Source organism: Dunckerocampus dactyliophorus, chromosome 6, assembly GCF_027744805.1.
Source record: "Dunckerocampus dactyliophorus isolate RoL2022-P2 chromosome 6, RoL_Ddac_1.1, whole genome shotgun sequence".
Taxonomy (NCBI): domain Eukaryota; kingdom Metazoa; phylum Chordata; class Actinopteri; order Syngnathiformes; family Syngnathidae; genus Dunckerocampus; species Dunckerocampus dactyliophorus.
This window is the reverse complement of record NC_072824.1, coordinates 2,528,765-2,661,169: the sequence shown is the minus strand read 5'-3', so window position 1 is coordinate 2,661,169 and position 132,405 is coordinate 2,528,765. Positions and strand designations below refer to the sequence as shown.

Sequence of the window (132,405 nt, the reverse complement as noted above, 5' to 3'; positions counted from 1 at the left end):
AGTAGCATTGCAAAGCCGAGATGCAGTTTTTTCCTAGAGACATATCTAACTCATGAGCATGCTTTACAACATATCAAAGTTGCATTGTGGCCCTTGCTGGAAAAAGTTTGGACAGCCCTGAAGGAGACCAAGGAAAACATCAGCAGATGAGAGATGTGGAAAGAAAGAGCCTCAAACAACTGCTAGTGGCATCAGCAACAACCTGCAGAGGGCAGGGGTGAAGGTATCACCATCTACTCTTCATGAGCAAAAGTACCATGGCTACACCGGCCGATGCAAACCACTCATTAGCGAGAAGACCAGGAAGGTCAGGCTGACCGTCTCTCAGATTCACAATTGCTTGTTTTTCCACCCATCGACGGAGCTCTGTGTTTCATGTTGTTTTCACCTCTAAATGCATCAGAAAGTGAGATTCCAATGTATGCTTGTATAAAAAGTGCTTTATGTATTCATTCAGCATGCACTACAGTTGTTGGGCTTCAACTACACATTGACATGCGTGTTAGCTGCCAAAGCGTCTTTTTTTTTTTTTTACCCGACAGCTGCAGCCGACTGATACCACACCAGGCCCAAGATCCCAATGGTGCACGCTTCACCACAAACGGCGCGGTGAGGGAAATGGTGAAGCAACAAACAGCTCTTACCTGGCTCGTCTCAGCTGCGTGCTACAGAGGACGGAGGTGCTGGACGGCCGCAAGAGGGCCTGGCATCCTCATCCTTGGCACGCACACACGCACGTTCCAGCAAAGGTCAGTGATGAAACAGATTGGATGGAGATGACAGCGAGCATCTGGTTTACCTGGAGATAATAATCCACCTTATGCTGGCCTGTGGTACACACACACACACACTCTCAATCCAAACCACCGTGCACTACCACACTCCCATCATCAATTCCGCCTCATATTTCATGAACGGGGCCCAAAAGCACTATTTCTCGCTATAAAATCTGCTCTAACTTCTTACTTGAGGTAGAGAAGTGAATGAGGTATCAAATTAAAGTTCAAGTCACAAATGTAAACATTTTGCCACATTGCTATGTACAATTGTGCACCATTTTTCATCTGTTTATTCCGTTTCTTATTATTTTTATTACTGTATTCTGCCCCATGTTTTGTCCGCTAACTCCTCCATTTCTCAAGCAATTCAAACCAATCCAACATTCAGGACAATGTGGCTATTCAGACTTTTCAAAATACAGTGTCTCCTCCTTTATCGCGGGAGGGTAGGTTCCCAACATAGCCCGCAATAAGTGACATCCGCAAAGTAGCCAACTTCATTTTTAATTTTTTTACAATGATTAGATATGTTTTAATACTGTAAATGCCCTCAACATACACTTTTATCAGACATTTTCTCACATTTCTCTCCTGTTTCAACACTCTCACAAAAGTTCAAACCTTCGTTTGAATTTTAATGCTGAACCTACAGGTCGGAAGCAAGGAATGATGAAGTCACTCACTTGTATTTCACTCCACTGATCGTGCCTCCGTTGTACTGTAGCGTTTTTGTGTCCTGTTAAAACATATTGCTGCAGACAAACTAATTAATTTACAAGCAAGCAAGCAAGCTAGCCAGCAATGACACAGGAGACACGGCAGGGCAGCATGAAGGAGATTCATTGACAGTGGTCTACAGCCAATCAGAACGCAGAAAGCAAAGGGCGGTGCACACAGACATGAAAGGGAAGCGAGAGACACTCAGCTTCCCACGTTGCAATTTTTCTTCAAGGGCAAGGCTCGGCCTCTAACAGTTCATACTAAAAAAATGTAAAAATAAAAAAAAGCACAAAAAAAATTCGCGAAACAGGGAATCCGCGAAAGGTGAACCGCAATAGAGGAAGGGAACGCTGTATTCCCACATTTAGTGTAATTTCATATGTTCTGTGGACAATGTTCCCATTGAAAATGAATTCATTTGGCAACACCTCCTACAATCACCCCCATTCCGCTGAGTCTACAGAGGTGATGTAGGTAGAGTCCTTGGTTCCAATCTCACGGGTTGCCGGTTCAATTCCAGTGTAGGCCTTCATTAAGCTGTATAAAACTACATTATGTCAGACTGCAGTCACTGTCCTCCCATCGCCACCCCTGTAGACTAATCAGGCGATGGTCGAACTGAGGAGTAGGAGAGAGTAAATTCTGACTGATGACCCATTGGTTTATACTCGGGATGCTCAGATCTGGGTTTTAGCATCAGGGTCATTGGATAAATGCTGGACTTTGTCCCACCAATCGGACGCTCAGCGTCTCTGGGGGCCTGTGGGGCGGCCTCTGCAGGATGACTGGATGATCCGTCTGAGGCGGAATCCCTCTTTGATTGACAGTGAAATGAGCAAATCAGCCATCTTGAAGTATAAACCTCCACCAGAGCATTTTCATTCAATCATTCTGAACTGATCTGGAGACTTTACCGATCCCCAGCGACTGTTTTTGTCACACAGTATCCTCACACAGCAGCTCCAGTTGCCAGCAAGCTGCACATCATGGCAGATCCTACAATTTACGTAAAAATAAATAAACACATTTATGATGTAGGCCGGACAAAAATAAGCTTCCTCTCTTTGAATGACCAGCAGTCGCCACTGGCTTGTGGGCACCATGCATGTCGGCGCCCCCTGGGCTGGGGAACCATAAAACTTAAACGAAAACATATTTGACTTACTTTTTCAAACTCACTGGTGAATCTTAGAGGATCAGGCACCTTCATCAAGGAGAATTTGGACGCAAGAGCAGCTTGATGCTAGAATCCAACCACTTTTTGGGATTTCCGCCTTAGACGTCTGACTGCCCCGCACACACGGGCGAGTGCCCGGCGTTTTGGCTACATTAGCCGCCGTGCGACCGATGATCACATCGCGAGCCTCGAAAACTCACCACACCCTGCCAAGTGCCCGCCCCCACAAACTAAAGCTTTTTAATGCGTTTTTTTGTTGCGTGTTTTGCATGGTGCAAAATGTATCTCACTCTCACAGCGACAGGTAAGTCCCACATGGCAGACGTGCTTGTTTTGGCTTTGTGAAGGGAAAGTGGGCAGGAGACGGTCGCTATAGGCTGGATGCTGCAATGGGGGCGAATGTGATCAGCTTGCCAGTTCAATTCCTGTGTAACTGTACACATTTCCACGGCATTTCAGTCCAGCTTCGGCTCTTCATCTGTCAAACAAGTCCAACATTCCTTCTAAATTTCAACTTTCACACATTTTCAGAGCACTTCAGCTTTTCAGCGACATGTTACATGATGCCCTTATTTGGATTATGCCCTCTATCTTTCCATTTTTGCTGGGTATTTTGCAGAAAGGATAGGGTGCGTGTACTTCACACTCAAACAATGATGTTTTTTTATTTGCTATCTGCCATTCAAATGGAAAAATGGAAGCTTTGTTGTATTTAATGTTGCGTTTATTAAAATGTAAAGACCATCCCAGCACTTGGTGGCATTTAAAGAAAGTTGGGATATTTGAAATACACAATAAGGACGGATTGTTCTGATGTAATACTTCTACTGTACATCATGTTGGAACACGTGTGATACTATTTCCTTGTGTTCCATATACCCACAGACTGTGTTTGCATATGAAAGAATGTATATTGTATCATTGTTCACTTGCTATTTGTGGGCCAAAGCTGTAAAAAATATACATTTTGTAGAGAAAAATGAATATATTGGTGTCTATTGAAGAGGCAAAACAAAATGCAACATTCAATGAGAATGTGTGCGTAATGTAACAAATTTGCAGTATACTATCTGCGTGCAATGCAAGCACACCTGATGCACCGATGAAAGCAGGTCCCGCCTCCACACAATAAATTACCGTACTTGCTCAATGTCAATTTCACACGTGTCCCGAGTCTCCCGTGGCTTAGCGGTGCAGGAAACGCGCGTCCATGTGTAGGCTGTTCGTGTGAAATTTGTTGGCATGCGCGCTCAGTTCTTCTTCTTGACCCCCGGGTTTCGGTTGTTGAACAGGCTGAGTCCCGACCTTCCGTTTCCATTGTTGACTCCACTGACTGTGACTCCGGGCTGCTGGAGCACTTTGTCCAGTGTGGTCTTCTTAATGGCTGCTGGAGAGATGCGCTCCTGATCGGCCAGAGACTGCAGCTCCCTAAGGAGGAAGATGAGGCTCGTGGTGGGACATCTTCGATATTATATCGTAGCGCTTAGGCGCTAATGGTTATCAGCAAACAAAGAATTACATGTTGGATATCATGCGACGAATATCGGATAATCCGGTTTACATACGCAATTACTTCTTACTTAGGAATTCACGAGATCTCGTGGAAGCTCTCGTACCGGATGAGATTTAGGATTAGTTAAAAACATTCCAAGCTCATTATGACACAAGAATGCAACATTTGAAACATGTGCATGAATCTGCAAGGTTAATATGTAAGACAGGAACCCTTTAAATTAGGATGTCCCGATCCGATCTTCAGGATCGGGATTGGCTGCTGAATTGCTGTATTTTGAAGATCGAATAACATCGGCTTCCGCCACAAGATTGGGCCGATCCGGTTGCCGTATAACGTTCATAATTCTGCGCCACACTCCAACAAGGTAGGTGCGGTAATGCGGCTCAAAGCTGGTTGCCACTCGACTCCCGCCACACGTAAAAAAAGAAAAGGGAACACCACCGTGCAGAAATGTCAGCGGTGTACCGCGGCGAAGTTAGCTTCACGTTGGACATTGGATATTCGGCTCCGTAGCTACAGCGGTAGTTCCCCTCACTGTGCTCGGACTGCTGTGTCATGGTGCGGGGAGCTCGCACGGGAAGTGCTGCTGTAACCGCTGGTTGTGTACCGTCAATAAATTACTACTGTGTTGAAGAGAGCTTATTTTATATTGTAAATCACACCACAAACAAACCACTGGTTGTTTGTGGTTGTGGGTTGGGCATCGTTGGAATCGTTGGAATTTCAGCAATTCCGGTTCTGATTCTGATTCCTCGATTCGATTCCGTTCTCAATTCTTTTCAAAAAGTAGGGTCATAGAAGTTTGCATGGTTTAAATGAGGGCGCTAACCAAAGTTCTTGGATGAAATGTCTGAATGTGTCCATGATTTTTATGAATGACTTTACTAGGAATTTCTCACAGGGCTATTCTTAACCAGTATATAAATATCAAAGCATTGAACTTGAACATAGATGTTTACAAGTCTCTACATACAGTAGGAGTACATGTTGATAAGACATTTTTATTTTTGAAAATCCTGTTTATGTGATGCAGAATAGATGTGTATTTTAACCTTGTTACTGAGTTCCTACTAACCTGCATGCAAAATGTCAAACAAGTATGGAGTAAGAATGGAGTTACACTCCACGCAACGTCTGGTCAACTTCCTGGCTAAGGCTCGTGTTAACGTCAGGTAAAGTACATATATTTGAGTTGGCCACCGTATTGGTGGCCGTGGTGGTGGTATCAAGTGTCATTTGTTTGCTGCTGCAATGCTGCCATAATATGGACGTGATGTATTGTTTTGCTTACCTGACTGGTTGTACGAAGTCCGGCGTAGTGCATAAAAAACGGGGCACTCTGTCCACAGTGAATCCAGGGGTATTTAATCCTGTTAGTGGTGCTCGCTCCTTTGCATGATATGATGGCGTTGCAAATGTTTCACGGTCATTTTTTAGCAGAATTTGAGCCAAACTTTCCAGCGCCGTTGCACCCTGTCCATGGCTGAAGCAGACAAACACAAACGTTTCCTACCGCCTCTTCTTCGTGGGTGTTCACCGGCTACTTCTTGGTTGGTGTTATGCAGCTGTTTTTTTGCTGCTCGGCGGCCTGAGCGATCACCGAACAAAATGTAATCGGAAGAATTGGAACGCAAGTCCTGGTTCCCATCGATGCCCAACCCTATCTATAACCATGTCAAATGATTAGTCCTACCCTAGATGTATTTTGCGCGCCCATTTTTTCCAAATTGATCTTTTATTGGATGAGAGAGGTTTGTTACAAAGGCCAAATAATATTACTGGTCATACTGGTTGCATCATTTTGAATGCTTTGAAGAGCTATTTTCATAACAAATTCACGTTTGTAACAAAAACCCATTATAAAAAAAACAAAACAAACAGGATCGGTACCGGATCCGATCGAAACCGGATCGGAACGGCGAGACTATAACAAAAAAATAATTGGATCGGAAGCCAAAAAAAAAGTGGATCGGCACATTCCTACCTTTAAGTGGGAATGCCAGGACTTGGTGGACTTGAACAGGTTGGACTGTACTGAAGGCTCCATCTTATTTTGTTTGTTTACAATGAATGCCTATAAAAGCGTTGCATTAACAGAAAAACTCCTAATAACCTGTAAAGAACTAATGGCTTTTTTTTTTGCATTAAGAGCCAAAATTTGTCACTTTTTTTCACGTTATATGTTAAAAGTGTAGTGTGTTTTTTTTCTGGGATGAAGAAAAGGAGTGTTTATATTCATAGCCTAAACTGTGCATGAGCCAGCGTGTATACAGTCGAATTATGAAATCTGTTGCGGTTATAGTAGACTTCTGTCAAATGGAACTGCTTTGCAATTGCAGGTCCGTGCGTCGTCTTACCTCGTCCTGATACAAGAGGCCTCCACAGCATTGATGAGAAGGCTGCGGAAGCCCCCGCTCTCCATGACGTGAAGGGCATGAATGGTGGCGCCCCCTGGTGAGCACACGTTGTCCTTCAGCTGGCCGGGGTGCTGCTCCGAGTCCAGCAGCATCTTAGCGGCTCCCTGCAGAAGAGAAGGAGGAGTGGCGTCAAGCACGAAGCATGAAGGGAAACGCAGATGGGTCACTCTCCTGAAAGGGGTACCAAAAGCGTGACATAGCGAGCAAATAACGCAAGTTATTTTCTCACCCATTTGCATATTAAAATAAAGTTTGTTCCATTTCAGATTATGAAGAAACACTTGCAAGAAAGTATCACATTGTGGTCTATTTCGCTCTCTTTTCACTCCTCCTACGCACGCCCGCGCACCTCCGACCACTGTGTCCTCGCCACACCGCACCGGCTGAACCATTCCAAGCGCCCTTCTTTCATTAGTGGACTCAGGCTATGTTGGCCTGTTGAATTTCAGTTTCACTAATGGACTGGCGCTAAACCACATATGTAGTTTGTAAAATAAAATCACTCCAAATCATCCATCATGTCCGTCCTTTAATGCTACGTGTCCCACTCTCCCTAGACAACTGCCACGGGGACCGTAACAGTGGGTTACGGCTGCAACAGTAGCCGTGCTAGGGATTATCATGCCTGTTGTGAGACCATTCAAAGCTGCAGTAAAAGCCGTTGTTCCGCCCACCAAGTCTGGTGCTTGTGTGTCTCACCCAACATCACAGTAACATGATGTACAACGCTACATAACATTTTTGAATGTGTCTTCTGAATGCATTACTTCATTTAGCCATTTTTATGCTTGAAAATGCTTGAGGCCAAATATACATAACATTTGCTTAAGTGTGTGTATTCAACCACGAAACAGGATTTATTCATTCATATATTTTTTAAAAACTGAAGCCGCGAAATTAGTGGCAAGGGATTACTGTGGCACAAAATAAGATGTTGAATGATAATACCTTGTTCTACACAAAGGTAAAAAGTACTTTAACAAAAAACAACATCACCGGTGTATCTGGGGAGTTGAAGCAGAGCAACTGGACTTTGACATAAACATGGCACGCACCTCGTGGTGGCATAACAAGCGACTAGCACGGACATTAGTTTGTTTAGATAATTTACATAATTTTTTTCACCCCGGGCAAAGACCTGCGGTCCATGACCCACTTTTGGGTCACTCTCCTCAGTGGTTACACTGAATTTCCCTTTTTAATTTTTTTTTTTAAGAAAACGAAAACATCAGGGTGGAATTACATTCACATTGAACTTGACTGATTTGTTTGATGCAGAAAGAGAAGTTTCCTTCCCTGCAGAAAGAACATTTAATTAAAAAATAATGAAGCAGTACGAAGATAGTAGAAAATATGTGCACTGAAAGCCAAGCCATCCAAATGTATTCTATGTGTATAATTGCATTGAATGAAAAACACAAACCGACCAGTAAAGCCTGCGCTCCGAGTCGGACCGCAAGTCTCCTGGGCAGACCCATCTTCACTCCTCCATCTGCTAGGGCGTCCAATGCTGTGAATGCCTGTTTCGACACAAAACACACACATTAAAACTAACAAGCTCACAACTAGGGCTGGGCGACTCATTGAAAAAATGACCAAAAGCGACATTTTGGGTGCTCAACTTTGTGATGAAAGGCAACGGGATCAAAATTTGATTAGTAGGTCTGTCATGATAACAAATTTTGCTGGTCGATAATTGTGCTACAAATTATCGTCGATAATCGATAACATCGTCAACATTTGAGATATTTTTAATTATTGGTGTATTTCACATTTGAACCACTAGATGGTACTAGTATAGTGTACCTGTGTGAGCCACATCAGCTTAACACAGGCGTTACCTGTGCGTATGTTGTTTAAAATGTGTGCCATATAAGCATATTGAATGGTTGCATTTGGTAAGCACACACCATTTTGCACTGTTTTGTTTGTATTTGCCGACCAACCGGTTCAGTAAGTGTTGACAGTCGGGACGAAGGCTCCGCTGCCTGGGGCACCTCCATCTGTATTTTTTTTTCCTAGTTGAGAAAACTGTCAGTTGTTGGCCGTCGGTTTTCATGCGCTCACCATGTTCATTCGGTTTAAAACTGAAATACTCCCACACTGGGGCTGTCGGCCGTGGCATTCGCCTCAGAAACCATCACGTCTGTGCCTTCATTCATGTTAGCATATGCTGCCTTGTGTGCTAACCCCCTGTAGCCACTCACCAGTAGCCCCGCCTCCACAAAGAGGCTGAATGAAATGAGGGCTCACTCTCTCTCTTCATTCCACTATCGAACCAAAGCGCACAGAGAGATGCAGAGTGAACCCTCTTGTCATCCGGCCTGTGTGGCACAGAGACATGAGCAGATGAAACACACGCATACATGCACATGTCAATTTACCAAGGGCGTCATAATTATCGACCTGTGATTGGGTCATTTGGCCTTGTTCACAGTTCAGTCGCTGCATTTGGAAGACCAGAGTTCATTAAACTCACAACTTCACCTTTTGAGATTTCAGTTGGTCGTTTGTTCGGCAAGCACTCGAGGCAATTTACCTTCAATTTTAGTCAAAAGTATTGTTTCTAGACAACAAATAAGTGTGCAGAAATAGCAAACACATAAAAGGAGAAAAAGTCTAACATGTTTTATTTTGTCAAGCTCATTTTGTTAAGAGATGCAAGTGACTTTTCACTCTTTAGTCCAAGTATTTTTGTACAAGAGATTCACTGTTCACTACAGTGACATGGCAATGCTTGTTTTGTTTGCATGGGATTTCCATTTTTTGTTCTCTATAAGGATATATATTTATTTTGCTTGCAAGAAATACGTTTTTAATTCTCTCTCTTTTTTTTTCTTGAGGAAAATCATGTGATTTTTTTTTTTCCCCACAGAAGATATTCATTCTAGTTGTGCGTTTTCAGTTCCACTGTTCCAATAAATAACCCTAAATTGTTAATCAGTGCATATTCGTTTCACTTAATAACGGAACTGATGGAAGAGTAACTCGGTGCGGGCAGACATGTTGGAGTTAACTGCAGGGAAACGGCAGCCTCAGCGCAGCTCTCCATTATATTCAACAAATCTCTCACACACCCCCTCCAAAATACACAGCGATGATAGATAAACGGTTACCGTGACAAAGTTACTTACGTAAGCAGGACCACTGCCGCTTAGCCCAGTGACGGCGTCAATGAGGTCCTCCTCCACCTCGGTGCAGAAGCCTACGCTGGCCATCAGCTGCTCCAGCAGCTTACCATCCTCCACCTGGCAGGAGCAACACAACACGCTAAATAAACGCATCATACACACACATCAACTATGAACTCATTCAATCCCAGCCATTTTTCAAAAGACAGCCCCTTCAGTAGCAGCCATTTCTGACCATTTTGACCGATTTTTCAAGGCACACAGAATATTGTGTTTTGTGGAATCTACCAAAAGAAAGATTAGACTTGGGGGGGGAAGAGATAATAATTTTTTGCTATTGTGAGAGCTCAAATATCTAAACAACTATACCAACATAAACAACAAAAAAAGGGCGTTTTACATCAAAATAACAATTTATTTACAACTATAACACCATGAACTATTTACAATTTCCACAGTTGGAACAGACTATGTGTGTGCACGCATCTGTGTGTGTGCGTGTGCATGTGATAAAATGTCCCTATAATTCGTAGCCTTCTCCACGCTCTTCCACTTCCTCCTTGCTGTCATGCGTGATTCTTCATTGAAATGATCCCCGCCGAGCTCCTATCAAATGCACTTCTGCCACCTTGTGGCCGTTTTTATGAGTTGCATCATCAACTCTTAATGCCTCTCGTGAAAAAATAATAAAAATGGAAAAGACTAAATTCAGTGCTGAAGCAGACGGAGAGCACCTTGAGGGAACAGGAAGAATGTGTGATTGTTGAAGACGAGGTTCCTGTACACACAGTCATCCCTCAGATCATTGTGGTTCAAACATCGTGCCCTCGCTGTATCACTAAAATTGTTCTTATTCTTCGCTTAAATGAAGCATTTTCCAGATAAAAATGTCTAAATTAACTTACAAAATGAACTAAAATACAAATAAAAGGCAAAAGAAGCACTCTAATTGTGAATGAAGTATTGTACATTGGCCACAAGGTGTCAGTAATTGTTCGGTGAGACAAGCACCAGATGTGACCACCAGAACAAAAACCTGCAACATTTACTGCAGCTTTAAATGACCTCACAACAGTCACAATAACAACAACAACAACAGCTACTGTTGGAGCCATAACCCACAACAAGCTAAAACGGAACTCTGAACCTCCGATGCCACTTCCTGTCCTCCACACATCTATCCGCCCGCCGCTAAGGTCCCCTAGGGAACACATTTGCGTTTAATTAACCTCTTAAATGGCTTATTTACTCCTATTATGTCTACTTTATTAGGTAATACGAGTGTAAAGCCATTTGAAGCCGACATTACAATATGAATTGATGAGACAATAGCCCCCGCAGTACACTGTCAAGAAAAGCAAAGAACTGCTAATGTGTGCGTCTATTTTACCTTATTTATGTCTCATATCTCACTTATTTTCTCTGATTATATCTACATTTGTATTATCCAATATAGTAAAGATGCCATGTATTTATTACATGTCGACAGGACTCTTAACAATGTTAAACATAGTTAGAAGGTGGTAAACAGGTTTTCTATGTCTGAAGTTCTTTTATTATGTCTACTATATTGGATAATAGGAGTGTGAAGGTGACTATAGGGATGTTATTTCAGGTCTAGAGGGCTCTAATAATGTAAAAAAAAACATTTAAAAAGGCTCAAAACAGATTTTCTATGTCTGAAATGTCTTATTTTCTCTTATGTCTACTATATTGGGTAATAGGAGTATAATGGTGACTACGGGGGTGTTACTTCTTGCCTAGAGGGCTCTAGTAATGTTAAAAATGTAATTAGAAGGCTGTGAACAGGTTTTCTATGTCTGAAATGTCTTATTTTCTCTTATTATCTCAACTATATTGGGTAATGAGTGTAAATGTGTCTGTAGGGGTGTTTTTTTCATGTCTAGAGAGCTCTGATAATGTTAAAAAAAAAAAAAACATATTTACAAGATCTTCAACAGGTTTTGTATACCATAACTAAAAAAACATTCAATTAATGAATACTGAATCCTGCTTTGCAGAAATTCACTTATCACGGCCGGGTCTGGAACCAATGAACCGCCATAAACGAGGGATGGCTGTACATGGTTTTGGGACGTTTTAAGGCGTTTTGTACAGACAGCGATGTTTCTTAATGCAACTCCTTGTGGACAGAACTTTTGGTAAAAAAATAAATAAATAAAAACTAAATAAAAATACAAAAAAAAGGACAGGGCCTAAATAAAGGGCCTGGGTAAAGACTATATTTTAAGCAGGCTACACCAAAAGAATACTGAGCAAACACACGTCCATCATGGTGTAATTACCTCTGCATGAGTGCCAGTAGCGTAGACCGTCGCTCCCTCCCTCACCACCACTGGAGTGTTGGTCATACACCTCATGACTTTAGGAGCTGGGCGGTACTGAAGGAGTTTCTGAGCATTAAGCCAGAAAGGCATAGCAGAGACCAAGAAGATATAGATGATAAGTAAAAACAATTAGAACAGTTAGCATAAGAAAACAAGAAATGAGAAGAGTAAAAAGGAGACCGACCTTTTCAATGGAGCTGATGGTGACACCTGCAGCGCAAGACACGATGAGATGGCGGTCCTCAATGTCTGGCCCAATCTCATCCAGCACGAAGGGGATGATGTGAGGCTTCACAGCCAGAAAGAGGACATCACTCTTGCTGACTGTCTCTTTGTTACTGGTGGTCAGGCTGACACCCATTTTCTACCGAAAAAATACAAAAATAAACCCACGTAATCACCGCAGTCATTATTTACTCACAGCAATTACGATGAAATCATTAGGAAAAGCCTGCAGCTAAAGCATTTGCCCCTCAATACGAGTGGGGAAAGCTTGTCTCACCCTCAGGCCGGTCACCGTGGGCAGGTCGGTGTCTGGGGAGCTAGCGGTGATCCTGTGTGTAGCGATCACACCTGAGGACATAAAAATAACACACAGGTTAAGATGCTGTGAAACCTCTAGCGCTCACATACAAGCAGCTCACTCGGTTGGCTAGTTTGCTAGCCATGACCACCACAGGCAATGGCACGAAGGAGATTAAGACAACAATCTACAGCCAATCAGGACACAGAAGAGAATGGGCAGTGCAAACAGAAGAGAGAGAAGAGAGAGACATCTTCTTAAAGGGCTAGGCTCGGCCTGTAACAGCGTACATCATTGTATTATATTATGAATATGTTAATAGTAATTGAATTTGATAAGATAAGAATAAAAACTCAAGTTTAACGAATGAATTGAGTAAGATTTTGATGGGGGGGGAAAGAGTGCTGACCTGCTGCTGTGAATCCTTTCACCAACGCATGAGCCAGCTGACCCGCTCCGATGAAGCCCACACTCATTCTGACAGCTGACGTGGCCTCTTCGCTTGACAAAAAGCACGAATAAGCATCAAAAGCATCCACAACACACCTGCAAGAAAATTGTTTACACTGACTTGCCTAAATTATTTATTGTTAAGTCTCTATGGACGTTAGTGAAACTGAAAGGCTAAAAATTCCAATGCTCCCCTTATTACCCTTATATTATGGAGTAGCATAACAGAAAAAGTAAAAAATAAACATATTTTATCAATACCACAGTGATAATAAGATTAGTTGATGCTGATGCAACTCCATGCTAGCCGATGACCGCCTGTCCTCTGCTAGCTAGCAAGCAGACTGTTAGCATGGATTACACAGCTATATTAACAAGAAACAGGACAAATACACATTACACAGGGATGCTTACCTCTTCTTGCATAAACCAAAAGGCGCTCCGCGACTGACAGGTGGCGGTTAGCGACGTTGCTTTACTTTCCGGTGTTGAGAGAATGACGAAGTCGCACTTTTTGTGTCAACGTGGCTTGCCGCTTCCATACGCGAACCACCATTGCCACTCCAAACAAAGCCGACCAATCCCCGAACAGAGACTTGGACAGCAACCAATGAGAAGGCATTTTACAGGAACTGGGCGGGGTTACCAGTTCGTCACACCCATGAAAATGCAATGAAATGGTGTCAAATCCACTTGATTCAACTTCCTTCTGTTGCTAATATGTTGTCACAACAGGTTGCACCTCACCTTTACTGTTGCACAATACACAATAAAACACACACGAACATGAGCATTTCAGCTTTTTATGGCAGCCTGTTTCCACCACTAAAATAATAAAAATATATACAGCATATATCTCAATGGTAAATCAGAATTACGACATAAAAAGTCTAAATTATCAGATGTCAATTATGAGATTCAAACTGCGCATGTGCCGCCTTCGTCACGTGGCACTCGGCACATGCGCAGTTTGCATTTTATAATTGAGTTTTTCATGTTTTATTTGTGCATATCTATAGTGAGCGCTCATTTAATTCCTTGTTTGTGTAAGCATACTTGGCCAATAAAGCTAATTGGGAGTTTTCATCTCATAAGTATGACGTTCTTCTCTCATCATTAGGACTTTTATCTCATTATTTTAACGTTTTCATCTCATTTTTACTTTTTATCTCATCATTTGGACTTTAATTTGGACGTTTTCTGTCATCGATCTCATAATTTTGACTTTATATCATGAATACAACTTTCTTCTCTCATAATTATGATTTATCTCATAATTTTGTCTTTATCTCAAATATTACTTTCTTCTCTCATAATTATGATTTATCTCATAATTTTGTCTTTATCTCAAATATTACTTTTTTCACTCATAATTATGACTTTTATCTCATAATTTCAGTGTTTAATCTCATAATTTTCGCATTACGTCAGAATTTTTTTTATCTCATAATCATGACTTTTTCTCTCATAAGACTGTCTCTCACAATTATGACTTTTATAGCATTATTTCAACGTTTTAATCTCATAATTTTGATTTTTTTAATCTCATTTTTTACTTTAATTTGAACATTTTCTGTCATGACTTCCACTGTTGATCTCATAATTTTGACATTATCTCGTAAATATGACTTTTATCTCATAATTTTGACGTTTTAATCTTCTAATCTTGATTTTGTAGCTCATAATTATGACTTTTTAGCTTGTGATTTTTGCTTTTATCTCAAAATTGACTGTCATAATTTTGACTTTTATCTCATAATTTGGACCTTTTCTTTCATAATCTCAACTATTTAGATGATAATTTTGATTTTATGTCATAAGTATGACTTTCTTCTCTCATAGTTATTACTTTTATCTTATAATTCCAATTTTTTAAAATTCCATAATTATGACTTATCTCGTGATTTTGGCTTTTCTCATAATTTTGACTATCTCATAATTTTGTCTTTATCTCATTATTATGACTTTCTTCTCTCCTAATTATGATTTATCTCATAATTTTAACGTTTAATGTCATAATTTGGATTTTTTTGTTATAATCTTGATTTTTTATCTAATAAGACTTTCTCTCATAATTATGAGTTTTTATCAAATTATTTCAATGTTTAAACTCATAATTATGACTTCTCATGTCATAATTTTGACTTTTTATCTAATTGTTTTGACATTTTAATCTAACAATTTTGACTTTATTTTGGACCTTTTCTGTCATAATTTCGACTATCAATTTCATAATTCAGACTTTATCTCATATGTACGACTTTCTTCACTCATAATTCTGACTTCTCATAAGTTCAACTTTTTAAAATATTTCATATATGACTTCTTATCTCAGAATTTCCATTTATCTTGTGATTTTGACTTTTATCTCAAAATTGACTGTCAGAATTTTGACTTTTTATCTCATAAGTATGACTTCCTTCTGTCATAATTATGACTTCTCATAATTTCTACTTTCGCTCATAATTTTGACTTTTATGTAATTATTTTTTACTTTTATCTAATAAGTATGACTTTCCTCTCATAATTTTGACGTTTTTATCTTAGAAGTAACACTTTCTCTCATAATTATGACTTTTATCTCATATTTTTGACTATAATTTGGACCTTTTCTGTCATAATTTTGACCATAAATCTCATAATTTTGACTTTATCTGGTAAGTACGACCTCTCACAATTACAATGCATGACTTTTTATCTCAGTATTTAGATTATTTATCTCGTGATTTTGCCTTTTATCACAAAAGTGATAAAAAGTGAAATTTTGACTTTTTAATCTCGTAAGTATGACTTTCTTCACTCATAATTATGACTTTTAGCTCATAACGTCAACTTTTTGTAATGTCATGACTTAACATGACTTATCTTGTGATTTTGACTCTTACCTTTTCAAAATTTAGACATTTTCTGTGCTAATTGTATTTATCTCGTAATTTTGACTTTATCCCATAAGTATGACTTTCTTCTCTCATAATTCTGACTTTGATCTCATAATGATGACTTCTCATAATTTTTACTTTTTATCTCTAACTATGGCTCACCCTTGGGATATAATGTTTTCTTTTAGTGGCGGAAACAGGCTTCCATAGCTTTTTCTCTATTTATGACGCCTTGATTGCTCCCCTGTTTGCTGTTTTTTTTTTTTGTCGATAAAATGTATTTCTACACTATACGTCGCGGGCCAATAAAAAAAATGTCCACTTCAGACACCCCCCTATAATCTATTAACGCGGATAACTTCCACTCCTGATTGGAATGGAATTGTCATAGTTTTGGCGTATTTGTTAAATATCTGTGTTGCGTGTCATAATAGATACATAAATAAATACAGTCTTATCAACATTTCCGAGAGATGAACATGACAGCTCCAGGTTAAGCTGCTGATTGGTTTGGAAAGAACAGTATGCTAGAAGAGGACAGGATGAGCCGTTTTTTTTTTAAACGTCATCGATGAAGCTATCCTGCATCGCACAACACAAACAAACAAACAGACAAACAGATAAATGCCGGGAAAAACATGACCTTTGCACTGCGCTTGGCGGAGGTGATAAAACACAAACAATAAGAAAATAATGCCATTTTATTACAGACAAATGTTTTAGCAAAAGAAAGTCAAAGAACACTATATAAATGTAACAATACGTGGATGGCGCTCGATGGGCATGTACGAATGGGGTTAGACGGACATGGACATGGACATGGCATTAGACATGCACGTACGATGTGCGCCGTTAGACGGGTATGTGTGGCGCACTATACTGTATATTTCCAGCAGAAACGACGTGACGTTTCTATCGGTGCATCTATTTTCACACGCTGCTGCAGGACAGGAATGCAGACTGAAGGATTACTTTAGCTTGTGGCTAAAAATACCAAGGTTGGCCTCCAAAAAGCCGCAGCTGTTAGGACCTGTCCCCTCGTCACGTACAGCGTCCCCCCCATCATGAAAACCAAAACCAAACAGACAGTGAGAGTTTGTCATCATGCAAACAAGGCAGCGAGGACGTGGGTGCACGATGCAGTGACACATTCAATTGGTTAGACAGTCGATGTGCATGTTTGAGCGCTACTCGGGGACAAATCTCATTGGTGAATATGACAACGATGGGCCGAAATGTTGGAAGCTGTGAGAATGTTTCTGGAGACATGCCAGCATGATTAGCGCACAGGTGAACAGAGTGGCACATACCAGCTGCCTGCTTGGGTGAGGCTGGACGGCCACACTAATCCCTTCACGTGCTACAAAGGACCCCCGAGTGCTTCTCGTGGTGCCTGGTCGGGGTGTGGCAGATTCCATGTTGGCATTCCACAGAGCTATAGGCAGAACTTTGGTGAAAGCATGAGAGAAAGTTTCACGTATAACGTTGAAAAAACAATCGTTATTTGCGGAAACCTATAAAAAATGTTAAAAAACACACAAAATGCTGTCATTCGCATTTCATGGGGGTATTTGGCCTTGGCCGCTTATCCAGAAGTGGTTTTAAAAAGCAGTTGTCGACATCATTGAAACAAGCCATTTCTTGCACATGTACTTGTTTTACGTGTTGTGGCCCTCGTGTGTGTCTGCTTCTCTGTTGGGGTTAAGGTTGTTAGATGTGGCGAGAATTATACCATACAAGTTCTGTAAACTTAAGACAGTGGTTGAACTGGTTGCCTGGCAACCTCATCAAGCTTACACACACACACACACACACACACACACACTTGATTGACACGAGCTTGAGCCAGTTAACTGCTAATACATAGTCTGACACACTGATCCACTGAGGAGCGAGTAACGCCCCTGCGTGGGCAGGACTCAAGGATAGCACACCAGAGTAGGCACTTCCTAGTTTTGGGACTCCCTGCTTCTTGGCTGATGAGCGGAGGTCCAGCGTGCTGTACTTTGTGACATCTTCCAATTTTATCACTAAAAGATGGAAAATACAGAAAAGCACGTCCGCCTGATCTCTCCTCAGGATTAACAAACTCTGATTTTTCTTACATTGTGTAAGGTCACTTCAAGTTCCATTGTGGCTGCTGCGTGCCCAAATAAAGAAGCTTCCTTTGAAGCAAGCAGCGGTGCCTCCAACATCACCACAGTATAACCATTTCCATGCGGCGCCTGTTGTGTTAAATGGCCATCGAGTATAACAATGAATTCAGTTAATGGAGTCTTCTGGAGACATCAGACTCGTGCGTCTCGGCAAAGAGCTACGCTCGTGAGGTGGCGGACAAACGTGACGAGACAAATCGTATCCTCTGAGAGTAGACCAGGTCCGTCACGTAGAGCACGAAGTTGACAAAGGAGAAGACGGCCACCACAACTTTGCTGTCCCACGGACATTTCCCTTGTGGACACGACGATGGTCGCCAAGGGGAGCCGTATTTGGTGTCGAAACAGAAGACTGGCCACACCACCGACGCACTCAGGTATAGGAGGACCTCCAACAGGGTGCACACCACCACAAAGCGATCGAAGGGCATACAGCGCACCGACTTGGTCCGCCCGCAAACTGTCATGATGACCACCAGCGCGGTCAGAGAAAAGCAGAAAGCGTAGACCACTACACAGTAGATGGTGGCTGCATAGTGGGAATACTGGCTCCCATTGGCCAAAGCGCCAAAGATGATGCAGGCCACAAAGCCCTGGACCACTTTAAGAAGTCCGGAGACCGTGGCCATGTAGCCCACCACGGCCTGGCCCGGCCTGGCTCGACACAAGGCCACCTCAGCCCCGTAGGCCAGTGCTCCCAGGATGGAACAGACGGTGACGGCGATGCGGTAATTTCGGACGTCGCAGCCGGCGTAGGGACACTCTGATCGGACAAAGAAGAGCGGGTAGACCACAGAGGCTGTCACGTACCTGCAAATAAACAAAATGCGACGTCAGCAGCAAAAGGGAAGTATCCCCACGAGGTTATCATTGTAAACTTCTGTAAAGAGGAGTGGACCGAAATCCCTTGAGAGATGTGTGCAACCCTGCTGAGAAACCACATTCAAACCTTGCTTTCCGTGCGTCCCAGTCTTGTATGATTTGGTTTCATCCAAAATATTCCCACGGTTCTCATACAGCATTGCACATAACAAACTAGTCCTTTGCCCCGTTTCGCCTACACGGCCCTGTGTGAAAAAGTGATTATAAGTGCTAATAAGTGGTCGGGCCCCCTTAGCAGCAACAACTGCAATGCATGGTATAACTGCTGTTTTACTATGCACATGACAATAAAACTCTCTTGTATCTTGTATCTTGTATCAAGCGTTTGTGATAACTTGCAATGAGTCTCTTACAGCGCTGGGGAGGAATTTTGCACAATTGTTGTCCTTCAGCCACATTGGAGGCTTTTCCTTTTGAAGGTCATGCCACAGCATCTCAATAGGATTCAGGTCAGGACTTGGACTAGGACGCTCCAAGGCCTCCAGCCATTCAGAGGTGGACTCGCTGGTGTGTTTTGGATCATTTTTGGTCAACAGCAGAATTCATGGTTCCTTTTTACACAGCAAGTCTTTCAGGTCCTGAAGCAGCAAAACAGCCCCAGACCATCACACTACCACCACCATATTTTATTGTTGCTGTGTGTTCTTTTTCTGAAATGATGTAAACAGATGTAATGGGACACACACCTTCCAAAAAGTTCAACTTTTATCTGTCAGACCACAGAGTATTTTCCCAAGGTTTAATGTTCTTTTTGTTCAGCAGTGGATTTGGTCTTGAAACTCTGCCATGGAAGCTGTTTTTGCCCAGTGTCTTTCTTATGGTGGAGTCATGAATGCTGAAATATAACTTTTCCCACACAGGGCCATGTAGGTTTTTCTCCGTTAATAATAAAAAGTTTCATTTCAAAACTGTATTTTGTGTTGAGTTGTGTTGTCATGACTAATATTTACATTTGCTTGATGATCTGAAACATTTAAGTGTGACAAACATGCAAACAACTAAGAACTCAGGAAGGAGGCAAACACTTTTTCACACCACCGTACAGGTCACCCATCCATCCATTTTCTATACCGCTTCTCATTAGGGTTGTGGGGGTATGCTGGAGCCTATCCCAGCTGAGTTCGGGCGACAGGAGGGGTACATCCTGGACTGGTGGCCAGCCAATGGCAGGACACATATAGACAAACAACCATTCACACTCACATTCATACCTATGGACAATCTAGACATGTTTCATAGAAATATTTATCTCATGTACAACTGAATTGCAGCAAATGCTTGTCTTTGACAATGAAAAAAAAAGCGTCTTCTACAAAACAGGTCATTCCATTTATATAACTTTCAAATGATAAAAAATGGCAGAAAATGTTCCCAGACTGCTTTACTTATCCAAGTATTTCAAATGGAGGCCTTACTGTATGTGCTTCCTGGTGACCATTCCAGGGTGTACCCCACCTCTATTATGAGTAGTAGTAATTAAATTAAAATGAGTAATTAAAGTGTTGTACTATTATTGTTAGCAGGAATTCAAGTAATAACATAAGTAATAGTAGTAATGAAATTATGACATTAATAAAATAAGTAATAGTAGTAATTAAATACAAATTAAATGAATGAAATGAGTAATTATTGTGCTTGTTGTACTACTACTATTTGTATTTAAGCCAAAATGCTAACAAATTGGGCCTGTTGCTTGGCTATAAGGAATTTCATGCAATGGATTTCATTCCAGTTCCAGTAATTCCAATGTGACATCCTCTGGAGTGGAGACAATTCCATTGAAAATCCAATTCTTCAAATGAAATTGAATTGAAATTCCAAATTCAGAATTTTGTGCAAGCCTGAATAAAGGGATTCATTTATTGTTTAGGAGTGTGGTTTGTATATTGACTGGTGTTTCTAATATTTTGTCCCTGTAACTAACAGTTGTCGACGTCTGCCAAGCACAATGATAAAACCTTTAGTGGGTGTGCGTCTGCTTAGGAGACGAGACGTTAAACTCACACAAGAGTGGCAAAGGCGGCGCACGTGACTGTCAGGTTGTCCCAGGAAATCGGCAGGCAGCTGTGAAGGCGAGTGGCATCCAAGAAGAAGACCACCACGGACATGGCAAAGCAGAAGCACCACACGGCCATGCAGAAGACGCCATGTGAACCGCTGTATCCGGCACTGTGGGTCACCATGGCGATCACAGCACAGCCCATTGCCAGCTGGCAAAGGCGGGCGGCGCCGAGAGGTGACAGCAGTGCCCCGCTGTTCAGGTATGGAGCGCCTTGGGAATCCATTGTTGCCAGGTCCTTCAGCCCTTGACGACCTCGTGCTTTCTGTGGATCGTCACACGTTCAAGAAAGCAGGCAGCCGCAAGGTAGCATTAGGTCATCATGAAGGACGTAGATGACACCTGTACCTCCACTGTCCTTGATGCCGGCTCCAAATCCTTCCTTTCTGCTGAGAGATCACGCTTGACTCAAAGATCAAGTAAACGTTCTTCAGTGTGGCCTTAAAGGGAGTAAAAAGCGCCCTCGTGTGTGAATGCTCGTCTTTCCACCACACCCTTTCTGATTCCCAACGGCGTGTGCTGTGAGGGTGGCGTGCTGGGGGTCAGTCAGACCAGAATGGAAGCTATTTGGGGTGGGGTCATGGCCAAATGAGTGTGAGAGGGTGTACATAAGTAAGTGGTGGAGCCTACTAGAAATGTGAGATGACGGAGTCCTGAAATGATAATCCACCGATAAAGACGGACGGTTGCAAAATTAGACTCCTTTTACCCCTCATTCCTTTTTTGCATGATCACTTTTTCCGGCCTATTTGCCCTTCTTACACTTACAAACACAGTTTGCCATCTCTAAATCATGACAAACAGGTCTCTGTCTCCACCTACAGGTACCTTACACCGTTCAAAGGTATATTTCTACATAATGAAAACATTAAACCAGCCAATAAGCAACTTGGGCTTTCCTATGTGAACCACAATCCAGTCCTCCCTTGTTTGGTTCCAGGCTCGACCGCGACAAGTGAATTTCCGCCAAGTAGGATTCAATATTAAATGGCATATAGAACCAGTTTACCACCTTCTAAATAGGCTTTTTTAACATTAGAACCCTGCAGACATAAAATAACACTCTTTACGGGTGTATTAGGCCTGTCACTAGAACTAATTTTGCTGGTCGATAATTGTGCTATAAATGATATTGACTTTTTTTTTTAGACCATATGTCAAGTTTATTATTCAATGATGACTGTGATGTCACATTTGAGCCACTAGACCAGGGGTGGCCTTTACGTCGATGGCAAGCTACCGGTAGATCGCCAAGGTAGTTTGGGTAGATCGCGTAAACGTCACTTTGTAGTTGTCATGTGACATCAGTCAGCTGACATTAAGCTCCCCTCCTGATTCGTTTCAAGCTACACACGAAGATGCAACTTTCATCTTTATGATTGTGATGATGGATGAACTAACTCTGCTCTAAGATGTCTATATCTATAACAAAAGTTATCTGTTCACTTGTAGCCGCTAGCTACGTAGAAAAAAAGTGTATTGTTGACTGGCTTTGCTTGGCGTCTTGAAGTCTACTACAGAAATCAGTGTTTTCTACACGTTGGCTTCTTAAACTATTATTTCATGATGACATTAAACATGTGCCCATTGGTGAAACCTTTTCAATATGTTGCCTTGACTTGGGCTGCATTGTCTTTTGCATCATCATTTTCCATTCTTGGATATGCTAATGTTTGCTAGCAAATGCTAACTGGATGTAACACATGAAGTGTGTGTGTATTAGCAGTACTCACTCACTAGTACACAACTATTTAGGATTATGTGGAATGATCTTTATTTCCATATTGAAGGGAATTATGATAGCAACTAATTTGATGACCTGGAAACTTTGAACATGTTACATTTTGTATATGTTCTATGTTTTATAGAAGAGGTAGATCATTTTGAATTGTACTTGCATGCTGAGAAAGTGTGTGTACTCCTGATATACATCTTTAACCTACATAAATACATACTCATATTTTATTAAGATAAAAATATACTTTCTATATTTATAGTAGTAGGTAGAATTTTGGCCGCACGGTGGTCTAATGGTTAGCATGTTGGCCAACACAGTAACAGTCTGGAGATGGGGAAGACCTGGGTCGATTCTCCCTTAGGCATTTCTGTGTGGAGTTTGCATGTTTGTATTTGTATTGTATTTGTACTTTATTTATCCCACAGCGGGGAAATTCACTTGTTACAGCAGCAAGCAAGATACGCAAGTAAAGAATACAGTGTAAAAAATACATATTGACTACAACATGGTTCAGGTGGTGCAGGTGTTGTAGAGCCTGACAGCGGTCGATATGAAGGACCTGCGGAACCTCTCCTTCTTACACCGTGGGTGTAACAGTCTGCTGCTGAAGGAGCTGCTCAGGGAAACAACAGTGTCATGTAGCGGGTGAGAGGTGTTGTCCATGATGGATGTCAGCTTAGCCAACATCCTTCTCTCCCCCACTTCCTCCACGGAGTCCAGAGGACTGTCCAGGACAGAGCTCGCTCTCCTGATCAGCCTATTGATCCTGCTCCTGTCCCTTTCCGTGCTGCCCCCTCTCCAGCAGCCCACAGCATAGAAGATGGCTGAGGCCACCACAGAGTCATAAAAGGTCCGTAAGAGAGTCCTGCACACACCAAAGGACCTCAGTCTCCTCAGCAGGTGGAGGCGACTCTGGCCCTTCTTGTAGAGGCCGTGGGTGTTGACGGACCAGTCCAGTTTGTTGTTAAGGTGAACACCCAGGAATTTGTAGCTGTCTACCAACTCTATGTCCGCTCCCTGGATGTTCACCGGTGTGAAGTGAGATGTTTTCCTCTGGAAGTTAATGATCATCTCCTTTGTCTTGCTGGTGTTGAGTTGCAGCTGGTTAAGCTCACTCCAGCTGACAAAGTCCCTGATGACCGTCCTGTATTCCAGATCATTCCCCTCTGAAACACAACCAACGATGGCTGTGTCGTCAGAGAACTTCTGGATGTGACACTGTGTGGAGTTGTGTGTGAAGTCCGAGGTGTAGAGGGTGAAGAGGAAAGGGGAGAGCACCGTACCCTGAGGGGCACCTGTGCTGCAGAGTACCATGTCAGACACACAGTGACGGAGCCTCACATACTGTGGTCTGTTGGTGAGGTAGTCTATAACCCATGCAGTCAGGTGTTGGTCTACTCCCACACTCTCCATCTTCACTCTGAGTAGTGACGGCTGGATGGTGTTAAAGGCACTGGAGAAGTCAAAAAACATGACCCTCACAGCGCTCCCGCTGTCCTCCAGGTGTTGCAGTAATCTGTGCAGCAGGTAGATCACTGCGTCGTCCACTCCGATCCGAGGCCGGTAAGCAAACTGTAGGGGGTCCAGCTGAGTGCCCACCATGGGTCGCAGGTGCTGCAGGATAATCCTCTCCATAGTCTTCATCAGGTGAGAGGTCAAGGCAACAGGCCTGAAGTGGTTAGGCTACTTGGGACGCGGTGTCTTTGGTATCGGGACCACACAGGAGGTCTTCCACAGGGCCGGGACTTTCTCCAGGCTCAGGCTGAGATTGAACAAGTGCCTAAGAACTCCACAGAGCTGGTCAGCACAGTCCTTGAGGATTCTAGGGCTGATGCCGTCCGGTCCCGGGGCCTTCCTTGCCTTGATCTTCTTCAGCTGACTCCTCACCTGATCATCAGTTATGGAGAGGGGGGTAGAGGATGGCTGGGATGGGGATGTGGGGGTGAAGAGTGGTGAGTTGGGGGGGGGGGGGGGGGGGGGGGGGCAGACTGAAATCTGTTGAAAAACAGATTGAGTTCATCTGCCCAGATCTTGTCCCCACTGGCTTGGTCTCTCCCCAATCCTTTACCATGGCCTGTGATGGTCTGCAGGCTTCTCCAGACTTCCCTGGGTCTTAATCTCAGAGGTCACCCAGGGTTTGTTGTTGGGAAAACACCGCACCAACTTGGAGGGCACAGTGTTCTCCACACAGAAGTTGATATAGTCTGTGATGCAGTGAGTCATGCTGTCAATGTCACTGCCATGGGGTCTACAGAGCGCTTCCCAGTCTGTTGTCTGGAAGCAGTCTCTGAGCCTAGCACTGCTCTCCTCAGACCACTGCTTCACAGGCCTCTTCAGGCCTGTTCTCCCTGTGCGTGGGTTTTCTCCGGGTCGTGACAAGCCTATGTATTACCAAATATCGTAGATATACAACCCCGGGCAAAAATGATGGAATCACCAGTCGTGGCGTGATTAATTTTGTAGAAAAAAAGCAGATGACACAAAACTAGCCATTTGAAATAGCAACTTTCTGGCTTTAACAAACACTAAAAGAAATTCAGAAAAAAATGGTAGTCAGTAACAGTTACTTTTTTAGACTAAGCAGAGGGAAAAGATTATGGAATCACTCAATTCTTGGGAAAAAAAAAGATGGAATCATGAAAAACCAACCAACACAAGAGCACGTCAACACACCACGAGTACTGGCTGTTAGACCAGCTTGCAGTCTCTGAGGCTTGGACTTAAATGAGTGACAAACAGTACTCTTCACCGTCTTTCTCCGATTGCTGTCGCCAGATCAGCTTTGCAGATTGGAGACTTCTCATGGACCATTTTCTTCAACTTCCACCACGGATTTTCAATTTGGTTGAGATCTGGATATTTGCAGTCCATGACCTTGATCTTATGTGTCTTAAGCAATGTCAAAAAATGGTTTAGTTAGTGTATTCAATACTTCCAAAGCCTAGCTCAGACGTTTCTTTTTTGTTTTGGGGTCACGAGTGGCTTGACCCTGGGGATCCGGCTTCTGTAGCCCATTTCTAGAATACGTCTGTGGACTGTTTTCCTTGAGGTCCCCACTCCAGCCGCATTCCACTGCTTTGTGAGCTCAGCCAAATTTCTGAAGCAGCTCTGCTTCACAATTTTCTTAAGCTTCCGGTCATCTCTCCTGCTTGTGCGGCGTTTCCTCCCACATTTTCATCTTCCAACAAGCTTTCCTCTTATGTGCTTTGTGAACAGCCAACTCTTTCTGACATGTCTTTTCGTTTCTTGCCCTCCTGATGGGTCCTCTGCTAATCAGTCAGGTCAGAAGCCTTGCCCATGGTTGTGGTTTTGTGATCTGAACCAGGTTTTATAGGTTTTATAAGTTTTTTATAGGCTCAGGGAACCTTAACAGGTGTTTTGAGTTGATTAGCTGATTTTTAAATGAGCAAACTGAGTACTCACAGAATATTCTAATATTGTGACACATGGATTTTGGGGTTTTCTTGATCTGTATGCCATAAAAATCTAAATTAAGATTCATCATCAGTCATCTGCACGCCACCATTGCTTTTCCTTAGCCCAATGCAACCTTGGTTTTTCTGTTTGTGTTAATAATGGCTTTGGATGAGCTTTTCCGTACGTAACTCCCATTTCCTTTAGGTGATTTCTTACACTTCGCTCACAGACGTTGGACTCCTGTTTCCTGCCATTTGTTTTGCTGTGCATTTTCTGTTTTCAAGACATACTGCAAGAAGTTTTCTGTCTTGATGTCTTCCTTGGTCTACTGGTATGCTTGCCTTTACTTGTACTTGGCCCAGATGTTAGACACAGCTGACTGTGAACAACCAACGTATTTTGCAACACTGCGTGACAATTGACCTTCTTCAACAAGTCTGATAATCCACCCCTTTGTTTCAAGTGACATCTCTCGCATTGGAGCCATGATTCATGTCAGTCCACTTGGTGCAACAGCTCTCCAAAGGTGTGATCACTCCTTTTAACTGCAGGCTAACCAGCACATCTTAGCTTATGCAAGGTGGTAGTTTGGAGTATGATCATTTACAGGGTGATTCCAGATTTTTTTCCCCCCTCTGCTTGGTCTAAAAAAGTAACTTACTGGCTACAACAATTTTTTTTTTTTAATGCCAGAAAGTTGCCATTTGGAATGTTATAGTTTTGTTAGTTTAGTTAATAGTTTTGTGTCATGTCTGTGATCTGCTTTTTTCCTCAATGAACATCCTCCCGGACTGGTGAATCCATCATTTTTTACCGGGGGTTGTAGTCACAGAAAATAAGACATATTAGACAACAGACTCACAAATTAGCAGTTCCTTTTTTTTTTCCTGGACAGCGTATTTCCTGCATTGGGGCTGCACAGTGGCGTAGTGGTTAGCAAGTTAGCCACACAGATCAGGAAGATCTGGGTTTGAATGTTCTCCCTGCGCTTGCGTGGGTTTTCTCCGCACACATTAAAAAAAATAAGCGTGTTTGATTAATGGGAGACTCTAACACTCTAATGTGAGTGTGAATGGTTGTGTGTCTGTACTGTATGTGCCCTGCCATTGGCTGGTGACCAGTCCAGGGTGTACCCCGCCTCTTGCCCAACATCAGCTGGGATAGGCTCCAGCATACCCCTGCAACCCTAATGAGGACAAAGCGGCATAGAAGATGGATGGATGAATAGATATTATTATTATTGTGCCTGTTGTGAGATCATTTAAACTTGCAATGAATGCATTGATCATTTATGGTCATTGTCTCAAGTTTCAAGAACACCGACACCCTGTGGCCAATGTAGAATACTACATTCATTCATTCACAAGGCTTCTTCTGCCTTGTATTTGTATTTTACTTCATTTAGTTAGTACATTTTGCCATTTTTATGCTTGAAAATGCTTAATTTAGGCTAAGAATAAGTACAATTTGCTTAAATATGCCCAAAAACAAATCAATGGGCCGTATACAACCACAAAACAGCAGTCATTCATTAAAAACGTGATAGAGTGAGGGTGAGACGTCCCGAAAGACATCTTTTGGCTTCCAGTCCAATCTGATTTTTTTTGTAGCCTTGCCGATCCGATCCCAATCCCCCCCCCCATTAGCTTTTGTTACAAACATAGAATATGGTTATGAAAATAGCTCTGCAAAAATAATGCAACCAAAGTATTGCCGAATTACACAGCATGACCAACAATATTGTTTGGTTTTTGTAACAAACCTCAGAGTAAGGTCCCTCATCCAATAAAAGATACAATTGGAAAAAATGGGTGTGCAAAGTACTTTTAGGGTAGGACTAATCACTTGATATGGTTATAGATTAATTTGTCATGCAATTTAGAATATGACTATTAAAAAAAAAAAAAAAATTTAAACAAACTCTCGAAAGCAGCGGTTACAGCAGCACTTCCCGTGTGAGCTCCCCGCACCATGACACAGCAGTCCGGGCACAGTAAGGGGGAATGACCGCTGTAGCTACAGCGCTGGATATCCGACGTCCAACGTGAAACTAATGTCACCACGGTACAGCGCGGATATGTCTGTATGGTGGTGTTACGTTTTCTTCCTCTTGCGGGTGGCGGGAGTCGAGTGGCAACCAGCTTTGAGGCACATTACCGCACCTACCGTGTTGGAGTGTGACTCAGTGTTACGAACGTTATACGGCAACCGGATCGGCCCCATCTCGTGGCGGAACCAGATATAATCCGATCTTCAAAATACAGCGGATCACCAGCAGATCCCGATCCTCAGATCGGGCCATCCCTCGTTCAAACAGGTACTGTACTGTAATGAATGATTTCTAATTCTTAGTCAGCTGAAATCTCCTGGGGGCCAAGCCTCACCTGTCCTTAAACCTAGTGACGCCTCTGGTGCACCACACTTGTATCTGGTAACAATTGTAAACCAACAGGGGGCAGCACATGGCTGGGAATGCCCATTCCAGCTGAGGAAGTAGTAAATGGTCATTGAAGTCCTAAACTGCATGGAAGTGTGGGGAAGAACATAAGAATGAGAGCGTTTGACAGCCAAACTTCATAAACACCACACTCACAAAATGGCACTTTTGAAACTTCCAAATTCACTTGTTTGAACAGCAATATTTATTTTGAAGCTGTGTTGAACCCCCCCATCAGCAGTCTTTCTGTCTGGTCATCAATGAAATATAACTTCTTCACTCAGCGAGTCTTTACCTCACGCAGTCCAACGTGGCAGCCATCTTCCACGCTGAGTCCTGGTGTGCACACATTTGGTGGCTGCCCTCTTATTTTTTACCTGTAAACAGACGTCAATCGATCCTAATGAGAACATCTCCTTAGTTTCCAACGCAGCACTGCAGTGTTTAAAGGGTCCCTGACATGATTTGTCAACTTTGTTTAAATATGTGACAGATATGTGATATGACAGAGGATGTTTACAGTCATTATAGCCAACATTTGAGCCATGGGTTGATAGTTTGAGGAGAAAAGAAGGGAGAAACATTTGGAGATTAAATTGCAGAACATGGACTTAAGCCTTAAGACATGGAGATGAAGATTGGTCGTTATTAAACACAGAATGGTAAGCGTAAATTACTCTGGAGTTGCTTATACTTCAATTACTCTTTTAAATCAGCTTCTTAATGAGCGTAAAGGGGTCTTTATAGCCTGATTTATTTTAGATTTCGTCACAGCTGCTGCCCCCCCACAGTACACATACATATGGCTGTGAAAAGATGTGTATATAAGATGTATAATGCTTTACAGCCTTGTCGCTATCATGGAAGTGTTTAGAAGACATTATGTAAACAAGACACCACTTACTCTGTTTTGTGGCAACTTTGAATTCATACTTGTTGTTTTTTTTCCCCTTTGTACCGACGGAAATAGAATCTTTAAAAATTCGTTTACAGTGTACTTTTAAGCCAAATGCTTGTGTGTGAAGGTGTTCTTTACAGCAGTGAAATGATCACTGCAAAGGACAGAACTTGAGTTGGGTGTCCATCTGTCTCATTCTCTGCACTTGCTTCGTCCATTGTTGCCTTAAACCTTCCTCTTTTGGAAAAGAAAACAAACTTGAGGTATCACTCGGACACTAGTCTACCATCTACCTCGAGAAGCATTTGTCTACTCTGCTTTAGCTGAGAGACGTCACTTCCAGAAATGAGGCTGAACAGCGAGAGGTAGCTGGCGCCATCAACTATGACTGTAGCGGTAATATTTTTGTGAATTTACCGTTTGCTTTAAAAAATGTAGAGCCTAATTAATTATAAACAGTACATACAAATTACAAACAATACATAAAATGTTTAAGCAAAGTTGATAGGAACCCTTTAAATACATTTTATCATGTCATGGACAGTGGAGCACTTCAAGTCCACATCACCGGATGACTCACGCCGACATGAGTGGGTGTCAACATAGCCGAAAATAGCCATCGCTTGGACGTTTGCCTGTGACTTTGTTCAGAGACATGAGAAGAATGAGCGATAATCAAGGATTTTTCAACAACGCATGTAAGTTTGCTGAGATAATGATGACGTTGATAACATATTATGTCTTAACTTATTTCTTATTATGTCTACTATATTGGGTATTCATTCATTCATAGATCCGTCTGTTTGGCTTCTGGCACGACTGCTTTTCTCTCAATCAGAAATATCATCACGTTTTAATCTCACAAGGCCCACAAGTTAACTACGGATAAAATGCAATTAATTGTGATTAAATATTTTAATCCATTGACAGCCCTTGTGTTAATGATAAATTAAATTAAATTAAAAGATGTGTGTGTGTTTGCTTTGACTTGGTGACCATGGTAAACTGTGCCTCTCAGATAAGATCCACAAAGAGAATCCCCAGTACTGTAAGCACAAGAATGAATGGACAAGCAGCCTCTATGCACGTGTGTGTGTGTGTGTGTGTGTGTGTGTGCGCATGTCCCGCCCTCACCTGGAAGCTTTAGCCATTTGGGCACCTTGCCCACATCAGATCTGTTGGTCTTAGCGGCCCGGGGGATGTTTGCGGACAGGTTTTCATCGTCCTCTGTGGATGCGCTGGTGTCAGGTGATGGCTCGAGAGGAGGCGGTCGCCCGTCTTCAGCGGCCGAAGAGCTGGAGGAATGTTCTGTTGGCTGGAGTATGCAGCTGGGATGTGGGAGAAAACACGGTTGGCACACAGACGAAGCTCAAGGACTTACTTGAATATGCATATGGGCCATATTCAACCACAAAACATTCATTCATATATTTTTGAAAAAACCTGATAGAGTGAAGCCGCAAAATTCAAGGCTAAAACTGCTAAAACAATCTTTGAGCTTGTGGCTAAAAACGTACTGTTCCTGAAATGCTCATTTAGGCCCTGGGATGGTTTCTTTTGGCGGGTTGAAAAAAAAAATGTGTGTCCGCACTGTGCCGGAATAGTAAATAGTTGCATCCAGAAGGGAACGGATCACCGGGTGAAAATTTGTAACACACAAGGCACACCTACGTGTGGCGCTGTACAGTAAACAGAGGCGCAGACGGAACCGCCTGACACACCAAACTATAGAAGAGGAAAGAACGCATGCGCACAAGTCCGTCATCTAGCGCTTTCCAAGGCTCGTCTAGACTTACGACAAAGTGAAATTAGTTCTTGATTCATTTTGGAGAGAAAGACAACAAAATATCAGGAGAAAGTCCACCGGGGTGAGTCATGTCCGTCCAAATATTCAGATACTATGTTGGCTTGCCGTCAACGCTCACTTCTGGTCACGTGACAGAGCACGTAAGCGGCGGTCCCAACCCGCCATACTTGCAAGTGCATGCTGAAATGTGCTAAAATGTGGGCAACATTTGGGGACCCGTATGTGGCAAGTACGGCCTCAGTATGGATTTGGGAGAACGCAGACGCGACGTAGCACGAACTTTCCCTGTGTCGAGGCTACAAATACGTGTGACGTGCATGCCCTTTGCTGCCAATGAGCACTCAACGCACTGACTAGATTTAAGTAAAATGTTCTTATGACAAGGTAAGAAGTAAGCCAAAGGCTCTTATAAGATACTTAATTTGAGATAAAATTGGCTTTTATGAGGATAGTTGTTTGTCTAGATGTTTGTCTAGATATAGGAGTATTACTCTATTTTCCTACAATTTCTATAGTCTCCAATGAACCTATCATGCATAATGAAGGAAGCCAGTACACGGGGGGAGCGTGTGAGCTCCACACAGATGTGTTCCAACGGGGATTTGCCTGATTGCGTGGGAATACTGACTAAACTACTGAGCCATCAACACCTTTTCTTCTCGGCATGTTTCTTATGTTGGTTACTTCTTTTCGACAAGCATAAAGCAAATTATATGGATGGAACTTTTTTCCTTTAAAACAAAGTTTGATTGTATCTAAGAGTCACTTCATTTAGGAAAACCTGTTGTCATAAACACTGTCAGAATTCTTTTTTGCCTTGATTTGCATGTAAATTCACTAGTTTTTACATTCATAAACTAGATACAAAGAGTCATATTTTCTTGAATCAAGTTGAATAATTTGACACATTTACAGATTTCATGACTAGATTTAATTGAATAAATCTTGGTACGCTCTATGAAATTTGCTGTGCAGCACTTCACATTGGTCCCCAATCAGCAAATCTTTACATTTATTTTTTTGTGTGTGAGTCCATTCTTAAATTTAGGAAGTTTAGAAACCAGTTTTATTCTTAATTTAAGACAAATATTCTTCATCTGCTGTGTTGAAGATGAATAAAAATAAGGTTTTTAGCTCGTTATTAGAAAAGAGAACTACTTTCTGGCAAAAAAATATTTCCATAAGAATTGGCCAACTATACTTTAATATAAGATTATTTTACTCTAAATTGCAGTGCTGTTCCAAAATCAGCAAATCTTTAATCTTTTTTATGTTTTCTGCGTGCGAGTCCGTTCTTAAATTCAGAAAGTTAGGTAAGCAGTTTTTGCTCTTAATTTAAGGCAAATGTATATTAATCTGTTGCTGAAGAATAACCTAAATACAATTTTTAGCTTGTTATTAGAAAAAAACTAATTTCTGGCAAAAAAATACCTCCGTAAGAAAAAAACGTGAAAAACGTACGTACTAAAAACACGCACGGTGGGTTGTGACCGAGGCCTTACTGAGGTGCGTCCTGCATGACGACGGTTCCCACTCAGCGTGCACATGTGCAGGCATACCTTGCAATGGATTCATTTGCTTGTAAAGCCGAGACAGAAGAGCTGAGGAGTTCCTTCTTCAAGTAGAGGTCTATGAAGCCAGCACAGATAATCCAGACACGTGCACGAGGCAAATGAATAAATGTCACACTGGGAACTACATTAAATACATCAGCATGTGTAAGAAAATGAAAGCACAAGACACCTGTCTTCACGTCACAGCCGAAGTACACCAGCGCACCAGGAAACAGGTCAGCCTGGTCACAAGACATCAAGAAAAGACAACACAATGTTTTAAAACAAGGGTGATTATAGCAAATAATACTCCTAAAATAAAGTAGTGTCTATCCTCACTGTAGAGTCTTATGAAGAAAGTAGGCCTGAAACCATAACAAATTTTGCTGGTTGATAATTGTGCTACAAGTTATCGTCGATAATAGATTTTATCGACAACATTTTTTGAGACCACTTTTTCATTAATTGTCATGGAGGTGCAATTCACATTTGAGCCACTAGATGGTACTCAAGTGTACTGTACGGTGTACCTGTGTGAGCCATTAGCTTGACACAGAAGTTGTACGTTTTTGTAATGTAGCCAGCGACACTGTCTGTGAGCGTGCACCATTGAGAGTTGGACAATATCGGCATATATCGGACATGCCTCATAAAAACGTTTTTGGTATTGAATGAGTTAATCAACTGTGGAAGAGAAAAAGGCATTCTTTTCCTCATCGTTTGCTTCAAGGCTGCCCCTTGCTGCGTGTGTGTGTGTGTGTGGTCATTACAGGAAGGCCAGTGTATGTGCCAGTCTGGGGAAAAAAATCAATCCAGTTGGGATGAGTGAGTGGGTGAGGTGAGGAGGCCGATTGCTTGAATGTCATCCTTGTTTCACTGTTACACTTTCTTACCTGGAAAAGTGTGACACTGAGATCCTCCAGAATTCTCTTCGGAGGGGTGATGACTGGAAAGAAGTTGAAATGAAATTATAGACTGGAGGATCATGTGATTGGTAAGATTGTATTCGACATTTAAGTTATTTTGGATTTTCTGTCATTTAGGGTGACAATGACACACACATTCACCTATAAATAAGTGGTGTGGAATGTCTTTTAACTTGACAATTCCATTCTCAGTGAAACGAGTGATCGTGGCTGACACTCGCTGGCTCAAGCGATACAGTCAAAGATCTAAGACAACTGTAGGTTAACACGCGTTGGGAAACTTGCTTTGATTGACTTACACAGGTAAAAAGTGAGCTGTGGATCCTCCAAGTGGCTCCTGACAAAATGCACCAAAGCCCCAACTGGAGTGAAAAACATAAAATACAAATGAAAGTTTTTTGTTAAAAAGACAAACTTTTCCTCTGATGTTTTGTTCTGTAGGCCAGTGGTCCCCAACATCCGGGCCGTGGGTCATTTGTTACCGGGGCGCATTTTTTTATTTTTATTTTCATGTTTTATTTTGAAAAGTGGCCGGATTCTCTCTGTTACATCCGTCTCACTTGATGCATGTCCATTGTGCGTGTGCTAACGTTATCTCATGCCGCACAGATAGACTACTACTGTATTTTTACCATTTTTCTTTCACCTCATATGTGGTGTCAAATGCTGATACTATGTGGGAATGCATAAAGGTACGTTTGGATGACTTATTGAGTGCTAATGTGCACATTTGTCTCAAGTGAATTCATGCTAGCACACTGCCTTTTACCACACACGTCAAACAGCGATGTAATAATTTTTCTGGAAAAACTTGGCTTAGATCGCTATAATGTACAACCCCCCCCCCCCCCCCCCCCACCCCCCGGTCCGCAGGAGATTTGTGGGAACACAAGCCAGTCCGTGGGTCAAAAAATGTTGGGGACCACTGCTGTAGCCTGTCATGCTGAGGATGAAAATTATATTAGGGATTCTCTGATCGATGGGCCACCGATCAGTATCAGATTTCCGTCTATACGATAAATGTCTTTCAACGCCGATCACCTGTGGCTAGTACTACTACAGCCCGCAGCAATCAGTGTGTGTGCAGTGTAGTGTCTTACCCTAACCAGCATCATGCTCTGACCACTTTCCTTCACAGTGCGCAGGTGGCCGAAACAAAAACATCAACATCAACTTAACGTCTTTTATGTTTTTTTTTGCATGAGAGGCAAAAAGAGGTGATGACGCAAGTGCACTGTTAAAGCAGGTTTAAGCGATATAATCAGCCTCAAGGTGGCAAAAGCGCATTTGATAAGAGCTCGGCATGGATCATTTGCATGTAAAAACACACTCGACAGCGAGGAGGAAGTGAGAGAGCGTGGAGTGTAGCGTGTAGCAGGTTACGCATTGTAGGGAAATTTTAAAGCATACACACGCGTGCACGCACAGTTTAGTTCCAAATGTGAAAATTGGAAATTGTTCATGGTGTTACTGATGTAAAACAATGCTTTTTTGTGTTTATGTTGTAGTATACAGTAATTGTATGTAGTAATGTTCTACTGCTGATCACTAAAGAACGGGAAAAGGTAGAAACAAACTTTTTTCCTGATGAAAGACAAGAATTTAATCTTTGTTTTGGTAGGTTCCATGTTTATATAGCCATAAAACACAATATTCGTGCCTTGAATAATCAGTCAAAATGGCCGGAACTGAAGGGGTTGTCTTTTGCAAAATGGCGGGGTTGAATGAGTTAATTTGAAGAACAAATATCTGACAGAGCATGGTGAGTTTTGGAGGCTCACTGTGTCATCAGTCAAACAGCAGCTAACGCTGCCATGTGGCCCACACTCACCCGTATGTGCGTGACAGAAGGGTAAGCTAGCAACAGGCAAAATAATTGAATTCATCGGACGAGATGAGCAGCCTTTCTCAGTGGTGGAAGACACCGGGTTCGCCGAGTGCTCTCTCACGTACCTGGACATCCTGCTACAGCTCTACCAATGTACTCTCACATCCAAAGTCTACTTAAAGAAGGCGTCTCATCCTCTGGAAGTTTCACCAGCGATATATGTTCTCTTCAAAAAGTAAATATAGATATTTTTCATAGATATTTTTCATATCATAAGGCCAATAGCACTTTTAAATACATTGAATGTATAATTAATCCATGTGATCGGTATCGCACGATTTGAGCCCTGGATGATTGTATCAGAATTGGCAACGTAGAACCCTGATCGGAGCTTCCCTACTTCATATCTTTTGTGTGCGCTTCAGTCATCATCATGGTATGGGGGCCACCAAGGACTTTATAGCATTGCAACTCAATGACACAGACCTGTCTCAAGGGGGCGGAAGAAGCCCTGGAGAACGTGTCGATCTGGAAACTCTACCCTTAGGACCACCTGGATGCACGGCAGAAAAATGAGGGAACATAAGGGACACTTTCCAAAAAGCAAGAGAAAATAAGGGACTTTTTCTGCAAATGAAAAAATAAGGGCTATTTTCCAGAAAATACGGGAAAATAAGGGACCTTTTCCAGAAAATAAGGAAAAAGTGAGAAAAAAAAAATACGGGAATGTATCCAAAATTTTTCCCCTTAGTGTCCCTTACTTTCCTGATTGAACAACATTTTCATTTTCCAGGCAATGACGGAAAATAAGGGACACTTTCAGAAAGTAAGAGAAAATAAGGGCCTTTTTCTGCAAAATAATGGAAATTGACCAGAAATTATGGGAAATAAGGTTAATTGGAGACTCTAAATTGTCCATAGGTATGAATGTGAGTGTAAATGGTTGTTTGTCTATATGTGCCCTGCCATTGGCTGGCCACCAGTCCAGGGTGTACCCCGCCTGTTGCCCAAAATCAGCTGGGATAGGCTCCAGCATGCCCCCGCGACCCTAATGAGGAGAAACGGTATAGAAAATGGATGAATGGATGGGACCATTTCCAGAAAATAAGGGAAATTGACTGGAAATGAGGGACATTTTCCAAAAATACGGGAAATTTACTAGAAAATGGAGTAAAAAAAAAAACTTTCTGAAACTGTCCATTATTTTCCAAATGGAAATTATAGAAAATAAGCAACATTTTCCAGGCAGTGGCGGCAAAATAAGGGACACTTTCAGAAAGTAAGGGAAAATAGGTTTGCCAGAAAATATAGGAAAATGTTCAAAATATGGGCAAATGAGGAAAATAAGGGACATTTTCTCGAAAATATGGTAAAAATGAGGGGAAATAAGAGACCGTTTCCAGAAAATAAAGATAAATTTACCAAAAAAACCCATGGAAACATGAGGAAAAACAAGGGACATTTTCCAGAAAATCACAAGAAGGAAGGGAAACGTTCCAGAGAAAAAGGAAAAAATTTGGGAGAAAAAAGGAAACTCTTTTCCAGAAAATGAGGTAAAATAAAGAAAATCTCCAGAAAGTCGGGGAAAATGATGGAAAATAAGCAACATATTCTGGAATGATGAGGGAAAATAAGGAACACTTTCCAGAAAGTAAGGGACGAATTTACACACTTTGGGGTATCTGTCCATCTTCTCCTTCATCTGAGTTTCTCGAAGGGTTTTAGTCATCAGGGGCGCCTCCTCCAACAATTTCCTGGGGAAAAAAATGATGAAGAGTGACGCAGATATACAGTACGTCATACGAGTGGGGAGAAATAAAGGAGAAGATTCATTCTTATAATAAGGAAAGTAAGTATTTGATGTTGTAAGCTGAACAGTCCATTTTATAGTAATTTTACTGCAACTGAGAGACTGAATGTAAAAAAGTCACGCCTTGTTGGCAAGGACAGAGGTCAAGTGTTTCTTGTAGTTGTTCATGAGGGTCGCATGCATTTCTGGAGGGCTTCTGGTCAAAGAAACCCAAAGCAGAATCTGTCCACCTCCATGTTTGACAGTAGGGATGCTGCTGTTGGACTCATATTCACCATTTCTGCCTCCCAACACGTCCAGTCCTCAGCCCACATTCACCCGCCTCGTGTGAGTCATTCAGGTGTTCTTTTGACATTCATGTCAAAGTTGAGACGGCTCAGTGCATGTATCTTCTTGAGCAGGGTGGACCATTCGGGCACGGCAGGATCTCATTCGATCGCAGCAAAGTGTCTTACGGATGCTTTTCTTGCCGACTGTGCTCCCAACTCCCTTGACATCACGAGGCAGCTCATCCTTTGTCATTCTGAGCTGCTTTCACACAATTATCCTGACCCCACCAGGTGAAATCTTGCACGGAGCTCCAGAGCGAGGGTGACTGTAAACTTGCATTTCTTCCATTTATCAATGATTGCACCATAGCCCTTTCTCACAGAGCTTCTTGTTGAGCTTGAGGTCAGCTCTTTGGTCTTGCCTATAGTGGTAGCGAGGATTGAATGGAAGAGAGTGTTTGTGTGACAGGTGTCTTTTTGCCACATAATGAGTTGAGAGGGAGTACTTTCCTCAAGGGACAGGGCTCATTTGTGTTATTTCATGGATACGCTCTGTGGGTGCTTGCTGGTTGGTGCTCAGATAAAAAAAAAAAAAGTATGATTATTATTATTATTATTATTATTATTATTATTAGAAGGGATTATTTTAATGCCAAGTTGATGCTGAATATGTATTAGTAAAACTTATTTTTTTTTTAGCCAAGTTAATATTAAGTTAAAGCAAAATTCCTCTTGAAGGGAAAAAGATCATTCTTCCTTGTGTTGGTTGAATTGAATTATTAGATGAACGTAAATACAAATAATTATAATGAATAAATATATAACAAATAATATATAAATAATAAAATTAGTAATATCATTTAATAATAATAATGAAATAGTTTTTTGTTTTGTTTTGATTTAAGCCTTCAATGACACTTTCATCCACTCACCTCTCACTCTTCAGCTGGGCAAAGCGCTTGCGTACATCATCCACCGTCACTTCAAAAAACTCATCCGGCAACTCGACATCGTCTTTTGCGTTACGGGATCGAGATTCCATATGGTAGATGAGGGGCTCTCTCTCCACCGGCTGCGGCATGAGAGTAAGGATGAAGAAAATGATTTCTTATCTAAAACATGACGTGATCTGATACAGGACGATATCAGGGTAGCCACCATAGCACTAGGGATGGGGTTGACCCGATCCAGTATCTGTATCCAATACCAGCAGAATTCACATATTGGAAATTCTGATACCACCTGCGGAGATTTCTGATATCCATGAGCCACGTCTGGGCTTTAAAGGGTCCCTGACATGATTCATCAACTTTGCTTAAATATGTTACATATGTATACAGATGTGCTAGATGTTATGTAGATGGAGGACTTGGTTCAGTATATTTTTCATCAAAATAGTAGTCATGCCAAAATATTGCGTTGCTGCTGGATGTTCACAGTATCCCAGTGATACTGTGAATATGTTTTCTTTTCCAAACGAGGAAGTTTTAAGACAAGAATGGATGAAGCAAGTGCAGAGAACGAGACACAGATGAACGCCCACCTCGAGTTCTGTTCTTTGCAGTGATCATTTCACTGACGACTGCTATGAAGGAACACCTTTACAAGAAACATTTGGCATGAAAGTACACTATAAACACTTTTTGAAAAAGGATGCCATTCCGCTGGTACACAGGGAGAAAAAAAAAGACAGAAGAACTACGTCAGAGTTGCCACAGAACAGAGTAAGTCATCTCTTGTTTACGTCTTCTAAACACTATTCCATGATAGCGACAAGGCTGTTAAAGCCTCATACATGTTATATACACACCTTTTCACAGCCATATATTTACTGCGGGGGTGTGGACACGCCTTTACGCTAATTAATAAGCAGATTTAAAAAGAATAATTGAAGGATAAGCAACTCCAGAGTAATTTACACTTACCATTCTGTGTTTTGAAGGCAACCAATCTTCATCTCCATGTCTTAAGGTTTAAGTCTATGTTCCGCAAGTTCTCTAGCTCATCTCCAAATGTTTTTTCCTCCTCAAAAAGTATTGGCAAATGGCTCAAATCTTGGCTATAATCACTGTAAACATCCTCAGTCTTCTTCTGTTTGTTTACCTGAGTGATAGTACTCTCGATTGCGTCACTTCCGGAAATGAGAATGAACAGCGAGAGCTAGCTTGTCATGGGTGGCGCTATGAACAACAGTCCTGGTCACGATTATTGGCATCCATGAAATTTAAGCACATAATGTAGAATATCATGAAAAAAATGAATGAATGAAAGCGAAACAGCTTTGGGCTAGAGACAACTCATGTTTGATAGAGAGCAGCAAACGATAAAACAAAGCAAAGCAATAGGAGGAAAAAAATAGAAAAAGTGAAAGATTGCTGTGACACAGGTATTGACACCCTTTAAATCGGTGTAAGGAAAAAAACCATTTGACTCACCTGTGACAAATCAGGAATCACCTGTGTTAAACTGTCAGCACCAACAAATTGTGACCTAAATGTTTTTAAAAAGCCACATGTTATTTTTTTGTCTGTTGGTCACAATGGTGAACACAATGGTGACCTCATAAGTGCTATTATTAGAAAACACGGGAGCTCTAAAAGGATATCAGGCCATCTCCAAGGACCTTGGTATCCCTGTTTCAACAGTGCCTAATGCTATTAGGAAGTTTTTAAAGAATGGAACTGTCAAGAACCTCCCTGGACATGGTGGGAGGAGGAAAATCAATGAGAGAAGTCTTCAAAGGTTGGTGCCAACTGTGGAAAAAACCATGTAAAACATCCAAACACCTGCAAGTGGACCTGGAACAATCTAGGCTCATGAAAGGAATGACTGATCTTTGCCAGAGAGTACCTGAACAAACCACAATCCTTCTGGGAAAATATTCTGTGGACATATGAAACAAAAATACAACTTGTTGGCAATGCACACCAACAGTTTGTTTGTAGGCGGCGAAATGAAGCTCACAGGGAAAAGAACACCCTCCCAACAGATCCATCATGTTTTGGGGCTGGTTTGCCGTATCACAGGAATCATGACATCAGAGGACTACCAAGGGTTTTGAAAACCAAATGTGCTCCCCGGTATGAGAAAGCTTGGTTTGAGTTGAAGCTCATGGGTTCACCAGCATGATAAAGACCCAAAAGCACGCAGGAATGGTTGAAATGGACTGCTTTAAACTGGCCAGCGATGAGTCCTGATCTTAATCCCATTGAAAATCTGCGATGTGAGCTGAAATCTGCCATTCAGAAAAGGAATCCTGCAAACACTCAAGAGCTTGAAGAAATTGCAAAGAAAGAGTGGGAGAAAATACCAGCTGAGAAGTGCAAGAAGCTTCTAGATGGCTGCAACATTTGGAGGCCGTCATTGCTGCCAAAGGGTGTACAACCAGATATTAAGGAGGGGTGCTTTTGTTACAGTCCATGTCATTGTTCATCTTTCCTCTTTGAAAATGGAACATGTAAGTTCAAAAATATTTTTTTTTTGTTCAATTACTTTGGAAATCTACTAATAAAACTAAATGATATTAATTTGGTACATTTTCATTTATTTCTGAAGATATTATAAAATATGAAAGGGTGCCAATAATGGTGACCAGGACTGTATAACTGTATAACTAATTTACCATTCGCTTTCAAAAATGGAACAATGTAGAACGTAATTACAATCAATATATAACATACTGGTACTTCATCACAGTTGGTATAAATGGTATGTCAGGGACCCTTTAAGTGCGATCCAACCTACCTTGGTGTTCACGGCATCAGCGAGTGATGTGTGGCTGTGGTGTTGGAAATGTATTGTAAAAAAATGTGGACTGGTGCATCCCTACCCTGCATGCAGCACAGCCTCAATTTTCTTGTCAAACATTACAGGACCATATTATTATGATTATGATTATTATTATTATTTTTTACCTGTAAGAACGTCACTGATTCATCGATGTCCTCACTTGGCTTGTTGGCAGTGGGTCCATGCTGCTGGGGAGGGGGGAAATGAAGGGTTTCTGATGAGAAATTCGATTCATTTCACTTCCAATTGAATTTATTTACATAGCGGTTATCTCATGGCGCTTTACACGTGAAGGTCTCAATCATAAATGAAAACAGAGAGCCAAATGAAACCCCACATGAGCAAGCACCTGGCGACAGAGGCGAGGAAGAACGCCCTCTGGGGAAGAAACATTGAACAGAACCCAGGCTCTGTGGGGCGGCCGTCGGAAGAGGTAGGTTTTGAGTTGACTTGTAAATAGAGAGAGGGTGTCTGTCCCACCCAGATTGAGTAGGGGAGATGGTCCCATAACAGAGGTGCCTGATAACTAAATGCTCTGCCTTCCATTCCACTTCTAAAAATACCAGGAGTGGCAAGTAATTGTAAATACTGGGAGCGCAGTGTTCTCCTGGGTTGATAGGGTTCTAGAAGCTCTTTGAGACACAATGGTGCCAGACTGTGTAGTGCTTTATATGCAAGGAGAATTTTAAACTGAATTCTAAATCTGACAGGTAGACCAGTGCAGTGAGGCTAATACGAGTGCGATATGATCTCTTCTTCTGGTTCCGGTTAAGATTTAGGGGAAAGAATTTTGGACTAACTGAAGGGTCTTTAGGATTTCTTTGGGCAACCTATTAAGAGAGAGTTACAACAATGCAACCTGGTGGTCGGAAAAGCATCAACAGGTTTTTCTGCATCTGGTAGTGGCAGGAATTTTCAGATTTTCTTTGTTTTGTAAATGGAAAAATGCTGTTTTTGACACTAAAGGAAAGGTACTGATGGAAGACGACAACAAGGTGTCTGACTGTATGAGCCTGATGATTGTGTATGAATTGCTCACATAAGATGTTTTCCAAATGTTCTCCAAAGTCCTGCCAAGAAGCTCTGTTTCCAGTACAGGAAGGATGTCCACATAAGGACAATGTTCTGGTATGGCTTAGAACCCTATGGAACTGTAGCTCAATAAACCACTGGAGCCCCTTCTCCCTCAAACTGCAAACGTGTCTTGTTTTGCTTCTCAATAATTCCATGACAGCGCTTGCGTTGACTGTGACAATAGCAAAGTGGCAGTCAATCGTAAGCTTAACATGCAAACATCCTCATCATTGTGAAAATGTGATCATTTTTCTTAGGAAATCTTTTGTCCACACATAATACTCACCTTGGCGGAAGAACTGTTGGAAGGCTTGGCTTTCTTGGCTTTGGGTGATTCTACTGCAGACGACAGCGATGAAAACGATAAAGAAGAGGAGGGTCTGACTGCACTTCCTCCTGTACCGCCAAGGCGCTGACCACCTCCAGAAAAAGGAATGAATGGCGCAGGTGATCGGGGGATGATCTTTGACGGTCCTGCTTCCTCGCCATCATCCTCTGGCAGTCCTCTTCCTTCTGGTTGAGCCACAAGCTGGACTTTGGCTACACTATCTTCTTGAACAGGAAGTGTACTCGTGGCAGAAACAGGACAGGGAGCAGGAACAATTTCCTTTGGCAGAGATGGGTTGGCGTTCTTAGCTTTCACGTGGGATGCTGAGCTTGGTGAACGTGATGGAGCAGGCTGAGCGGGTGAGCCAGCTGGGTATTCATCAGCGGCGGGTCCAGTTGTATCCATGCCATCTTCCTCTTCTTGGGCTTTCTTCTTTTTCAACAAAAACCTGAAGAGAGTATCGCTTAGAGCGAACTGAGATTTTTAACAATACACTAACAGGGAGCGATGGCTATTCTGCTATTACAAAAAAAAAAAAAGGGGAGGGGGGCAATCTACCTGACAATGGCACTTCCTCCAGTGAGGCCCAATGATTTCAGAGTGGCCTTCTTGAGGGCCTCTTCCCCACACACCTATGCACACACACAGCTAAGTGTCACACTGGAAAACCCGAATGTTGCTGCCTTGCCAGTTACAGTAGGAGTGACACTGCGTACCTCATCCCGCATGTAAACACACACGGGGGTGGAGCCAGCCTGGGATAGCTCTGACACACTAATAGGGGAAAGAAAACAAAATTTGAGCAAGATGAACTCATGGAAAAACACAAAAGGTGGTGTCCGCGTCGTATCTTTGGCAACAACCAACGAAGGTTAAAGTGAGCTTCGGTGTTCATTTATCCCTTTCATTCATCATGTATGTGCATTAAGAACTGTTTTATGCATGTAAAACTTGAACTGTAAAACTATAACAACATGTTCGGTGTTCACATTTTTGAGAGTCAAGCGCTGATGACGGGCGACATAGCGGACTTCTGGTTCCATCAAGTTTTGTGATCAAAATACGTTAAGTGCTACTTGGACTCACGCAGTGTATTAACTCATTCAATCCCAGCAGTTTTTCAAAAGACAACCCCTTCAGTACCGGCCATTTTAGACCATTTTGACTGATTTTTCAAGGCACACACAATATTGTGTTGTATGGCTACATAAACATGGAACCTACCAAAAGAAACATTAGACTCCAGTAGAAATAAAAAGTTTGTTTCTACCTTTTTCCGTTCTTTAGTAATCAGCAGTAGAACATAGGTAAGTTTCAGGAAAATATCAGTTCCCAACTAAAACAAGGAAAAGATACATTTCAAGCATAACTTAACACAAAAAAGTTACTGTAGCCTTATTTTGTTTTACATCAAAATAACTATTTACAAATATAACACCATTTACAGTGTCCACACACTCTCACTTCCTCCTTGCTGTCCAGTGCGTTCATACATGCAAAAGATCACAGCCGAGTTCTTCTTCCGCCACCTTGTGGTCGTTTTTATGGCTTAAAACTGCTTGAAAAGTGACCTCTTTTATTGTGCACTTGCGTCATCACCTCTTTTTGCCTCTATAAATACGAGCAAGTGTTCGGGTTGTTTTTTTTTTTTTAAACTGTACAAACATGTCTTTGGTATTGAATGAGTTAATAACATGACAAGAGGCACGCCATATTATGCGCTAACCGGAAAATTTACGCAAACATAGGAAAAATGTTTGTGCAAATTTGTCACATAAACACGCAAACTGAGGTTTCCACTGTAATTGACAAGAGTAAAATGCTCTCCCTTCATTTTGACATATTTGTAACAAGTGTTCCTACCCTCACCTATGGTCATGAGCTCTGGGTAGTGACCGAAAGGGCAAGATGGCGGGTACAAGCGGCCGAAATGAGTTTTCGCTGTAGGATGGCTGGGCTCTCCGTTAGATATAAGGTGAGAAACACGGTCAGCTGGGAGAAACTCGGACAGTAGAAGCGCTGCTCCTCCGCACCGTGAGGAGCCAGATGAGCTGGCTCGGGCATCTGATAAGGATGCCTCCCGGACGTCGCCCTGGGGAGGTGTTCAGGGTACGTCCGACCGGTAGCAGGCGTCAGGGAAGACCCAGGACACGTTGGAGAGACTATGTCTCTCAACTGGCCTGGGAAAGCCTCGGGATCCACCGGGAGGAGCTGCACGAAGTAGCCGAGGAGAGGGAAGTCTGGGCAACCCGGCCTCGGATAAGCGGTAGAAGATCAATGGATGGATGGTAAAAAGTGTTTGGAATCATGTTTAAGCCACCAAAAGCAGCAATTTTGTCTTTTTTTTTTTTGTAAAAATTGAAGTGACTGATATATTTGGTTATGGGAATGTTTTATTCTGTATCGGAATTGGTCTCATGTCGAAATGTCAACAGCCTGATAAAGTGAAGCAGGACATTTATTGACCTGTTCCTTTGTCAATCTGAGCATTCTGCTCCTTGTTGGAGAACAGCACGTTGTGTGAAAAGCACTGAAACATTCAACAGTTTAGAACAGGTCACATTCCTTTCACCTCAAACACACACTAAATTTTGATCATGTTGGCATACACGCGCACACACACACACCTGATCTGAGGAAAATGAGTCAGCACTTCCCAAAGACTCTGCCCGCAAGAAAAACAACTCTGGAGACGGGAGCCGTCCTCCATCTGCAGCGCGATCCGCACCTGGGAAACGTAAAAATCACGCAAGGGATTGAGGTTTTCCCGTTTGAAAATGCCACAATAAAACAAAATGTCAACAAGCGAGCTGTGCCAAAGGATCATTGGAGCTCCACTGCAACATCAACACATTTCAAAAACAAAGAAAACTCCAAATAAAACAGCAACACGGAGATGACAAGTGGCCAATGGTTAACCATTGCATTGGCTGCCACCAGGGGACGCCTCAAAGTGGCATTGACCACTTTTATATCTGTTTACTACTGTTAGGGCCATTGCAGTAACGATTAATACAGAGCTACATTGCCATTGTCCATATCGTAATATACAAAATATATTTTTTTAAAAGCATGTAGCCTATAATAACTTCCATCCCTGTGGATACCCTGTATTAACCGCTTGGGATTTGCTCACGAGGCATAGGGAGGAGAAATCATTTCCAGGATAACTTAACCATTTCTGGGATATTTGACCCCCCCCCCCCCCCCCCCCCCCCCCACACACACACACACACACACACACACTTTTCACATGCTTTCCATGACTGGAAACATCAGTGCATCATCATCATCATTCAATTATTTTCCAGGACGCCCGACTATGCTTTGTTTTCCCCCTTTGGGCACTTTCCGGAGGCTATTTCTAAAAAAACAGCAGTCATTTAATGAGAATGATGACAAAATATCAGGAGAATAGAGCCATAATGTTAAAGAGAAAACATAGCATGAAGTTGATATAACAAAGACTAAACATAGGTCTTTTTTTTTTTTTTTTTTTTAAACAGAGAAAGAAACAAAACAAAGAATAAAGTTGCAATTTTAGTGCATTTTGTTTGGGTAAAAGTTGCAATATTATGATAAAGTAAAAATATTAGCAATATTACAATATTATCAGCCCAGTATTGGCATAAACATGCAATATCTGTTGATATTAGTATGGGTTTTCCCCTATAATGAAAACCGATAATAAAAAACTGCTGTGTATAGGCCTACGGGCTCCCGCACTTGTCGTCAACGAGGCTTCCAGTGGCGTCAATACATGCAAATACTCGGTCACCCCGCAGTCGGAACTGGGCTCGATATGTCAAAACCACGGGCGCGGGCATGCCGCAGATGGCGCCGATGTTAGCCAACTTGCTTGCTTGTAGGGGCGCCGGCACGGTCTGGCTGTCTCTGCTGTCAGTCTACGTTTTTGCCCACATTGAGGGTCACCAAATGTGGAGATGCGAGGAGCCTTCGTCCTGCGCTGACTTAGATGTTTCGTCGGCAAAGGAAATATAAACAAATCAGTGCAAAATTGTGCGCCCTCACAGACAGTGTCGCTCGCTACATTGCAACAGTAATGTTCCATTTCATACGGTTATATGGCATACATTTTATGCCACATAATTGCGACGTTTCCGTGAAACATTAAGAACAACAAAGTGGTTGATCGCGAACGTCTTTTACTGTTAACAGCTTGCGACTCAGCCAACAACATACATGCTTCTGCGTTAAGCTAATGTGGCTCACACAGGTGCACTATACTCGAGTACCACCTAGTGGTTCAAATGTGAATTACACCTCTCATGACAACAATGAAAAAGTTGTCTCAAAAAATGTTGTCCATAGTATCGATTATCAACGATAATCGTAACAGGCCTACACTCAATTCGCTTTGCAATACACCCCCTAGGAGGCAACAACAGCCACGCGGCCTGACCCGTCTGTGTCGATGATGTGCAACGGTGACTCGGACCAGCAGACCTCCTCACCTACGTGGGTTACCTGTACCGTTGCACCATGAGAATCTGCATGACTTGCGTATGAGCAGTGACGGACAGACAAGTGGTCACGACTTTGTTTTTACCTGACTATCAGGTAGTGTCTGGTTCCTTGTACTTGGCACCACTTCCAACTTGGCATTGTTGGGCAAGTTAGCAAACCTCCACTGCAGCGTTAGGTCCAGAACAGTCCTCTGAAACCTGTCCAAAGAGCACAGCAGTCTCAGTCTATTGATAGATGATGTGAAGGTTTACATTAAACAAAATGACTCGGCCGCCAATTTAGTTAACTTCATGAATAATTATTAATGTGGAACGGCCAACTGACGACATACATCGGACGTTCAACACACAGGTTGTCATTTCCAACATGTAAACAACTTTAAAACATGTGTCACTCACTTCAAACCGTAACTGTCGGGGTCGAATCCGTGCTTTTTGCATACGTCTTCCAGCACCTAAAGAAGCAACATGAAGTTAGCATAACTTACAATTGTGATATGTCAGCGCACACAATCTGATCTGTCACTGGCTAGCTAGTTAGCCAAACAAGCTAACAGAGAGAAAAATGGCGTTTGGAAACAACATTCTGAGAAAGCACCAGCCTCGGCAACAGTGAAACGTTCTTTCCAGCCACGTTACCTGCAATAACGGTGTGTTCGGAAGCACTTTGACTGTCTGTCGTCTTCCATTTGGAGTCAGCACCGTCACAGCTGTGCCGTTGGCGGCCATTGTGCTAGATGACGTCAGTGTTTATTTGAATTACCTTTATTGAGATTGTGTGCGGAACAGCGATAGAAATTTCGGCTCCTTTTAGAGAGCCGGGTCCTTAGGCTCGGCTCCGTGAAAAGAGCCGGTATAAAAAAATATAAAATTTTTATTTACATTGATTTATTTAAACCTCAATGACTGAATGAAAGCTACAAAATATCATGTTAAATTATAAAATACAAAAACAAAGGCCCATCTCAATAGACAAATTAGGTCAAATCTCTTCATGCAAATTTCTTGCCAACGAATCAGCTCTAAGAGCTCCGCAGTGTGTTTAACCCGGCCCCTCCCCCTGCTCAGTGTGGACACTGCGATGCCGCCACACATCTTGACCAATGACATTCACCTTTAACAGAAAAAAAAAGGCGAGGAAAAATCTAATCAGCTCAGAAATAACGCGAACCGGCTTCTTGGAGTCGATTCGTTCGCGACCTACACTTAACTTGTGCAAACAAGCAAAAAACAGCACATGGTCTTCAGTCCCAAAACTTGTTCTGTCTAAATTTGTTATACTGACTCTACTGTCATTTTTACAGTTTTAATCAAGTGATTATTATTATTATTTTAGTGTCAGTAACTGGAGATGCTCTGAACCTTTTACAAAGAAGGGAACGTGTGCCAAACTTCAGCAGGGACCACAACTTAGGTGCCAGACTTTAGATGTAAAGTGGGCCCTAAAATGGCACAAACGGCCTACTTTGAGTATGCAAGAACCATATGGAAGCAGCATAGTTTTCCTTTGGACTTTTCAGCCGTGGAGGACATGGATGACTTAATTGTGGGAAGTGAAACTGGACTGAAACACAAGTAACTTTATTGATGAATAATATTTGTCATTCTGTAAACAGGCTAAAACCCACCCATCTTGATATGTCATACTGTATATATACACACACCGTATACAGGTGGTCCTCGTTTTACCACAAGCCGTGTTACGATTTTTCCTGCTGAAGAACACATCTGCATAAATTATTAATAGGCGACTGAAAACAGAAAGAAAAATAGAACTAGTTCCGTGCGCACAGTGGAAGAATACATGGGCGGAGTAATACCGGGGGGACAAATACACTCCTGATCAAAATCTTAAAACCGGTTGAAAAATGGCTAGAATTATCATTTTGCACATTTGGATCTTAATGAGGGTTTAAGTAGAGCTACAATATGCAAAAACAAGAAGGGGGGGTGAGACAAAAAGCACTTTGAAAAAGTCATTTATTGAAAGCAACAATTAAACTCTAATAGGCTGTTTATCAGCTGATCAAAAGTTTAAAGACCATCGCTCAAAAAAAGAACAAAAATCTCTCCAAAGCAGAACCAAAAATGTTCTCAGTAGGACTCAGTAATGAGGAGCTCCACCGTTCTTGTTCATCACTTCCAAAATGGCTTTGGGCATGTCCTGTTGAAGAACCCAGCTGTTACCACACAGACGAGGGCCCTCAGTCATGAGGGATGCCCGCTGCAACATCTGCATCCGTTTCACGACCCCGCACCACCTGAAGCTCCGGTGTTCCACTGAATGAAAAAGCACCCCAGATGATGATGGACCCCCCTCCACTGTGCCGGGTAGAAAACATCCCACCACGTTGAAAAAGAGAAAGCTTCTTAGCTTTACCATCAGGAGGGCATGACAGTGGGAATGCCTGACACAAAATTAACATTTGGAGCAGATTTAGGCTTTTATAGCTTGTGGTCTTAAACTTTTGATCAGCTGATAAACAGCCTATTTCAGTTTAATTGTTGTTTTCAATCAATTACTTTTTCAAAGTGCTTTTTGTCTCACTCCCCCTTCTTGTTTTTGCATATTGTAGCTCTACTTAAAACCTCATTAACATCCAAATGTGAAAAATGCTAATTCTAGCAATTTTTCAACTGGTGTTAAGACTTTGATCAGGAGTGTACATAGGTGGAGTACTAAGTAGAGTAAGTAGAGTAATAAGAGTAATAAGTGGAGTAATAAGTAGGCAGGGTCATACAGAGATGACGCATAATCACGTGTTGCTGCATTGGGGAAGGACTCCTTCTCCTTCCTACCACAATGCACTTCTGCCATCTAGTGAACATTTTTTATGGCATTAAAATTGCTCTTGAGCCTATTTTAGCCTCGCGCGCGCAAAAAAGTAAAAGACTTATAAATACGTTGTTGGGATGGGGTGTTCGGGTCTCCACAGCTGGGTGTTCCAGTTGTCCCTTGACCTATCCTTTTCTTTTTCCTGGGGCTCCGCCAGCTGCGGACCCCAGCGCTTTCTGTTCACTCCAGTGATTACTTCCACGCTGAAAGTCAATTAAAGAACTGTCATCCGCTCACCTTGCTTCCGCATTCCGTGGTCCTCGGCACACGCAACCGTAACAACACGATGAGTTTATTCTTGTAAAATTGCGACTTTTGTTCTTCATCGAATTATGACATTTTTTCCTTAATATTTTGACTTTATTCCTGTAAAATTACATCCGTTTTTTTCCATTTGTTTTTTTAAATTGCCCAACTATTTAATTTCAGCTTCTCTCTTGTAAATTTTCTTCTCGTGATTATAACTTTATATCTTTGAAAAAAAATTACATTTGAATAAAATTTCAACATTGTTACTAAAATATTTTATTCTCATAACTTGCAACTTTTTTCTCATTAGAAAACTATTTTTTCTCTTAATATTTTTACTTTACTCTAGTAAAATTTCTGATGTTTTCTATTTCAGCTGTTTTTTTCCCAAATATCTCAACTTTCTTCTTGTATATTTTCTTCTAATATTTTGACTTTATTCCCATGTTATAATTTTTCCCCAACCGAAGTTTCCAAAAATTACAACTTTATTCATTGTTTTTGACGTTTTTCTTTAATATTTCAACTTCATGCTACTAAAATGCCATTTGTTGACATCCTCATACTATGATTTTATTCTTGTGAAATTATGGCTTTTTTCCTTGCTAGATTACAACTCTTCTCAAATTATAAAACAACAATATGAGCCATGAGCAATAAAACATTGGATATCAAGAGTATGTTATGTCGACTTCCCTGACAACCTCCTCAACATATTTTGCCATCAAACAAATGCGGCAAACACGACAACGTTGGGAGAACCACATGCTACCCAGCATGGGTGTACAGTGAGTTTGGCATGGGCATTTTGCGTAGATATTAATTTGTATGCATACATGGTGCAGGTAGCTTACGTCGTGCGTCGTGTGCGTGTTGACGTGTTGTGTTGCTTGGATCGCCTTTTTGTGCAAGCTACAGATTGCATCCGATTCTTCCCTGTACGACTCAAGCGTGCCACAATAGCACTGCCAGTCATGTTGCCAGATACAGCTTCGATGGTAAAGGTTTCAAGAAAGGAATTTGGAAACGCCTGGTGGGCCAGATTAAGACGCTTGGTGGGGTAGAAGCATCTACAGTCGTCCCTCATTAATCACGGCAAATTGGTTCCAGACCCGACCGCGATAAGTGAATTTCCACTAAGTAGTATTCAGTGTTAACAAACTGAATATTTTCGTAGTTAACAGCATAGAAAACCTGTTTATGAGTTTGTAAATACAGTTTTTGCTACTATTAGAGTCCTGTGGACATGAAATAACACCCCTATAGTCCTTTACACTCCTATTATTCTTTGTTTACACCACATTGCACAACACTAATGCGCAGGCTACGGGATCACTGCAGGGCCGTAACAGACGGCCGCTGCTCAAAGCATACAGAAAGCTACTGAGCTAACTAGTTAGCCTCCCATTTATTTCTTCTAAACTTAAGACAGTGTTTCAAACGCAGTGGGGAAGAAGGACAAAGTAAGGAGCCAAAAAACTAAGAAGCCACTTCCACACAGAACGGGGGGGAGAACTTTTTTTCCCAGTCTATTGTGCGGGACATGCCATGGCTGACTACGTGCAGTGTAAAGGTCATGTAACATACTGTAGGTCTCATCAAAATACATCATAAAAGACCCGTAAATAAATACAACAATGTGCATAAAATATAATTTAATTTTAATAACTACGAATAAGCAGTTCTAACCCTAAAAACATACAACAGTAAGACAATTTCCAGCATCCTGTTACCTGCATACACACGTAAAAAGACAGTATTTCTAAACATTAAAAAAAGAAAACACCAATGTAAGACAATAAAAAAAAAAAAGTTCACAGTTAGTTGAAAGTGCACCTACAGGTACATGTCTACTTTTTTTTAACCCATTCAATCACTGAAAGATTCCACAACTTGTAGAGTCCATTACTTGGCAGGTCAGGTGTTTCATACTCACCTGTCAGGTGCCTTTCCTTAACAAACATCCCACAGTTCACTTCAATACATGTGTGACAGTTCCACTCATCTTGTCGAGACATGTTTCCAGTTAAACGTCCTCCACTGTGAAGGGGGTGTTTGCCTGCCCGAGAGTCTCAGCGGGTGGAGTCCTGGAAAGGAAGCGTTAGAGGAAGACACATTAAGATGCGACGTGAGCGCAGCGTCTCGCGCTCACCTGGCTTGCAAGTCTTCTGGACGAGGTTCGTCTCTGCTCGTGGATGCGCTGCAGACGGGTGATGATAAACTTCTTGTCTTCTCCCTCCTGAGCATACACAGGAGAGTCACCGACAGCAAGACACACAGCAGAACTATTCATTCTCGGGCCGTCAGTCCATTCAAATGTTTCAGCGTGATTAATCACATTTTGTCCTAGTTGACTCATAATTAATCACACTTAATCAATTTGATGCGCAACTACAACATCACATTTTATGTAAAGGGATGTCAATTTTGGAAATATGAAACACTTTTTTATTCCAAAAATTTAGATACAGTAAGAAATACTACAGTTTTTGCATGTTTAATGAAATTTGTCTCACTTTGCACATCTAACTTCGCTGCACAGATAAGACTACTATACGGTATTTTTACCCTTTTTCTTTCACCTCATTTGCTCCGAAATGTGCATATTTGTGTGGTGAACCTCCGAAAGACAAAGTCCAGGTTGGTACTGGTGGATGGTGGCTCTGTATTCATTTAGTGCTTTTAATTTGATGTTGTTCCTGTCATAGTTTTACACAATAATAATAAATATGATAAATGAGATGGCTATAATGTGCGTATGTTTTGCTGACATGTTGAATGTGTTTCCCAGTGACCATCTAGCCTCGTCTTCAGCTACGGTCACATTGGTACAAGCCCTCAAATAGCTGTCCTCGGCTATGCCTGCCTGTAAATGGCAGCTCGTAACCCGTTCTAGCTCGCAGTTCAAAGCAAAATATCGGCCGAGAGACGGCTGGCATATAAAAAACACTCGTTAGTTGGAACGCTGCCAAGGTATCACTGCATAAATGACAAAAAAATACCAGTGCTCCAGTACCTTCTCGCTTCTCTCTGGCAGGCAACGTACTCCATGACAGCTCAACTCACAGCGACAGTCGACACAAGTAACTTTGTTGTTGTTGCGAGAGCCATCTGCACGGGGCCTTTGAAGCTAAATTCACCAATCAAAATAGCCTTTTCGTTCTCCAATTCTCCTCATTTGCTGCCGCTCGTGGCTACACAGTCATCGCTGTGTTTCCTCAAACTACAGTGTGGGCCGAGGCTCAAACAGGACGTGCGCACATTAATCTCGCGTCAAAAAAAAAAATAGTGCCATTAAAGGAACCTTCAGTTAACTTTGACAGCCCTAATTAATTGACATTATGATGGTGACGTGACATACATTTTCTATTTGCTCTTGCAGTAAGCTGATGATCTTCCTCTGCCCGTCCACCACCTGGCTGTGGAAATAGATGACGATCCTGGCGGGATAACAGACATGCTGTGTCAAATATGCCTCACCTCACCAATGCTATTGCACTGACTGACAAAGTAACATCATTATAACATATATATGACCAACTATTTAGAGTACGTTAGGTGTGTTTGCACTAACAAGAAGATGCCTGCTCCCACAAACAGGAAGACAGGGTGCTCCACCAGATAGGAGTGGGCCTTAGCCAGCAGGGATAAATTGGGATTGTGATTTTCCAGGTCCTCCACCCAGCGCTTTCCCGCCTGAAACATTGTTTTGAGCGTACGAAAGGGGCCGCATGACAAGGAGGGCGTGATGCTGGAGGAAAGAACATGAAGAGAGGAGTGTTTCAGGCTGGGTTGGTGTGCAACCAAAAGGATGTGCGTGTGTTTACCTCCACATGGTGTATGTCACACACACTGAGGCCCCGAGGAAGGAGGGGAAGCAGAGGAGAGTGATGAAGATGGTGGTCATCTGGCTGACCCTGTACGGCCTCCTGGGGGCCTGACAGTTCATCATGACACTGTTCTGCGAGGAGAGGACGCATGAATCGGACTCAGAAGTACAGCGGAACCCCGGTTAAAGAGATAGTTGGCATTTTTTGACATGAAGTTGTCTGACATCCCCATCAGCAGTGTAGTGCATCAACAGCAGCTGACAGGAGTGAGGAAGTGCAATCACTCCCTCTCAGTTGTACGTTTGTGGGCATTACAGTATAAAACATGATCACGTCATCACGCATCCTACAGCTGCATCCATGAGCTGGTACATTTGCACTGAGTGAATGAATAATAGCACATGTACTTACTTATTGTGTCGGTGTTTACGAAGGAGAGCTTACCTTCTTGATGTAAAAGAGCAGAAGGAGTTTGAGGCTCTGCACTGCGGGCAGCAGAGGAGTAAATAGAAGGCCCAGCCTGGACAAGACAACACCGGTTGTCAAACACACAAAGCACGAATTCAAGTCCACGGTGCGGGTGAGTACAGAGACAAGAGTGGTACCAGGCCAGGGTTTGACCGTAGATGAGATCGAGCACATTCCGAGCAATATCAAACACCGGTTTCCTCCTCCTCTTCAGCACCTTCTCAGAAAACAACCTGCGGACAAGCAGGAGGAAAACAATCCAAACACTTACCGTGTGTACTGTACATACACGCCCGATGAAAATGTGATTTTTGCACTGCTGGCTCTTAAGGAGGTTCTAAGTAGAGCTTCAAAATGCAAAAAGAAGATATGGGAGTGAGACAAAAAAGCAATTTATTGCAAAGAAGCATTAAAGTGAAATAGGCTTTTGAAGAGCACAGCCTTTAAAAGGCAAAATGTTGGCAAAAATTGAATGGATTGAATGTGATTTAGTGTCAGGTATTCACACTGTCATGATCTCTTGATGACAAAGGCAAAAAAAGCTTTCTCTCTTTGAAGGCGGTGGGATTGTTGAGCTGCGTCAGCAAGGCCTCTCTCAGCGCGCCATCGCTGCTGAGGTTGGACGCAGCAAGACAGTCATTTCAAACTTCTTCACACATCCTGAGATTCATGGAACAAAAAAGTCAAGTGGTAGACCCAAAAAAATGTCACCGGAGGATCCCATTGGCTGTCCGTCAAGACACAGGACCATCCTTGGCCCAAATGAAGGTTGTTACTGGTGCCAAGTGTAGTCCAATAACCATCAGATGCCGTGTGCCAGAGAAGGCTTTTAAGAAGAAAAAATGTTGTCTCCTTTAAGGCCACAAAATTGGGTGTTTGGAATTTGCAGGAGAGCACCAAACATGGGACATTGAAAGGTGGAAGAAAGTTTGATTCTCCCTTGACGGTCCTGATGGCTTCCAACGTTACTGGCATGACAAGGAGATCCCACCTGAGATATTTTCCACCATCATGATCCTTCAATGGAACAATGGAGCTTCAGGTTGTGCATGGCCGTCAAACGGCAGCCCGCTGTGTGGAGCAGTCGCAGGGGGCATCCCTCATGACTGAAGGCCCTCGTCTGTGTGGACAACGCTGCACTTCACAAAGGACTTCTTCCAGAGGAATAAGCTCACCCATTTGGACCGTCCTGCATGTTCCCCTCGTCTAAATCCAAAGGAGAACATTTGGGGATGGATTTACAAAAGTGGGCATCAGTTCCAGACAGTGGATGTCCTCTGTGAAGCCATCTTCAACACCTGGAGCAACATTCCCACTAACCTCCTGGAAACACTGGAATCAAGCCATTTTCCAAAGCCATTTTTCACCTCTTTAACAAGAATGGAACAGCTACAGTACTATTTCACTTTAACGCTTCTTTGCAATAAATTGCCTTTTTGTCTCACTCCCATATCTTCTTTTTACATTTTGAAGCTCTACTTAGAATCTCCGTAGGATCCAACAGTACAAAATGTACATTCCTGCAAGCTTTCGACTGGCCTTAAATTTGGAATACTATTATGCAGGACTATTATCTTGGAATACTCTTTGGATGACTTTAATCTTGAAATCCAAGTATTTGAACAACTATCATCTTTAAATGCTCTTTTGTGGCTGCCTATTATATTGCAATGCTATTATTTTGGAGTACTGTCACACTTGGAGGCCCTCTACAGGGAACTTCCCGAGTCCCATGAGTTTTATGTTGTCCTGCAGGAGAGGGAACATGACAAGTTGGCTGCCTCTATGAAATATGTGAGTGAAACTGTGAAAACATTCATTTTTCATCCTGTTGTTGTTCACTTGTCTTGTTGCGTTTGAACGAGCCGTCCGCCCGGCCAGTTGTTTGCTCTCCAAATGCCGTGCCAAATTAAAGCTTATTAACGTGCTACCCCCGCCCGATATTCTTCATGTCATGCGTTGGCAGGTAAAGTTCCATATGGCGGACATGTTTGTTTTTGTTTTGGCACACCTGCGCAGTGTGAAGGAAAGTGGGGGGAGGAAGTTACCTTCATTGGTACAATCACAAAATGTAACCACTTTAGGCCTGTCACCATAATCAACACATCAAATGCTAAATATAAATGAACTCAACCATTTTGCCGGCCTCAATATATTGACATGTGCATGCGTGCTGGTTTTCCTCCCCTCTCTCTACCAAACAGGCTGGAGGACAAGGGGATTCACTCTGTGCATCTGTCTTAACACGTAGCGGAATGAACGGCGTGAGTGAACCCTCCTGTCAATCATCCAGTCTCTTTGCTACGTGTTAGCGAGCGTGTGTCGTGTGCTGCACGATGGGATACTCTCTTGGTGCCAGTTGTGTATAAAACGCCATCTGAGGTCAGTTGCAGCCCGTTTCCTGTAAAAGTTTGTGGCAGAGATGATGAAACAAATAATACAAAACGGTGGAACTTATGTTTCAGCTGCCCAAGTACAACCCTTCATTGTGCACCAAACACATTTTGCTGCATCCAAAACATGTACTTTGGCCGAACACCCACAAAACATGACAGCCCATTAAACGTCAACAGCGTATTATTCCACACAGTGTTGATAACGGTGAATCAAAGAAGCGTATATGCAAATGAGCTGACGGCTGCATTTACACACTGTGAACTTTAGAGCATTTCCAGCATTTCTCCGTTTTTAACATCGAAAGCGACAGCTGCAGCCTACCCCCGCAACCCTAGTGAGGATTAAGTGTACTCGCAAGCTTATGCCATACACTGTATTATCATTTTCCCGCAGATGGCGTCTGATGGTTATTGCGCTGCAGTCGGCACCAGTAAGGCCTTAATGTGGGTGGAAGACCACCCTGTGTCGTGATGGATCCTCTTGCTCAGCGAAGGTGTGATTTTTTTGGGTCTACCACTTGACTTTTTTGTTCCATAATGCTCAGGATCTTTAAAAAATGTAGAAAGACTGATTTCATGCTCCCAACCTCAGCAGCAATGGCACGCTGCGAGAGGCCTTGCTTATGCAGCTCCACAATCCCACCACGTTGAAAAAGAGAAAGCTTCTTAGCTTTACCATCAGGAGGGCATGACAGTGGGAATGCCTGACACAAAATGAACATTTGGAGCAGATTTTGGCTTTTATAGCCTGTGGTCTTCAACTTTTGATCAGCTGATAAACAGCCTATTTTAGTTTAATTGTTGTTTTCAATCAATTACTTTTTCAAAGTGCTTTTTGTCTCACTCCCCCTTCTTGTTTTTGCATATTGTAGCTCTACTTAAAACCTCATTAACATCCAAATGTGCAAAATGCTAATTCTAGAAATGTTTCAATTGGTCTTAAGATTTTGATCAGGAGTGTATGTGTCCAGCGATTGGCTGGCGATCCGTTCAGGGTGTACCCCGCCTCTCGCCCGAAGTCTGCTGGGGTAGGCTCCAGCATACCCGCGACCCTCGCGAGGATAAGCGGCATAGAAACGGAATGGATGGATGGATAATATCATTTATGGGCAATAATTTGTGAAACAATTTTGTCATGGTGACAGGTCTAAACGACTTGCGTCACACCCACCCACCTCCAAAGAAACTCTCCAAACAAGGTGTCTAGTAGAGTAAAGATGAAATCCATTATCAGGAAGCGATACAGTTCCTGGCCAACAAAACTCTCCCAGCACTGAGGATGATATTTTCAAAAGAGGAGATGAAATACCAAAGAAAGCCAAGATTATTTCTTATCGTCGTCGTCATTTGCGTTACCTGCAGGCCAATACTGCCGGGATCAGCAGCCACCCGACCCAGCCAGTGGTAGCAGAGCACTCCCAGCACGCTCACTTTCAGCATCAAGTTTCTAGGAAAAAATAAAACATAAAGCATACTCCATCCACGGATGGCTCTCTTCCTGCTCGTACCTGCCGATGGCGACATATGTGCGCACGGAGGGTGACTGGTAGTCTTCCATCCAGGCGGCCAGGTTGAACATGCCGGGCAGCACCAAGTTGATGACGGACACGAGCGCAGGGAGCGCCAGCAGGCTAGCCTCGCTCAGCAACGGGTTCGTGCTCACGCTGCGAGAACTCTGCTGGAGGTTCTGTCGAGACGAGTTCATCTGGACATGACTCTTTTACTCGGCATACAAGCAGGAGTCTTACATGTACACATCAGCGCTAACAGTAGAAAAAGGGATGAAAATATGTCTCGGTTTTTGTACACTGTCTCGGTTATCGTACGGACAAACGGTGCCCAAACAGAGCATCCACGCTTCGGTGACTCAGTCTCTGCGAACAACAGATAGTGGTTCGGACGCTATAGACAGATTCCGGCCAGGAAATCCTTTATTATGTGTGTGTGTGGTTTATTTGTTCACAGAACGCGCACAGAATGATGAACAACTCCGTTTCGGTCTCCTTTCTTCCTCCTATAAAGCACTGTGCGGCCTGCACTGATGAGGCGTTCAGGGGCACTGCATATTTTTGAGTGTCAGACTAATGTGTGCAAAAAAATTAAATACGGCTGCAAATAAAGTTGCAAGTGCCAGAACTATGATGAAGAAGATGGGAAACACTGTTAGACTCTGTTACAATAGGACTGTAATATGAAGATTCCAAGTTAACACACGTTGCAAAAGGGGGCGGCTTAAAGGGAGACACGTAACAGATGGTGCGCGTAATGATGATTGTCCCTGCTGCTGATGCTTCACATAAAGTTCAAGTGAGTGAGTACCATGGAACTTCGGTTAGCGTAAGCCCCAGTTTGCCCTAAGAATGTACTTTCGGTTTGAGTACATTTTGCGATTAGCACACAATATGACGCGTGTCCTGTCGCGTTATTAACTTATTTGAGGATGTGATGAAGACGCTCGCATCTTCTCCCGCGACGCGGCCATCTTGTTTACGTGTGTGTTCCACAGCGGAAGAAGGTGCGAGCGTCTTCGTCACGTACACACGAACGGAGAGATGACAGTGTGCAGGGATGCGGCGAGAGGCAATTTGTGAGGTTTGATTTTTTTGTGTGTTGTTTTGTGGTTGACTACGGTCTATTAGTCCAAAAATATGCGTATTTAAGGAAATATGACGTATTACTCGCCTAAATTCAGTATTTTCAAGCCTACAAATGGCTAAATGAACTAAAATAGAATACAGTCAAATACAGTATAAGGCATTCAAAGACGATGAAATGTAGTATTCTACACTGGTCACTAGGTGTCACTAGTAACACAAGCACCAGACTCGATCGCCTGAACAACAGGGTTTTATTGCAGGGGCCTATTGCACAAAGCTGGAATAAGGGATTAAGCCTGGATATCTTGGTTATCCTGGCTCAATTTATCCGTGATCCGGTTGCACAAAAGTGAGATAGTGGAAAGTCGAATATGTTCTGACATAAGTTACCGTGGCGTTAGCCTGCTCCAAACCACGTTAAGGTCCAGGGTCTACGCCATCTCATCCCTTATGTCAACCAGCAGTCACCATAAATGGAAACCAGTAATTAATCCGCTGCCTATTACACATTGTCATGACATTCGACTACACCCACTGTCATTACGTCAACATTTGTCATCATTCATGTCAATCATTGCACATAAAGGGTTTTAGATGATGTTGAATGTTAATTAGATCATTAATTAAATACAAATACACATCTACAAGACAAAGGAGTTGAGTTATACAGTCTGATGAATTATATTTACACAATTTCACTCACATCTGCAGTCAATTTCATCTACAACCCATTCATAATCACAGCGCGGCTATGTTTTCGGAGATAACTTTGTTGGTTTGGATGTGTGCTACACTACCCAGAAGCCGGAAGCGAGTAATGTCGATATGCTAATAAAGCAAAGAATTCATACATATTAGTGTCCACCGCTGTTCTTGATTTGTTCAACAAGCAACAAACAACATGAACTATCTGGATTGTAATTACGATGGTCTGAGTGGAGCAGTGAGTGTGTATTTCTGCATTACTTTGACACAAAGTACTGTAGATCACCTCTGCAGTGCTTTGCCACGCTTTCTCTCTTGGTTTTATGACTGTGGCAGTGTTGCCTCTCCTTTGTATTTGCTCTTTTGCATCCTTGTGAGCCTCCATGAGGCTTCCTGCTTCCGTTGGGGAAAAGTATGCCGCTCTCGTTGCCGTGGTGAATCGGTGACTCTGTGATCGATTGGCGGGGTGCATACCAATGTGCAACCAATTAAGGCCGGACGCTCTCGCCTTGGGTTGGCTGAGCTCAGCTCAGCTCATTTATCCTGGATTTCAGGTTTGATTAACCTTGCAACAGGCACGATAATAACGCAATAATATTACTGTCATAACAACACGAGGTACTGTTGTGGCTGTAATCCAGCTAAAACGCAACTCTACGTCACTTCCTGTCCACATGTCCGGAAGACATTCATTACAAAACACACAAGCACAAGTCTTATTCCTGTCTTATTACTCATATGTTGCTATATTGGATAACAGGAGTGGAAAGGTGACTAGAGTTCATGTCTAGAGGGCTCTGATGATGTTACAAACCTGTACGTACTGTAGTTGGTCCGAAACAGGTTTTCTACGCTGTAACTATGAAAATATGTGATTTATAAATGAGGAATCATACCTGGAAATTCACTGAAACCGACTAACCGTGACAAGCGAGGGATTACTGTAAGGTGCCTGTTGTGAGAAAATTCAAACCTGCAGTAAAATCTTGTTGTTCCGGTGATCAAGTCTGATCCTCGTGTATCTCACATACGTTACAGCAACATTCCTGTCACCTTGTGACCAGTGTAGAACACTACATATCACGAAGTACGTACGTACCTTCTGAAGGCCATTTTTAAGATTGAAAATGCTTAAATTAGGCAAACTTCCCCCCCATGAAATCCTTTTGGACCTACAATGGCCTGTATTCAACCATAAAACAACATACTTTATTCATTTATGTATTTTGGAAAAAACTTGATGAAGCAAAAACGTGAAATTCAAAGCGCAAAGTGGCGAGGGACAACTGTACGTTTTTATTTTTGGAGTTTCCACTGTACTGAAACAGTTAACTATATTGGGCATATTGCGGAGTCTGTTCCAGTCCTATACTGCATTACTGTTGCCATTCTGTGCTACCATTTAGCATGATGTCTTGGAATACACTACTGTAGCAGCATGAACACCGCATTTGACCCGTGACCGCTGTGAAACGTCACCATCATGTAGTATTTAATGACGGACACGATGAAAGGCTGCCACCTCACCTGGTGCATGTAGCCAGAGAAGTAGTAAATGCTGAGCACACAGGCGGTGGTGCTTGCTATGCAGATAGCCCAGGCCAGACTGTGGACCGCCAATCTCCACAGTTTCTGGCACACGGTGTTTTTGGAATGCTTATGACTGACCTCTGCTAGCAGCTCCTGAGAGAGAGCGAGAGTCATGAGAAACTGTTGGAAATGGCGTGGGTGGGGGTTCTTTTCTCATACCTTGAGCTGGGTGCAGATATTCTCAGACATGAGTTTGACTGAAGTTTTCTTGATCACCTTGAAGTCCCAGCAGCAAAAGGCTTTCATGGCCAGGTTACTGTGAGATTTGTCAATTCGGAAGCTTCGACCAAATGACTTTGACATGCTGGTATGAGATAAGAAGCATGTCATTCTGTATATTCAATTATTCTATGTTCAGGAATGCATACCTGTACACAAGGATGATACAAGTGATGAAGAAGGCGGTGGCGATGGTGAAGAAATAGGCAAGCGGCATCTTGTAAGTTAGACGCTTCAATGTACAGTCCAGGCTGGTAGCGTTGGATGCGGAGATGTACTGCCCTCCGCTCCCACTTTCATTCCTGCAGCTCCTCTGCAGCGTGTAGTTGCAGTAGTATCCATAGTACATCACTGTGTCTGAGAAATAGCCCTGCAACATGATGACATGCACAGTAGCGTAAATATTCATCACCCCCATAATGTCTTTACTACAGTAACCTCCTCGTTTATTGCGGCTAATTGGTTCCAGGCCACATCCTGATAAGTGACTTTCCGCAAAGTAGGATTATTTATTCATAATGGAATATTTTTGTAGTTAGAGCATCGAGGGAAAGGCTTCTTGAGACGTCATCTGTACTTCTGTGAAGAAGGTGTCAGACGTTTCGCTCCTCATCCGAAGAGCTTCGTCAGCGAACTAATAAGTGCTGGTAGCATAGGCCTTAAATACAGTAAGAGTGGGCGGAATTGGTGTGCCAACACCCTCCTCCTATTGGTTCCTTACACTAAGCCTGGGCAGAGTAGTGGTCTAATCCTCTCCTGCTATTAACACCTCTGATAAAAGGGAAGTGTCGCTCCCTGAGTTGGGTATGAACGACTCTGATTCTGGCTCGTTAGCATCTATTGTTCTGTATAGCCTCCTTTACTCCTCTTTCAAACCATCTTTTTTCTTTGGCAGCTATTTTTGTCAAACAACAGAACCCATCATTGAATCGGAATGGTGGTTTGAGGTTTAATTTGGACCCTGTGTTCAGCAGGTTACTGAGACCAAAACCCACAGCTCTTAGTCTTGCAAATGAGGTGAAGCCAGGGCCGAGCCAGAACATTAGATGCTAACGAGCCAGAATCAGAGTTGTTCATACCCAACTCAGGGAGCGACACTTCCCTTTTATCGGAGGTGTTAATAGCAGGAGAGGATTATACCACTACTCCGCCCAGGCTTAGTGTAAGGAACCAATAGGAGGAGGATGTTGGCACACCAATTCCGCCCACTCTTACTGTATTTAAGGCCTAGGCTACCAGCACTTATTAGTTCGCTGACGAAGCTCTTCGGTTGAGGAGCGAAACGTCCGACAACTTCTTCACAGAAGTACAGATGACGTCTCAAGAAGCCTTTCCCTCGATGGACAACTCCTGTACGACTGAGAGCCTACACCGACATAGTTAGAGCATAAAAAACCTGTTTACGACCTTGTAAATACCTTCTTTTTACATTATTAGAGCCCTATAGACATGATATAACACCTCTGTAGTCACCTTTACACTTCTATTACCCAATATAGTAGACATAAGAGAAAATAAGACATAGAAAACCTGTTTACCACCTTCAAAATATACTTTTATACCATTATTAGAGCCCTCTAGAGATGAAATAATACTCCTACGGTCACCTTTACACTCCTATTACCCAATATAGTAGACAGAATGAGGAAATAGCACAAAAAAGACAGAAACCTGTTTACCACCTTCTAAATACCGTTTTTACATTATTAGAGCCCTCTAGACATGAACTAACACCCCTATAGTCACCTTTACACTCCTATTAACCCATATAGTTGACATGATAAAAGAAAGTAAGACATAAGACTACTACTACGTGGGTGATAAACAACAGCTAAGCGGTAAACATAACACATAACTTACAAACTGTTATTATATACTATTATTATTATTATTATTATTAAGGGTCGCAAGGCATGCTGGGTAATCCAGTACCGGACTATTTCCTGTATGACTGAAGCCTGCCACAATAGCACTGCAAGTCATGTTGCCAGAAACAGCATCAATGTTAATGGTTTAAAAAAAAAAAAAAAAGGAATTTGGAAACAGATTAAGATGCTCGGCGGGCCTGATGGGGCCTGCGGGCCGCAGTTTGCCCAACCCTGCTGTGTATGGTATTTGAGGCGAATGGTGGCCACACCACATGCTTACTGGTTTTTGGACAACCTCTTTATTGTGGCCACCCTAAGACACACTTGCGCAATAATCATGCTGCCTGATACCACTCCTATTGGTGATGTACTCAAGATAGCGTACAAACACATCTTACGGCTCCAGTGAGGATCTCTAGTCCGGTGAAGTTGCGTCTGCCGTCGGACTGAGGTGGGGGGTGCACCGCCTGAGGCAGCACCACCAACGCAGCCGTCACCACAAAGAGGAAGAGGTTGAAGAAGAGCAGGGTCTTGAGGAACAGGAAGTACGAGAGGACTCCGCTGCCGAAACGGCCGCTGACACGCTTGAGCGCCTCCTGCCACAGGTGGAGGGAGTGCAGGAAGGACAGCCAGCTGTACCAACTGTGTCTCGCGGCCTGGGAAAAGGAGGCAACGGTTAACCGAGATTCGAGTACTAGCCCCACAAACCCCCCAATTTCGTCACTAGTAAGTCACAAAATCAGCTCCATCGGGGCCTTACTTTATGTACATGTTTTAACTGTGCAACCTTTGGCCCTCGAGTACCAAACCACAAGAGTGAACACAGCCTTAGCAAACAACAGAGGAGGCGTTATCATATTCATTTGAAGATAATGGTCATCAATAAATCAGCAAACAACTGCCATGCAGCTAAGAAATATGATGAATAAAATACGATTTTATCGGGCTACTGGAGGAGGAAGTGACTCACGATGATGATGTAATATTTGAGTCGACTGCAGCAGGGGATCTGACTTCCAGACAGCGTTCGTCTCTCCTTCTGCAAAGTTAACCTCCTGCACACAAGCGCCACCATGCCTTGTAGCAGCCATTGAAAGATAAAGCATCATGAAACAACGTGATCAAACGCTGCATTTACCTGAGTTCACTCTTTTCCGCCACGCTGAGAGGCATCGCTCGGAGCATCCTGACTCTGTCGCTGACTGACAGGTTTTGCAAGTTATTCACCAGACGCTCCCGTTTATTGACTACGACACACACAGGGGGACAATGTGTTTGTATTACACGTGAGTAACAGCCACAATATGAGGAGCACACCCAATCTAAGCAATTCTTCCTTTGCAAATATTCCGTGATTTCCCGACGACGAGTTGCACTTTTTTCATAGTTTGGTTGGTCCTGCAACTTTTAGTGAGGTGCAAGCCCTAATTATATAATAATTAGGGCTGTCAAATGATTACCAAGTTTAATCAAATTAATCACAGTTTTCAAATTAATTAATCAGCATTTGCCACTATTTGTGAAATATGCCCATTTTTGCTGTATTTCATGAACAGAAAGATGAATGACAATTTTATATATATATATATATATATATATATATATATATATATATATATATATATATATATATATATATATTTTGTATGTATTAATTAAATGTTATTAAATGTTATTATGTTATTATACAGCATTTATTACATTTAAATGAAGCTCAGAGATAGCACACGTCTGAAACACACGTCTGAAAATGTATTTGCCTAAAAGTAACATTTGAATCACACTTTAACCGTGTTATTATGAGCCATGAGGGGTTGCGTTCAAAGGCACCACATCATTTTTTCGTTGAATTCACTGTTTCAAGCGTCAATGTATTTTCTGGGATTTCCGAGCACGCTTCAATGCCGCAAACTGTACTTCCGCAGTAAGAGTTGCATTAAGGAGAGATAACAATATCCACTTGATGTTTTTCTTTGTATTTCTGTTTATTTAGACCACACATACAACACGCATAATAAAGATGTTGTGATTTTCAGAGTGTCAGTGAATGCACCTCGCTGTCGTCTACAGACAATGAGCAAGTGTTGTTCCCAGGACGAGCAGACTACAGAGGTGTTTGTGAGTTGAAGACACATACAGTGGTTGGAAAAAGTGTTTGCCCCCTTCCTGATTTGTCACACTTAGATGTTTCAGATCAAACAAATGTAAATATGAGTCAATGACAACACAACTGAACACAAAATGCAGTTTTTAAATGCAACTTTTTATTATTATGGAAGAATCCAAAGCTACATGGCCCTGTGTGAAAAGGTGATTTCCACCTAAACCTAATAAGTGGTTGGGCCACCCTTAGCAGCAACAACTGCAATCAAGCGTTTGCGATAAATTGGAGGGTTTTCAAGCATGAAGCTCCTTTTTGAGGTCATGCCACAGCATCTCAATAGGATTCAGGTCAGGACTTGGACTAGGCCGCTCCAAAGTCTTCAGCCATTCAGAGGTGGACTTGCTGGTGTGTTTTGGATCATTGTCCTGCTGCAGAACCCAAGTTGCTTTCAGCTTGAGGTCACCAACAGATGGCCGGACATTCTCCTTCAGCAGAATTCATGCTTCCATTCATCACAGCAAGTCTTCCAGGTCCTGAAGACCATCACACTACCACCACCATTGTTTACTGTTGCTATGATGGTCTTTTTCTGAAATGCAGCCAGATGTAATGGGACACACACCTTCCAAAAAGTTCAACTTTTGTCTGGTCAGACCACAGAGTATTTTCCAAAGGTCTTGGGGATCATCAAGATGTTTTCTGGCAAAATTGAGATGAGCCTTAATGCTCTTTTTGTCCAGCAGTGGTTTTGGTCTTGGAACTCTGCCATGCAGGTCGTTTTTGCCCAGTGTCTTTCTTATGGTGGAGTCATGAACACTGACCTTAACTGAGGCAAGTGAGGCCTGCAGTTCTTTGGATGTTGTTGTGGGGTCTTTTATGACCTCTCGGATGAGTCGTGGCTGAGCTCTTCAGGTCATTTTGGTTGGCCGGCCACTCCTGGGAAGGTTCACCACCGTTCCATGTTTTGGCCATTTGTGGATAATGGCTCTCACTGTGGTTGGCTGGAGTCCCAAAGCTTTAGAAATGGCTTTAGAACCTTTTCCACACTGATAGATCTCAATTCATCTCAGTTATGGTATGTTTTAACAGGGGGGGCAATCACTTTTTCACTGCATTTGTGTTCAGTTGTGTTGTCATTGACTAATATTTAAATTTGTGTGATGATCTGAAACATTTAAGTGTGACAAACATGCGAACAATAAGAAATCAGGGAGGGAGCAAACATTTTCTCACACCACTTTCTAACGCGCATGCGTTAATGATGCTAAAGACTTGTAATGTAATTACTGAAATAAATTAGTTACCACCATTAACGTGCTGTTTTTGACAGCCCTAATAATTATATATATACTGTAAATGTCACATGTTTTTAAATGTTAATTTATACAAACTGGCGTGAACCAAGGAGCGAATATTACAGTCGACAGCGGCGAGAGGGTGCACGAGGCTTCTGACAACTACATGCTGCTCCGGTAACCCTGCGATGTGGAATGAGATTGGGAGCTTGGTGAACTTGCTTAAGGGTAACTTGCTCGTTGGACTAGCTGGCTTGTGTTATGTTAATTCAGTTTTTTCAGCCTCACAGGTATGTTTTCTATGCTATTGAGTAGCTGACTAACTGCTGTGTTACATAAACATCTCGGACACCTATTCACCCTGTTGTGTAGTTAAATAACTTGCCTGCAAGTTATTCAACTGCACATTTATTTTGAGCTTGCACAGAAGTCACATTGGAATATTTCACATAGTACAATCCACAGTTCCACATGTCCAAAAAGGAGTAGGAAGAAGCAAAGCTTACTTAATCCTCTCTGTTTCATATCAATTGCTAATACATTTGTTCACTTCCTGTATTCAAAACTCTCTGCATTTTAGCTGTTTGGAAGTTTACCAAATCAGCAAATTTTAATAATTGTGACTTTAGGTGGTGGTTTTACATTTTGTGAAATATATTTCTAAATAAATGCAGGTCCAGTTTTTTCCCTTTCTTGATGCATATTTTAACTGATGCGACTCTGGATAATTAATACGATAATTCCTTCTCACCCTCTGCGTCCGTATTGTCCGTCTCCAAGCCGTATCCTCGTATGCTGGGTCTGGCCGAGTGCGAGAAGTCTTGGATGGAGGGTCTGCTCTGCCTGTGTCTCCGAAGTTGCATGGTCCTGTTGTAGTATTGCGAGATGATGGCTCCCCTGCTGCGGCCTGAGAGAGCACCAGTAAATATGCTAATGCTGTGTTCTTTCACAGGTTTCTGAGCGGAGCTCAACATTAAATGGCTTACAGAAAGGCCACTGAATAGCTCCGTATTGCCTATGCATACACAAAATGTCTTGTTTTTGTGGGACCAACCAATGGTACGACTGGGCATAGAAGACAGAATCTTCAAGGTGGCTGAAGACCATCGTTCTCCAGCGGAGGGATCCATCACTCTTTCATCATCCTCCCATTCCAGCGCCCTTCCCCGCTTCCTCCTCTCCCTGAACTCAGGTCCAGGGCTAGACAGGTGTGCCACATTATCTGAGGAATAAAAAAATATAGTACATAGTACAGTAGTAGTAGTAGTCCAGGTACAATGGTGGTAAGTGGTAGTCTTTGTCAAACTACAAGTATCATCACTGGCAAATTCTTAGGCGCTACCTTGACTTTCCTCATCTAGGTCTTTCTGTAGCAGCTGCAGCTCAAAGGCTTCTCCCAGGCCTCCGTTGTAGGTCTGCTCTGCTATCAGCTGGTTGAATGAGTCATGAACGCCTTCCTCATCTGCTGGGCTCCTGTCGGCAGCATACACAGATTTCAGGGTGTACATAATGACAGGAAACCGCGCTACAGACTCTGCAATAGAGGCTGCATTCCAATACTTCAATCGAAAGACAGCACACACACACACACACACAAGTTCAGACCGTAGATAACACTACAAATGCAAGTATCTACCACTTTTCCTGCTCAGCTTTGCAGAGAAGCCGGAGCAAATTGTAGGGTTACAACTATGTCACAGGGGCGTGGGGTCGTCAAACTATTTAATACGGTGACACAGACACTCAGTATGTTTGCACAATGGTTGTCAGATTAATGGGAATACGTTGAAATGACTTGCTGCAATAGTGTGAGTGTACATGGCGTGTTGCATAAAGACATCAAATCAATCAATCAAGCAAGGCAATCAAAGCTTATATAACACGTCAGACATAATGACTGTAGCAGATGAAAACAACGCTTCTCACATATCTATCTACATTCTTACACCAAGGCAGTCTGCATTAAAACATTTTTGCATGTGGCCTTCACTGAAGTGTAAATGACTCTGGAGTTGCTTATCCTTCAATTATTGTTTTAAATCAGCTTATTAATGAGCGTAAAGGGGTCTTTATGGCCTGATTTATGTTATTTTTCGTCACAGCAGCCGCCGCCACCCCCCACAGTAAACATACATATGGATGTGAAAAGATGTTTATATAACATACATAATGCTTTACAGCCTTGTCGCTATCATGGAATAGTGTTTAGAAGACATTCTGTAAACAAGACATGACTTACTCTGTTCTGTGGCAACTTTGACATTGTTCTTGACATTTTTTTTTCTTGTGTACCGGCGGAATAGCATCCTTTTTGAAAACGCGTTTACACCGTACTTTCAAGCCAAATGCACTTGCTTTGTCCATTTTTGTCTTAAACCTTCCTCTTTTGGAAAATAAAAGAAACTTACAGTACCACTCGGATACTATTAACATATAGCAGCAACACAACATTTTGGCATAACTATTATTGTGATGAAAAATATACTAAACCAAGTCCAAGTCCACCATCTACCTCGACAAGAGTTTGTTTTCTCTTCTTAAGCTGAGAGGTGTCACTTATGGAAATGAGACTGAACAGCGGCAGCTAGCTCGTCATGGCTGGCGTCATGGCTATAAACGTCATTTTTGCTAATTTACTGTTTGCTTTCAACAATGTAGACAACATAATTACAGACAATATGTAACATATTTAAGCACAGTTGATGAATCATGTCAGGGACCCTTTAAGTATACATACTTTTGACGAATAATAAGCTGTACTCAACCGCAGAACAGCATGATTAATTAATACAGTTTTGACAAACCGTGATAGGGTCAAGCCGCGAAATTCTAAATTTACCCTGCTTTCAAAAATCAAACAATGAAGAACATAATTACAAACAATATATAATATATTTAAGCAAAGTTGATGAATTATGTCAGGGACCCTTTAAGTTCATCCAAGCAATCATCTATTTTCCATACAAAAAAACAACAGTGACTAAGATGGTCCAATTTAGTTGTGTAATACAGTGTTCCGTCGTTTGTCGCGGGGGATCGGTTCCCAAAATAGCCCACAATAAGTGAAATCCGCGAAGTAGCCAACTATATTTTTGTACAGTTATTATGTACAGACCCTTTCCAAAAAATTAGAATGTCATGGAAAAGTTGTTTAATTTCCATAATTCCATTGAAAAAGTTAAACTTTCATAGATTATAGATTCAGGGCCCACAGTTTAAACGATTTCAAGTGTTTATTTGTTTATTTTTACGTAATTTGGGCTTCCAGCTCATAAAACCCATGAAAACAGGAATTCAAAAAATTTGAATACTGTGAAGAAATCACCATTTACTTCTCAGTTTTTGCAGGAAAAAAAGAAAGAAATTAGGATTGCATCAAATCAATCAAAATATGGTACTTTCAAAACGATATGTCAATCTTCAATACTTGGTTAGGAATCCCTTTGCCTTAATCACTGCCTCGATGCCACGTGGCATTGAAGCAATCAGCCTGTGGCATTGCCTGGGAGTTATGGAAGCCCAGATTTCCTTGATGCTTGCTGTCAGCTCTTCTTTGTTGTTGGGTCTGGTGCCCCTCATTTTCCTCTTGAGAATACCCCATAGATTCTCAATGGGGTTTAGGTCCGGTGAGTTGGCTGGCCAGTCAAGCACTGTGATGGCATGGGCATCAAACCAGGTTTTGGTGCTTCTGGCGGTATGGGCAGGGGCCAGGTCCTGCTGGAAGATGAAATCTGCATCTCCATACAGATCCTCAGCAGAAGGAATCATGAAGTCCTCTAAAACATGCTGGTAGACTGTTGCGGTGACCTTGGATTTAAGAAAGCAGAGTTTACCAACACCTGCACCGGACATTGCACCCAAATCATGACGGACTGTGGATATTTCACACTGGACCTCAGGCAGCTTGGGTTCTGTTCCTCACCCGTCTTCCTCCAAACCCTTGGACCGTGATTCCCAAATGAAAGGCACACTTTACTTTCATCGGAAAAGAGGACCTTGGACCACCGGCCAACAGTCCAGTCCTTCTTCTCCTTGGCCCAGTGGAGACGCTTCCTACGTTGGCTCAGGTTCAGAAGTGGCTTGACCCGAGGAACCCGACAGTTGTAGCCCATCTCCCGGATGCGTCTGAATGTGCTGTTTTTTGAAGCTGTGACTCCCGCCTCATTCCACTCTTTCTGGATCTCTGGATCTGGATCTCTGGATCTCTGCCAGATTCTTGAATCTTCCCTGTTTGATAATCCGCTGAAGCCCACGGTCATCTCTTTTGCTGGTGCATCTTCTCCTGACACATTCTGCCCTTCCTCTAGACTTTCCATTGATATGCTTGGACACAGCACTCTGTGAACAACCAGCCTCCTTAGCTATGAACTTTTGTGGCTTACCCATCCTATGGAGGGTATCAATGATGGTCTTCTGGCCAGTTGTCATGTCTGCAGTCTTCCCCATATTGAACCCAACTGAGACAATTGAACCAAACTGAAGTAATTTAATGACACCTGGGGAAGCCTGTGCAGGTGATTTGAGTTTAGTAGATGATTAGTGTGTGACACTCAGTTTAAAACATTCATGCCCTGCAAAATTTGGGCTGATTTCTTCACAGTATTCTAATTTTTTGAATTCCTGTTTTCGTGGGTTTAATGAGCCGGAAGCCCAAATTATGTAAAAATAAACAAATAAATACTTAAAATCATTTAAATTGTGGGCCCTGAATCTATAATCTATGAAAGTTTAACTTTTTGAATGGAATTATGGAAATTAAACAACTTTTCCATGACATTCTAATTTTTTGGAAAGGGTCTGTATGTTTTAAGGCTGTGAAACTCATCATACACTTTATACACTTCTCGGACAGGCATGAACATTTTATCACATTTCTCTCTTGTTTAAACACTCTCAAAGTTCAAATTTCCTTTGAATTTTAATGATCAACTTACGACATTGGACACAAGAAAGAAATTAAGTGACTCACGCCTATTCACTCCTCTGAACGTGGCTTGTCCTGCCGCCGTTAGGCTGTAGCGTTTTTATATCCTTCTTATATCCTTGTTAAAACATATTCCTCCTCTTCGTCCTCCTTGAAGCGAAGAATCAGTTACAGTACTCCAGGCGCTCTACAGCCGTGTAACTTCTGCCTTCATTCAGCATGTATGAGCGCTAGCAGCTAGCGATCTTACAACATGAAACAGGCAGTCCTAATAGAAGGAGATTGACTGATAATGGCCTACAGCCAGTCAGAACACAGAACACAATCGCAATCAGGCCAATCAGGACTGTTATAGTATAGAACATATATATATATATATATATATATATATATATACACACTATATACTAGATATATACTATATTTACTGAGACAAACCAGAGACGTCTCGATACTCTTCAGCTCTCACATGAGTATACAGCACTCTCTACTGATAGTAAATACAAAACAGAGCACCGATAGATCACCACAAGGACGCACAACACAATGCGTGTTCATACGCTGTTAAAAAAAACAACTCAAAATTGCACATTAAAAAATCCGAAGGTGAACCACGATGTAGCGAGTGAACATTGTAAAAGCTTTTATTCTTACGCACTGCGTTTGAAAATGACAATACCTGGAACTTCCGCCTGTAACCTAGGTCAGAGGAATTGCAGCGAGGCATGCAAGAGACATTGCAAAGAGCATATAACTATTAGTATTTGTGGACATAAAATGATAATAATTATAGTGGAGCTCATGAGACTAGGGAGCAATGTATTGGTGAAAATAGAGTAGCCAAACTTAAGGCTCTGTGTGCAACCAGGGCAGGTTGAAACAAGCAAGCAAAGCCTTAGCATGGTGACAAAGACAACAGCAAAACAGTCCAGCCACCTTTTCTTACCTAGTCTCCGCCCACAGACTGAATGTTGAGCAATGATAGGTGAGCTCCAGACAAGACTACACTGAGAACATGAAAATAAGAATCCCCAAACTCACTCCACTCCTTCCATCAGAGGGTGGCCCAGGTCAAAGTTGACATTCCGAGCCATTCTTTTCCTGCGTGTCTGCGGGTGGACTCCTTGCTGCGGGGTTTACACCCTCACCAGCTCGTAGCGATACTCTCCACTCCCACCATGGCACAAACTCCTCTACCTGAGAGGAGGAGACACAAAAGAGGAGAGGCCATGAGTGCGCTACAGGGAGAAAAAAAACAAAAAAAATACAGATACTACTTTGGAATCTGGAAGCACAAGTTGTGACTTGCAGCGGGAGATCCAGATGAGACAGAGAGGTCACTTTGGCTGCGTTGAAAAGAAGCAAAATAAACAAGCAGGTTCCTCAGTAAGGACACGCAATGAACTTGAGTCATAAAGCCCGAGAAGGGATCTTGTAAATATATGTGCATCCAATTTGGTGTGTTAGCCAAATGTGAATGGACAATCAGTCTCGTCATGAGGTCACAGTGTTGAGGTCATGTGGACTGAGTCAGACGCCGCTAATATCATGAATATTCACCTCAAAAAGCACAATGATGCATTGTCAGAATTGACAGTCGACAATGGACTCACAGGCTGTATCGTCATATCACTTAGCAACAAGTTATCCATTCCATGATATGTTCAGTTGCATTATCCGCGTGTGGCTGCGGACATCTGTTGTCCACTTGTCTTTGTTGTTTTGCCACAGAGGCACAAGAGCGAATCGATGTCATATGACATCTACAAAGTGACGATTATGATGTAGGTCAGTCATCTCCAACCCCCGGGCCACGGCCAATTTGGTACCATTTGGTAAAAGTGGCCGGATTCTCTCTGTTACATCCGTCTCACTTGACGCATGTCCACTGTGCGTGTGCTAACTTTATCTCACCGCACAGATAGACTACTACTGTATTTTTACCATTTTTCTTTCTCCTCATATTTGGTTTCAAATGCTGATACTATATTGGAATGCATAAAGGTAAGTTTTGATGACTTATTGAGTGCTAATGTGCAAATTTGTCTCAAGTGAATTCATGCTAGCACACTGCCTTTTACCACACACGTCAAACAGCCATGTAATCATCTCTCTGGAAACACTTCAGAGATAAGATAAATTTGCTATAAAGCTTGTTTGTCTATATGTGCTCTGCCATTGGCTGGCGACCAGTCCAGCTTTTACCCCGCCTCTCGCCCAAAGTCAGCTGGGATAGGCTTCAGCATACCCCCGCGACCCTAATGAGGATAAGCGGCATAGAAAATGCATGGGTGGAGGGCTCCGATAATGTTAAAAACTGTGTTTAGAAAGTCATAAGCAGGTTTTCTATGCTCTAACTACAAAAATATTCCATTTATTAACAATGAATCCTATATCACCGAAAAATTCGTTTAACGCGGCCGTGTCTGGAACCAATCAACCACAATAAACGAGGGACGACTTTATGCGTTTTAACTTGTCAACAGAGCCAGATGCCCAGATACTAACATGATACCGCTCCAAAGGAGTCCCACCAACAGTCGATAAGTTAGTCTCATTTGAATCAACAGAAAGTTCTTTGTGAAGATCATATACTGTGATTTGTCCGGATGTAATATCGATTTCAGTTCAACAACAGTGCTTTGGATTCAATAAAAATCTGACTGAAAATTTTGCAAAGCCTGGTCTGCTGAGATGGAAATTGAGTGGACGACTGCGCCATCCGCGATTAAGCCATTTCTGATACCACACGATCATTAAAATCATTAACATTAAAGAAAATAACAGTGGTCCTAAAACAGACCCCTGTGGCACCATTTTACAGACATTCAGATAGTTGGATCGGATGCCATCAGCCTCCAAAGTCTTTTGAGTTCTACCAATCTACAATTCACAGGACGTGTCATCAAAGCCAGTGTTGTCCAGACGCTCCAGAAGGACAGAACGGTCAACAGTGTCAAAGGCTTTTTAGAAATATCAATAAAAAGAACAGCACAATCAAGTTTGCTGTCTAAAGCTTGCGCAGTATCATTCATACTGGAAGATATTTAGAATGCTATGTTTTGATAGGCAGGAATAAATCTGATCATTCATGAGAAGTTGTCAAATTTTCGCCTTTATGAAGAGGAGTTCAATAAGCTGTAAGCTCCCATAGTTTAGGAATGCACCTACTTGAAAGACTCAGATTCAAAGTATGTCGAAGGACCTCAGCAACAACAGGTGTGGCAGGTGCTAGAAGCAGTGGGTTGAAATGATCAGCCCCGATTGCCTTCTTGGGATTCAAATTACGGAGGGCATTGAACACCTCAGCTGTAGTAAAGGACCTTCCGTGTTTGTTGACGTAAATGTAGAATTGTTGATTGGTACAGTCTGGCGTACGTCCTGGAAGATATGACTTGCAGGAACAAAGAGAATGTCACATCGTGACTGGATATGGACTGCTCACAACAGATGGGTTGCATCCGAACAGGAAGGGGACTGAAAAACTCATTCAAAACTTTATTCATTTTATTGCTTTGAGCCTGCAATGATGCTCCCTCGGCACAAATGGCCCCCGGGCCGGGCCGCACTTTGGACACCCCTGCGCTAACCACATGTGCCACCGTGCTTGGTGTCGGCTTTCCGGGTATTGCATGTAGCACAATGGAAACATGTGCCTACGTTCAAAACCAGCACATACTGTACACGTCATCGGGGAAGTTGGTTCGTCACTACATTTTCCATTAACACCAGACCAGATAAAACATTAAAAAACATATTTGAAAGTGTTGAATACGTCGGGACAATACAAATCCCAGAACATTGCCGAATGCAAGTACTGTAAAAATACTGTACATCCTCCTCCAGCACACCAGCTACACACTTTACATCATTTCAATGTGCTGTACTCAAACTCATCTATTCATGCATGTTGCGCCTTTTATCTATTTCCAACTTGGGCGATAGCCACAAACTCACAGATGTGTTTTCAATAATGGATCCCTCCCATGAATGGCGTAACCGCACTGCGAGGACACCACTTTCGGCTTGTCGCATCTGGAGGGAATTATTTCCAGCCCCACCAAACTTTGCAGGAGGAAAAACAAGCATGTTTTCAGTGTAATGGAGCCATTAAAGGGTACCTGACATGATTCATCAGCTTTGCTTAAATATGTTTGTAATTATGTTCTACGTTGTTCCGTTTTTGAAAGCGAACAGCAAATTCGCAAAAATGACAACATCAGAGTTGCCACACATTTTGTAAAAAGGACGCTATTCTGACCGTACACAGGAAAAAAAGACATGAAGAACGACGTCAAAGTTGTCACAGAACAGCGTACTGTAAGTCATGTCTTGTTTACATAATGTCTTCTAAACACTATTCCATGATAGCGACAAGGCTGTAAAGCATTATACATGTTATATAATCGTCTTTTCACAGCCATGTACTGTACAGTATATGTTTATTGTGGGAGATGGGGCGGCGAAGATGAAATATAAATCAGGCCATAAAGACCCATTTATGCTCATTAAGAAGCTGATTTAAAACAATAATTGAAGGATAAGCAACTCCAGAGTCATTTACACTTACCATTCTGTGTTTTGAAGGCGACCAATCTTCATCTCCACGTACATTAAGTCCATGTTCTGCAAGTTCTCTAGTTCATCTCCAAATGTTTCTCCCTCCTCAAAATACTATTCACACTCGGCTCAAATCTTGGCAGTAATCACTGTAAACAGCCTCCGTCTCGTACACCGCCATGTTTGTTTACCTGAGTGATAGTACTCTGATGGCGTCGCTTCCGGAAATAAGACTGAACAGCGAGAGCTAGCTCGTCATGGCTGGTGCCCTGAACTATAAATGGCATTTTTTTGAGAATTTACCATTTGCTTTCTAAAATGGAACAATGTACAACATAATTACAAACAATATATAACATATTTAAGCAAAGTTCAATAATCATGTCAGGGACCCTTTAAGTAAGATAGCCACCATGGCCATAAGATTGCCACGTATTTATCTAACAGGACAAAAATATGAAACCTTTGCAGTAAAATACATCTACCCACCAGGGAGGTCAATTTGTCCTCCTCAGTCTGCCACTGTGGGCGTAACTTATGTTGACGGTCAAATGAACCCCAAGCCTTGCCGCCTGTGTCGGACTTCCTGAATCACACTGCGTCCAAATAGTGCTTCGGAGCTTGTATCGTTCTGCAAATATCGTGACCGCTTACATTGGAAGCGCCACAGCGTGTATTGACGGTTGGAAACGGATTGGTGGCTGTCATTGCTTGGACAGGTTATTTTGGCGCTAACTTGTGTATATAATAACCACCGAGCTATTGAACAATGTTGGCTTCATGCTTCATGGGCCGCTCATCTCTAGCAACTTAGCTTGTTGACCAGTTTCGCTCTGATCAACCAATCAGAGGACGGAAAAGTGCTGATGTCACTATGGGCAAAAAAAAAAGAAAAAAGATTGCAACACATAGAAGCTGAAATCTGATTGGGCAAAAATAATCTAACATACACACACTACTGGAAGCAGTGCAGCCATGAGACGCAATGAATAAATTGGAATAAAGTTGGAATAAATTAATACAGCTTCATGGAATAATACAGCTTCATGGAACAATGTATGTAAATGTATGTTAGTGCTTCTGATCATGTTTAGGCCAGCAGAGAAGGCTTTGCAGGCCCTGACTTGTGTGAACCCAGGCAAAAAGCATAGTTATTTACAGTCAAATGATGATCAAGGGGGATTAAGAAAAAAAGAGTTTACAACTCAGCAAACAACACAACAAAATCACGAAAATAATCTGCGGTTAGCGCCATACAGCATTCTCACACTGCCTGTTCAAGCACTCATCATCCTTCCCTCAACGTTTGGGGAAAGCACAAATGCAGCCCCTAACTTTCTGCAACACCAAGCGATTATTCACCGTTCACATTTCTGAGCAAGAGCCTAAAAACAAACAAGAGAAGAAAAACAAACACGTATCCATGTTGGCTTCACTTGCAGCTTTGTTGTCGCTGTCAGCTGTCGGCGAGCATTGTTAGTTACCGTAGTTGTTGTATAGAACAGGCAGCCACTTTGTCAAACGACGGAGTTGAATGAGGTGGGCAAAAGTTTGGAACTTTCGGTGTGACGACGAATGTTAACTGTGTTAAGATGGAAGATTAATTGAAAAAGGCGAGGATGTGATTAAACTGATTCACTCACCAGTCGGCTTCCAAACCGCCTCGACACCAAAGACGCTCCGCAGTTTCAGCCAAAGACGCTTGAGAGATAGGATTGGTAATCCCCATCCGCTTCCGTAGTATGCCATCCGCGGTTTTGGCCGCCATGATGGGAAGCAGAATCCAAAAACATTGCATTGTGAACATGCCCATGGCACACTGTTCAGCCGTTAATTGCGCTAATAGAAGGTTCAAAAGACCAAATTTGTCAATTAAAAAAATGACATTACATATTTCTGCAGTATAATGGATTTTAACACATTTATATACTGTACATATACTGTATATACATATATATATTAATTTCATCAAAGTGTACACACCGAGCATAACTTTTTACACTCAACCCAGAGCGAGTGAATACATTGCACACTGTTGTGCGACTGGCCCCGCCCAGCTCTCGTGCTGACCATCATGGCGGACTTTCGTACTACGCTCTGTATGCGGCTAAATCGGCAGTCTCAAAATCTAGCGTCTTTGGCATCAGCTAGTCTGTCAATCAAAACAGCCCTCAAGCGCCATTACAAACCATGGGCGGAACCATTGTCCTTGGAGGGGTGTATAGTTTTTGCCGTTTCAAAACCCCGACACATTGCAACCATTAGCGAGCAATTTTGCGTTAATTTCAAGAAGCCTTGGCCCATTATAGATAAAATTCACTCGGGTCCACACTGATAATGGGTGTTTTTCGACATGAAACTCTGACTGCCAACAGTTACCTATAGATTTTCACCACACTCACATTGGTTCCGCCCAAAGCGCTTCTTGTGTTTTGCAATACAAGCACAGTTAAAGTCCAACTTTTATTAACACAAAAGCACCCATGAATCAATGTTGCAATCTTTTTTATGACTTACATAGTTGAAATGATCTTTTCAACGCACTTTCCTCTCTTTGACTCACCGTGGTTACCTGGCAACGCCCCCTCCCGAGACGTTTTTTTAAATACTTCCCAAACTTCGGGGGTGTCCAAACTTTTTCCACCAAGGGCCACATACTGAAAAATGAAAGGATGCGAGGGCTTTTGATATTTTGAAAGATATGCTAGGAAGTTATAAATATTTCAAGGAAAAAAATGCATTTCATCTTCATGATATATTGTAGGTGACAAAGCCTAATATTGGTATGAACTTCGCTCGTTGCTACTTTATTCCAATAATGTTTTGACTTTATTCCTTTCAAATTATAACTTTTCCCCCAACCTAATTTTCCAAAAACGAAAGGTTTGTTTTGTTTGGTTTGTTTCTCATAATATTACGAGAATATTTTTTTCTTTAATATTTCAACTCTATGCAAGTAAAATTACATTATTTTTCCTCATAATATTATGAGTTTCCTCTCGTAAATTTGTGCCTTTTTTCTCGTTAGAATACGACTTTTTTCCTCTGAAGAGTTTGACTTTATTTTTTTTTCATCTCTGTGGTTGCTTTTAAAAAAAAAAATTCCAGGTATTTCTACTTAAATTTTCTTCTCCTCATTATGACTTTATTCCTATAATATTTAGACTTTATTCTCTTAGCATTATAACTTTTTCTGCAGCCTGATTTTCCAAAAATACAACTTTTTTTCATTGTTTTGACTGTTTCTCATAATACTATGACATATTTTTTCTTGATATTTCAACTTTGGTACATCAACGTAATATTTCCTCATAACACCACAACCTTATTCTCGTAAAATTGCAACTATTTCTTGTTAGATTGCAACTTTTTTCTTTTAATATTTTGACTTTATTTTTATAAAATTACTCCTAATTTTTTTTAATTTTTGCTCTTTCCAAGCATGTCATTACTTTGACTGTTGTCATATATTTATGGCCTGGCCTGTCACGATAATTGATAAATCGATTAATCGAACAATTCGAACAAATTTTGCCACCTTGATAAATTGACGCACATATATGCCTGTTTGTTTTCATTGTCTCTTTGTACCACAAGCGCTGGATGACAAGAGGGTTCACTCTGCATGTGTCTGTGCGCATTGGTTCTATAGTGGAAAGAACAGAGAGAGTGAACCCTCCTCTCATTCATCCTCTTTGTGGGGACGGGGCTACTAGTGAGTGGCTACACAGACAGCGTGCCAGCAGTTAGCAAGCAATCGCTCATATGAACGAAGGCACAAAAGCCATGGTTTCTAAGCCCAATGCCACAGCTCGTGTGGAGGTGCAGCGGAGCCTTCGTCGCGACAGTCAACGCTCACTGAGGAGTTATTTTCTCGTACATTTATTACTTTATTCTCGTAATGTTACGAGTTATTTTCACGTGAATTTATGACTATTTTCTCATAAATTCATGACTTTATTGTTGTAATATTACGACTTATTCTCTCGTAACTTCATGACTTTATTCTCGTAAATTTACGACTTTATTCTCATAATATTACAATTTACTTTCTTGTAAATTTACGACTTTATTCTCGGAATATTAAGACATAATTTCTTGTAAATTTTTGACTTTATTCTCACAAATTTCTGACTTTATTCTCATAATATTACGACTTATTTTCTTCTAAATGTATGACTTTATTCTCGTAATGTTATGACTTATTTTCTCGTAACTTCTTGACTTTATTCTCGTCAATTTACGACTTTATTCTCATAATATTACGACTTATTTTCTTTTAAATGTATGACTTTATTCTCGTAATGTTATGACTTATTTTTTCGTAACTTCTTGACTTTATTCTCATCAATTTACGACTTTATTCTCATAATATTACGACTTATTTTCTTTTAAATGTATGACTTTATTCTCGTAATATTACGACTTATTTTCTCGTAACTTCATGACTTTATTCTCGTCAATTTACGACTTCATTCTCGTAATATTACAACTTATTTTCTCTGAACTTCATGACTTTATTCTTGTCAATTTACGACTTTGTTGTCATAATATTACAATTTATTTTCACATAAATTTAGGACTTTATTTTCTTAAATTTCCGACTTTAATCGTGTAATATATCGTGTAATATTCTCGTAATATTAGGACTTATTTTCACATAAATTTCTGACTGTAATCTCGTAATATTCCCAATTATTTTCTCATAAATTCATGACTTTATTCTCGTAAATTTCCGACTCTATTCTCGTAATATTACGACTTATTTTCATGTAAATTTATGACTATTTTCTTGGTAATTTCTGACTTTATTCTCATAATATTATTACTTATTTTCTTGTCAATTTACAACTTTATTCTCAAAATCTCCAATTTTTTTTTTTTCAATGTGGCCCAATTACTACTAGATGTTGGGTGAGTTTGTTTTGTTTTGTTTCATTATTTTTCAAATATAAAAAATGAAATAAAACCGAGGAAATAAATGAAAAGGAAAAAAAGCAAGAAATGTTATCTCTGATTGATATAGTTCTGTACAACAATGAGAAGATTAGTACAAAAACGTGTGTCTGATATGTCGTGTTCACACACCACCTTCTTTCCGCCTGCTGTCATGTGATTTCCTGGCAACTGTCAGGCGGAGCAGCATTTTCGGGTCAGATTGTGAGCACATCAGACATCAGCTCAGGAAGCTTTAGTGCGACGCCACCAGGGTTGCGTTTTGACTGAAATGAGGAAGTGACTTTTTAAGGCTGCCCGGGAGAATATTTCAGTTGTTTTACTGTGTTTCTTTGCTCAAGCAGAGTGACAATGAACACTCATGCCAGCTTCACCAGACTCTTATCAGGTAAAGGAAGTACTGTACATCATCCACTTGTATGTGTGTGTGTGTGTGTAAGGTGAGAGAGGCAACACTTTTTCACATATTCAGATTTTTCCTGCAGAAGAAAGCGGTTGCTCCAACCTCACATTGGATTGCGGTGAGTATCATCAGACAGAGATATCAGAGCATGCTGCTTCAGAGGCGGATGAGAGGCTTGAGCATGGTCACCCGTCCAGAGGACCCTGCAGAGACAAGATGTCTAACCAGCCACTCAGGGATCTGACCTTGTGTATTCAGGGAAAAAGAGATGCCAGGTGAGTCGGCCGATCACATAAAGCACTTTGCACTGTTGCTTATGATAGACAGACAGACAGACAGACAGATATATAGATAGGTAGATAGATACATAGATAGATACATACGAGATCACTTCAATTTCAATAATACATAATAAATAATAATAATAATACATAATAAGTTAATAAATCCAGTCCTGCAAGGCCGTGGTAGTAATCTGCCACTGTTGGGAGATGATGCACGGTATTGGTGTCCTTGGTGTCCTTTGCTCTGCCACAGACACGCTGTCCAGCTCAGTGCCAATGACAGAGCCTTCTGTCAGGCTCAGAGAGCTGTGTTACTTGGATCCCGAGATGCAGACACGGGTATAAGTCCAAAAGTTCAGTGGGTCTATCACACGCTTCTCCACTTGCCATTGGATAGCACCGAGGATCTGGGTCTGGGGAAGGATGGGCTCTGGGCAGGGGTCCTCCACAGTAGGGGCAAACATCCGGGACAGCGCATCCGGCTTCCCGTTGCGCGATCCAGGACGGTAGGTGAGAGTGAAATTGAACCTCGTCAGGAACAACGACCACTGTGCCTGACGAGGGTTGAGGCGTTGGGCGGAGCAGATGTATGACAGGTTCCTGTGGTCTGTGTAGATCGTGAATGGATGAGCTGCTACTTCCAACCAGTGCCTCCACTCCTGAAGGGCTAGGACTACCGCCAACAACTCCCTGTTGCCAACATCATAGTTACGCTCAGCGGGCGACAGACGCCTGGAGAAAAAGGCGCAGGGGTGCAGCTTCCGGTCGAAGCTGGAACACTGAGAGAGTAGGGCCCCGACTCCTGTGTCGGTGAAGTGGTGCTCCTGGCTGGAGAAGGTCGTCGTGGACGGTTTGGACAGCGGGAGATGGAGTGGTCCGCTGCGCCGCAGTACAGGCACAGCCGCAGCAGCATGCGACGCCTCCTCTCTGCGGCCGACAGTCGGTTGGCTCCCAGCTGCATAGGCACCACCTCCTCCGTGAGGTCCGTCGAGGGGCCAGGCGAAGGCAGGGAGTAAGGCGGCAGAAGCGGAAGCATCTCCTGGCGACGTGGTGATGATGGCGCCGTCACGGGAGGTGACCTGCAGCGACGGTTGGCATCTGAGTGTGAAGCTTCTGGGATGAGACTCAGCACCTCCAAATCTGACGCCATGGTTCTCAGTTGGAAAAGGGTGGATTGCTCCCTCCGGGTTGGGAATGAGATCCTGCCCCAGGTTGAGGAGTTCAAGTATAGTAGTAAGAGTGAGGGAAGGTTGGAGCGTGAGGTCGATAGGCGGATTGGCGCAGCAGCTGAAGTAATGCAGTCGCTGTACCGGACCATCGTGGTGAAGAGAGCTGAGCCAGAAGGCAAAGCTCTCAATTTACCGATCGATCTATGTTCCCACCCTCACCTATGGTCATGAGCTTTGGGTCGTGACCAAAAGAAGGAGATCGTGGATACAAGCGGCTGAAATGAGTTTCCTTCGTAGGGTAGCTGGACTCACCCTAAGAGATAGGGTGAGGAGCTCGGTCATCCAGGAGGAGCTCAGAGTAGAGCCGCTGCTCCTTCACATCGAGAGGAGCCAGTTGAGGTGGCTCGGGCATCTAGTCCGGATGCCTCCCGGACGCCTCCCTGGTGAGGTGTTCTGAGCATGCCCAGCTGGGAGAAGGCCCTGGGTCAGACCTGGGACACGCTGGAGGGGTTATGTCTCACAGCTGGCCTGGGAACGCCTTGGTGTTCTCCCGGTGGAGCTGCAGGCATGGCATGGCATGGCATGGGTATTTCCTGTGCGACTCAAGTGTGCCACAATAGCACTGCAAGTCATGTTTCAGGATACAGCTTTGATGGTAAAGGTTTAAAAATAAGGAATTTGGAAACACCCGGTGGGCCAAATTAAGACGCTCGGCGGATGTGGCCCGGGGGCCGCAGTATGCCTATCCCTGTCCTACACTCTCTCACCGAATGCCTCACCTTTTCGTCCGTTTTTCGGCAGACTGCCCCTCACTTGAAATATGTACAGCAAGAGAAATTGCACAGGGAAAACAGAAATCACTTTTGCAGCAATCACAGTTAAAAAGGGTTGCTTCAAAAGACATGGGTTAAATCATCTCTGCTTCTTCAGCATAAATTATCACACTGCAGCGATATCAACCAGCCAGCATGCGTTTTTTTCCGTTTTTTTTCCACTTTGCGTTGACATTTCGTCATTGTTGGTGTTTTTGTAGGAACGCCAGGAAGATTCAAACTGGTAACATAAGTTCTTGGGCGTCCTGGAGGCGGAGCCAGAGCATCACCAACAAGAGGGTCTGTTCTAAGTTGGGAAGAGCTATTTCAGGCATGTTGCCATGGCAACACACATTGCACATCATCAAAGGTGTGGAAATGATACAACGCATGCATAAGGTCATGGCAGGTATTTTGTTCTTATGATTTTTGTTTTGCAGGGCGCTTTGGTGTGGGTGTGAATGCATATTTCGTGTTCCTCAGATATCTAGTTTACTTGAATCTAATCCACTGTGCTCTTCTATGGGTTTTCATTCTGGGGCCCGCCGTGTTTTACAGTGGAGGCAGCGACAAAGGTGAGTCAGGAAATACTGCACACCACAACTGGATTCCATTCACCAACTAGTGGCTTTGCCATTTCTTAGAAGCACTGAGATTTGGAGGCAACGACTCTATTTTGGATTTCTTTCTGGGATCGGTAATGTTCTTCACGTGCGTGTGGACATGATATGGTTCTATGAATTTTTGGTGTACCCTAACTTTATCTCTTCAGGGCTACCTGGATCGATCTCCAGTCTTCTATGGTTTCTACACACGTGGGTCACTGAATTTTCCCTGTTTGAATACGCCCCTACTGTACCTTACGGGAATCCTTGCTGTTCTCCTCCTCAGTCTCATAATGGAGGTGCGGAGGTCAGTGGTCATCATCATGGCACATAATCTTTTAACAACCGCTTTAGGGGTTACCGTATTTTCTGGACTATAAATCACACTGGAGTACGGCCACTTTTGCGACTTCACTCTATCAGGGTTTTTCAAAAAGATATCATGCTGTTTTTTGTACGGGTACGGCCTATTATTAGTAAAAAAAAACAAAAACATTTAAAGGGTCATTGACATGATTCATGAACTTTTCTTAAATATGTTATATAGTATATTGTTTGTAATCTTGTTTAATATTGTTGAAAGCGAGTGGGAAATTCGCAAAAATGACATTTACTGTATAGTTGATGGCGCCAGCCATGATGAGCTAGCTCTCGCTGTTCAGTCTCATTTCCTGAATTGACGTCATTGGGGTGACGCCTCTCAGCTAAAGCGGAATAAACAAACGATTCTCGAGGTACAGTAGATGGCGGACTTGGTTCAGTATATTTTTCATCCAAATAGTCGTCATGCCAAAATGTCGTGTTGCTGCTGGATGTTCATCGTATCCGAGTGACACTGTAAGTTTGTTTTCTTTTCCAAAAGAGGAAGGTTTAAGACAACAATGGACAACATAATGCAGAGAATGGGAGACAGATGGACGCCCACCCCGAGTTCTGTTCTTTGCAGTGATCATTTCCCTGATGACTGCAATGAAGAAACACCTTTACAAGAAGCATTTGGTTTAAAAGCATTTTGAAAAAGGATGCTATTCTGCCGGTGCACAGGAAAAAAAAAAGACAAGAAGAATGACGTCAAAGGGCCACAGAAGATAGTCTTGTTTACAAAATGTCTTCTAAACACTATTCCATGATAGCGACAAGGCTGTAAAGCATACATCTTATATAAACATCTTTTCACAGCCATATGTATGTTTACTTGTGGGCTGCTGCTTGATATCTAATCTAAATCAGGCTATAAAGACCCCTTTACGCTCATTAAGAAGCCGATTTAAAAGAATAATTGAAGGATAAGCAACTCCAGAGTAATTTACACTTACCATTCTGTGTTTTGAAGGTGACCAATCTTCATCTCCATGTCTTAAGGATTAAGTCCATGTTCTGCAAGTTCTCTATTTCATCTCCCAATGTTTCTTCCTCCTCAAAAACTCTTCACACATGGCTCAAATCTTGGCTATAATCACTGAAAACATCCTCTGTCTCGTACACCACTACGTTTATTTACCTGAGTAATGATGACAGCTAGCTCGTCATGGCTGGCGCCATCAACTAAACACGTCATTTTTGCGTATTTACTGTTCGCGTTCAAAAATGGAACAATGTAGAACATAATAACAAACAATATATAACATATTTAAGCAAAGTTGATCAATCATGTCAGGGACCCTTTAAGCAAATTGTCTAAAAGAAGCATTTTCAAGCATAAACATGGCTAAATGAACTAAAATACAAATATAAGGCATTCAGAAGAGGCGTTCAAAATCATTGTGATGAAATGTAGTATTCCACACTCTGTGTCAGTAATGTTACTGTAATGTTTTGTGAGACACACAAGCACCAGACTTGATTGCCGGAACAAGAGGCTTTTATTGCAGGTTTTAATGATCTCACGACAGGCACAATAATCCCTAACACGGGCTGCTGTTGTTGCCGTAACCCACACCAAGCTAAAACTCAACTCTGACCCTTCCACGTCACTCCCTGTCCACCCCCTTCACTCAGCTCCCCTAGCATTGGAACACATTTACAGCAACATACACGATCACGACTCTTATTTGTATCTTATTTGATCTTATTATGTCTACTATATTGGGTAATAAGAGTGTAAAGTTATTTCATGTCCAGAAGGCTCTAATAATGTTGAAAAGCATATTTAGAAGGTGGTCAACAGGCTTTCTATGTCTTATTTTGTCTTATTATGTCTATTATACTGTGTAATAGGAGTGTAAAGGTCACTCTAGGGGTGTTATTTCATGTCTACAGGGCTCTAATAATGTTAAAAACCGTATTTACATGGTCCTAAACAGGTTTTCTATAGTCCAACTACAAAAATATTATAACTTATCACGGTCTGGTCTGGAACTAATTAACCACGATAAACGAGGGATTACTGTATAAGTCGCATCAATCAAAACATTGGACTATAAGTTGCATTTATTGCAAAACTTATAAGACACGTTGTAGCTGCGTATTAGCTGGCCTCGTGGAAGCATACACAGACTGAACAATAGGGATGCCAGAAGTGACCCCTGAAAAACCCTGCAGGTCACAGCCATTTGTTCTGAGACGCATTTACACTGTCATCCAACCTGTACACTGACTTCTTTACAATAGTTTGAAAAGTACCGTCTTCAATGTGAGGGTCTGCACGCCATCAAAACTACAATTCATTCCTTCCTGGTGCTATAAAGACGTACTTTGTTGATAGAACAACATTAGGCTACAAGCACACATGGATGCTGGGAAAGCGTTCCAGAATGAACGTCAGCTATAAGATTTTCTGCGGCTGGGACTTCACCATCCAGGAAGCTGACGCAGCAACGCTGAAAAGCAACTTCATCAGGAACGATCTTAAGGTGAACAAACCAGTGTTGTTTTTGGCAAACATTTTATTTTTAGTCTCACTCGTTTGGATGAAAACGCTTTTTGTTTTAGTCACATTTTAGTCATTTCTATATGTCAAAGTTTTAGTCCAGATTTAATTGACGAAAACACAAAGACACACACAAATAAAGGTCGGGTTAGGATGAAAATTATAACGTTTTAGCCCAGTTTTAGTAAAAAAAAATACATCATTTATTTCAGTAAGTATTGAAAATTGGATGAGGAAAAAAACAGAGGGGATACAATTAAGTGTACAAGTAAATACAAAATCAAATGTACGTATATGATGTCTTAATAAACATAACCCGCACAATAGGTGCAATTTCTAGTGCAATGATAAAGAAACACTTTTTAAAAATTATTTGTAAAAACAGTGTTCCCTCGTTTATCGCGGGGGTAGGTTCCCAAAATAAGTGAAATCCGCGAAGTAGCCAACTTCATTTTTTTTACAATGATTATATATGTTTTAAGGCTGTGAAACCCCTCACCGTACAAATTCAACATTTTCTGACATATCTAAACACTCTCAGTTCAAACCTTTGTCTGAATTTTAATGATCAACACAGGAAATTATTAAGTCACTCACACGTATTTCACTCCTGTGACCGTGCCTTTCCGTCCTGGCGCCGTCGCGCTGTACTGTAGCGTTTTTGTATCCTTGCTAAAACATATTGCTGCAGACGAACCAAAGATTCATTTACAAGCTAGCAAGCAAGCAAGCTAGCGATGACACAGGAGACATGGCAGGGCGGGATGAAGGAGATTGATTGACAATGGTCTACAGCCAATCAGGATGCACAAAACAATGGGCGGTGCAGACAGACGAAAGAGGGAAGAGATAGACACTCAACTTCCCACAATGCAATTAATTCTTCTTAAAAGGCCAGGCTCGGCCTGTAAAAGCTTTAAAAAAAAAAAAGAAACACACAAAAAAAAAAATCCGCAAAATAGAGCGAGGGAACACTCTAACTACATCAAACTGTATGTAAATACATATACATTTTGGAAATATGGGCCATTATTTTATTCAAAAGAAATATATACAGGTAGTTACAAATGAATCATGTCAGGGACCCTTTAAGGAGGACATGCTCTTCTGTAACGATTTCCTTTTCCAAGATAATCAATAATATACAGTGATTATATAATAATAAATTTAATTCATCAAGCTAAGATGTTTTATCGTGGTTTGTTTTTTAAGCGTGTGAGAGTAGGGTCAAATTTCTGGTCTACAGTATTTGAATCAACTCTAAATGCAAATAATTTGGCTACGCCTTTATTAATTGTTGCATAAAATGCGCATAGTTCTCGGCAGTCACACAGCTTGTTTGTATTCTCAGCTACATTTGGAGGAGCAGCGTTTCTTTCTGCACGAGGCGCGAAGGACAGTCGGACAGCGGGTGCGTCTGTACCTGCTCCGCTTCACCCTCAATCTCCTCGTTGTTTCGCTGCTGGGTGGAGCCTTCTACCTCATCTACTTTGCCACAAAAACATCGCAGTCTTTGGGGACGGCGGTAGGTCTTCTCTTGATATGCCGGTAGTAGTCCACTCACGTCAAAAACATGATTTATTCCGATGTGAAATGACATGATGGGCCATGAGAAAACAAAAAAAATGACAAGATCGAAAGGAATATTCATTTAGGTCCGTACAAAACACAAAAAAATGGAATAAATGAAAATAAGAATGAAAATGCATTGCTGCGTGTTGGGAAAACTGAACATGCCCCAAAGTGTCCAATGTGATGAATTCCTGTTGATCTCAGATTAAAAGACAATTTTAAATGACCAATACCAAAACATTCCAAACTAGAGAAACACTCGGGGCGCAGACCTCCGCCAAGCGCCATAGTTCCCCCCATATTGTGATTTCCAGCATAAATATGAGTCCTACATTTATTGTATCTACATATTTAGATTCTTTGACCATGAAAACATACGATTAGCAATGGGATTCATCATGAAATCAATATTAGTTCAGTAGTTATTGACAAAAACGGCATTTTCCGTAATGGCATTTTTCTTCTGGATCTAGCTCCATAGCTTTTGAAGATCCAACAAATCCAGATTCCACAGTGTCTTGGCTATATATAATGTTGGTTGCACGTTTACAGCTTCATTTGTTGTCTTCCTGTGATGACAATTCCAAAGCTCCCCTATTTTTTCACATTCTGGATCATAGTATCCAGAATGTTTCCATTTTTTGGATCAGTCTTTGTATAACCCTTTGGAAACTTGTCCTGTATATTTTTTTCCCCCAAGTTTTTTGTGGCGTTATTTGCACAAATGCCAAAAATGATCCTGTCTCGCAATGTTAAAGAATCCTTTCAAAAAATTCCTGGATCCAGACCGTGATCCCGATCACCCCCAAAATGTAATCAATGAAATTCATCCAACGATCAATTTTTTTTTTCTGCTGGATGTTGCGGGGGCCGAAGTCTCAGGAGGGAAGCCCGGACTTCCCAGTCTCGGGCCACCTCTTCCGGTTCCTCTTGGCTTTCCCAGACCAGCTGTGAGACATTCCGCTCATGTTCTGGGTCTACCCCCGGTCCTCTTCCCACAACACCTGTCCAGGGAGGTATCCGGGAGGCATCCGGACTCCAGGAGCAGAGCAGCGGCTCTACTCTGACTTCCTCCTGGATGACCGAGCTCCTCACATCCAGCCACCCTATGGAGGAAACTCATTTCAGTCGCTTGTATCAGTGATCTTGTTCTTTCGGTCACGACCAAAAGTTCATGAGCATAGGGGAGGGTGGGAACATACTGTAGATCCTCATCACAAATGGATAGCTTTGCCTTCCGGCTCAGCTCTCTCATCACCACGACGGTCCAGAACAGCGACCGCATTACTGCAGACAAGACTCCAAGATACTTGAACTCCTCCACCTGGGGCAAGACCTCACTCCCAACAATAAGTGTACAATCCACCCTTTTCCCACTGAGAACCATGGCCTCGGATTTGGAGGTAAACGCTGAAGGTTACAGTCTGATGAGGCCATGACCTGGACCACATCACCTGTGAATAGCAGAGATGAGATCCTATGGCCCCCAAAATGGATTCTTTCTGTGTCTTGGCTGCACCTACAAATTTTGTCCATAAAAATTATGAACAGAATGGGTGACAAAGGGCAGCCTGGGCGGAGCCCAACATTGACACTGCAGGTCAATTTCGATTTTTTTGCTCCTATGTGACCTGTATCTGATTTTTCATGTCAGTGTGAAAAGTACAGTTCCGAGACCCAGGCCTCTTTCAAAGGTGGATATAAATCCCATATGTATCCATTGCTTGCTTAAGTCATCAACTTTGCTTAAATATGTTATACATTGTTTGTAATGATATTCTACACTGTTCCTTTTCTTTTTTAAAGTGAACGGTAAATTCGCAAAAATTTTCAAATAGTTGATGGCGAGCTCTTGCTGCTTACTCTCATTTCCGGAAGTGACACCCCCGGAGTACTATCACTCAGGTAAACAAACATGGTGGCGTACGAGACAGAGGATGTTTCCAGTGATTATAACCAAGATTTGAGCCATGTGTCAATAGCTTTTGAGGAGAAGAAACATGTGGAGATGAAATAGAGGACTTGCAGAACATGGACTTAAGCCTTAAGGCATGGAGATGAAGACTGATTCAAAACACAGAATGGTAAGTGTCAATGACTCTGGAGTTGCTTATCCTTCAATTATTCTTTTAAATCAGCATAAAGTAATGAGCATAAAGGTGTCTTTATCGGCTGATTTATTAATTTTTCATTGCTGCCGCCCCCGCAGCAATGACAGCAATATGTAAACATACTGTACATATGGATGTGAAAAGATGTTTATATAACATATATAATGCTTTACAGCCTTGTCGCTATCATGGAATAGTGTTTAGAAGACAATATGTAAACAAGACATGACTTACGCTGTTCTGTGACAACTTTGACGTTGTTCTTGTCTTGTTTCGTGCATACTGGCAAAGTAGCATCCTTTTTCAAAATATCTTTATATCGTATATCGCGGTCATCAGTGAAATGATCACTGCAAGGAACAGAACTCGAGGTGGGCGTCCATCTGTCTCTCGTTCTCTGCACTTGCTTCGTCCATTGTTATCTTAAACCTTCCTCTTTTGGAAAAGAAAACAAACTTACAGTATCACTGGGATACTATGAACATCCAGCAGCAACACAACATTTTGGCATGACTACTATTTGGATGAAAAATATACTGAACCAAGTCCTCCATCTACCAGAAGAACCAAACAACTTTAGTTGAGAGGCGTCACCCCGATGATGTCACTTCCAGAAATGAAGCTGAACAGCGAAAGCTAGCTCGTCATGGCTGGCGTCATCAACTATAGATGTTATTTTTGCAAATTTACCATTCGCTTTCAAAAATGGAACAATGTAGACCATAATTACAAACAATATATAACATATTTAAGCAAAGTTGATAAATCATGTGAGGGGTCATGTTGGGGTCATGTTTAAAAATTATTCTTGACATGCGAAATTATATTTTAAAAATTAGTGTCAGGGAAGTAGCTCACGTCAATGTCCCGCCACACCTGGTCCCTCAGAACAGAAGTCACAGCAAGTTCCGCGCAAACCGCAAAATTCTCTCCCTCTTCCTTCGCAGTCTCCTACACAAAATAATTTGGTCCACAAAATGTTGACTCCGGTTGCACAAAAGCCTTAAAATTGCCAGGTCCAGCCACACAGCAGTGGATAACTAATTTCAACCGCTAGTATCCGCAATCTTGCTCTGTCGGTTACTACCCAAAGCTCATGAGTGAGTGTGGGAACGTAGATCGATCGGCAAATTGATAGCTTTGCCATCCTGCTCAGGGGCTGCATGATCTGTTTACAAGTGTGGGAAGGATGGAATGTGAGATTCACAGGCAAATTCATATTTCCTTCAATAATAAATCATGTTCTTGACATGAGAGGACATCTGAGTTGGTGAATGACGTGACTGTGTCCCCGCCCCTCCACCAGGACAGTACTCATTGGCTAGTCAGCCTCCTCCTCCAGTATCTCCCGCCCATCACCATCACCTTTGTCAACCTTTTCCTCCCTCACGTCTTCCGAAAGATCTCCAGTTTTGAAGACTACTCTTTTACAGTGCAGGTCAATACCACACTCGTGAGGTAAGAACACGCACACACACACACCCACACACACACACACACACACACACACACACACACACACACACACACACACACAACGATTATCATTTGTCTTTCTCTAGGAGCATCTTCTTGAAGCTAGCCTCGCTGGGGATATACTTGTATTTTGTCTTCACAGCAACACATGAGCAAGTGAGACACTTTTACTCTAATATTCTTTGTATTGTAATCTAATTCCATGCAGATGTTTGAGGGTAGGTGAGCACCATCACACCTACAGCCACCTGCCCCCATCTGTTATGCACAGACACCATGACACACGCATGTGGCACAAGTTGGCACAACGTAGGTGCAGACTGTGCAACTCACCTCTGCATATACGGGGGCCCTTAAAGGGTCCCTGACATGATTCATCAACTTGGCTTAAATGTTGTATATTGTTTGTAATTATGTTCTACATTGGCCATGACGAGCTAGCGCTCGTTGTTCAGGCTCATTTCCGGAAGCGGCATCATTGGGGTGACACTTCTCAGCTAAAGTAGAGTAAACAAATGCTTCTCGAGGTAGATGGTGGACTTCTCATCAAAATACAGTCAAACCTGTCTTAGCGGCCACCTTTATAGAACGGCCACCTGCCTATAGCAGCCACAAAAAAAATCCCCCGCAGCAAATTTACATGTCATAGACGCTGTGTATAGCAGTCACCTGTCCAATGCGGCCACCCATTTTGTCTCCCTTGGTCAATATCTGACTGCATATAGCGGCCAAATTACCAACTCAAGTAGAAGCTTCATGCACGAAAAAGTTTTGTTTTTCAATCAATGAAGCCGTCGTGTGTAGACTTTAATTACTGAGTCCTAGCTCAGTCACAATCATTCACAAGATCCACACAAACTGTCAGTTGTTCCACATAAAAAAGCCGTCTTCTTTTGAGCTTGCTATTTCCTGGTCAAACATGTAACTTTAAGAGCATTTGCACCAAAACATTACCGCAAATTAGGCTGGGAACAGGACGTGCTCCCAGCGACGCTACAATAAAAAAAAAACATACGCTAGCATGCATGCGGCAGCGGGAGCAAAACTGAGTTGGGTTGTACTTAATTGAAGTATTTTAGAATGTACTCACGTTATTTTTCATCAATCCTCATCCACAAATCCATCAAAGTCCTCATCTTCTGTATTCGACACAAACAAAGCCGTCTTCTTTTCCGTTCGCTACTAGTCTGTTAACTTGTCAGTGTTATTCAGCTCCGAAGCAAAGAAGGAAACTTCTCCTGTTGCTTCGTCGCTTCGTCTCTCCTTCCTTCCAAAGGTTAAACAAGCCCCACTACATAGCTGTCCAGCCAATGCCTGTAAGAAATGACACCGTTTATTTCCTGGTGTGCACTGGTCAATACTGTAATGTCGCTTGTTGTGGGGAAGGAGAGACTCACGTCGCCGATGCACTTTAATGGCTTTATTAACAGCGGAGAACACTGCAGGACTTTACATCCACGCCAACATAAACACACTTCTCAACTCTCTCCAAACTCACAGCTAGCACTGAGCCTAGCTCTCCTGCTCGGGACGCCCGCCGTCACTTCCCGTCGCTTCCTGATGAACTAAAGCTGTAAAAAGTAAAATATAAAAAACAAGCGTAAGACATTACTAGCACAGCTTTGTTCTGTGGGTCGTGGATATATTCTATCAGTTATTATTAAGCCTCTAGCTTCCTTTTAGTAAGTAAAAACCTTGGCTATGATTGCACTACATTGTCATGTAGACCTACAAAGTACACTTGGAAGAACAAGAGGTGAATAAATGTATTGCAACTGATGTGAAACTGATGAGGGGTAGGATTAAATAAGCTTTGCTTCTTCCTACTCCTTTTTGGACATGCAAAATTGTGAATTGTACTATGTGATGTGCTACTGTTTGACTCATATGCATGTTCAGGATGAATTAAAACCATGAACCATGATAATAACAAGCCTAGTAGTGCTGTACAACTTTTATCCGCAGTCTGCAGTGCCCTCTACTGGTCAACATTATTATTATTATTTTTTCCCTTTTTTTTCCTCTACTGGTCAACATTCAAACTGGACGCCAACCTGTCTATAGAGGCCACCTGTCTATAGCGGCCACTTTTGCAGACTCCCTCTAGTGGCCGCTATAGACAAGTTTGACTGTAGTAGTTGTGCCAAAATGTCGTGTTGCTGCTGGATGTTCATATAACCGAGTGATACTGTAAGTTTATGTTCTTTTCCAAAAGAGGAAGGTTAAAAGACAACAATGGATGAAGCAAGTGCAGAGAATGAGAGACAAATGGTCGCCCACCTAGAGTTCTGTCATTTGCAGTGATCATTTCACTGATGACTGCTATGAAGGAACACCTTCACAAGAAGCATTTGGCTTGAAACTACAGTATAAACACATTTTGTAAAAAGGACGCTATTCTGCCCGTACACAGGAAAAAAAGACATGAAGAACGACGTCAAAGTTGTCACAGAACAGCGTACTGTAAGTCATGTCTTGTTTACATAATGTCTTCTAAACACTATTTCATGATAGCAACAAGGCTCTAAAACATGTTATATAAACATCTTTTCACAACCATATGCATGTTTACTGTGGGGGGCAGGGGTGGCAGCCGTAAGAGCAACAAAATAGAACATAAATCAGGCTATAAAGAACCCTTTATGCTGATTAAGAAGACAATTTAAAACAATAATTTAAGGGTAAGCAACTCCAGAGTAATTTATACTTTGTTTTGAAGGCGACCAATCTTCATCTCCATGTCTTAAGGCTGAAGTCCATGTTCTGCAAGTTCTCTATTTCATCTCCAAATATTTCTCCCCTCTTTTTCTCCTGGAAAACTCTTGACATACGGCTCAAATCTCGGCTATCATCACTGTAAACATCCTCTGTTTTGTCCACCGCCATGTTTGTTTACCTGAGTGATAGTACTCCGGAAATGAGACTGAACAGCGAGAGCTAGCTCGTCATGGCTGGCGCCATCAACTATAAATGTCATCTTTGCCAATTTACAGTTTGCTTTAAAAAATGGAACAATGTGGAACGTAATTACAAACAATATATAACATATTTAAGCAAAGTCAATCAGTCATGTCAGGGACCCTTTAAAAAAGGCTCAGTAGAGATTGGTAGAACACGTACAGGATTGGTAGCTCAAGCATGTGAGATGATCAGAGGATCAGATGAGAATTTGCTGCCATCTGATGTTAAGTATATAGATGGAGGCAGTCGGCAATCAAACAGGCAGCGTGTATCACTTCATTACTGTGCTATTGCTAAAAAAGGCTTTTGATTGGCAAATGCTGAGTTGGGCTGCAGTGTACCTAAGCGCGTCATAAAAGAACACCATTTCACTTTCTTCCACCTCACAGTGTGCAGAGAATCAGTTTGGAAGAGAAATGTACAAGCTCTGTATCTTCAACTTCCTCGCCACTTTCTGCAACGCCTTCCTGGTCGACTACCCCAGGAAGTGGGTTTGTTTCACCTCTTCCGACGCCATCATCGAACAGCAAGTGACTTGGCTAACCCGATCTGTTCTCTGTACCAATGCTCAGGTTGGTGCGAGAGAAGTTCCCCTCCTCCTTGGTGGCCCGGCTATCAGGGAAGCAACACTTCTTGGTGCCCTTTAACGTGCTGGACCTCGTGTACGCTCAAACCGTTTCCTGGGTGGGCGTCTACTTCTGTCCTCTGCTGCCTCTGATAGGAACGCTCACGCTGATGGCGACCTTCTACATCAAGAAGGTTGGCTAAAATGTAACATTATGGCGCTAGGGGTGGGCCATACCAAATTTTGGTATCGATTTGATACATGTTCAATTCACCACTTTATTGTCACTGTCATAATAACAACAGGCAACAATGTCATTTTGTTGGAGCACAGTACACATGCGTAGTAGCACAAATGCAAAGGTTGTGCAAATAAATATGACTTTGGAATATTCTAGCACCATTTTCGTACATTGCCGAGACCGATACTCGTACAGATACTACTAACAACAAGGAAGTCTCCTAATGCCAACATGCGTGGGTTTATACTATGTCTTATTTTCTCTTATTATAGTCTACTATATTGGCTAATGGGATTGTAAAGGTGCCTATAGGGATGCTATTTCATGTCTAAAGGGCTCTAATCATGTTAAACATAAATATTTAGAAGGTGGTAAACAGGTTTTCTATGCTTAATATGTCTTATTTTCACTTGTTATGTCTACTGTATTGGGTAACAGGAGTGTAAAGAAGACTCTAGGGGTGTTATTTCATGTCTAGAAGGTTCTAAACATATTTGAAAGATCATGAAACATCAACACGTTTATGCCTTTGTGTTGGAAAAGTGCTGAAAATGTGAACATAGAAAGAGTGAATGTTCCTGTCTTCAAAGTTCACAGTCCTGCGCTGCTGTGTGGCAGAAAAGAGGATGTTTCGAGCCTCCAACGCCTCCGTTTTGTTCCACTTCATGCTACTACTCGGCCTCACCATGGCCGCGGCCACGCTGGGCGTCACACTCGACCAGCAACAACCCCCTGTGGACGAGACCACGTACGTCCTTTACACGATTAGTTGTTCACATTTGTACTCCACTGATCATGTTCACAGTTTGCTTTTCCATTTGCCAGATTATTGCAGAATTCCCCTTGTGGCCCATTTGGGAATGGACAAAGTGTATTTAATGTGACGGGAGTGTGTGTGGAAAGTGTCCCAGGCCTCGCACAAACCGCACTGCGCTACCTGGCCTCTGAGGCCTTCGCCCTGCCTCTCATACTTGCCGAGATGTAAGTACTTCCTGGTGGATCAACATCATAATAAGGCTTTCAGTTCATTTCTATTACATCAATGGCAGCAAGGCGGGAAACAAAATACAGCAATCCCTCGTTTATCGCGGTTAATCGGCTCCATCTATCAGACCCGACCGTGATAAGTACATTTCTGCAGAGTGGTATTCCTTATTTATCCATCCATCCATCTTCTACGCCGCTTATCCTCATTAGGGTCGCGGGTATGCTGGAGCCTTCCCAGCTGACTTCGGGTGAGAGGCGAAGTACATCCAATTTAACCTCGCCAATTAACCTAACATGCATGTTTTTGGGAGGAAACTACAGTACCCGGAGAAAACCCACCCACACACGGGGAGAACATGCACACTCCACACAGAAATGCTCATTGAAGCTTCCAGATCTCCTAACTGTGTGGCCAACATGCTAACAACTAGGCCACCGTGCAACCCATTCCTTATTTATAAATGGAATATTTTCGTAGCTAGAAAACAAAGAAAACCTGTTTACCACCTTCTAAATACGGTTTTTAACATTATTAGAGCCCTGTAATAACATGAAATAACACCCCTATAGCCACCTTTACATTCCTATTACCCAATATAGTAGACATAATAAGAGACAATAAGACATATTAGGCATAATAAACCTGTACCACCTTCTAAATATGCTTGTTAGCATTATTAGAGCCCTATAGACATGAAATAACACCCCTATAGTCACCTTTACATTCCTATTACCCAAAATAGTAGACATAATAAGAGAAAATAAGACATATTAGGGATAATAAACCTTTTTACCACCTTCTAAATATGCTTGTTAGCATTATTAGAGCCCTCTAGACGTGAAATAACACCCCTATAGTCACCTTTACATTCCTATTACCCAATATAGAAGACATAATAAGAGAAAAGAAGACATATTAGGCATAATAAACCTGTTTAGCACCTTGTAAATATGCTTGTTAGCATTATTAGAGCCCTCTAGACATGAAATAACACCCCTACAGTCACTTTTACATAGTAAGAGAAAATAACGCATCCATGCATAAATTTTCTATGCCTGGGGTTGCGGGGATATGCTGGAGCCTATCCCAGCCGACTTTGAGCGAGAGGTGGGGTACACCCTCGACTGGTCTTGAGTGAATCGCAGGGCACATATGTCCCAGTCCACATTTTTTGGCTTCCAATCAGATTTTTTTTTAGTAGCCGAATACATTTTTTTATTCCACAGCATGACCAACAATATTGTTTGGCTTTTGTAACAAACCTCCGTGAGTCTGGTCCCTAATCCAATATGAGATCCAAGATCCAATAAAAGATAAAATTGGAAAAAATGGGCATGCAACATACTTGTAGGGTAGGACTAATCATTTGACATGGTTATCGATCAATTTGTGGTGTGATTTAGAATACAGTAGACGCCCCCACAACGTAAATAATCCGTTCCAAGAACCTTTATGTTATAGGGTTTTTATGTTATAGGAAGCGTAAAATACATGTAAATAGCCTAATCCGTTCCAAGATCTTCCCAAACTCACCCCTTTTGGCCTTCAAAATATTCAAAGTCCACCAAATATGGTGGGAAAATATAAGAAAACATTAACATAAACATAGTAGAGTAACATTCCAATATAAAATAAGGTAATCAATAACATAACTGTAAATAAATAAAACTGAAAAACAAAAACAATCTTACCGTTCACGAGATGTCTTGATCAGGAGCGCAAGTGGAGGCAGGAAGGAGGAGGAGGACTAGCCTGAGTCGAAACGCGACTCAAAGAGTCTAAGAGTCTGATGGTCTCACAAACGCACACGCACTACACGATAATGCTGTGTGCAAAATTTTAATTTGTAATTTAACTTAATTGTTTATAAGTTAGTTTCAGGAGGACTACGAAGAGGAAGGAGTTTGAAGGGCCAAGCCTGTCTCTCACACAAACTCACGTATAACTCAGCCAATGAGATGAGAGCAGAGGCGGTGCCCCGAAAATCAGCCAATGAGAGTGTGATGAGTCAGAAGGCGTCACCAAGTGTTAGTCTGAACGTGCACGGGCTCGAGGCATTAATAAAGTTGATTGAAAAAAAAAACAAACTTGCACTGACTTGACGCTTTATGTTATATAGAATTTCTTTTGTAATACGATGCAAAAACTTCCGAATATCCGACGACCAACTTGAACGTAACGTCACCACGGTACACCGCAAACCTGTCTGCATAGCGGTGTTGCGTTTTCTTCTTCTTGCGGGTGGCGGGAGTCGAGTGGCAACCAGCTATGAGGCACATTATCGCACCTACCGTGTTGGAGTTTGGCCCAGAGTTACGAACGTTATACGACAACCGGATCGGCCCCATCTTGTGACGGAAGCCGTTATTATCCGATCTTCAAAATACAGCGGATCAGCAGCCGATCCCAATCCTGAAGATCGAATCGAGACATCCCTAATTCATACCTATGAACAATTTAGAGTCTCCAGTTAACCTAACATGCATGGTTTTGGAATGTTGGAGGAAACCGGAGTACCGGGGACAACCCACGCACGGGGAGAACATGCAAAAACTCCACACAGAGATGCCCAAACGAAGACTCAAAGCCAGATCTTCACGATCTCCTGACTGTTGTACTTCCTTTTCTGTATCGTACTTCCTGCGGTGGCTATTGTCTTTTTGGTGTAATATTACTGACACCTAGTGACCAGTGCAGAATACTACATATCATCACAGCATCTTTGAATGCGTCTTCTGAGTACCTTATATTTGTATTTGACTTCATTTGGCCAGTTTTATCTTTGAAAATGCTTCATTTAGGCAAAAATTGCATACATTTGCTGAGAACTGCATATTTCTTGGACTGAGAATAGGTTATATTCAGGCACAAAACCTAATAAACATAATTTATTATTGGGGAGGGATTACTGTGCGTACATTTTCAGTCTGTGAGGTAACACGGTGGAGTAGCGGTTAGCGTGGAGATAATGTCCCCTCGTTTTATGGGACCTGCTGAGGGTGTTTTCATTGTGCCTCCTCAGCGTCATCCTAACATCCTATGTGTCACGAAGACGAGCCAATCAGAAGAGCATCGAGAGACTGAAAGAGATGCTGGTCATGGTAAGTCCTCAGGGAAACAATATTGACCCAACATGAATATTTCTCACTCTATTGGAACACCAACCGAAACAAAATACGGACGATATGAGTGCTCGAGTGGTAATTACCGTTTTGACCCGCGTATCGGACGACCACAAATATAAGACGACCCATCTCTAATGTACTTTGAACACAAAATTAATCTTTTTCCGAAGTTTAAAATGATCATATTTTGAGGAAAATGATCCTACATACCCTACTTGAGTCAGAACCATCTGCTTACAGCAGGTCTGGGTAAACTGCGGCCCACGGGCCTCATCAGGCCACAGCATTTATACGTTTTTTAAAACCCGAACGCTCGCTCCCAAAGACATACGTTTTTTTACTTTTTTTGTACGAGAGGCAAAAAGAGGTGATGACGCAAATGCACAATAATAGAGGTGACGTTTCAAGCTGTTTTAAGCCATAAAAACGGCCACAAGGTGGCAGAAATGCAATTGATAAGAGCTCGGTGTGGATCTTTTGATGTAAAAACACATTCGACAGCGAGGAGGAAGTGAGAGATCGTAGAGGAGTGTAGTTTGCAGAAGGTTACGCATTGTAGAGAAATTTCTACGCGTGCACGCGCGTGCACACACAGTTTAGTTCCAAATGTGAAAATTGCAATTAGTTGATGGTGTCATATTTGTAAACAAATTGATATTTTGATGTAAAACAAGCCTTTTTTGTGTCGTTATGTTGGTATCGTTGTTTAGATATTTGAGCCGTCACAAAAGCAAAAAATTTGTGTCAAAGTGAAAGTTATGCTTGAAATGTATCTTTTCCCAAAAAGCTGCTTACCTCCCTGTTTTAGTCCGGAACTGATATTTTCCTGAAACTTACCTATGTTCTACTGCTGATTACTAAAGAACTGAAAAAGGTAGACACAAACTTTTTTTAATATAGCCACAGAACACAATATTCTGTGTGCCTTGAAAGATCAGTCAAAATAGTCTAAAATGGCCGCTACTAAAGAGGTTGTCTTTTGAAAAATGGCTGGGATTGAACGAGTTAATTTGTTTCCAAATTCCTTTTTTTTTAAACCTTGAACATGCTGAAGGTTTTTAGCGTTGAACAAATGTATTGCAATTGACGTGAAATGGATGGAGGGAGTAGGATTAAATAAGCTTTTCTTCCTACTCCTTTTGGACATGTAGAACTGCAAATTTTATGATTTGAGGTATTCCAGTGTAACTTGTATGCATAGCATGTTCAAATAAATGAAACCATTACCATTAACATAGAAGCTGTTGCTGGAATGGACGGAACTTATTGTTGATGAGACCTTCCCCTACATCCTGGCGAGGTTGCATTCAGTAGTGTTTCTCACCATCGTTACACTTTACAATAAGGTACACAAAATTACAGTAGTTAATGAGGAATGAACCCACCTAACCCTAACCACTACTCATTAGTTCCTCATGAGTTCCTCATTAGTTCTTCAGTAACTAGTCTAAATATATGTGCCTTAGTTATTAGTTCGTTATTAGTTCTTCATTAGTTCCTCAGTAACTAGTCTAAATTTATGTGCCTTAGTCATTAGTTCCTCATTAGTTCTTCATTAGTTCCTCAGTAACTAGTCTAAATTTATGTGCATTAGTAATTAGTTTCTCATTAGTTCTTCATTAGTTCCTCAGTAACTAGTCTAAATGTATGTGCATTAGTCATTAGTTCCTCATTAGTTCTTCATTAGTTCCTCAGTAACTAATCTATGTAAATGTATGTGCCTTAGTTCCTCAAAAACTACTCTACTCATTAGTTCCTCATTAGTTCTTTATCAGTTCCTCAGTAACTACTCATTAGTTCCTCATTAGTTCTTCATTAGTTCTTTAGTAACTAGTCTAAATTTATGTGCCTTAGTCATTAGTTCCTCATTAGTTCCTCATTAGTTCTTCAGTAACTCGTCTAAATTTATGTGCCGTAGTCATTAGTTCCTCAGTAACGACTGTATTTTTGTGTACCTTATTGTAAAGTGTCACCTTTGTTATCAAATTGCTGGCATTCACAGTTTTCTTTGGCACCATGGCGGGTTATTTAGTGGAGACAAAGACCAAAATCCACTTATAGGTATGATTTATTTATTTCTGTTTATATATGAACTAAACATGTACATGGAGGAACATACTACACAAAAGGTTTTCTGTTGCTGTGTTCACGTATCTTATCTTCTGCATGCGCATCTGTGTGTGTTTACACGTTTTCTTCACAGAGCAGCTCAGATAAGCGATTCCTGGTGAAAAAGCACACCACAATGCTCCGACGTCAAAACACCCCGCTCTCCAGGCACGAAGGGGCAACGCCCTCTCGACACACTTAAGGCTTTCCTTCCATTGTAGCTGTAAACATCTGTGTATGTATGTTACAGTCTTCTTGCTCACTCACGCGCATGTGTGGAAATACACAGTACCTGTATTTGCCTTCATGTTCACGTGTTGGTTTGTTCAACTATTGCTGTTTCTATGTGCTTTCTTATTTGCATCAATCATTAAAGGCAAACATGACGCCTCATCTGTTATCTTTTTGTAACACGTGTGGAACAAGCCAGCGCTCGTGTGCATGCGCACGTGATGATCATTTTTCAGCAGTGTTATGAGGAATCCACAGCCACCTTTTTTCTTGCCACTTCTGGGTGAGTAACGCAAACATTATCCTTTCATGTATGAAATATGAATTCCCGTATAGGTAAATGACATTTATGACTAATATTCTAGCACTTCATTTTTCAGCATTTGAAATGTTGTTCTGCGTATTTTAAAGGGTCCCTGACATGATTATATATGGTTATACATGGTTATATATTCTTTGTAATTCTGTTCTACATTTGTTTCATTTTTGAACGCTAGCTAGTTCAGTCTCATTTCTGGAAGTGATGCCATCAGAGAACTATCACTCAGGTAAACAAACATGGCGGTGTACAGGATAAGAGGATGTTTACAGTGATTATAGCGAAGATTTGAGCCATGTGTCAGTAGTTTTCGAGGAGGGAGAAACATTTGGAGATGAAATAGAGAACTTGCAGAACATGGACTTAATCCTTAAGACTTGGAGATGGAGATTGGTCACCTTCAAAACACAGAATGGTAAGTGTAAATGACTCTGGATTTGCTTGTCCTTCAATTATTCTTTTAATTCAGTGCCCCCACCCTGCAAAGTAAACATACATATGGCTGTGAAAAGATGTTTATATAACATATATAATGCTTTACAGCCTTGTCGCTATCATGGAATAGTGTTTAGAAAACATTATGTAAACAAGACATGACTTACCCTGTTCTGTGGCAACTTTAACATCATTCTTCTTGTCTTTTTTTCCCTTTTCCTCATTCAAAATGCGTTTATAGCGTACTTTCAAGCCAAATGCTTCTTGTAAAGGTGTCATAGCAGTCATCAGTGAAATGATCACTGCAAAGAACAGAACTCGAGGTGGGCGTCCATCCGTCTCTCGATCTCTGCACTTGCTTCGTTCATTTTTGTCTTAAACCTTCCTCTTTTGGAAAAGAAAAGTAACTTACAGTATCACGCAGATACTATGAACATCCAGCAGCAACACAACATTTTGGCATGACTGCTATTTTGATGAAAAATAAACTGAACGAAGTCCACTACCTACCGCGAGAAGCATTTGTTTACTCTGCTTTAGCTGAGAGGTGTCAACCCAATGACGTCACTTCCAGAATGAGGCTGAACTGTGAGAGCTAGCTCGTCATTGCTGGCGCCATCAACTATAAATGTTATTTTTGCCAATTTACCGTTCAAACAATGTAGAACATAATCACAAACATTAAATAACATATTTAAACTAAATAAAAATCTGTTGGACCTTATGGAGGTTCTAAGTGGAGCTTCAAAATGCAAAGAAAAGAGAGTGAGACAAAAAAAAACTGTAAGCAATTTATTGCAAAGAAGCATCATTCATCAATCATTCATCAATCATTCATCTCTCGATGGCAAAGGCAAAAAAGCTTTTCCAAACGGCACAGTGGAGGGGGGCGCCATCATCATCCTTCAATGGAACAATGGAGCTTCAGGTTGTGCAGGGGCGTCAAACGGCACCCGGCTATGTGGAGATGTAGCAGGGGGCATCCCTCATGACTGAAGGCCCTCGTCTGTGTAGTGATGACTGGTGTTTCCAACCGGACAACGCTGCACTTCACAATGGACTTCTTCCAGAGGAATAAGCTCACTCTTTTGGACTGTCCTGCATGTTCCCCTCATCTAAATCCAATGGAGAACATTTGGGGATGGATTTACAAAAATGTGCGTGAGTTCCAGACAGTGAAGCCATCTTCGGCACCTGGAGGAACATTCCCACGAGCCTCCTGGAAACACTGGCATCAAGCATGTCCGAAGCCATTTTTCACCTCTTTAACAAGAATGGCGCAGCTTTTTACATCATTTGATTTCTATCTTAGGCTTTTTTTGAGCTGTGCTCTTAAACTTTTGATCAGTTGATGAACAGCCTATTTCAGTTTCGTGGCTTTCTGCAATAAATTGCTTACTCAGGTTTTTTTTTGGTCTCACTCCCATTTTTTCTTTTTGCATTTTGAAACTCAGTAAGAAAATGTAAATTCTTGCCATTTTTTCTCTGAAAATATTGATCAGGACTATATATTTCAAAAGCAAGCATAGTGTACCGGAACACCTGTATCAAATATAAACTGGAGATCCCAGAATCAAAATGGCAAACACCACTGTAGGTGGTTGAGAGGAACCAGGCCATGATCTTGTGGGATAGATGGTGGTGATAGCTGTAGCAATCCCACATGATAGCAACATCCGCAAGAAGGACCAGGAAAAGCTGGAGAAACACCAAGGGCTGAAGCTACAACATGTGGAGTGTGAAGGAGACAATGGTGCCAGTCGTGAGCTGCATGGATGGGTCCAGCAGATATCAGGAACAACATCTAACATCTCCATCCAGAAGAGCGCAGTACTGGGAACATCTAAGATCCTGTGCAGAACCCTCAAACTCAACTTGACAGGTGGACAAGAAAACAATGATCAACAACAGACGCTGCCTTCCTACTTTGCTCCAACTTGTTTCTCGGATTTAGTCGTGGTTCTCGCCTTCTTCATCAAAGCTCTGGCACTTGTAACTTTTTTTTCCTCTAACACTCAGAAATACGCAGTGCGCTTGAACGCCACATCAGTACAGGAAGAAAGGAAACAGATACGCAGTTATTCATCATCCTGTGTGTGTTCTATAAACAAATAATCCACATAATCCACACAGTAAAGATCATGAATGGATTCTCTGGTCGGAATCTGTCTATAGTGTCCAAACGCTATTCATTCTTCAAGACAACGCGTGGATGCTATGTTTGGGCACTTGACTAGTTTGTTAGGCACACATGGAGACATAGTTTTGGCAAATTGGCGAAAACCAGGGCGTACATAAACCGAGGTTTTACTGCATTTCGTAGTCCAGTCACTCTTAAAAGTCCAAATTTCAGTGCCTTTTTTTTTTTTGTAAACGTAAGCCGTCACCTTTTAGCGCCGCTTCATTGTGACATGTGCAACTTGCTTTTGCCCCCTGCAGAGCGGAGGGAGTACTGCAAGAGCGAGCGAACGCTTTGCATTATTTGGCTGAAGTTTGGTGGGCAAAATGCAAAGCCTTGGTGGGCCAGATTGAGAACCACTGGTCTAGTGTGTGTGTGGGAGGAGAAATGTGGTTTTCGTCCCGGGCACAGAACACTGGACCAACTCCACACCATTGCTAGGGTACTGGGGGGTACATAGGAGTTTGCCCAACCGGTCTACATGCGCTATGTGGACTTGGAAAAGGCATTCGACCCTTGCCCTTGCTGTGTCTTGTGGGGGGTGCTCCATGAGTATGGGAATGGTGGCACGCTACTACGTGCCATCTGGTCCTTGTACAACCGGAGCAGGAGCCTGGTTGGCCTCCGCCAAGGCTGCCCTCTGTCACCGATTCTGTTCATAATTTTCATGGACAGAATTTCTGAGAGGGTCCGGTTTGGGGGCCTTAGAATCTGGTCTCTGCTATTTGCAGACGATGTGGTCCTGATGGCCTCATCGGGCTGTGACCTGCAGCGTTTACTGGGGCGCTTTTCAGCTGAGTGTGAAGCTTCTGGGATGAGACTCAGCACCTCCAAATGTGAGGCCGTGGTTCTCAGTCGGAAAAGGGTGGATTTAAATGAGGTCTTGCCCCAGGTGGAGGAGTTCAAGTATCTTGTTCACGAGTGAGGGAAGGTTGGAGCGTGAGGACGACAGGCAGATCGGCGTAAGGTCTGCAGTAATGCGGTCGCTGTACCAAACTGTCGTGAAGAGAGAGCTGAGCCAGAAGGCAAAGCTTCTCAATTTACCCCCCCATCTATGTTCCCACCCTCACCTGTGGTCATGAGCTTTGGGTTGTGACCGAAAGAATGAGATTGGGGCTCAGAGTAGAGCCGGTGCTCCTTCACATGGAGAGGAGCGAGTTGAGGTGGCTCGGGCATCCAGTCCGGATGCCTGGCCCCGGGGCAGACCTAGGACACGCTGCAGCGATCATGTCTCACAGCTGGCCTTGGAGCGCCTCAATGTGGCCCCGGTGGAACTAGAAGAGGTGGCCGGGGACCAGGAAGTCTGGACAAGGATGTGCTTCTTCAGTCTCATTTTGCCACACAGCACAATTCATGGATGATTAGAAGTATCCCTGCTTTTTTCATGTGAGTTCATGTGAGGACTGCATCCTAACAAATTGCAGTGTGTGTCGTGGATGTCGGATCAGTCAGTCTTCGCCCAGTGCTGAGTGGTCCTGACATGGCCTACCTTGGCTCCCGAGCGTTTCTTCAGTGTGTGGCCCCTGAGTGCCTTCAACCGGTCACGTACAAGCTGATGAGGGATGGTCTCCTGATTGACACTTCCACACATCTCCAAGCGGCCCAGCCTGCAACGTTCTCCCTGAAGGTCACTGTGATGTCAGAGGGGTTGTACCACTGTGAGGCCGACACTGAAGGAAGCACAGGAGCGAGCAACAGCATCAGACTAAGTGTAGTTAGTGAGTTGCAACCTAAAAGATCATAAAAGTTGCACTCCCACCCTTTCTCTCACCATGCTGATCATGTGCTTCGCTTGCAGCTCCTGATTCAAACACCAGAGTGACATCTGACCCCTTCCCGCCTGTGGTTTACGAGGGGTCGAGAATGGTTTTGAGCTGCGATGCTGCGCGGGGCTCCCACCTCTCCTACACCTGGTTTCACAACAGGACGGAAGTGACTCCTGCAACCAGGACTGGCAATAAGCTTGTGATGGAGAGGGTGACTCCAGAGCATGCTGGGTATTATTACTGTACGGCGTGGTCCAGGGTGCGAGACGTCCAACGAGTTTCCAGCAGTTCAGAGGTGAAGATGGCAGTAAAAGGTATAAATTACCAGTCAAATTAGGCGCAGGTGTACTTCAACGTTTTTGTCGTCATATAAAAACCATTTTGTCCACACCCCTACTCATCTCTCGCCATGTTCTCCTCTCTTCCTTTACACTTTAGTCTATCTTTCAAAACCAAAGATCTCTCTCTCCGTCTTCAAAGATGGGGGGAGTTACCGTGGTAACGTGACCTGCTGGTCATCAAGAGGAACTCCTCCCATCAACTTCTCCCTCGCGGTGGATGATAAGGCAGTGGCTTCTGTTCTGGCAGCTGAGTCTCTCAGTGCCTGGTTCAACGTGACAGTGGTCCCCCGGCTGGATGTGGGCGTGGCTCGATGCTGGGTGAAAAATGAGGTGCAGGAGTTGAAGAGTGAGCCTTTGACACTGGAAGTGGGTATGAGGCACTCGCGTGAGGGAAATGCCCTGACAATGTCTTATCGACTCGTATCACTTATTTCTCGTCTTCATCTTTCCTTGCTCGTATGTCCAGTGCCAGTTGGAGGAGATGTTCACGTGGAAGTTGAATATCTCTACACAGCTCACTCCTTACTTGCTGCAGCACGACTGACGTGTCATGTCAGTCGAGGCTCTTTCCCTTTGGTCGCTTGGCTTTTGAACGACTCCCTTCTTCCCTCTGAGACGCTAGATGATGATTCCCACGATTACGCCCTGACGGACCGCAGACGTACTCTTATCCTGGTCAAGTTCCGCCTCCAACAGTTAGGGTATTACCGATGCAGGGTCAGGGACAGCTATGACGACGCCGGCGCCTGGCTGGAGAGTGGAGCTGTGCTAATCCAAGTGAAAGGTGAAAATAATGTATCATCTATGGTCTCACAGTTTCTAAAGTCATGTCAGCGTTCGAGACATTTATTTTGTCATTTTGTACCGCTTATGCTGATCACAGTCACGAGTGAGCTCCAGCCTATCACAGCAGTGAGAGGTGCGGTACACCCTCAACTGATCACCAGCCAATTACACGACATATACTGTACAGTAAACGCGAGATGGACAGGCGGATTGTTGCGGCGTCTGCAGTGATGCGGACTCTGATTCGGTCCGCTGCGGCTCGGGCATCTAGCCCGGACGCCTCCCCGGTGAGGTGTTACGGGCACACCCAGGCCCTGGGGCAGACCTAGGACACGCTGGAGGGATTATGTCTCCCGGCTGGCCTGGGAACGCCTTGGGGTCCTCCCGGTGGAATTGGAAGAGGCAGCCGGGACTGGACTTCCCTACTGAGACTGCTTCCCCCGCGACCCGGACCCAGATAAGCAGAATTGCGCCAATAATGGTGATGGTCTTGTAGTACATTCCAGTCTTGTATCATTTACCCACGTGTGTTGAGAGTAGGAGTACCCTGGTTTCTGGGCTATAAGTTGCACTTTCTGTCGTAGTTTGGCTGGTCCTGCGACTTACAGTTGGGTGCGACTTATTTTTGTAAGCGCATTACTGCAGACGCTGCCCTGATCCGTTTGTCGACCTCACGCTCCAACCTTCCCTCACTCGTGAACAAGACGCCAAGATACTCCCCTCAGCAGGGGATGAAATGCTTCCTAAGAGGTTTCACTGTACCATACAATGTTTAATTAGTCAAACAAATCCACATTTCACAGCAAGATTTCACAGTTGAGATTTGAAAAGCTCTGAGGTTTGTAGCCTGCTGGAGGCGCGAGAAGACAAATCAATCAATATGCCCCCCAAAAACGACAAAACCACCGCAAAACTCGTTTCATATTCTGCCGTCACACTTTGTGCATCTCCCTTCCCGTTTAGACGTGATGCCTGACAGCACACTCCTGGAAACACCTTCTCCTGAGACATCAGCGAGTAAACAGCTCACCTACTTCACAACACTGCTTTACAGCGCATAAAGACACAACTAACCCTTCCCGTCTTCTACAGACGTGAGCACAGAGATGATCGCCATAGCGTTCTGCTGCTTTCTTCTCCTCACGTTGGCAGTCGGCATCGTCAGCGTGTACATGATGATTGAGGACAAACAAGGTGTGTCTGTGTGTGTTATGAGGGGACTTTCAATGGCTGGAGAAGTAAATACGTTCATTTTTGCAGGTCTTCCACGCAGTTCTGCAACAAAGTAAGAGTAAATTGTGCTCCGTTTATCATGTCAAATAACATGACTATTGATATTAACATTTATTCATGCTTTTTCCTTCCAGTTGTCGGTCCAATGTGCTGCCTTTATCTGAAGCTATCTGCAACTCGGAGGTAAAGCAGGCTGATACCGTCCCAACGGGCTGGGATCTAAACAACCAGATACATACGCTCAGGACGCCAAACAATGTTCTGTTTAGGGACCCAATTTGGCCAAGAATTAAAACTACTGTATTTTTTGCTTTGGATTGCTATTGCTTGTTACAAGCCCACATAAGTCACCTTTCTTCCTTTTTTGCTGTTCTAGATTGTGGAGCTCACGGTGTGAGGGTGCGCCTTTCATCAAACGCATCAACTTTTCAAGCATATTTTCTTTCATTTTTCATTCATCACGTTGTCTGCTGGTATTCCAGTTCTCCCATTTTTTATTTTCACTTCCGTTGCGGAGAACATTGTCATAAACACAAATCAATTAAAGCCAAATAAACACCGCCAACACTACTTCTACTTCTTCCAAATCATTTCTAACATCCATTCATCTTCTTCCACTTATCCGAGGTGGGGTCGTGGGGGCAGAAGCCTAAGTAGGGAAAGCTCAGACTTTCCTCTGCCCAGCTACTTCTTCCAGCTCCTCCCGGCGGATCCCGAGGCGTTCCCAGGTATAGTCTCTCCAATGTGTCCTGGGTGGGCCTGTCGCGATAACAAATTTTGCTGGTTGATAATTGTGCTACGAATTATCGTTGATAATCGATATTATAGGCATTTTTCAGACACTTTTTTCCATTAATAGTCATGAGAGGTGCAATTTACATTTGAACCACTAGATGGTACTCAATTATAGTGTACCTGTGTGAGCCACATAGCTTGACACAAAAGTTGCCTGTATAGACCCTGTCTGTGTTAAAGGGGACCTATTATGCTTTTCCGACCTATAAATGTTGTGACAATGTTGTATTCTTGTGTTAAATGATGCCATCGCGTCAGATAATGAGGTTTGCGCATTTGGAAGTGAACGCTGAGAGCAGTTTTGGAGGGCACTGCACGCTTTTTTTTAACACCGAGTTCCATTGACGTCAATGAAACCTGGACTTCCTTATATGGGCATGCCCAGCACCCCCGCTCTGTTCACGGTGTTAGCACATCGAGCAATGGCTCCCAGGAAATGTTTGTTGGGGTGTGCCTAAAGAGGCGAGCATCAGGCAGAAGTGGTTGGAGTTGTTGATTCCCGACCAGCAAGAGAGGAGCATATTTTGCTCCTCTGTCAACGGCACTTCACACGGGACTGTTTCATGAACACGGGCCAATACAAAGCTGGACTGTCCACCAAACTGTTGCTGAAGTCCGACACCTTTCCAACGTTACCTGGTCGTGTTGAAGAGTCAGAGGAGCAACCTGTAAGTAACAATTTATCAATGCCCTAACTGTTTATTTTGTGTAAGTAATACAACAAAATGGGTTCTGCAGCTGTCTGGAAGTCCTCGGGAGCACTTGGGAGTGTGACCAATCACAGGGGAGTGAGCTCGGCGGGAGGCGTATCTGGAGGAGGGCCGAGGGTGGACTAAATTACATAGATCGTTTGGGCGGGAGGCAGGAAACACTGCAGGAAAAGGTGCCGAGTCTGGAAGATCTAGAAAGCTTTCTGTGCGGGTTATGCGTGTAGCTGCTCTACAGGAGTCCACAACTCAACACAAATGCCCGAAAATTAGTATAATAGGTCCCATTTAAGAAAAAAAAAACACTCCAATTAAAACTACACACACACACCCGCAGTTATGTGGTGTATCGTTAAACTAATGTCTTCTTTCACTCGGTTATACAGTTCAGGAATTGCTGTTTATGACATGTGCATGTACGTCCTCCCAGGCAACCCGTACTGTCTGTCACACATTTCTAACATTTCCCGAAGTGTTGGCTTTTCAACAGTATTGAAACAGCATTTTGCGCTGTTTAGTTTGATATTGCCTCACGCCTCAGTAAGCGTTGGCTGTCGGGATGAAGGCTCTGCTGCGCATCCACACTGGAGTTGTAGCATTCGGCTTAGAAACTTAGAAATCGCTTTTGTGCCTTCATTCATATTAGCGTTTTCTTGCTAACTCGCTAATTGCTAGACCTCTGTCCGTGTATCCACTCACTGCTAGCCCCGCCTCCACGTACTGGGACAAAGGCTGACAGGAGGGGTCACTCCCTCTGTTCATTCCACTATAGAACCAATGCACACAGACACATGTAGAGTGAACCCTCGTCTTCCAGCCTGTGTGGTACAGCGAGACGAGGAAAAGGAACAGGCATACGTGTATGCACATGTCAATTTATCAAGGCCGGCAAAATTATCAACCGCATTTTTTTCCAATCGTTTGATTAATCAATTTTTCGATTATGGTGACAGGCCTAGTGACGCATCCTACATCCCCAGGGAGGCGTCCGAGAGGCATCCTGACAAGATGCCCGAGCCAACTCATCTGTCTCCTCTCAATGCAGAGGAGCAGCGCTTCTACTCTCATGCTTCTCACCTTATCTCTAAGGGAGAGCCCAGCCACCCCACAGAAAAAAATCATTTTCTGGTACCCGCCATCTTGTCTTCCCGCTCACTACCCAAATCTCATGACCGTAGGTGCGGGTAGGAACGTAGATCCACCGCTAAATCGGGAGCTTTGCCTTTCGGCTCAGCTCCTTCTTCGCCACAACGGACCAATGCAGACTCTGCATCATCCACCAGTTCACCTCACGTAAAAAGGAACTAGTATTTCATTTATAATTTTTTCTATTATTTGGCCTAAATTTGACCTAAGTTAGACCTAAATTACTTCCATTTTGTAATCATATAATAACTCAATCGGTCTTTCCCTGAAACGTTATTTTTGCAACGCTAATCAATTCCCTCGCTGAGAATTTCATACGTACTGTATGTCTACATCATACGTACTATATGTCTATATCATACGTACTCTATGTCTATATCATATGTACTATGTCTATATCATATGTACTATGTCTATATCATATGTACTATAATACTATATCATACGTACTATATGTGTACATCATATGTACTATGTCTATATCATATGTACTATGTCTATATCATATGTACTATGTCTATATCATACGTACTATATGTCTATATCATATGTACTATGTCTATATCATATGTACTATATGTCTAGATCATACGTACTATATGTCTATATCATACGTACTCTATGTCTATATCATATGTACTATGTCTATATCATATGTACTATGTCTATATCATATGTACTATATGTCTAGATCATACGTACTATATGTCTATATCATACATACTATATGTCTATATCATATGTACTATGTCTATATCATATGTACTATATGTCTAGATCATACGTACTATATGACTAGATCATACGTACTATATGTCTATATCATACGTACTATGTCTATATCATATGTACTATATGTCTATATCATACGTACTATATGTCTATATCATACGTACTCTATGTCTACATCATACGTACTATATGTCTATATCATATGTACTATGTCTATATCATATGTACTATATGTCTAGATCATACGTACTATATGTCTATATCATACGTACTCTATGTCTATATCATATGTACTGTCTATATCATACGTACTATATGTCTATATCATATGTACTATGTCTATATCATATGTACTATATGTCTAGATCATACGTACTATATGTCTATATCATATGTACTCTATGTCTATATCATATGTACTATGTCTATATCATATGTACTATGTCTATATCATATGTACTATATGTCTAGATCATACGTACTATATGTCTATATCATACATACTATATGTCTATATCATATGTACTATGTCTATATCATATGTACTATATGTCTAGATCATACGTACTATATGTCTATATCATACGTACTATATGTCTATATCATATGTACTGTCTATATCATACGTACTATATGTCTATATCATATGTACTATGTCTATATCATATGTACTATGTCTATATCATATGTACTATATGTCTAGATCATACGTACTATATGTCTATATCATACGTACTCTATGTCTATATCATATGTACTGTCTATATCATACGTACTATATGTCTATATCATATGTACTATGTCTATATCATATGTACTATATGTCTAGATCATACGTACTATATGTCTATATCATACGTACTCTATGTCTATATCATATGTACTATGTCTATATCATATGTACTATGTCTATATCATATGTACTATATGTCTAGATCATACGTACTATATGTCTATATCATACATACTATATGTCTATATCATATGTACTATGTCTGTATCATATGTACTATATGTCTAGATCATACGTACTATATGTCTATATCATACGTACTATATGTCTATATCATATGTACTATATGTCTAGATCATACGTACTATATGTCTATATCATACGTACTATATGTCTATATCATATGTACTATGTCTATATCATATGTACAGTACTATGTCTATATCATATGTACTATATGTCTAGATCATACGTACTATATGTCTATATCATACGTACTATATGTCTATATCCATTATCAGAGCTGGCCGGCCCATTAGGCAATATAGGTATAGATGCTAAGTACTCCTTTTTATAATTATTTTATGTAGTTTTGGATATACTGTAGTTATTGCATAGTGTAAATGTAGAATAGAGTTATTGTGTGCAAACTGTGTGGTTATTAAAATTGTTTGATGTTGCATTTACAATTTATTCCTATTATCATTCACTTATTTACATGATTTGTATTTTGCATAATGGTATTTATATTGCATTTCAGATGTTTTTTTGTGTGTGACAACCCTGTAAATTGGATGACACGTTATCTTACAAATGAAAGACTGGTAAAAACAATGCTAATCCCATTTTTTCCATTTTTCCAGGACCATAATCATTAGTTTCTGTCAGGCCGAAGTGTCTCGTCCCTCTTTTCCACTTCATCATTATATGTGCTGTGAAGCTTTACAAAGGTTTTTGCTTGTAGTTCTTTTATTTTCTATTATGAAATCCCTTCCAGCTTTCATGACATGGCTTTATAGTCTTTCTTTGTAATCATTCCCATACTAATGGGGTATTTCTATTGAGTCGCAATATGTCCTCCAATAGGCCCGTTCTCATCTTGTGTTTTTTGTGACATATTTTACTATATCTTGTTTCCTTTTATATTCTATCATAGCTTGAAAATGGTATCTTGAAACCCTGAAAGCCTTGTTTCATTTTTGACTTAAAATTGCTTGTGTAGGCCTACTGTACGTACAATCTTGCGTCCACCATTGTTCTTTTCCATTCCCATGGAGGAGAGCGGGAAAACCAGGCTTGCCAACCAGGCTTTTTTGCAATTTAATGAAATAAAACGGTGCTTTGTCCCCCATTATTTATTACATGTAAATGATAGAAGCATGTTAAGAAGATTGTGTTACATCCACAACGATGATGTCACACGTTATATATGCTTATGATGTTGTCAAAGTTCTGCAGCTTCATTTACTGCTGCTGTTCTCACAAGCACACTTGTGACTGGTCCGCTGGTACTTAGAAGAAAATCTTTCATCGCAAACACCGCAACTAAACACTTTCTCATCAGTGTGTGTTCTCATGTGTGCTTTCAAACACTGCTTCCGTACAAATCCCGCACCACAGACTGAACAGGAAAAGGGTTTCTCTCCGGTGTGTAGTCTTGTGTGTGTGCTCAAATTTGACTTCAGAGAGAATGTTTTACCACAAACAGAGCACAGGAACGGTTTCTCTCCCGTGTGTCTTCTCATGTGTATTTTCAAACAATGATTTTGTGTGAAACCTGTACCACACACTGAGCAGATGAACGGTTTTTCCCCAGTGTGCGTTCTCATGTGTTTTTTCAAATACTGATTTCGTACAAACCCTACACCGCAGGTGGAACAGGTGAAAGGTTTCTCTCCGGTGTGCGTTCTCGTGTGTATTACAAGTGTTTTCTGTTTACAAAAGCTTTTGCTGCAGATTGAACACGTATATGGTTTTTCCCCAGTGTGTCTTCTCATGTGATTTTTCAAATCTTGATTTCGTCTAAAACCTGCCCCACAGACTGGACAGGTAAAGGGTTTCTCCCCAGTGTGTATTCTCATGTGTATTTTCAAATACTGACTTTGTACAAAATCTGTACCGCACACTGAACAGGAAAATGGCTTCTCTCCGGTGTGTATTCTTGTGTGAACCGTCAAGCTTCCTTTCTGAGAGAAACCTTTGCCACACACTGAGCACACGAACGGTTTCTCTCCTGTGTGGGTTCTCATGTGTCTTTCCAAGGTGGACTTGTTGACAAGGGTTTTCCCACATTGAGAGCATTTCCAGTGTGTGTTGTCGGTGTGACACGTCATATCGGCTCTCAAGTCTTCATCGTCTGTGTCTGGAGGGTGCGACGTTGTGTCTTCACTATCTGACAGCGGAGCTAAGAGGTTGTCTGGTTGTGATCCTCTACAGCAGTCTTCATCAGCCTCTGTTGTCACGCTGCCGCTTGGAGCCGCCGCCTTTCTCTCCCCCTCACTTTGACCTTTGTCTTCATCGTCTTCACTTTTCACAGGGACGCCGATCACTGGGAACGCCTCCAGTCTTTCAAGATGTTCTGCCTCCTGACTGATGCTGTGTTCCTCCTCTTCCTGTTTAATGTGGGGGGGCTGTAGCTCCTCCTCTTCTTCTTTAATGTGGTGGGTCTGTGGCTCCTCCTGCTTCATCCTGGTGCTCCACTCCTGTTGCTATGGGGGACGTCTGCAGGACACAAGAAGACAAATGCAGCTTGGTAAAAAAACAAAACAAAAAAAAAGCCAAACAAAGCCTCCTTGTCAGTGGTGTCTCCCCTTCATTCCCAGCAGGGGGCAGTTTGGACCCAAACATGGAGTGAAAAGAACAAGTGTAGTGACTCCAAAGGTTTCGTGGGCCATCTGTACAACCGCAGTTGTTATGCCAGGCCTGTAAATTTAGCCGTTAGGTACGACCCCCACATGACCCAGCCTGTGTGTCATCCAGAGAAGCAAAAAGCAAAAAAAAGAAAAAATGGAGCCAGCCCTGAGGAAATTCTTACCACCGTAATGCCTGTGAATGCAACACTCCCAGTCCCGTCCCTCGTTTATCACGGTTAGTAGCAGACCACGATTAGTGAATTTCCACAATATTAATAAATGGAATATTTTCGTAGTTTTGACATAGAAAACCTGTTTACAATCTTCTAAATACAGTTTTTAACATTATTAGAGCCCTCAAGACACAATAACATCCCTATAATCACCTTTACACTATTACCCAATACTGTACAGTCCCCAACTTACGAACACAATTGCTTCCAGACGACCGTTCTGATATAGGTACTACATGTACGTGTATACATATACAGTATATGTGTATATATGTAAATATGAGTTTGGATGTAGTAGTAATATTAAACCAGGATAATTAATGAAAAAAACAATAATAAAAGTGATATAATACGTAATGATAAATGTTATTTACCTTTGAAGAGGAGTGGTCGAGCATACGTCGTTGTGGTGGAGGAGGAGGAGTTATTGAAAAAAAGGACAAATGGTCGTCGTGGTTAGACTCTTCTAAAAGAGGTAGTGTTCTGTGGGTGGTGTAGAATTAAGCAGGCCTATTAACTCTTCATAAACTTTAATCACACGCATTTACAGCTACAATTTAGCTACAATTTAGCTTTCCATTTCTCCTTTACACTCTCTCCCCACCTTCTTCCTCTACCTGTTGGTCCCATTAGCAGTGTCACAGTGCCCTCTACTGGTCAAGCATGCAGCAGTATAAATAATGGAGTTACAGTATTACAAGGCAAAATACATGAAAATACAGACCAGTCAGCTTGTGTTCGTATCTCCGAACATTTGCTAGTCGAGTGTTCGTAAGTTGGGGACCTAGTGTATTCTTGTGCCTTGTATTTGTATTTTAGTTCGTTTGGTTAGTTTAGTTTTAGTTCGTCTGGACCAAAAGGTCCGGGGCCCCTGATGATGATGTCCAATTGCCAGTGACCACATATAAAGTTATGTTACATAGTAAGTATGAAACAAACCTGCTGTGTGGAACACCACTTGATGCTTCTTGGAAACAGCGTCCAGTCGCCGTTCGTTCTCCTGTTTTGTCCGAGAAAGTTCCTCCTCGCACTCTGCTACCGTTCTTTCGAACAAATATTTCTTCGGCAGCCGCAGTTACCCGCGTACTTTACACACACTTTTCACATTATCAAGCTGACAACACACGCACACTTGAGCTCTGCATCGCGATGTGTTCATCACTTCCGCGTCTCTTTGTTTGCGGATAGCGATCTAAGCTAGCCGGAGAAGCTTCACAATTCACTGAGACGCGTTTATCCTGACATGACGAATTAATAATGTATTCTCTCTTATATAGTGTGTGGAAATATAAACAAAATATAGAACAAACTCAATAATAACCGCTTCATCGAATTGTCTTGCTGTTTCACTTTCCTTGGTCCTTTTCGCTATTTCCGGCAGACAAGACACAGGTACATTCTAGCATTACTGCCTTCCTTAGGTGAGGAGGTGTTATTACACCCTGGTTGTAGTGATGTGTCGGTCGCGAACGAATCGGTTCTAATAGTCGGCTGTTTGAAATTAAAAACAAAGAGCCGGTTCGCGTCGTTGGGAGCCTATTGGGAGCAGAGCGTTTTTTTCCTCGTCTTTTTTCTGTTAAAGGCGAACATCATTGGTCAAGATGTGCGGTGGCGTCTCTTTGTCAGCCAAGGATGTGTGTGTGTGTGTGTGTGCTTTCTACAAGTGCAAGCTGAAGCAGGCTTGACAAGGTTGCCAAGCAACCCAACAGTGCATCCATCGTTTAATTCTTCAGTACTTCTATTGTTTCATTCTAGTCACCCCTAACACTCCCATGTTATCTTTCAGCATTTTGAAGCTCTACTTGGAACCTCCTCAAGATCCAACAGTGCAAAATGTAAATTCTTGCAATTTTTAAACTGGTCTTAAAAATGTTATTCAGAAGTGTATATGTTGTGTAATGGAGTAAACATCTTTAATAATTGTCTGTGTCCGGCTACATTAGTCAGAGTGCACTTTGATGCTTTTGGGGCTAGCTTAGCTTGCTAGCTGCTAACAAACAGAAGTAACAGAAGTTACGTATGTAATATGCTTGTACCATTTCATTGCAATAAAACTTAACAAAAAGCTGTGACACTCAAATTATTTTAATAAATTGCAAACTTGAGCCAAAAAGAGAGACTGAAAAGCCTGGTTAGCAAGACAGTCTGTTAGCATTTAGCATCATTTTCCTGTTTGCCTGCTCTTGTCCGCTTTCCTTTGTCTGTCTACCACTGCTTTTCTTTGACATTGAATGGCTTTTGTCCACTGTTCATTTGTGATGGCGTGACCTATTTCACCACACACTTTATAGGTCAAGGATGTAATGACACCTCCACTCCTGAGGATGGCAGCATTGCACTCACTGTGTATTACCGGATGTACGAAACAAGGCAAGGAAAAGGTGAGCAAGCGTCACTACGCAATCCGTACCGGAAAACTCAATCGGTTCTGCACATGCGCAAGACTAGTTACTTGCTCCATTCGGGAATTTTTTCGACAGCGCTTCTGCAACGTCACGTGCTGTGGTACTTATTATTATTTTTTAAATGTACGAACGTAAATGGTCGATAACCATACTACATATATGTCATATATTGGGTGGTTATTTTCTTAGTGACTCTTATTAAAAGACTTGCATGAAGATACTTCTATTCACCTGACCTTATGTAAAAATCTATGCAATGCACATACCGCATGCGCAGATGCACCACAGATGGAAACGTCATATCCGGTCACGTGTAATCTACATCAGTAAATACAAAACGTAAAATACAGTGATATTTGCATGTAAACAACCACAAGCAGAGTGAAATAATGGCTTATTCTACAGGATTGAGCTGTTTAAAAAAATGAAAAATAGCATCCATCCAAAAATATCCATCATCCATCCATTTTCTATGCCGTTTATCCACATTAGGGTCGCGAGGGTATGCTGGAACCTATCATACAAACATATCTTGCTAGCAAATGTTATTGTCTGTATTTTTTCAGTGGCAAAAAATACTTTAAAAAATTATGGCATCAAGAAAAGAGGGCTTATAATTGATCCACTTGCACCATGGATATGATATAAAAATTTAAAAAAAAAAAGATCGAGTATGCTGTAATTTCTCCAATTTTAGCGTTTTCTGCTGTGAAATGGCTCGAGGGATTACGTAGATTATACGCACGTAAATGACAGGATATAGACGCGTTGTGCACATGCGTAGAACCGATTGCATTTCCGGTACGGATTGCTTAGTGACAGCAGGTTGTTGTTATGGCTGCAACCAGCTATTAAGCTAAAAGAATTAGAAGAACTCCACGTTAATTCCTTCATTTTTACGTTTGTAGGTTTGTCTATCCTATAACAAAATACACGTTATTAATTCTTCATGCGAGGATAAACTCGTCCCAGTGAACCTGGAAGCTTCTCGGGTAGCATAGCTTGCTAGATGCTAACAAAGACAGGCGGAAGTTAGCAACACATCGCTGAGCAAAGTGTGGTGGGGTGTGTGTGTGTGTGTGTAAAGTGTCGCTATTGTGTGAAAATGTGTAAAGTGCAAATGCTGAGGGCGCTGGTGAATCAGCGGCTAATTGCGGCTGTCGAAGACATTTTTGTAGTGTTGGAAAGAACGATAGCAGAGTACGAGGAGGAACTTTGTCGGACGAAAGAGGAGAACGAGCGGCAGCGTCAACTACTGGACGCTGTTTTCAAGGATCATCAAGTTGTGTTACACACAGCAGGTTTGTGGTTACTAACTTTATATTTCATCATTAACATAAAAACGGCACTTGGGGTAACTTTACTGACCGGAGGAGCATTGTCAAGAAGTGGGGGTATGGAAATTGTTGGGTTTTCAGCTCCCTTGGACATGTTGAGGACTGATCACAATGAACCAATCAGTCAATATCATATATTATTATTACATTCATGACAATAATGTTGACAACAGTATCGTTTATTGGCAATAATTTGTTATCGTGACTGGCATTGTGTATATATAGCATAATAATGCGAGTACACCGCATCAAAAGCAATAAACTTTCATTTCTCAAGGGTATTTAACATTGTAATTGTAATGTCCAGAGAACAAACAACATAATACAAAAAATACACCGTCTGTGGGCACGCACCATAGGCCTGTCACGACGTCAATAAATGGATTAACTGTACGATAATTAAAAACAAACAAATAGATAATTTTGCCGGGTGTCAGCAGAAGGTACCCTGACTGCTGTGAGGAACACCTCAGAGACACTGTCAGAACATACGCTGGTGCAGGACAATGCCTCATGTGACGGAGCAAAGCTGGACTTTTCTAAAGCATGTTTGTCTCCTTGTGACCTGCAGATATCAGTGACCAACATCTTCCCGCTGAGCAGCAGGAGTGGAGCTCCAGGATGGAGGAGGAGGAACCACAGCCCCCCCACATTAAAGAGGAAGAGGAGGAGCCACAGCCCCTCCACATTAAAGAGGAAGGCGAGCATGACAGCATCAGTCAAAGAGGAGAACATTGTGAAGGACTGGAGGACTTTCCAATGATTGGTGTCCCTGTGAAGCATGAGGATGATGAAGAGGAATGTCAAAGTGAGGAGAACAGAGAGGTGGAGCCTCCAAGCAACAGCTTCACTCAACACATGATAACAGAATCTGATGGAGACCACTGTGGAGGATCACAAGCTCACAGCCCCTTAGCGCCACTACCAGATGGTGACGATGCGACATCACGCTTTCCTGACACGGACGATGAAGACCCTAAAGCCGATATAACATGCAACACTGACAACACGCACGTTAAATGCTCTCAATGTGGGAAAACTTTTACCCACAAGGGAAATCTAAAGGTACACATGAACATCCACACAGGAGAGAAACCATTCATGTGCTCAGTTTGTGGGAAGCGATTCTTTCGGAAGGAACATTTGATAACACACACAAGAATACACACCGGAGAGAAACCTTTTTCCTGTTCAGTCTGCGGTAAAGGTTTTACACGAGATCAGTATTTGAAAATACACATGAGAACGCACACAGGAGAAAAACCTTTCACCTGCTCAATCTGCGACAAGAGCTTTTGTGACCGAAGAACACTTGTAACGCACATGAGAACACACACTGGTAACAAAGTGTTTAGTTGCAGTGTGTGCCATGAAAGATTCTCTTATAAGTACCAAGTTAACAATCACAAGTGTGCTGGTGATGAAGCTGCAGGACTCAGGGTACCTTAACAAGTTCCAAATCCAATAAATTCAATTTAAAGAGTCCCTGACGTGATTCAGCAACTTTGCTTAAATATGTTATATATTATTTGTAATTATCTTCTACATTGTTCCATTTTTGAAAGCAAACGGTAAATTGGCAAAAATGGCATTTATAGTTGATGGCGCCAGCCGTGACGAGTTAGCTCTCACTGTTCAGCCTCATTTCCGGAAGTGATGTCATCGGGGTGACACCTCTCAGCTAAAGCAGAGTAAACAAACACTTCCCGAGGTAGATGGTGGACTTGGTTCAGTTTGTTTTTCATCCAAATAGTAGTCATACCAAAATGTTGTGTTGCTGCTGGATGTTCATAGTACTCGAGTGATATTGTAAATTTGTTTTCTTTTCCAATGGACGAAGCAAGTTCAGAGAATGAGAGACAGACGCCCACCTCGAGTTCTGTTCTTTGCAGTGATCATTTCACTGATGACTGCTTTGAAGGAAGACTTTTACAGGAAGCATTTGGTGGAAAGTACGCTATAAACGCATTTTGAAAAATGATGCTATTCCATCGGTACACTGGATTAAAAAACCCCCAAGAAGAACAACGTCAGAGTTGCCACAGAATCTTTTCAGAGCCATGTATATGTTTACTGTGGGCATCAGTGGTGACGGCCATGACATAAAATAAATCAGGCGATAAAGACCCCTTTACGCTCATTAAGAAGCCGATTTAAAACAATACTCGAAGAATAAACAACTTAATTTACGCTTACCATTCTGTGTTTTGAAGGTGACCAATCTTCTTTTCCATGTTAAGGCTTAAGTCCATCTTCTGCAAGTTCTCTATTTCATCTCCAAAGGTTTTTCCCTCCTCGAAAACTATTGACACATGGCTCAAATGTTGGCTATAAACACTGTAAACATCCTCTGTCTCGTACGGCGCCATGTTTGTTTACCTGAGTGAAAGTTTTCTCGATTGCGTCACGGCTCGTCACGGCTGGCGCCATCAACTATATATGTCACTTATACGAAATTAACATTCGCTTTCAAATATCGAGCAATGTAGAGCATAGTTACAAACAATATATAACAAAGTTGATGACTCATGTTGGGGGACCCTTAAAGACCTCAAAATGTCCAACTTTAAGTATGACTTTGAAGGGTCTTAAAACTGTATTAGCATTACATATTATTTAAGACAAATGCATGAACTTCAATCCCACTGTTAAATGTTTCAATTTCTGAGGATGCTACAACATAACTACAAAACGTAACTAAAGTACCTGTGCAGCCCCATCACAGCACAACAAGCTGGTGTGTCGTGAGCGCGCCGCGGTGAGTTACAGCAGAGAAGCTTAAAGAAAGCCCACAGCGAAGCTGAATTAATTGTTGAAGATGTTTTACATAATTTAGTTAAGCATTTTATGTTCCAATGTGACAGAGCTGTGAACAAATTCATACACTTTACAAGTTTTCCTTCATGTCTTTTGTATTTTTTTCCTGCCACTACTGTATGGATATGAAATGGGTCTTAAATTGCATTCATTGCGGTCTTCAAAAAGTCTTACATTTGCAGACGCCTGTTTTAAATGACGTGTCAAGACTTGGACATCATCGCATAGAGGGAAACGTGTGACATCGTTGTTGTGTAACACGGTCTTGCTAATGCGCTTCTACTGTTTAAAACCCCTGCGGGTTTGGGGTGTAGAATAGGCCCGCTGTACTCCCAGCAGGTTGTAACAGACGACTAAGTGGGACGGTCTGTTTGCTGTGGACTGCGACCCGTGTCGGGGGAGAAAGGGATCCTGGTGATTGAGTGGATGGTGAGACTGCGGTCCTCCTGAAGCAACACATCACTTTGGCCCTGGCTTCATCTCGTCGGGTAGTTATATAGGCCTGGATATAACCAATCGGCTGGTGGTGTTTAGCCCTAAAATACAACGAAAGTAACATAATTAATATTAATTAATATTTACATTACTTTGTAATCTACATAACTGTGAATTAACCATCTTTATCTAGATTTGTATTCTAGAAGGCAGCTGCTTAATCAGGTCAATCGGGGTGTAACTTATTACGTTCAGAGTATAGTACTGTTGTATCCCTGTCGTCAGTATAAGATGTTTTTCTTTATATATATGGCGTCCCCTTGTTGGGCTCGGTGGTGGGTGGGGAGCAATGGTGCTGAATCCTAAATCATTCACTATGGCATCTAAAACAAAACAAAGGAAGAGAAGTAGATCAAGTGACTCTAACGAGGACCAGAAATCTTTCCCAAGATTCCTGGTCATTCAGGGTAGCGATCCGAACCAGCCACTCAAATTGTCGCTTTTCGCGATTAACAAAGGCATTGAGGGGCTGGCCGGATCTGTCAGGACAATATCCTGCCTAAGATATATAGGTATATCTAAGGCAGGGGTCACCAACGTTTGTCCTTGTGAGAGCTACTTTTACAAAATGAAAATGGCCAAGAGCTACTCATTTTTGTAACATTTATTTTCAGAGCTTATTTTAAACCCAAACAAAGCGAATATGCTTGTTTTACCAGAACATGAACAAAATGCTAGTGTCCACAACTCACATGTTGTATTTCACAATGCATTTCTTTCTACTGTTCTTTCATTATTAACTGAAAACCTGAATGAAAAGCAGGCTCGCGGGCACCTCATGTGGTCGTGGGGGGCTACCTGGTGCCCGCGGGCACCACGTTGGTGACCCCTGATCTAAGGTATATCCCCAGTATATCTGGGGATATACTGGAGGAAGTGGACAGGACGGCACAAGCACATAATCTGTCGAAGGTAAAGACATTTGTAAATATACCGGTAAAGGTGTCTGCACACAAAACTCTGAACTCCTGCAAGGGAGTTATCCGTTGCCCTGAACTCGTGGACTGTGATAACGCTGAAATTTTAGATGAGCTTTCAGACCAAGATGTTACCGACGTTTTTAGAGTAACAACTAATCACAGCGGATCTCCCAGCATTTATCAAAGTTGGGTATTTGAGAGGGAAAGTAGATCCATACATCCATTTTCTATACCGCTTCATCATCATTAGGGTCGCGGGGGCATGCTGGAGCCTATCCCAGCTGACTTCGGGCGACAGGTGGGGCACACCCTGGAGTGGTCGCCAGCCAACGGCAGGGCACATATAGACAAACAACCATTCACACGCACATTCATACCTATGGACAACTTAGAGTCGCCAATTAACCTAACCTGCATGTTTTTGGAATGTGGGAGGAAGCCGGAGTACCCGGAGAAAACCCACGCGCACACAGGGAGAACATGCAAACTCCACACAGAAATGCCCAGGGGCGAATCAAACCCAGGCCTTCCCAATCTCCTGACTGTTCCTTTATTGGCCAATGTGCTAACCACTAGACCACCATGCGGCCTGAAAGTAGACCCATACATTCCAAATCCGATCCGGTGCTTCAAATGTCAAAGGTTTGGACATTTCAAAACATATTGTAAAAGTCCGGAGTGCTGTGTGAAATGTGGCGAAGAAGGACATGTGGCTTCCGACTGCAGAGGCCAACCTAAATGCGTAAACTGCGGTGAATCACATTCGGCTGATGCGAGAAATTGTGCAAAGTGGGTAGAGGGAAGAAAAATTCAAGAAATAAAGACCTTAAACCATCTTTCTTACCTCGAAGCTCGCAAGCGCTTTCAGACACAACACAATTGCGGCATCACCTATGCAGATAGGGCAGGGTTGGCCACTGCAGTGGGACCTCAGAAAGTGACAGGTGGACCCCGTTCTGATGCAATTGCACAGACGGAGCTTACCTGGGTAACGGGTAGTACTCCAGTCCCGATCAAGAAAAGCTCTTCTACAATTACTGCAAAGGCCATTCACCAAATTACAAACAGGGATCACCAAAAAAAGGACGGACGAAAACAAATGAAAATCGTAGAAGTCGAAGCCTGTCACGAGATCCTCCTGCCAGAAGTGCTTCTGGTAGTGGTGCAGCTCGCAATGGCCAACAAACGAAAAAGCAAGCGGATAAAGTAAAAAATGTTCAGCCAAAGCTTAATGTGCCACAAAGTTTAACTACTAAAAATAACTATGAAGTTCTATCTATTGAGGGGGAAGATGATATGGACGTGACTCCCCCCACCACTCAGACGTCCAAAATACAAGTTGTCAAAAAGAAAGACAATACTTAAATGGGTAATGATAAAGAAATAGCCGTCATTCAATGGAATTGCCGTGGTCTGAAACCAAATTATGAGGAAATAAAGCGTCTTTTGTATGATCACAACCCTTCTGTTATTTGTTTACAGGAAACATTCCTGACAATGTCTGACAATATATCATTTCAGAATTCTAACATTTTGAACACCTTCAGTAATTCTGTGATAGATGGTAGACCTATCGGAGGCTCCTCTCTTTTAATAAAAAAGGGAACTCCACATGAAATTGTGGATATTCAAAGCAACCTCCAAGCTATCCCAGCTAAGGTAAGACTGCCTTGCACCTTTACTATATGTTCAGTGTATGTTCCACCCAGATTGCAACTTTCTCAAACAGAAATGGATAGTCTGGTTGACCAGCTTTCAGAACCCTTTTTATTAGTTGGCGATTTTAATGCCCACAATCCCCTCTGGGGTGGTCAAATTGTAAACAGATTTGGTAATATTGTTGAACGCACGATTGAACATTTTGATTTATGCCTTTTGAACGATAATTCTGCTACTTACCTCCACCCGGCCTCTGGCTCAATGACGACTATTGATTTTTCTATTTGCTCCCCAACAATTTTTATGGATTTTCAGTGGAGCGTCCATAGTGATCAATGTGGCAGTGGTCACTTTCCTATTTTTATGAAACTAGTAAAGTGTTTACCAGGAGAAAGAATTCCAAATTGGCAACTCCACAGAGCCAACTGGAATGCTTTTTCAGAACAATGTTCGCTAAATATAAATCATGAGAAACTCAGGGATACAGAAGATCCACTTATCTTTCTTTCTCGTTCATTACTTAACATAGCTACTAGCACAATACCGAAATCAAGTTCCTCCCCTCGTAGACACAACCCTTGGTTTAATACTGAATGCAAGGAAGCTGTTAAAAGCCGTAAAAAAGCACTGAGGACATTTAAAAAACACCCTATTAATGATAATTTACCAAAATATAAGCAGATACGCGCTAAAGCTCGCAACATCATTAAAAAAGCAAAAAGACAGTCTTGTCAGAATTATGTTTCTAAATTGAATATTCATACGTCTATTCACAAAGTATGGGAAATGATTAGAAAAATAAGTGGAAAGTACACAAGTAATTCTGTTTCCTATTTAACAAAAGGAGATGGAAATAAATGTACGGAAAGGCCTGACATTGTGAATTTGCTAGCACAGAAATTTGAACATAACTCATCAACGGACCACTGTACCCCAACATTTAGAATTTATAAGGATGAAGCTGAAAGTCAGGATCTTAATTTTCTACCAAACAATGAGGAAGATTACAACATCCCGAATCGAGAGATTAAATCAAGAAATCTCACAATACGGCAACTGGTCCAGATGATATTCATTATCAGTTTTTAAAACATTTGCCTGATGTGTCTCTTTCAGTTGTACTGGATATTTTTAATAGAATTTGGAGAACGGGTGTTTTTCCCGTTTCTTGGCGGGAGGCTATCATTATTCCAATCCCAAAGCCTGGAAAAGATGCATCAAAACCAACAAATTATCGGCCTATTTCTTTGACCAGCTGCCTCTGCAAGACAATGGAGAGAATGATCAATACTCGGTTGGTTTGGTTTTTAGAAAGGAAAAGATTGATATCTAAATATCAGAGTGGGTTTCGACAAAATCGAAGTACTGTTGATCAGCTTATTCGACTAGAGACTTTTATTCGTAATGGCACTATTCCAGGTCATCATGTGGTGTCTGTCTTCTTTGATCTTGAGAAGGCATATGACACCACCTGGAAGTATGGTATTCTGAGTGATCTCCATAATGCTGGGTTAAGAGGCAGACTGCCAATTTTCATTAAAAACCTCCTCTGTAATAGAGTGTTCCGAGTTTGCCTTGGATCGAGCCTCTCAAAATTATACAATCAAGAAATAGGAGTTCCTCAGGGTAGCATACTTTCTGTTACTTTGTTTTTGTTAGAGATCAACAACATTGTGGATGTCGTCACTCCTCGGCTCGACAGATCATTGTTTGTGGATGACCTTTGTATTTCTTGCTCTTCGGAGAATATGCTGACCATAGAAACAACTTTACAGAACTGCCTACATAGAATCGAAAAGGGGGCTGATGAAAATGGTTTTCGCTTCTCAAGAACAAAGATGGTATGCATTCACTTCTGCAATAAAAGGTCTTTACACCCTGACCCGGAAGTTAAAATAAATGGTTCTGTCATCCCGGTTACCCAACAAACAAAATATCTTGGCCTGGTATTTGATAACAAGCTAAACTTTAAGGCTCATATTGATCATGTGAGGCAAAAATGCCATAAAGCCTTAAACCTTTTAAAGGTAGTATCTAAAATGGATTGGGGTGCGGATCGCATCGTCCTGCTACGTCTCTATAGGTCTTTAGTCAGATCAAAACTTGATTATGGCTGTGCAGTTTATAGCTCTGCTCAAAAGTCCTACCTTGAGAAGTTAAAACCAATACAAAATCAAGGACTTAGAATTTGCCTTGGAGCCTCTCGTACTTCTCCGATGGAAAGCTTGTATGTGGAGGCAAATGAGCCTCCTCTGCATTTAAGATATCAAAAACTATCTCTTAACTATGCAACCAAATTAAAGAATAACCCATTAAATCCAACGTATGAAAATACCTTCAGACCACAATACGGGGTTTTTATGACCTTAAACCATCTTCCATCAAACGGTTTGGCTTCCGTGTTCCAGAAGCTCTAATGCAAGTTCTTGGTACCACTGATATTTCTCCATTCTTAGTACCCAATATTTCTCCTTGGGTGATCTCTCGTAACCCACACAGAGACTGCCCTGCAACGTGTAACATCTTGCTTTGCAGTGGCATCCCAGCTCTTCGGTCTCGAAGTCAGTCTGAAAAAGACAGAGGTTCTCCATCAGCCCGCCCCCAAGGAAGCGTACTGTCCACCACACATTACAATTGGTGAGACAAATCTGAAGGCAGTCCAACAGTTCACCTACCTGGGATGCATCATCTCCTCCGATGCAAGAATGGACAGAGGTGGACAACAGACTGGCAAAGGCAAGCAGTGCTTTCGGCAGACTCCATAGTCGTGTCTGGAACAACAAACACCTTAAGAAAGCCACAAAGATCAGCGTGTACAGAGCTGTGGTACTAACCACCCTCCTTTACGGCTCCGAGTCATGGGTCACTTACAGACACCACCTACGACTCCTGGAACGTTTCCACCAACGGTGTCTCCGTTCCATCCTCAGCATTCACTGGAGTGACTACAGCACAAACACTGAAGTACTTCAACTAGCGGGGATCACCAGTATCGAGGCTATGCTGTTGGAAACGCAACTACGCTGGGCAGGACACGTCTCAAGAATGGAGGATCACCGCCTACCCAAGATCGTCGTCTATGGTGAACTCTCCACTGGGCACCGTGACAGAGGAGGACCAAAAAAGAGGTACAAAGACTCTTTGAAAAAATCCCCGTCTACCTGCCACATCGACCATCGACAGTGGTCAGTCCTAGCTGCTTACCGAGGGGCTTGGCGGCGCGCTGTCCACCAGTCAGTCTCCTCCTTTGAGCGCAACCGTAGGGCTGCCATCGAAGAGAAGCGCAGTAGGAGAATGAACCGTGCAGTCACAGTACCAGCTCCAGATTCGTCATTCCCCTGCCCCCGCTGTGGCCGAGTGTGCCTGTCACGAATCGGCCTTATCAGCCACCAGCGCGCCTGTGCTAGACGTGTTCAGTGTCCCTAAAATCTTCGTTCGGGAAGCCTAGCCAAGAGTGGCACAATAAAGAAACAGGTTAGATTGCCAGACAGTGCTTCCATATACACTGCCGAGTTGTTGGCTTTGAAAATTGCTTTGGGTATAATCCAAAACACTGACGGAAAACATTTTGTTATTTTCACAGACTCTATATCTAGTCTAATGGCTGTACAATGTAGAGATCTTAAACATCCCTATATTGTACATGTAGCACTTGTATACACCGATATACTAACAATACTACAGGACCAGATCTAGGTTCAGAAGGAGTGGAATGAGAATGTGTAAATAGACCAAAGACCAAAAGTTGAAGTTTTTAAAAGCCGGGTGACCGTCGATCAACCGAGGAGGAGGAGGAGGCACCTCTGGGGGGCTGAGGGGGTTGAGGATGACTGGCTTGATGCGGGAGACGTGGAAAACCGGGTTGCAATGGAGTGACTCCGGGAGGCGCAATTTGACTGCGACCCGGTTGATAATCCTTGTTATGGGGTATGGGCCGACAAATCTGGGGGAGAGTTTGTTGGAGTCCACTGCCAAAGGAAGGTCACGGGAGGACAGCCACACCTTCTGGCCCACTTGGTAGTGAGGTGCAGGCGTACGGTGGCGATTGGTCACCCTCTGGTTCCACTCAGAGGTCCTAGAGAGGGCGGCCCTGGTGTTGCGCCAGGCCAGGCGTGCTCGGCGTAGGTGTGCCGTCACTAATGATACTCTGGATTCAAGGTCTTGGGAGGGAAATGCGGGTGGCTGAAAGCCGTAAGCGGCGTGGAAGGGGGATAGTCCAGTGGCGGAGCTGATGAGGGAATTGTGTGCGTACTCGATCCATGGAAGAACCGATGACCATGTGGCGGGCTGTTGGTGGCATACACACCGGATGGCTGCCTCCACGTCCTGATTAGTTCGTTCTGTCTGTCCGTTGCTCTGGGGGTGGTATACTGAGGATAGGCAGGGGGTTGCACCAAGTGTCTTGCAAAAGGCCCCCCAAACCGCCGACGTGAACTGGGGGCACCTGTCTGACACCACCTCCGCGGGAATGCCATGAAGGCGGAATATGTGGCGAACCAGGAGTTGTGCCGTCTTCAAGGCAGATGGTAATTTAGGCAGGGCCACAAAGTGTGCCATCTTGGAAAATCTGTCTACTACTGTCAGGATGGTGGATTTTCCCCAAGAGGGAAGTCCAGTGCGATGTGTGACCACAGCCGGGATGGAATGGGTAGGGGGTGGAGGAGCCCCGCCGGCGGTTGGTGGGAAGCCTTGCTCCTGGCGCAAGTAGTGCAGGCGGCCACGAACCTCCTGGTGTCCTTTAGGAGCGTGGGCCACCAAAACCGCTGTCGGAGGAGAAAGATTGTGCGGTTCACGCCTGGGTGACAGGCCAGTTTGGATTCATGTGACCAGCGCAGTACCTCTGAGCGGAGTTTGGGGATGACAAAAAGACGTCCCGGAGGGCATCCGTTGGGGGGTGTAATAGTCTGGAGAGACTCCTTCACCCGTCTTTCTATGTCCCACTGGAGGGCCCCGATGATGTATGCGTCCGGGACAATGGGTTCCCGGTGGACAGGCTCGG

At 42.3% G+C, this 132,405-nt stretch overlaps 8 protein-coding genes across 25 annotated transcripts; 3 read left to right on the top strand and 5 right to left on the bottom strand.

Moving 5' to 3' along the window:
* Window positions 1–3,378: 3,378 nt before the first annotated feature.
* pycr1b (pyrroline-5-carboxylate reductase 1b) lies at window positions 3,379–13,633 on the bottom strand. Of its 5 annotated transcripts, none has more exons than XM_054778292.1 (10): window positions 13,476–13,633; window positions 13,021–13,157; window positions 12,591–12,661; window positions 12,273–12,452; window positions 12,047–12,154; window positions 9,744–9,857; window positions 8,037–8,129; window positions 6,550–6,713; window positions 5,484–5,675; window positions 3,379–4,104 (listed from the first exon to the last, which is right to left on the bottom strand). In XM_054778292.1, the coding sequence occupies exons 2-10, from the start codon at window positions 13,085–13,087 to the stop codon at window positions 3,927–3,929; spliced, it is 1,167 nt and encodes a 388-aa protein (XP_054634267.1). In that variant the 5' UTR covers window positions 13,088–13,157; window positions 13,476–13,633; the 3' UTR covers window positions 3,379–3,926. The 5 variants fall into 5 exon arrangements, with proteins under 5 accessions (XP_054634267.1, XP_054634266.1, XP_054634264.1 ...); XM_054778291.1 differs by having other exon boundaries at window positions 13,021–13,112; XM_054778289.1 differs by having other exon boundaries at window positions 13,021–13,107.
* A 3,427-nt stretch (window positions 13,634–17,060) lies between these two features.
* Window positions 17,061–21,263, bottom strand: LOC129182324 (myeloid-associated differentiation marker-like protein 2). The gene is made up of 2 exons (XM_054778295.1): window positions 20,983–21,263; window positions 17,061–18,906 (listed from the first exon to the last, which is right to left on the bottom strand). Exons 1-2 carry the CDS (start codon window positions 21,261–21,263, stop codon window positions 18,255–18,257), a joined length of 933 nt encoding a protein of 310 aa, XP_054634270.1. The 3' UTR covers window positions 17,061–18,254.
* Window positions 21,264–27,863: 6,600 nt separating this feature from the next.
* Window positions 27,864–48,155, bottom strand: aspscr1 (ASPSCR1 tether for SLC2A4, UBX domain containing). 3 transcript variants are annotated; one of them, XM_054779959.1, is made up of 17 exons: window positions 48,038–48,155; window positions 47,798–47,853; window positions 47,482–47,596; window positions 45,539–45,639; window positions 43,628–43,685; window positions 43,470–43,543; window positions 42,870–43,359; window positions 41,635–41,697; window positions 38,653–38,792; window positions 37,314–37,395; window positions 36,128–36,194; window positions 34,113–34,175; window positions 33,781–33,833; window positions 33,078–33,129; window positions 32,894–32,963; window positions 30,662–30,855; window positions 27,869–29,006 (listed from the first exon to the last, which is right to left on the bottom strand). In XM_054779959.1, exons 1-17 carry the CDS (start codon window positions 48,125–48,127, stop codon window positions 28,996–28,998), a joined length of 1,779 nt encoding a protein of 592 aa, XP_054635934.1. In that variant the 5' UTR covers window positions 48,128–48,155; the 3' UTR covers window positions 27,869–28,995. The 3 variants fall into 3 exon arrangements, with proteins under 3 accessions (XP_054635936.1, XP_054635934.1, XP_054635935.1); XM_054779960.1 differs by having other exon boundaries at window positions 27,870–29,006; window positions 41,635–41,694; XM_054779961.1 differs by lacking the exon at window positions 45,539–45,639 and having other exon boundaries at window positions 27,864–29,006; window positions 48,038–48,127.
* Window positions 48,156–51,802: 3,647 nt separating this feature from the next.
* tmc6b (transmembrane channel-like 6b) lies at window positions 51,803–78,747 on the bottom strand. Of its 5 annotated transcripts, XM_054779995.1 has the most exons (22): window positions 78,683–78,746; window positions 73,757–73,825; window positions 73,521–73,676; window positions 68,898–69,028; window positions 68,610–68,777; window positions 68,307–68,462; window positions 65,295–65,403; window positions 65,127–65,211; window positions 64,555–64,812; window positions 62,438–62,658; window positions 62,229–62,373; window positions 62,007–62,162; window positions 58,686–58,864; window positions 58,534–58,624; window positions 58,353–58,450; window positions 54,919–55,014; window positions 54,758–54,833; window positions 54,311–54,444; window positions 54,058–54,234; window positions 53,845–53,923; window positions 52,636–52,722; window positions 51,803–52,570 (listed from the first exon to the last, which is right to left on the bottom strand). In XM_054779995.1, the coding sequence occupies exons 3-22, from the start codon at window positions 73,571–73,573 to the stop codon at window positions 52,556–52,558; spliced, it is 2,514 nt and encodes an 837-aa protein (XP_054635970.1). In that variant the 5' UTR covers window positions 73,574–73,676; window positions 73,757–73,825; window positions 78,683–78,746; the 3' UTR covers window positions 51,803–52,555. The 5 variants fall into 5 exon arrangements, with proteins under 5 accessions (XP_054635970.1, XP_054635971.1, XP_054635974.1 ...); XM_054779996.1 differs by lacking the exon at window positions 73,757–73,825 and having other exon boundaries at window positions 78,683–78,747; XM_054779999.1 differs by lacking the exon at window positions 54,919–55,014.
* A 3,458-nt stretch (window positions 78,748–82,205) lies between these two features.
* On the top strand, window positions 82,206–103,517 carry tmc8 (transmembrane channel-like 8). Of its 2 annotated transcripts, XM_054780166.1 has the most exons (16): window positions 82,206–82,383; window positions 82,468–82,673; window positions 84,885–85,033; window positions 85,104–85,238; window positions 85,308–85,360; window positions 85,436–85,575; window positions 87,973–88,120; window positions 89,489–89,662; window positions 93,127–93,278; window positions 93,383–93,452; window positions 96,647–96,744; window positions 96,830–97,016; window positions 97,654–97,811; window positions 97,889–98,044; window positions 101,074–101,152; window positions 103,380–103,517. In XM_054780166.1, the coding sequence occupies exons 1-16, from the start codon at window positions 82,357–82,359 to the stop codon at window positions 103,485–103,487; spliced, it is 2,040 nt and encodes a 679-aa protein (XP_054636141.1). In that variant the 5' UTR covers window positions 82,206–82,356; the 3' UTR covers window positions 103,488–103,517. The 2 variants fall into 2 exon arrangements, with proteins under 2 accessions (XP_054636141.1, XP_054636142.1); XM_054780167.1 differs by lacking the exons at window positions 101,074–101,152; window positions 103,380–103,517 and adding an exon at window positions 99,927–100,142.
* Window positions 103,518–107,928: 4,411 nt separating this feature from the next.
* Window positions 107,929–112,494, top strand: LOC129183194 (Fc receptor-like protein 5). 6 transcript variants are annotated; one of them, XM_054780174.1, is made up of 8 exons: window positions 107,929–108,167; window positions 108,248–108,529; window positions 108,654–109,340; window positions 110,306–110,359; window positions 110,435–110,536; window positions 110,603–110,627; window positions 110,710–110,758; window positions 110,952–111,116. In XM_054780174.1, the coding sequence occupies exons 1-8, from the start codon at window positions 107,930–107,932 to the stop codon at window positions 110,970–110,972; spliced, it is 1,458 nt and encodes a 485-aa protein (XP_054636149.1). In that variant the 5' UTR covers window position 107,929; the 3' UTR covers window positions 110,973–111,116. The 6 variants fall into 6 exon arrangements, with proteins under 6 accessions (XP_054636149.1, XP_054636146.1, XP_054636145.1 ...); XM_054780171.1 differs by having other exon boundaries at window positions 108,654–108,926; window positions 109,023–109,340; window positions 110,435–110,627; window positions 110,710–112,494; XM_054780170.1 differs by having other exon boundaries at window positions 110,710–112,494.
* A 3,380-nt stretch (window positions 112,495–115,874) lies between these two features.
* Window positions 115,875–119,136, bottom strand: LOC129182843 (oocyte zinc finger protein XlCOF6.1-like). 2 transcript variants are annotated; one of them, XM_054779422.1, is made up of 3 exons: window positions 118,713–119,136; window positions 118,148–118,256; window positions 115,875–117,409 (listed from the first exon to the last, which is right to left on the bottom strand). In XM_054779422.1, exon 3 carries the CDS (start codon window positions 117,373–117,375, stop codon window positions 116,149–116,151), a length of 1,227 nt encoding a protein of 408 aa, XP_054635397.1. In that variant the 5' UTR covers window positions 117,376–117,409; window positions 118,148–118,256; window positions 118,713–119,136; the 3' UTR covers window positions 115,875–116,148. The 2 variants fall into 2 exon arrangements, with proteins under 2 accessions (XP_054635397.1, XP_054635396.1); XM_054779421.1 differs by lacking the exon at window positions 118,148–118,256.
* A 1,852-nt stretch (window positions 119,137–120,988) lies between these two features.
* Window positions 120,989–127,190, top strand: LOC129182696 (zinc finger protein 350-like). Its single transcript, XM_054779122.1, has 2 exons — window positions 120,989–121,479; window positions 122,087–127,190. Exons 1-2 carry the CDS (start codon window positions 121,284–121,286, stop codon window positions 122,962–122,964), a joined length of 1,074 nt encoding a protein of 357 aa, XP_054635097.1. The 5' UTR covers window positions 120,989–121,283; the 3' UTR covers window positions 122,965–127,190.
* Window positions 127,191–132,405: the final 5,215 nt, after the last annotated feature.

What these genes read in the sequence shown, in the direction of transcription:
- LOC129182843 (XM_054779422.1), bottom strand. Translation starts at nt 117,375, where the DNA reads ATGAAGCAGGAGGAGCCACAGACCCACCACATTAAAGAAGAAGAGGAG.
- LOC129182324 (XM_054778295.1), bottom strand. Translation starts at nt 21,263, where the DNA reads ATGGATTCCCAAGGCGCTCCATACCTGAACAGCGGGGCACTGCTGTCA. An exon ending in GCCGCCTTTGCCACTCTTGT is followed by an intron (nt 18,907 to 20,982) that starts GTGAGTTTAACG and finishes GTTTATTTGCAG; the next exon opens with GTACGTGACAGCCTCTGTGG.
- aspscr1 (XM_054779959.1), bottom strand. Translation starts at nt 48,127, where the DNA reads ATGGCCGCCAACGGCACAGCTGTGACGGTGCTGACTCCAAATGGAAGA. An exon ending in CCAACAGTTCTTCCGCCAAG is followed by an intron (nt 41,698 to 42,869) that starts GTGAGTATTATG and finishes CCCCCTCCCCAG; the next exon opens with CAGCATGGACCCACTGCCAA. An exon ending in CTTCCGCCCCCTTGAGACAG is followed by an intron (nt 34,176 to 36,127) that starts GTCTGTGTCATT and finishes TTTTCACTCCAG; the next exon opens with TTGGGGCTTTGGTGCATTTT.
- tmc8 (XM_054780166.1), top strand. Translation starts at nt 82,357, where the DNA reads ATGCCAGCTTCACCAGACTCTTATCAG. An exon ending in CAGTGGAGGCAGCGACAAAG is followed by an intron (nt 85,239 to 85,307) that starts GTGAGTCAGGAA and finishes GCCATTTCTTAG; the next exon opens with AAGCACTGAGATTTGGAGGC. An exon ending in CGCAGTCTTTGGGGACGGCG is followed by an intron (nt 89,663 to 93,126) that starts GTAGGTCTTCTC and finishes CCCCTCCACCAG; the next exon opens with GACAGTACTCATTGGCTAGT.
- LOC129183194 (XM_054780168.1), top strand. Translation starts at nt 107,930, where the DNA reads ATGGCCTACCTTGGCTCCCGAGCGTTTCTTCAGTGTGTGGCCCCTGAG. An exon ending in CATCAGACTAAGTGTAGTTA is followed by an intron (nt 108,168 to 108,247) that starts GTGAGTTGCAAC and finishes CTTCGCTTGCAG; the next exon opens with CTCCTGATTCAAACACCAGA. An exon ending in TTCTCCTGAGACATCAGCGA is followed by an intron (nt 110,360 to 110,434) that starts GTAAACAGCTCA and finishes CGTCTTCTACAG; the next exon opens with ACGTGAGCACAGAGATGATC.
- pycr1b (XM_054778292.1), bottom strand. Translation starts at nt 13,087, where the DNA reads ATGAGTGTGGGCTTCATCGGAGCGGGTCAGCTGGCTCATGCGTTGGTG. An exon ending in GAAAGGATTCACAGCAGCAG is followed by an intron (nt 12,662 to 13,020) that starts GTCAGCACTCTT and finishes TTATGTCCTCAG; the next exon opens with GTGTGATCGCTACACACAGG. An exon ending in GACTTCGTACAACCAGTCAG is followed by an intron (nt 4,105 to 5,483) that starts GTAAGCAAAACA and finishes CTTCCTCCTTAG; the next exon opens with GGAGCTGCAGTCTCTGGCCG.
- LOC129182696 (XM_054779122.1), top strand. Translation starts at nt 121,284, where the DNA reads ATGTGTAAAGTGCAAATGCTGAGGGCGCTGGTGAATCAGCGGCTAATT. An exon ending in AGTTGTGTTACACACAGCAG is followed by an intron (nt 121,480 to 122,086) that starts GTTTGTGGTTAC and finishes TGTGACCTGCAG; the next exon opens with ATATCAGTGACCAACATCTT.
- tmc6b (XM_054779996.1), bottom strand. Translation starts at nt 73,573, where the DNA reads ATGGCTCGGAATGTCAACTTTGACCTGGGCCACCCTCTGATGGAAGGA. An exon ending in GCGGAAAAGAGTGAACTCAG is followed by an intron (nt 65,212 to 65,294) that starts GTAAATGCAGCG and finishes GCTTGTGTGCAG; the next exon opens with GAGGTTAACTTTGCAGAAGG. An exon ending in TGTATCATCCTTGTGTACAG is followed by an intron (nt 62,374 to 62,437) that starts GTATGCATTCCT and finishes ATCTCATACCAG; the next exon opens with CATGTCAAAGTCATTTGGTC.